Source organism: Heloderma suspectum, chromosome 2 (assembly GCF_057233095.1).
Source record: "Heloderma suspectum isolate Gila_16-S chromosome 2, 16-S_ref, whole genome shotgun sequence".
NCBI lineage: Eukaryota > Metazoa > Chordata > Lepidosauria > Squamata > Helodermatidae > Heloderma > Heloderma suspectum.
Window position 1 is genome coordinate 372,275,555 of NC_139459.1, and position 125,571 is coordinate 372,401,125.

The window sequence follows — 125,571 nt, forward strand, 5'->3', positions numbered from 1 at the left end:
TTCTTGCCCACAGTAGTAGATATGATAGTCACCTGAATTAAATTCGCCCATGCCTGTCCATTTTAGTTCGCTGATTCTCAAGGTGTCGATGTTCAATCTTGCCATCTCATGTTTGACCACCTCCAGCTTACCTTGATTCATTGACCTTACATTCTAGGTTCCTAAACAATATTGTTCTTTACAGCATCGGACTTTCTTTTCACCACCAGACACATCCACAGCTGAGTGTCCTTTCAGCTTTGGCCCAGCCGCTTCACTCTTTCTAACGCTACTTGGAAATTCCCTCTGCTCTTCCCCAGGAGTATATTGGACACCTTCCGACCTGAGGGGCTCATCTTCCAGCGTCATCTCTTTTAGCCTTGTAATACGTTCCATGTGGTTTTCTTGGCAAGAATACTGGAGTGGGTTGCCATTTCCTTCTCCAGTGGACCACATTTTGTCAGAACTCTCCGCCATGACCTGTCCGTCTTGGATGGCCCTGCATGGCATAGCTTATGGCTTCACTGAATTACGCAAGCTCCTTCGCCACAACAAGGCGGTGATCCATGAAGGGGAAGCCATCTTTATTTGGGTTCAGAGGAGTGTTTTTGCAGTTTGAAGCTGAGACCTCAGACCCCTGCCTTGTATTTAGGTTCTGGGGCAAGTTCCTTTTCTTTTAATCTCAGTTTGACTTCTGGAAAATGAAACCAGTTTGCCTTCTGGAAAATGAGTGTTTTGTGACAGGCCATGCCCCCCATGGCAGCCATTTTATGAATGGGCACCCCCCCAGTGGCAGACATTTTGTGAGTGTGCCCACAACACTCAAAATTCCAAATGTGCCCACCAACCCAAAACGTTTAGGGATATCCTGGATTGAGACAATCCAAAAGTTACAAAGTCAAATCAGCTCAACAGGCCAGTCTAAAAAAAGACTTTTTCTGTTGGCCGAAGAACAGCCAAGAGGGGGCTAAATGGGCTGTTCTAGGGAGCAAATTCTGTCTGGTCCTTCAAATAACTTGGTCCCAAGCTGTTTAGGACTTTCTTGGTTGTGATTAGCCAGAGGCATTGTTAGTTGGTGGTTCCTTTGTCCAAACGAGCGGAGTTAGACCTCTTCTGGAAGCGATTGCTCTCTCCCTAAAGGAAAAGTTCATCGCTTGGGGGGGGGGGGTTTCCCCATCCATCACTGTCGTTAGAGGTACAAATGGTCTTGGTGGCATGGAGTACCTTTTACCAGCTTACAGTTCCAGCTAGGATACCATCCTGTCTGTGTTGGCAGAACAGCGATATATTTGACGAGGCTGAGCTGTGTGAACTTCTAGCTGAAGGAACACGCTTTACCCTGGATAAATCACTCTGGAAATTCTGGGTCAAAGGAATAAGAAACCTTGCTTTTTCTTTTTCTTTTGGCAGGAAATACATGTGGTATAGGAGGGTCCCCAACTCAAGATGGAGGGAGACCCAAAGAGATGTCTCCTCTCTGAGAGACAAGAGCATGAAGGAGGAGGAAGGAGGAAGTAAGGTCAGCAACCTAAGGTCAGCACAGCTCAGAAGATAGTCTGGGAAGCTTGGAGGTGTCCCCCCCCCCTCTCTCTTGCTCTCTCTCTCTCTCTCTCCTCTTTCCATGCAGACACATGGAAACAAAGCCCTATGAGGAGAGACTGAAAGACCTGGGCATGTTTAGCGTTGACAAGACTGAGGGGAGATAGGATAGCGCTCTTCAAGTACTTGAAAGGTTGTCACAGGGAGGAAGGCCAGGATCACTTCTTGGTCATCCCAGAGAGCAGGACATGGAATAATGGACTCAAGTGACAGGAAGCCAGATTCCGGCTGAACATCAGGAAAACATTCCTGACTCTTAGAGCAATATGACAATGGAACCAATTACCTGGGGAGGTGGTGGGCTCTCCCACATTGGAGGCATTCAAAATGAGGCTGGACAGCCATCTGTCAGGGATACTGTGACCTGCATTCCTGCACTGAGCAGGAGGTTGGACTCAATGGTCTTATAAGCCCCTTCCAACCCTACTATTCTATGATTCTATGACATCTGCCTTTCTCTTTCAAGCCAGCTGAGTTGCACCCACACTTCCAGCAATCCAGTTTTGCTAACCTGGCTTCCATGGTCCATGCTCTGACAAACTTGCTATCTGGATTATTGCAATTCATGGTACATGGGGTTGTCTTTAAGGATGTTCCTGAAAAGGCCTGGGCAACTTGTGGCCCTCCAGATGTTTTGGCCTACAACTCCCATCATCCCTTGCCATTGGCTGCTGACTGGGGCTGATGGATGTTGTAGACCAAAACATCTAGAGAGCCACGAGTTGCCCACCCCGCTCTAGAAACCTGAGCTGATGCAGAATATAGCAGTGAGACTTTTATCTGGAACTGGGCATTATAAACATATGTTGCTGGTCTTTTCTCGCCTTCATTGGCTGCCAATTTGTTTCTGGGCCCAGTTCAAAAAGCTAACTTTGACCTATATAGCCCTACACAGCTTGGGACCTCACTATCTTATTTATTTGTAAATTTATGAGTAGCTTTTTGGCCCAGATAAAACTTGGCCCATTAAACCTCACAACAATATAAAAAACTGTTTTAAAAAATTAAATATTTTTCAAAACAGCTTGAAAAACTTTACAAACAATTTAAAGCGCAAAAGAAAAACAATTTATAAACTCTTTTAAATGGCACCAACAGCCCAAATTGAGAGCAGGAGAGAATCTTAAAGACAGAGTGTAGAGCTAAGAGATTTTAAGGGCACAGTCCTATGCATATTTAGATAGAAAGAAGTCGGCAGTTAATAAATCAGTTAACAATTAATGCAGTTCCATTAGTAGAGGCTTCCAGGGCACCGTCTGGTCCAGTTTTATTGGATGAATTTCAGTTACGGAGGCCCAAGGATGCGGACAAGGTGCTTGGCCAAGTCCGATCGACCACTTGTGTGCTCGACCCTTGCCCTTCATGGCTTATCACATCAAACAAGGAGGGGATGTCCAGCTGGGTCCAGGAGGTTGTAAATTCCTCCTTGAGAGAGGGAGTGGTGCCTGCCGCTTTAAAAGAGGCAGTAATTAGACCACTCCTGAAAAAGCCTAGCCTGGACCCGGAGGACGTTAACAGTGATAGGCTGGTGGCCAACGTCCACTCTTGAATGAAACGGATTATCTAGATCCATTTCAATCGGACTTCAGGCCTGGGTTTTGAACGGAAACTGCTTTGGCCGCCCTGTGGGAAGACCTCTGCCGGGAGAGGGACAGGGGAGTGCGACCCTGTTGATTCTCCTGGACCTCTCAGTGGCTTTCGATACCATCAGTCGTGGTATCCTTCTGGACAGGTTGTCTGGGTTGGGAGTTGGAGGCACTGCGCTGCAGTGGTTCTGCTCCTACTTGGATGGCCGATTCCAGAAGGTGGTGCTGGGGGATTATTGCTCTGTGCCATGGCAATTGTGCCATGGGGTCCCACAGGGCTCTTATTTTATCCCCCATGCTCTCCAACATCTACATGAAACCGCTGGGGGAGGTTATCCGGAGGTGTGGGCTGAGGTGCCATCAATATGCGGATGACACCCAGCTCTACCTCTCTTTCTCATCAAACCCAGTGAGGCAGTGGCTGTTCTGATCAGTGCCTGGGCACGGTAATGGACTGGATGAGGGCCAATAAACTGAAACTCAATCCAGACAAGATGGAGGTACTGTTAGTGGGTGGGTCCTCTGCCCGGCTAGGTGATAATCAACCTGTTCTGGAGAGAGTTGCACTCCCCCTAAAGGATCACATTTGTAGTTTGGGGGTGCTCTTGGACCCAGAAATGTCACTTGAGGCACCAGTGAACTCAGTGGCATGGAGCACTTTTTATCAGTTTAGGCTGGTATACCAATGCCCTTATCTGGACAGAGATATCCTAGCTACAGTTATCTGTGCTCTGATAACTTCTTGTCTGGATTACTGCAAGGTGTTATATGTGGGGCTGCCTTTGAAAATGGTCCAGAAACTTCAGCTAGTCCAAAATAGGGCAGCAAGATTGTTAACAGGGACTGGCCAATGAGATCATATTACGCCCATACTTTATCAGCTGCACTGGCTGCCAGTCCATTTCCGTGCCCAATTCAAAGTGCTGGTATTAACTTTCAAAGCCCGAAATGGCTTGGGGCCAGGTTATCTGAAGGATCGCCTCCTCCCATATGTGCCTGCCTGGACCCTAAGATCATCCTTAGGGGTCCTTCTCCAGGAGCCCCTGCCAAATGAAGTGAGGCAGATGGCTACCAGGAAGAGGGCCTTTTCTGCTGTGGCACCCCAGCTGTGGAATGGGCTCTCTAGAGATGTTCATCTGGCGCTTATGTTGTACTCCTGGCACGAGGTGAAGACCTTTCTATTCTCCCAGTATTTTAGCATTTTAACTTCCTAATCTTTTAGCTCTGGTGTTTTAAATCTGTATTTTAAATCTCTGCATTGCTGCTAGGTTTTATTCAGGTTGTACTGTTATATTGTGGTTTTAAGCTTTTCTATTTTATATTGTTTTGTGCTGCTCTCTGTGGTTTTAATTTTTGTGAACTGCCCAGAGAGCTTCAGCTATTGAGTGGTGTGGTAATTAAATAAATAAATACATAGTCGAACTCCCAGCATTCCCCAGCCAGCCTGGGACTTTTTTCTGTCTAAATATGCATAGGATTGTGCCCCAAAATACTAAAAAGTCATATAGAATAACGAAGATTTAACAGCCCGCCTAAAGCTGAAGAGAAAAGCAGAGGGAAGGGAAAAGTAACACCTCTTCCTATATGTTTTAACCTGTAAAATCATCAAAGGAGGCCCTTTCCTGGGTGCCCCTTCAATCTGTGGAAAGCAGGAGAGCTGTGACAGAAAGGGCCTTTTCTTGGTGGGTCTTCCTTTACAGAACATGTTACCTAGAAAGCCTGATGCCTTTGTTAATGTGTTTTTGGCACCTGGCAAATAAGGTTTGACTCTCCCAAGCCTTTTAGCATCATTTTAATGTGCTTTAAAGATTCCTGTCATATCTTCTAAAGATTGATGTTAGTGGCCATTATCCAACGCTGACCATGTTCTAGCAGGACTCACCGCTAGTGCAAGAGGAAGTGAGCGGAAATGAGTGGGAGCACTCGTTTCTGGAACAGGGCAGGTCAGTGAAGCTTGCAGAAGGGAACGTTGCTGACCTGTCCTGTTCTGGAAACAAGCACTCCCGCCCATTTCTGGAGTTGCTTTTAGGTAGCGCTACTGTTCCGTAGTGGTGGGTTCCACCATTGCAACAGAAAGAGTGAGAGCGCAACGGCAGTGTAGGATTCTGCCCAATATCAATAGTCTCTGACTTTGATGGTGGTTTTATGTATGTATGTATTTATTTATTTTACAGCATTTATGTGTGCTGGAGGAAAATTCTGAGAGTGCCTTGGACTGCAAGAAGATCAAACCAGTCCATACTCCAGGAAATAAAGCCAGACTGCTCACTTGAGGGAAGGATATTAAAGGCAAAACTGAAGTACTTTGGCCACATCATGAGAAGACAGGAGACCCTGGAGAAGACGCTGATGCTAGGGAAAGTGGAAGGCAAGAGGAAGAGGGGCCGACCAAGGGCAAGATGGATGGATGATATTCTGGAGGTGACAGACCTTGGGGGAGCTGGGGGTGGCGATGGCCGACAGGAAGCTCTGGCGTGGGCTGGTCCATGAAGTCACGAAGAGTCAGAAGCAACTGAACGAATAAACAACAACAGCATTTATATACCGTTACACATCTAGACAGATTCCAGAGCAGTGAACAATAAAACATACAAGATAAGATAAAAGAATAACACTCCATGAAAGAAACAGAATTCCGATAAAACCGTGGCTAGTCAGTCAAGGAAGGCTTCCTGGAATAAAGATGTTTTCAGGAGGCACCAGAAACAGCACAGTATTGGTGCTTGCCTGACCTCCAGAGGCAGGGAGTTCCACAAGAAGGGGGCCACCACACTGAAGGCTTTTCTCCAGGTGGACTCCAATCAGGCCATAGGTCCATGTGGAACCACCAGCAGCATGCCTTCTGATGACCTCCATGACCGGGCGAAGTTAGTAAGGGAGAAGGAGCTCTCTCAGGTATCCTGGTCCCAAGTTGTTTTGGGCTTTGTATGCTAGTACCAAAACTTTAAACCTGGCCCGGTAGCTAATAGGCAGCCAGTGCAGTTCCCTCAGCAAAGAAATTGGATGCTGAAAAGGGGCAGCTCCTGACAACAGGCGAGCTGCTGCATTCTGCACTAGCTCTAGCTTCCAGCCTCAAGGGAAGCCCCACATAGAGCGTGTTGCAGTAATCCAGTCTTGAGGTTACTGGTGCCTGTACCACTGTGGCCAAGCTAACCCTGTCCAGGAGAGGCCATAGCAGGCAAACCAGCCAAAGCTGGTAAAAGGCACTCCGAGCCACCGTGGCCACTTGGGCCTCCATTGATGGATCTAGCACTCCAGAAGTTGTTTTTAGTTGTCTGTACAATGAGTTGAGTTGATCAGATCTGGCATTTTGTTTTAAACCTTCTGCTGCTTCTAGCTTTCATTGTTTAATCTGATACCATTATTATATGTTAGGTTTATAAAAAAGTGTTGAAAATGTAATTATTGTATGTATAGAGCCTCACCTACCCATACACCAAGCTCAACATCTAAGGTCCTCCTCCAGGTGCCTACTTCGAGGGAGGCTTGGAAAACAGCAACTAGGGAAAGGGCCTTCTTGGTGGTGACCCCCCAATAATGGAATGTTCTCCCCGATGAGACCCTCCTGGCAGCAACACTGCTGTCTTTTCAGTGCCAGGTCAAGACTTTTCTCTTTTCCCAGGCATTTGGCAGCATGTGATGAATTTTAATCGATCCTGGATTCATTTTATGGTTTGGGTGATTGTTCAAAGTTGTTTTTAGATATATGTTGTCTCTGTATATACTGTCTGTTGTATGGTTTTTTATGTTTTTAACTTTTGCATATTGTATTTTTAGTTTTTTAATCTTTGTAAACCACCTTAGCTGTGGGGCGGTATAGAAATGTTACTAATAATAATATCAATAAGAGGTGACAAAGAAGAAGAATAATTAGTGAAAATACTTCCCCTTCTTTGACTAGATTCAGCAGTTGCAAGTGAAATACACACCCTACTGTTTGCTAACTGGTAAGGAATTTCTGGTCCAAATGTAGTGAAAAAAGGAGAGAATTGCTGAAATAAGATGCTGAAATAAGAGAAGCAGATTATTGGGCTTTGATCCCCAATGAAGTTCTTGGTTTCTGCCTTAAACATATGAAGTTTCATTTTTCTTTCTTCCCCCAAGGATATATATAATGCACAGGACAATGAGAATTATACCGAGCCAACCACAGTGTCATCAGAAATTACCAAGCATGATGCAGGAAAAAGAAGTTTAGAAGTCAAAAGCCATGATGGAAACCAATCAAAGAATGGGAGGAAGAAATCCTCTACTTCTCAAGATGGTGACATCCATGAACTGCTGACCAAACAAGATCATGAAGGAAAAGAGTCGCATGTGTGAGAAAATATTGAAATACAAACCAACATTCAGCATACATTACAGTACTCACAGAGGAGACAAACCATATAAATATATGGAGTGTGGAAAGAATTTAATTAAGAGTGAACATCTTACTTCACATCAAAGAACCCACACAGGGGTGAAACCTTATAAATGCATGGAGTGTGGAAAGAGCTTCAGTCAGAGACACCAGCTTACTTTGCATCAAAGAACCCATACAGGGGAGAAACCATATAAATGTATGGAATGTGGAAAGAACTTCATTGAGAGTGGAAGTCTTATTAAACATCAAAGAACACACACGGGAGTGAAACCATATAAATGTATAGATGTGGAAAGAACTTTTATCGGAGTGAACACCTTCTTTCACGTCAAAGAACATATTGTTGTTGTTGTTGTTCAGTCGTTCAGTCGTGTCCGACTCTTCGTGTCCCCATGGACCATAGCACTCCAGGCCTTCCTGTCCTGCGCTCTCTCCCAGAGTGTGTTCAAAAGAACACATACTGGGGAGAAACCATATAAATGCATGGAGTGTGGAAAAAGCTTCAGTTGGAGACAACAACTTAATTTGCATCAAAGAACCCACACAGGGTAGAGGCCATATAAATGTATGGAATGCGGAAAGAGCTTTAGTCTTAGTGGTAGCCTTACTTCACATCAAAGAATTCACACAGGGGAGAAACCATATAAATGCATGGTGTATGGGAAAAACTTTAGTTGGAGACAACAACTTACTTTGCATCTCAGAATGCACTCAGGGGAGAAACCATATAAATGTATGGAATGTGGAAAGAGCGTCGGTGAAAACAGAAGCCTTGCTAAACACCAAAAAGTCCACAGGAGAGAAACCATATACATGCATGGAATGTAGAGTGAGTTTCATCAATAGTGGAAATCTTAGTAAACATGAAAGAATTCACACAATGCTGAAGCCATATGTGAAAGAATGGAACACTTACTACACATCAAAGAACCCCTTTGGGTACAGCCATATAAATGCAGACGGAAAAAAGCTATCTGTTCCTTACCACTCAGCTGATGGCTGATCATCTGGGTGGAGGGGAACAGAGAGCAGGATTCCTGGGGCTCTGCAGGCCACAACTAGAATGGCATAGGGCCATAGGTTGCCCATATGTGTTCTATGTAGAATCCATGAAGGGAGAATCAATAGAAACGTTCCCAATATAATGAAAACTGTCCTCAAACAAAATAGATGTTAAAGTGAATTGGATTGTTCATATACTGGGGAGCCTTGCTACACATGAAAACACACACAAGAGAGAAACCATATAAATGCTTACTATATGAAAACAGCCTCAGTCATAGACTGCAGTTTATTTTATGTTTAAAAAACACACACACAGGAGACCATTATTATGGAGACCACTATTAGCTTTTGTCCTGCTTCATTTTTTACACCAAGGCCATGCCTGCCTGTTATCCCGGTGATTTCTTGACTTCCTACATTAGCATTCCAATCCCCTATGATGAAGAGGACATCTTTTTTTGGTGTTAGTTCTAGAAGGTGTTGTAGGTCTTCATAGAACCGATCAACCTCAGCTTCTTCGGCATCAGTGGTTGGGGCATAGACTTGAATTACTGTGATGTTGAATGGTTTGCCTTGGATTCGTACTGAGATCATTCTCTCGTTTTTGAGATTGTACCCCAGTACTGCTTTTCCCACCCTTTTGTTGACTATGAGTGCTACTCCATTTCTTCTAAGGGATTCTTGCCCACAGTAGTAGATATGATGGTCACCTGAATTAAATTCGCCCATGCCTGTCCATTTTAGTTCGCTGATTCCCAAGATGTCGATGTTCAGTCTTGCCATCTCATGTTTGACCACCTCCAGCTTACCTTGATTCATTGATCTGACATTCCAGGTTCCTAAACAATATTGTTCTTTACAGCATCGGACTTTCTTTTCACCACCAGACACATCCACAGCTGAGTGTCCTTTCGGCTTTGGCCCAGCCGCTTCACTCTTTCTGGCACTACTTGGAAATTCCCTCTGCTCTTCCCCAGGAGTATATTGGACACCTTCCGACCTGAGGGGCTCATCTTCCGGTGTCATCTCTTTTAGTCTTGTGTTACGTTCCATGGGGTTTTCTTGGCAAGAATACTGGAGTGGGTTGCCATTTCCTTCTCCAGTGGACCACATTTTGTCAGAACTCTCTGCCATGACCTGTCCGTCTTGGGTGGCCCTGCACGGCATAGCTTATGGCTTCACTGAGTTACGCAAGCCCCTTCGCCACAACAAGGCAGTGATCCATGAAGGGGTAGATCTTGCTAAACATACAAATAAGCCATACAGTCATGAGCCGGCAAGCCATACAAATGCTCCCTCCCTGCCTAAGTCTCCTGTGATAAATTGGGGTTTGCTTAAAGCTACACTTTTTCCCAACGTCAGACGAAGCATTCTCCCAAATTTTTTTATAGTGTATAAAACACATAAAACAAACAGTACATTTGTAACTTACCACATGTGTGACTTTTATAACTTACAATAAACTGTATGTGCCATATCTGTAGGAGAATATGCCGTGTTCTGGCAGTCTGTAATAATCAAAGAAGATGTCTGTCCGTCAGCGCTATAGCTTCAAGACCATGAAACTGAAACACTGGAAACTTGGCCTGCATACTAAGGAGACCCTAGTGGTGTCCATTTGGGGGTTATTTTGTTTTTGGAGGCGACCACCTATCCAGTGCTGGGCAGGAGAAGCACGGAGGGGATCATCCCCTCTGTGCTTCAGCTGCCCTGCATTTACAGCTAGACTTTTGGCTGTCTAGCCGTGGGACCTAGGAGCGCGGGAAGCAGCAGCCGGACGACACGTAGGATGTGTCATACCGGCATTTCCAGCTTCCCTGCCCTGACACGCCCCCGGAATGCCCCGTTTTTGCCGCCCTCTTCCGAGCATGGGGCCGTTCAGCACTGCCTACGAAGCAGTGCGTGAGGGGGTGAAGGTTGGTTTTCAGGGACCCAACCTCGGAGCACGGGCTTCAAGGTCATTTCCCGGGAACTGACCTATCCTATGGCCGTTTATCCGCTGACTAGCAGCCATAGGATTGCGCCCTAAATGTATCAGTTAATTTAAATGTGTCTGTGCCGTTGAAGCCTGCAGTAATATTTTCAGTCACAAGAGGCAGATGTCCCTAAACAGTACATAGCTTTGCAGGCAGCCCATACAGTTTGAAGCCAGGAGAGATTAGCAGGCAGAGAGACAAGAGTTATATGCCTGCTGCTCCCCACTGCTCTGGGCAGCCACCCGTCAGGGAAACGGAGTGGGCAGATCCCTCCCCCAGGGGGCTATGGGGGTGCACCAGAGCAAGTGCAGTGCCTAGGGGTGCCACACAAGACAGACAAGCACAATGTCTCCAACTCCGACTGCTGGTAAATTTCCTTGAAGGCTTCACTGTCTCAAATTAAGGGCTATTTCACCCCATGCAAAGTCAGTTCCATTCGCTATTTTACAATAATAAAAGAGGAGATGTGTCTGTCAGCACCACAGCTCCGAGACCAGGAGATCTAAACACCTGAAACTTAGCATGCAAAATAAGGGGGCTGCACTAACAAACCCTGGTTCGTTAACCATGAACAACCCACATAGAGAATCCATGGTTTGTTGTGGGTTATTCACAGTTAACACAACATGGTTTGTTAGCACAGCTGGGTTCACACGACACAATAATCCACGATTCAACAACCCACACTCAACCTGTACTCTTGTGTTGTGTGAACCCAGTCGCTGTTTGGGGACATTCTGGGAGTATAAAATGGGAGCTGCTAAAGAACAGCCAATCAGAGAAGCCCTGCCAATGCTCCTGCCACAGGTGCTGGCAAAACAAATGCACACAATGACATTAAGCTGCATGTGAATATCTGTATCTATACTGCCCAGTAGCTGAAGCTCTCTGGGCAGTTCACAACAATTAAAACCATAAAATACAAGACAATAAAATACAATTTAATTAAAGTTTAACACTACAGTATAAAAATAAAAATAACCAACTAGAACCTAGGCGCAGTGCAAAGATTTAAAATATAATACCCAGTTTAAAAAAGAAATTAAAAAACTAAAATACCTGGGAAAATAAAAAGGTCTTGTACATACATGCATACAGATCAACAATCTGTGTACACACGTGTGGAAGACTGTAGATGAGTTGAATGTGATGTGTGAACATGGCTATTATAAAACTATTATTAGTGTTTGGAACACATTTCAATGCGATCCAGGTAAGATATCAGTTCACATGTGAGCAGAACTGCAGAACAGTTAAAAAGGGAGAGGGCCGTTTCGGTGGTGGCTCCCCATTTATGGAATAACCACCTTGACAAGGCCCACCTGGCTCCAACATTGTTATCTTTTTGGCGCCAGGTTAAAACTGCCCTCTTCCCTCAGGCATTTGGCAGCATATAATGAGTCTCTGATTGCCTCTGGCTGATTGTTTTAAATTATTTTAGGTATATGTTGTTGTTGTTATGTATGTTATTTCTTTTATGTCATTATGTGAATGGTTTTTATATTTTATAATGTATTTCAATGGTTTTTAATTTTTGTGAACCACCCAGAAACCTTCGGCTATGGGGCAGTGTAGAAATATACTAAATGAAAATGAATAAAATGAACAGCCTTTGCCAAACTGGTGCCCCCTAGATGTTTTGAACTTCAACTCCCAGCCAGCATGGCCAATGGTCAGCAATGCTGGGAGTTGTAGTCCAGAACAACTGGAGGGCTCTAGGTTGCAGAAGGCTGCTGTAGAACAACATACTGCTTTCTTTGCTGGCTCATTTCTACGGTCCATCTATCATAGCTTTCGGTTTCCAACAGTGGATAGCCAGAAGCCGCTGGAAAAATTCACAAAGGGATATAGCCTCGCTATTTCTCTCCCTAGCCTCTAGGCTTCTTCTTTCTTTCCCTAGCCCCTAGCCTTGTTCTTTCTCTTCCAATCCCACCTTTATCTTGCTGTTTCTCTCCCTTCCTAGCCTCTATCCTCGCTCTCGCTCTCCCCTTTACCCCTTTGCCTTTCTCTTCCTGCCTGCTGAACAGCTGATCAGCTGTAGGTTCAGGAACGAGAAGGAATACCTGGCATCCAAATGTTTTTTAGTTTTTTATTAAAACTTTTTTTAAAGGGAGCAATGCCTCTCTAGGTACCCAGAGTCAATCTCTCACACACTTTAATCTAGGGGTCCCCAACACAGCACCCATGGATGCCATGGCACCCACAGGCACGTCCAATGGCACCTGGACAGCTCTCCACTTCCTGCCCCTTCAAAAAAACTTTGGTTAAAAATAAAAAAGGAAAAATGTTAGGATGCCAGGTTCCCCATCCTGTTCCTGAACCTGCCACTGATCACTGTTCAGCAGGCAGGAAAAAGTAAGGCAAAGGGGTAGAGGGGAGAGAAAGAGCAAGGCTAGGGGCTGGGAATGGGGAAAAACAGCAAGATACAGAGGTGAGTGGGAGAGAAAAAGCAAGGCTAGGGGCTACAAAGGGAGAGAAAGAAGGCTAGGCAATGGGAAGGGGGAGAAATAGTGAGGAGAGGGGTTGGAGGAGCGAAATAGCAAGGCTAGAGGCTGGGAGGAGAGAGAGAGCAAGAGACAGCAAAGGGGTGGAAGAAGATTGGGCAGGCCAGGAAGCAACACTTTCCATAGCCCCCTGCCTCCCAGCCTGTAGCCTCGCTATTTCTCTCTTGCCAACACACAATCCTTTTGACTAGCCAGGTCCTCACGGCAGCCAGTATGTGACTAGCCACATCTTTGATGGGAGCCATTTTGTGGTGGTGCCCGCAGCAGTTTCTCAAAACAAATTTGCCTACGGGTCCAAAAAGGTTGGGGACCCCTGTTTAATCCTCGGACCCTCTGGGCCAGTTCGCACGACATGACAGCCCATCGTGGGTTAATTAACTCTCAAGGAGCTGCTACACGTCAGCTGTCATTACGAACATGCAACTCCCGACCAGGGGCTGTCACGTCATGGGAACACAGTGGGGGTTATTTGAGGGTTAAACAACCCTCGCATAACCCTACAATTGATCATGAGTTATGTGAGGAATGTTTAACCTCAAATAACCCTCACTGGGTGGGCTCACGCAACAACATATTCATAATGGTGGCCGGCATGTGCTCAGCTCCTTGAGGGTTAATTAATCCACAATGGGTTGACATGTCATGCGAACCAGGTCTTTATGTTGCTCTGAGTCCAGATGAAGCAAAACTCAGTTCCTAATCCAAACAGGAAGCAGGATGGGTGCCAAATACCCTGGGGCAGGGGAGGTATTTTAATCCCTCCCTGCCCTGTATGGGAATTTGGGGAGACATGAAGGTAAGGGAATGAACATCTGAATACACTGATCTTCTGATCTTAATTTGCACACTGTTGAAATATGAAGGCCTCTGGGGGGAAATCCTGGAAAAACTCAGGGTGGGGGGAACAAATATTTTCTGTGGACTTTTTGTTTTCTTCCATTTTTCCAATGGAAAAATCAGGGTGGGGATGGCATTGGAAATAAAATATCAATTATTTTCACTTCTGCAATGACTGTCTAGAAACTGCAGCTGGTGCAAAATGCAGTGAGCAGATTGCTACCAGCACGCACTGTGTTGACCATAGTACACCATTCTTGTGTCAACCACACTGGCTGTCAATCTATTTCCAGATACAATTCAAGGTGCTGGTGCTTATATATAAAGCCCTAAACGGCTTGGGGCCAGGATATCTGGAAGACCGCCTCCTCACCTATGAATCTGCCCATAGTTAAGATCTTCTTTGGATGCCTTTCTGCATGTCTCACCACAAAGAGAAGCCAAGTCGGTATGAGCACAGGACAGGGCCTTCCCCATTGTAGCATCCCACCTGTGGAACTCTCTCCCAAAGGAAGTTAGGCTGCCCCCTTCTCTGTTCAGTTTTAGGTGGGCAGTTAAAATGTTTTCCTTCTATTTTTCTTTAGTATTTTTAGCCTAATTGTAGTTTAACTAATTGTAGTTTTACTGTGGGTTGTTTAACCCATGATTAACCTACAGTCTCTGGGTTTGGACATCATATAGCAACCCCCGATTGGGGGTTGAATATTCAAAATGACTGCAGAAGACACCTGGCGGACGCCAAGGCAAATCTTGATTTAATTAAACCACAGTTGTAGCCAGTATAGGCAATGGTGAGTAGGGTGGACGCTGACACATCACCAAAAAAGAGGGCACAGATTTGCCTAAAATTTACATATGCTAATTTATATGTATAGAAACCAATGTAGAAATAATCATATATATTTGAAACAGCTGAATCTTTTCTCTTTTAAATTAATGGTGTTGTGAATAGTAATTTTGGCCACCTAATGCGAAGAGAAAACTCCCTGGAAAAGACCCTGATGCTGGGAAAGACTGAAGGCAAAAGGAGAAGGGGACGGCAGAGGATGAGATGGCTAGATAGCATCACGGATGCAATGAATATGAACTTGAGCACGCTCCGGGAGAGAGCGCAGGACAGGAAGGCCTGGCGTGCTATGGTCCATGGGGTCACGAAGGGTCGGACACGACTGAACGACTGAACAAACAAAAAAGAATAGTAATTGTGGATAGATATGCTTTTTTGTTATTTTTTGTTGGTGGTGGTGTTATTTGTTATTTCCCCCCCACCCTCTTTTGTTTTGTTATAATTGCAAATTAAAACATATATAGAAAAATTACTGCAATTTAAATAGAAATAAAATACCTTTCACCATAGTGTGGAAAACTGCCACCAGGTGACCCTGTGTCCCTGCTCAGCTGCTAACTGTTGCTGGGCGATTTCCAGGCCCCTGTTGCTTTCCCTTCCTATGGTTACCTTTAAATCTGACTTGGACCGGACAGCCTTTCAAACAGAGGAAGCTTTCAGATAGAGGACTGCCCTCTGTAAAACTTACTTATTATGTTATTTGTGATATGTATATACCACTAAATATAATAAAATCCCTAGGTGCCTGGCCACACTAAATGAGGGCTGATGGGAGTTGTAGGCCCAAACATCTGGAAGGCCACAAATTGCCCTGCCCTGCTTTAAAATGACTAGGTAGGCTGGCCTGGCCTTGAGCCCCAGACCCGCTGTTGACTTTTTGTGGTGGACTTCTTCCCCTCTTCCCTCAAAGGTCTGTGACACAAACACCCTGTATACAGACTGAGACACAGGTGTTATTGCCCTGCCTTGCTGGAGGGTGACAAGGTCAGGAGGAGGCTGGGGGGCAGAAATGGCAAAAGGCCTGCTGTGGGTGTGAAAGCCCCAGAGGAAAAATCAGGAAGCCTGGGTGAAGAAGTGGACGATATCTAGTGAGAATTACATCTAGCCGTGCCAGTCTTCTTATTCCTGAAAGGTAGGAGTTTCACTTCATTTTGAGTTCAATATAGAAACATTCACCAAGTATAGTTTTTAATGATATACAGACCTTAATCATTTTTAATTTTATTACTAGCTGATTTACCCGGCGTTGCCCGGGATGTGATTTTGTCATAGGCACTATTTGTTAGAAACACATTAAGGAGAGAGCAGAGGACAGGAAGGCCTGGCGTGCAATGGTCCATGGGGTCACGAAGAGTCGGACACGACTGAACAACTGAGCTACAACAACGCTTCTCGGAAAGGCCCCATAAGAAAGGTGAAAAGTTGAATCCGCAAGACTGGATTAAAAAAGCACAACAATTATAATGAGCAGATTGAATAAAAAACTCTACTAAAAATGCAAGAGACTGAATCTGTAAGCACTACTGCAATATAATCCACACTGAATCTCATACCACTATTAAAATGTTCAACACAGGCTTCCTTGCTGGATATTGCAGGAACAGGGGAGAGAAACCAAATGCTCTGCACAGTCAGAAAAGAAACCATGAGTAAAGGGGAGGGAACAAACGGTGGCCAGCCAATCCAAGGTGAAGGAAGTCAGAGTGAATGGGCGGGAGACCAATAGAACGAAAGATGGCCAATAGGATGACTGGTAGCTGAAATCAGAAACCTGGCCTGTACCATGACTGAGAGGGTGTGCTTGTTAGTAAGGGAAAGTATAGACAAAGTAATAATGGAACCCAGTGAGTCCTGTCATACACTCTGGCAAGTGAGAATGTGAACTGAAAGCGGCAGCCACTGTAGGGCCTAAATGGCAGGCTCAGTGGCCCCTACAGTGTGATTAGAATTTTATTTTAGAAAATGTTTTTATTGTAGAATGTTATTGTTTTAGACTGTTTTATTATACGTTGTAAGGGCCGCGGTGGCTCAGTGGTTAAGACGCTGAACTGCAGACTGGAAGGTCGGCAGGTCAGCAGTTCGAGACCCGAGTGCCGCGTGACAGAGTGAGCTCCCGTCTTCAGTCCCAGCTTCTGCCAACCTAGCAGTTCGAAAGCAAGAAATTGCAAGTAGATAAATAGGTACCGCCTCGGCGGGAAAGGTAACAGCGTTCCGTGCACCTCGGTGTTCAGTCATGCCGGCCACATGACCACGGAAGCGTCTTCGGACAGCGCTGGCTCTTTGGCTTAGAAACGGGGATGAGCACCGCACCCTAGAGTCGGACACGACTGGTTGGGGACACCTTTACCTTTTACCTTTTTATTATACGTTGTACATCGCCCAGAGTGGCTGGGTGACCAGCCAGATGGGCGATTAATAAATTTAATAAATAAATAAATTACATCCAGGGCAGCTCCCCCTTATTCCCTGCATTACAGATGGCCCTGCAACCAGCCACAAACACACAAACCCACACACAATTTTTGACTTTTATATATATAGAAGATTACATTTATATCCTGCCCTTTTGCCTTGTGCAAGGAGCCCAAGGTGGCTTACATGAACCTCCTCCTCATTTTAGCCTAACAACAACCCTGTGAGGTAGGTGAGGCTGAGGGTCAGCAACTGGCCCAAAGTCATCCACTGAACGTCATGGCCAAGTGGGGACTAGAGCCCAGGTCTTCCCAGTCCAACACCAACCACTATACCACACTGTCACTAATCATAACATTCTCATTACTTACAGGGTAGGGAACCTGTAGCCCTCCAGTTGTTGTTGGACTCCAGTTCTCATCAGCCCCAACTAGAAGGGTCAGTGACCACAGAGGACGAGAGTTGGAGTCCAGCATCAAGAAGGCCACAGGTGTCCCAGCACTGACTTACATGACCCTAGCAGAAAAAAAAATGACACTGTATACATGATCATAAAGGTACTAATTATTCCATTAAAGCCTGACAATTAAAATCTGCTACGATTCAAATAAACAAACAAACAAACATCCCTCCACAATCATTTAAGCAGATGCTCGGGGACTCTTCTAATTAAAGAGTCTAATGGGGAGGAATTAGGATGCCTCCTTCCCCCAAGTGCAGTGTGTATTATTTACTAGTGAACGGACCAGAATAGCACTTACTTTGACACAGCGAAGCCTTCGAGCAAAGTTCCACCGTTGTCAAGAGTGGAACACATTGTGCCTGCCCATCTGAGTGAAGCCATGTCCTCTGGCACCCCTAGGCATGGTCCCTGCCAGGGTGCACCCCCTAGGGTCCCCTTAGTATGCATGCCAAGTTTCAGCTTTGTAGGTTTCACACTCTTGCAGCTACGGCGTTTATACAGTAGGGATGTCTGTTGCCAGGAAATCTGGCCCTTTTTGCAGTCGCTGGATTTCCACAGCGCTCCTGACTTGGCTTGCATTCATGAGCTGAAATGCATTTTCTTCCCGAAATCTGGGAACTTTTTCTGTTTTTAAAAATGTGCATAAATAGAAAGCTGCGCAAATTGCACTTGCAATTTGCGCAATTTTCCATTTACGTTAATTAAAAAAAAAAAGGAAAATCTACAAACTGGCCGATTTGATGCACATCCAGTCAGACCTGCTCATGGGAAACAAGCTGAAGTCCAGGGGGCCAAGCTGATGATGCTCAGCAAGCCTCACCCCCCAGACAGTTTCCTCCAACATCCCTATTTTATTTATATATATATATATATATATATATATATACATACACACACACACACACACACACACGTCTTCTTTTATTATGATAAGATTATCAGAACTTATATCCCACCCTTCAAACACATTATCAGGACAGCTTATAATAATAAAATGTTAAAAACATCATACAGTAACCACTGCATTAAAATATGCTGAACACAGCTCATCTATCAAGCAGAATACACTATTTCCCAATTACCGAGTGTAACAAAAACTCCCCAGATTTCCAAAGCTTCTAATCCAAAAGGAAAGGAAACTCTGTTATGCCACTTGAGGAATTTCTTACTAATGGAGGAAGCAGGGAGCATGTAAACATACAAATATAAGAAAAGCTGCATTATTATTATTAATCTTCTGAGCTTAAATCACTTGCTATGAAGATATGATTTCCATCAGCATTTCGTTCCACACGCACAGCGTTCCTTGGATTCACAGGTTTGTCCCTGGTGTGGATTCTTCGATGGTAAGTAAGGTTTGTGCTACGATTGAAGCTTTTTCCGCATGTGGAGCATTTATATGGTTTCTCTTCCATATGAATTATTTGATGTTGTGTCAGGTTACTAAGCTTTTCCCACATGTGGAGCATTGAAATGGCTTCTCTCCTGTGTGAATTATTTGATGTTGTGTAAGGTTACCAACCATACTGAAGCTTTTTCCACACGTGGAGCATTTATATGGTTTCTCTCCTGTGTGAGTCCTTTGATGGGAGCAAAGGTGTGTGCGGTGGCTGAAGCTCTTTCCACACTCTGAGCATTTATATGGCTTTTCTCCTGTGTGAATTATTTGATGTTGAGTACGGTTACCAATGTTGCTGAAGCTCTTTCTACATACTGAGCATTTGTGAGGCTTCTCCCCTGTATGAATTATCTGATGCTGTGTAAGGTTACCAATCTTACCGAAGCTTTTCCCACATGTGGAGCATTTATAAGGTTTCTCCCCTGTATGGATTATATGATGTTTTGTAAGGTTACCAATCATACCGAAGCTCTTTCCACATGTGAAACATTGATAAGGTTTCTCTCCTGTGTGGATTCTTTGATGCGAGCAAAGGTGAGAACTCCACCAGAAGCTCTTTCCACACACTGAGCATTTATATGGCTTTTCCTCAACCTGAATTCTTTGATGTGTGTTAAGACTTGTTTTATTAGTCAAGATCTTTGCAGACTGGGGGGTCTTCCTCCTTTTGTTTTCTTTGCAACAGTCCTGTTGGGCTGGAATCTCATGAAAGTCTGCCTCTTCAGAACAAGTGGATTCCTTCACCCACTGCTGTTTTGCTTCCATTTTCCTCCTCTGCCATTCGTCCTTTTCTCTACTGCTTTCCCTCCTGTCACCTGCAGGAATAAAGAAAGAATCCCTATGAGGGAGAAATGGATCCTCCAGGCAGGGAAAAACCTAATTAACTGCTGTGATAATAATAGAACAGAAAATACTTAGGATGCAATCCTATGCATGTTTAGACAGAAAAAGGTCCTACAGCTCCCAGCATTCCCCAGCCAGCTGGGAGCTGTAGGACCTTTTTCTGTCTAAACATTCATAGGATTGTGCCCTTAGTGGATGGTTAGCTCTGGTCATGCACTACATGGCTCCTGGCTGGCATTAACTGGCCACCAGTATAATGAAGTGCAGGGCTGGGCAAAAGGTCAATCTCCAGATGTTTTGGACCTCAATTCTCAGAAGTTCCTCCCAGCATGGTGACTGGTCAGCAACGCTGGGAGTTGAAGCCCGAAACGTCTGAAGATCTTTCTACCCACCCCTGATGTAGTGGGTGTACAGCTCTGCATGCTTGACATGTGTCAAGTCCCAAATTTGACCTCTAGCATCTCCTATTGAAGGCGGCGAAATAGAGGGTGGGAAGTCCTTCAACTGAGACCTTGCGGGGTCAATGCCCGTCAGAGCAGACCAGTCTTTCCCAACCTGGTGCCCTCCAAATGCTTTGGACTTCAACTCCCATCAGCTCTAGTCAGTATGGCCAATTGTCAGGAATGCTGGAAATTGTAGTCCAAAACATGTGGCGGGCACCAGGTTGGGAAAGTCTAAAGGAGACAATACTAGGCCAGATGGACCAATGGCAGTTTGTTCTGTTGGGTTGTTCTGTAAGGCTTTGCATTTGTTTTATTTATTATTTATTCTGTTTTATTTAAAACATTTGTATCCCGCCCTATATCATTAAGATCTCAGGGTGGCGTACAGATAAAATCAATTTAAACAGTATAAAACAATAAATAATTTGAACAGCTAAAAGCATATTAAACCATTAAACAAGCTCATTTTTGTTTGTTCAGTCGTTAAGTCGTGTCCAACTCTTCATGACCCATCGACCATAGCACGACCATACCAGGCCTTCCTGTCCTCTGCTCTCTCCCGGAGTGAGCTCAAGTTCATATTCATTGCCTCGGTGATGCTATCTAGCCATCTCATCCTCTGCCGTCCCCTTCTCCTTTTGCCTTCAATCTTTCCCAGCATCAGGGTCTTTTCCAGAGAGTTTTCTCTTCGCATTAGGTGGCCAAAATATTTGAGCTTCAGTATCTGTCCTTCCAATGAGCACTCAGGGTCGATTTCCTTTAGGATTGACTGATTTGACCTCCTTGCAGTCCAGGGGACTCGTAAGAGTCTTCTCCAGCACCACAGATCAAAAGCATCAGTTCTTCGGCACTCAGCCTTCCTTAGAGTCCAGCTCTCACAGCCATACGTTGCTACTGGGAAAACCATAGCTTTGATTAGACCGACCTTTGTTGGCAAGGTGATGTCTCTGCTTCTTACTATGCTGTCTAGGTTTGCCATAGCTATCCTCCCAAGGAGCAAGCGTCTTTTAATTTCATGGCTACAGTCACCGTCTGCGGTGATCTTGGAGCCCAAGAAAATAAAATCTGTCACTGCTTCCATTTCTTCCCCTTCTATATGCCAGAAAGTGATGGGGCCAGATGCCATGATCTTCATTTTTTTAATGCTGAGTTTCAAACCAGCTTTTGCACTCTCCACTTTCACCCTCAACAAAAGGCTCTTTAGATCCTCTTCGCTTTCTGCCATTAGGGTGGTATCATCTGCGTATCTGAGGTTGTTGATCATTCTCCCAGCAATCTTAATTCCGACCTGTGATTCGTCCAACCTGGCATTTCTCATGATGTACTCTGCATATAAGTTAAATAAGCAGGGCGACAATATACAGCCTTGTCGTACTCCTTTCCCAATTTTGAACCAATCGGTTGTTCCATGTCCAGTTCCTACTGTTGCTTCTTGACCCTCATACAGGTTTCTCAGGAGACAGGTAAGGTGTTCTGGTACTCCCATCTCTTTAAGAATTTGCCACAGTTTGTTGTGATCTACACAATCAAAGGCTTTAGCATAGTCAATGAAGCAGAAATAGACATTTTTCTGGAGTTCTCTTGCTTTCTCCATGATCCAGCGAATGTTGGCGATTTGATCTCTAGTTCCTCTGCCTCTTCGGAACCCAGCTTGTACTTCCGGTAGTTCTCGGTTCACATACTGCTGAAGCCTAGCTTGCAGGATTTTGAGCATCACCTTGCTGGCATGTGAAATGAGAGCAATTGTACAGTAGTTTGAACACTCTTTGGCATTGCCCTTCTTTGTAATTGGAATGTAAACTGACCTTTTCCAGTCTTGTGGCCATTGTTGAGTGTTCCAAATTTGTTGGCATATTGAGTGCAGCACTTTAACAGCATCATCTTTTAGGATTTTAAATAGCTCAGCTGGAAGACTGTCATCTCCACCAGCTTTGTTGTTAGTGATGCTTCCTATGGCCCACTTGACTTCACTCTCTAGGATGTCCAGCTCCAGTTCAGTGACCACACTATCATGGCTATCAGGGACATTAAGATCTTTCCTGTATAGTTCTTCAGTGTATTCTTTCCACCTCTTCTTAATCTCATCTGCTTCTGTTAGGTCCCTGCCTTACTCACCTCTTTTCTAAGCTAAACAGTCCCAGCTGTTGTAACCTTCTCTCATAGGAGAGATGCTCCAGCCCTTTGATCATTTTAGTTGCCCTTTTCTGCCCTTTTTCCAGCTCTACAATATCCTTTTTTAGGTGTGGTGACCAGAACTGTACACAGTATTCTAAGTGTGGTCTAAAGGGCTAAAATTATGTTTTCACATTTCTGAACAACTTCATGCAAGTTAGACTATTCTCTTTAGGATTTTAGGTATATTTCCTTAGGGGCCCCCATTGGAATCATGAGCAATAAATGTTATGAATAAACAGAGGAACATGGACCCGCCACTGATGACTTCCATGACATCTCTAAGAGGGCTTTGATACAGACTAATGATAGCAGCAATTCCTGCTTCCAGGATTTATCAGTCTAGGCACAGAGGGAACCTTACCCAGAGAGGCCAGATTTCCATAATTCTCCTCCATGACTTCCTTGTGCAGAGTCCTCTGGCATGGATCCAGCAGGGTCCACTCCTCCTCCGTGAAATGCACAGTCACCTCCTCAAAGGTCGCCCGACCCTGGAAGAAGAAGAAGAAGAAGACAGTTCCTCATCACAGATAATTTACCAATCCAAAAAGTTAGTAAAGGTGAGGTGGCTACAAGTCAAAACTTCATCAGTTGCATTCAAAGCCTTCCTCCTGAGCAAGTTTTGACAGGTGCTGAAGAGGCGGATCCTTTCAAGCCCAGGGAGATGTGCAGGGGACACAGGTGCCTGCAATTGTTTTTCTCCTACCTGATCCGGTGACTGCCCAGCAGCCATTTCTGCTCTGTCACAAAGAGGAGAGATTTTGGAGCGAAGCATCAGAGCCATTTCACCACCTGAGAGGGAGATAAAGGATGTGGGAGGATGTTTGATCCTATTAGCTGCCTGTGCCCATTCAAGGCACTAGTCCTTGATCGATCGATCGATCGATTGATTGAATTTCTTAATCGCCCATCTGGCTGGTCACCCAGCCACTCTGGGCGATATACAGCAATACAATTTGAAAACAATAACATTCTACTTTAAAACATCGTATTTCTAAAAATACCCTAACCCACCCCAAATGCCTGCCTGAACAAGCACGTTTTTAATGCATGGCGGAAGGTCATTAAAGAGGGGGCATGTCGGAGTTCCCTAGGGAGGGAGTTCCACAGAGTGGGGGCCAACACAAAGAAGGCCCTCTCCCTCGTCCTCACCAGCCTAGCTGTCCTAGCTGATGGGACAGAGAGAAGGCCATCCGAGGCTGATCTCGTTAAGCGGCCTGTCTGGTGTTGCTGGAGGCGCTCCTTGAGACAGGCAGGGCCAGAACCATATAGGGTTTTAAAGGACAAAACCAACACCTTGAATTTGGCCCGGAAAACAACTGGTAACCAGTGCAACTCTTTCAGCACCCAAGTGATGTGATCACGCCGGCAGCTGCCTTAGTATCAAAGCCCTAAATGGCCTGGGAGCTGCAGGTTTCAGGGAGGGCTTCTTCCCACATTTTTAATTCCTTTATTTCTATGATCACTTATACTGTGCCTTCCCTTGGTCAATGTCACCAGAACTTTCTATAGAACAAGGGTGCAGAAGTTTAGGCCTGTCGGCCAAATCCAGCCTGTCTGCCTGGGGTCCCAATCCGGTTCTCTGCAGTTCCCCAGAGGGCCAAACCCCTTTTCCCCTCAATCACCCATCATTTGGTGGTTTTCCAGCGTTTGTGCAGTTTTTCCCCCCATTCTAAAAGGTTGAAATGCCTCTTCTAAAGCTTCATTACTGGAAGGGAGGACTTTAAGCTACAAGATGGCCCTGCCCCGCTTTGCCTTCAGCCACGCCCACAGTTCCATCATTCCTTCATTCATTACATTTCTATATTGTCCAATGGCCAAAGCTCTCTGGGCGTTTTACCAAGATTAAAATACCTTAAAAATACAAATATTGTAATATAAATAAAGCCTCCGTGAATGCCATTTTTTGGTAGCAAGGTGGGGTACTAATAAAATAAAATAAAGTGTAAAATATAAAACACAATATAAAATAATATAAATGTAAAAATAAAATAATATACAATAATATATTAATATAAAATAAAATAAAATGTAAAATATAAAATACAAATGTAAAAATAAAATAAAATAATATTAAAAATATAAAATATAAAATACAATATAAAATAATATAAATCTTAAAATACAATAAAATAATATATTAATATAAAATAAAATATAAAATAAAATTTGAAATGCTTCCTCCCCGAGAGCTTCTCCGAAACGGAATTTGGTGATCAGGCTCAAAGAGGTTTGACAGCCCTGCTATAAAGTCTTAAAGCAGGGGTGGGCAACTGTTTTTGGCCCCTGAGGGCTGCATGTGACAGTGCCCCCACCTACTCGCCATCACACTCCCACTCACCCTTCCCGTCATCTCAGCGCGCAGGGAAGGGGCAGCCATGGGATCACTGAGATGCGATTATGCGCCTTGCTCCTTTCTCCGCCCGCCCCCCCGAGCCGATCAGAATTGGGAAGAGGTGACTGGCACCCTCCTCAGCTGTTCCCGGTGCTAGTTAGTGGGGAGGCAGCAAATCAGCAGGGGAGTCGGGGTGGCCGGCCTGCGGGCTTCACTGAAGTCAGCAGAGAGCCACAGGTCACCGATAAGCATCTTAAAGCCAGTGCGAACTTCAGGTTTCTGAGGGCCCTTGGGCAAGGCACCCTCAGTGGGCCCCCTCCCTCAGTGAGTCCGCCGTCTTGCCGCCATGGTCACCGGCTGCTCTTTCTCCTCATGGCTCCCACTTGCTTGCTTGGCAGGCAGAGAGCCAGGGAGCAAGGAGGCCATGGCATCTCCTGTTCCTTGTCCTCACCACCACCATTGTTTGGGCCAGAGTGAGAGGCAAGTGAACAAGCAGGATGCGTTGGTGACGAGGATGGTCACCTCCAGAGAGCGCTTGTCAGCGGGCCCCTGCTGGGCCCTCGGCATGTGCCTGACCATGCCTACCCCTGGCGCCGGCCCTTTCAAGACCAAGCAGCAGTGCCAGTGCCAGATTTTGAGGGCCCCGGGGCAAGACACCCTCCATGGGCCCCCTCCCTCAGTGAGCCGACCTTCCCACTGCTCTGGCTCATTCTCCTCAAGGCTCCCACTAGTTTGCGTGGCAGGCAGAGAGCAAGGAGGCCGTGGCGGCGTCTGCTGCTGCTCCTTCTCACCAACAACGTTGTTTAGGCTGGAGCTAGAGGCAGGTGAGCAAGCAGCTTGCCGTGGTGAACAGGAGGAGCAACTCTTGCCAGTGGGCCTCTGCTGGGGTGTGGGCCCTCGGCAGGTGCCCAACTACGCCTGCCCTTGACTCCGGCCCTGCTTCATGTGTTGTGGATGAACTCATTTTGAAAAAGGGAGAGGCTGGAAAGGAGCCTTTCTCCACCACAAGATCGAGGGAATCATAACAGCGGTCGGCAAACTCAAGAGACTGACAGCAAGTGGAAACATAGGCCCTGTTTATCCTTACCCGGTAAGGTGGCACCTCTGTCCCCCTCTTGCACGGTCCACTTGAACAGGAGCTTCTGCGCGGGATCCAGCGGAGCCGTCTCTGTCTCGGGGAAATTGCCCGGCCCTTCCATCTTCTCCACCACCTGAAACGGCAGCAAGGATCCCAGGCAAGGAAGAGGAAGGGGAATTAGAAAAGGAAAGGAAAGGAAAGGAAAGGGGCAAGCAAAGGGCAGGGCAGGAAGGACAAAACTCAGGCAAGTCCTCAGGTTTCAGGATGCTATCGATCATGTTGAGCGGTTCTACACGGGGCTGTTAATCCTCTGTATCTACTTTCGGTTTCGTCACAGAATTGAGATCCGAACATGAAGAACATTTCCTTTCCTGCTTTTCCACTACATAACTTCTAGGTGGCACTGTGGCATAGCAGAGTGGTGCAAATACACAAGTGACAAAAGCAGATACTTTCGCTTTTACAATTAAATACGGTATTTTCTCTGCTCTAAAAAAACTCACCAAAAGTGATCTTTAGATACAGAAGCAAAACTGGAAGGTCACAACGTCATCTAAAGAACTCATAAACAACTGTGCATAGGGAATGGTAGGTGCACGATAAATGCCTTATGTAGAAAAGCTTGCTATCCACCCCTTTGAACTACCAGGATCAAATGCTCTCACCTGCTGCTCTTCCTGCTTCTTCTCCTCTGCCTGGCTCAGGAGAAAACCTTTGGCCAGGGCCACTGCCTGCGAACTGGTCTCTGCTCCACACTCTCTGACCCAGCTCTCCATCTCCGGGGGCAGGACAGCCAGGAACTGCTCCAGGATCACCAGGTCCAGCATCTGAGCCTTGATGTACCTTTCTGGCTGGAGCCACTGACGGCAAAGGTCATGGAGTCGGCTGCAAAGCTCTCGGGGGCCCCCGGCCTCCTGGTAGTGCAGTCCCCTGAAGCGCTGGCGCCGTACATCTGAGCTGCCAGTGCACTTGCCCAGGCTCTTGTGCACGGTTCTTTCCCAGAATGCCCCACTGCTCCCATCCTCCATGGCATCAGGGCTTCTTCCCGCTTCAGGTCCAGATGAGTCTAGCGCCTCCATCTTCACTTCGTACTCCATGGTGGCTTCCAGGATTACTGAACGATTCCCCTGCCCCTCCTGACAGTTTTCTTAAGGCAAGAACAGCTGAGATGGGAGAGGCAGCGAAGGCCTGCGAAGCAAAGCTGTTGTTCAGCGTGCGAAGTATGGCGCCCTGGAGTCCACAGCATACTAGTTGGGGCAGGAGGATACTTGGTAAGTGAGAGCAGATGCTTCTTGTTGTCAGCTGGGGCTTCTGCCCACAGATAAGGAAGACAAATGCTAAGAGTCAGGGAGAAACTAGACTGGCAGGTTGGGGGTGGGTAGAAGGGTTCTTCAGCTGTGTCCAGTGGCTGAAGCTTTCTCCACAATGATTGATGGAGAATGCACCCCCTGCCACCGCTCTGCCACTAAAAGCCTCTCCCTGTCTGCACTGACACACACACTCACTTGGCCTTTCTGCCCCCTCCCCACAATGGCCGCCTGTCCTCAGGCCCCCATCTGGGTTGCTCTGTTTTCCTGCAGAGAGGAATAACCCCCTCCGATGATATCCTCAACCTGAAAGGGGGGTGGGGTGGCTCTCTCCCTTCTCATTCCCTGGCTGGGCTTGTCCCCCGCTGGGTACGTCCAAAGCCCACTCACCTGCCTTACATAGGAACATCGGAAGCTTCCTTATACTGAGTAAGACCCTGGGTCCATCTAGCCCAGTATTGTCAGCACTGACTGGCAGCGTCTCTCCAGGGTTTCAGGCAGGATTCTTTCCTAGGCCTACCTGGAGATGCCGGGGATCGAACCTGGGACCTTCTGCCTGCAAAGCAGGGGTTCCACCACTGAGTTATTATCCCTCACTTAAAAATAAAGTAAGATTTCAGTCCTCATGTTTCTGAACAAATGGCCGAATTAAATAGAAACCTAGGAAGCTGCCTTTTACTGAGTGAGACCCTGGGTCCATCTAGCCCAGTATTGTCAACACTGTCCAGCAGCGGCTCTCCTGGGTTTCAGGCAGGATTCTTTCCTTGCCCTACCCAGAGATGCCGGGGATCGAACCCGGGCCCTTCTGCCTGCAAAGCAGGGGCTCTACCACTGAGCTATGTTTCTCCCACCTGTCGTATGTGGGTGACCCTCTCTTAGGAACATAGGAAGTTGCCTCACACTGAGTCCAGTGCTGCCAACACTGGCTGGCAGTGGCTTTCAGGCAGGGGTTTCCCCAGTCCTACCCGGAGCTGCCGGGGATCAAACCTGGGGCCTCTTTTGTGGAAAGCATGTGTTCGGCCACTGAGCTTGGCACTGAGCGCACTTCCCCTTGGGGCTACATGGCAGGGGGGGAGCCAGTGCCATGCCCCCCCTTCCCAGCAGCCCTTTCCTAGTCAAGAGCTGTCTCTCTTCTCCGCCTTTTCCCTCTCTCTCTCCTCCACTGAGCATCTTCGACTCCCCTCCAATCTCCCGAGATCCCCTCTTCCATCCCAAGGCACTTTGCACTCACCAGATGTGCCTTTGCCAGGGGATGGGGGGGGGGGCTAGACAGGAAGCGGGTGCTCCTCCTTCTTCAGCGCCTCTCTAGGACACGGGACTCTCTCGCTTTAACCTTTAGCCACCCCAAAAGGAAGCCTTCGGTTGGGGACGCAGTGCTGCGGCAGCGTGTCGAAGAGTGTGCTCTTCCAGAGGTGAGGGTATATGATTTTGGGGTGGCCCAAGGGATCATTTTGGATGCATGCTCCCAGTTCCTTATCCATTTCTACATACATACATACATACATACATATGGCTACTATGAGCATTGGGTGGAGTGGACCAAGATTGACAGTGTCCTGTGCCAAAACTGGGCCAGACGCAACGCCGTGGTGTGTGGTGGAGGCCCCTCTCGGTGCACGGCTTGAGGTGGCCCCACTGCTTAGTTTGGGGAGCACATCTCCAGTGCCTTGCATGTAACTGTCAGCTGGCAGGGGTGGGTGGGTTGTCTTTGCTCATCAAAGACTAGCAAAAAAAACCCAAAACCCAGCTGTTTGGGCTGGAGAGAATTCTTGGGGATCTGTCCTAGAGATACATGTCATGGGATAGCCTAAATCTTACTTTGAGGTATAGGGCGGCATGCCGACATCAATTCTTCATTAAGTTTACTCACTGAGCTCTGCTTCAAACTTGCGGGGGAACAGGAAACCAGGAACTAGTAAGCAACTTCAGCTTTGTCGCCAGGAGAAGATGAACCCTACTGGTTCCATATAGGACTGTCTGTCTTGCTTATTAAAAACACTGCAGCAGGACACGTCAAGGGAAATGATCGGCCCCGCAGAACAATCCACTGGCCCCCTTCCTCTGTGGCCGAGAGAGGTGCTGTGGTGAAGATTGCCCCCTTAAAGCAGCTGCGGAGGAGATCACCCAAGGAATGCTCTCTCTCCCACCCCATTTCGATAAGCACATATGTTTATCTGATGCATTTCTCTCAGCATTGTTTGCTTCTCTTGCCCACACTGGACACACCTGAGAGTTTAGAAATAGAAAGAATTCCCATTTCTTTGACCACAGAATAATTCTGTTTACATCCTCCAGGCCACGAAGAAACCGGAAGGCCCTTTATGTGTCTGACAAAGCCTGGTTCTACAGAATGGTTCTGAGGAGCAGGGGGTCAGTGATCCCCCGATTCTGTTCTGCTCGGGTCAGGCCTCATCTGGAGTACTGTCTGGTTCTGAGCACTGCACAGAGATTGACAGACTGGAACATCTCCAGAGGAGGGTGACAAAGATAGCGAGGGGGCCTGAGACGTAGGCCTACGAGGAAAGATGGAAGGACCTGGCTCTGTTTAGCCTGGAGAAGAGAGGACGGAGAGGCAATATGGTAGCCAGGTCCAGCGCTACCATTGCACAGGCTCACGTGCCGGCATCAGGCAGTGGAGCAGCAAGAGCAGCATATTGCGCTGCTCTCACCTCCACCAGGAGGGTCCAGCGCTGCCTCCCCGCCGTCTCCAGCGGGTGCTCTGAAGAGCTCTGCCAGCCGCTCTCCTGCTGTGGTGTTTGCCACAGCAAAGGAACAGCGGACAGAGTTCTCCGGAGTCACCTGGCATTGTGCGCGCAAACTTTTCCTTATTGTGGCTACAGGGGCCTCACGACAGTTCAGGCCGGGCCAACTTCTCATGGGAGTCCCACGTCTGGAAAGGGGCACAAGGCGGGCACAAGCGAGCACTCAGGAGGGTGTGAGACAGCAGGCAGGCACAAGTGAAAGGGGAAGACATGAATGAGCAGGTGGGCTGCAGCAGCAACCACACACCCTTCCCAGCCCCCCTTCCCCTTCCAACTACCTACGGTTTGGTGGTTTCCCAGTTTTTGCACATGTCCCCCCTCTCTAAAAGTTTGAAATGCCACTCCCAAGGCTTGCTTGTTGTCAGTAAGAGGATGGCCACCTATTGGAGATGCCGTAGTTGTGGATTTCCTGCATTGGCAGGGGGTTGGATGAGATGACCTTTGGGACCACCCACTCTAGGTTTCTCTGATTGAAACATGATGTGTGAGCTCTTGCTCACACCATATCCATCAGTATCCATCAGGCTTCGCCCCTGAGTCGCCAAGTACATCAGCATCCCTAAGAACATGAACACAGCCATGCTGATTCGCTTCCTCCGTGTATTCCAGCATCTGTGCTTTCTACAGTGGCCAACCAGACAGTCCCAGGAAGCTCACAAGTGGGCCATGGAGGCAATAGCCCCCCCTTGTTTACCCCTCCCCACTAACTGGTATTCAGGCTCTGCCCCCTCCCTGACCTGCCAGGTACTGCTATTAGGCTCCTCCCCATCCCATCAGGCTCCACCCCTGTCATTCTGCCTGGCTCCACCCCTTCTCTCCCAGGCATCTCCCTCTTAATCATCCTTGTAAATAAGACCACACCACTTACTAGCCTGCAATTCGTACTACCCTGCTGGGGGCCAGCAGGGGATGGATGGAGAGTTCTGGGGGTTGGACTCGATGGTCTTATTTGTTGTTGTTGTTCAGTCGTTCAGTCGTGTCCGACTCTTCGTGACCCCTTCCAACCCTACTATTCTATGTCTATCCTGCAGCAGCCCACCACGTTTCTGTACTGGACATGGAAGAGGGAGGCTTCCTTCCTCTGGCAGCTCACATGGTTTCCGTGCTGCCGCACTCGCCTGCATGCAGTGCTTTGTCACCTGTGGTGACCAGGCTACCGCGTCATCCAAGGCTGCTCTAAATCCCAGAGCCCAAACTCCAGAAATCTTGCAGCCTCAAATCCCAGCAACTGATTACTTCTTCCCACTTGAAGATGCCGCAGTGCGGAAAGCTGCCGTACCTGTTGAATGTTTGCCTGCGCGCATCCCTTTAAAGAACAAACAGCAAGCCACAGGAAGCCTTTCCAAAAGGGGAGGGGAAGGGTGGAAATTGTAAGTGGGGGCCGGGGGAAAGGAATATTTGCATTTCAGCTCATGCATAGTAAGGGTTAAAGTGGCAAATGTGTCATTCCTAGAGAGGAGCATATGTGACTGGTCACATGAAGATGTTAAAAAAAGACAAAAGAGACCCCTCCTTTCCGGTTCTTTCCTCCTCTTTTACTTACTGGAATCAGAAGTGTCTATTTCTGAAAGTTTCCCCCCAGCGCTATTAGTGTGTCGTCTGGACTTGGCTGAAGCTGACCGGTGAGTTAATAGGGGAGAAGGAGAAAGACAGAAGGATCTTTGGGTGGTGCCAATGGAAACTGGGACTAGCAGCTAGACAGCTCGATAGAGCCTCCATGCTCAGAAGTAGTATATCTCTGGATGCCTAACGTGGGGGCAAACTGCAAGCTAGAAGGACCTTTGGATCCAATCCAGCCAAGGGCTTGTGTTCTTTGGACAGTGGAGACGAGGGTGACCAGATGCGACACAGGACGACTGAGAAGAAATCCTAAAGGGTGCTTCCTAGCGCCACCAGTCGAAAGACATTGTGCAGCTATTCCGTCTTTTCCTCCATAAGGCGATTTCTTTTTTTGGTGGAAAGAAGACAGACGGAAGAAGTGGTGGGAAAACACAGGAGGGTTACAGGTGGAGGACGACATTGTCTGGACCCCACCTGTAAAATTCTGCAAACAAGGCTGGAGAACCGCATGATAAAAAGCCTCACTTGGAAGCACCCCAATTCTAGCAGGTATGTATTCCTCAAGCAGCGCAGAGTTAAACTATGGAATTCGCTACTGGAAGATGTGGTGATGGCCACCAGCTTGGATGGTTTTTGAAAGGGGATTGGACAAATTCCTGGAGGAGAAGGCTACCGATGGCTACTAGTCCTGATGGCTCTATGCCACCTCCAGTATCAGAGGCAGTGTGCCCATGTACACCACTTGCTGGGGAACATGGGCGGGAGGGTGCTGTGGCGCTCATGCCCTGCTTGTGGGTTCCTGGTCGACAGCTGGTTGCTGGACTAGATGGACCTTTGGTCTGATCTAGCAGGACTCTTCTTATGTCACTGTATCCTTCAGCTTGGACAGCCAACAATTCTGTGTTCTGACGCAGATCTGGATAGGTGCAGAAATAGCCCTGCAATTGATCTTTACGTCTGATTGGCCGAAGTTGGAACTAGAGACGGGGAGCCTTCCCATCTATTCTGAAAGAACCAAAGGAATCCAGAATGGGTGCATGATCCAGAAATGCCCATTGTGAGACACAAGGGACTGTAAAAGCATGCCTCATCTCTCCGGACTCGCCACTGTTCGCAGTTGGGGCATGCAGACTTCTAAGTTGCACAGAAGCCTTTCTCAAACCAGATTTTGAAGACACAACAGGCTGGATCCAGACTCAAGTCGGATCAAATGCACTGGCGGAATTGGACTTCCTGGCGCCTCTTTCCCATGGCAGCCCATCCAGGCCCCTGAAAATGCAACACAGGGACCTTGCTGAATGGGAGGCAGGGGGGTGAGCTGTGGGGGAGGTAGCGGGCAGTCCCTCCAAATTTGGGCAGAGGGACTTTCTACAAGCAGTTCTGGTCCTCTTGTGAAAGGCCCTTCCTTGCAGGGAGCAGTACCTGGATGCAACCCTGGGTGATTTGCTTCTGATCAGCAAGGGGTTTCTGGCTCCCAGTTGTTGAAAGATAGGAAAAACAAAACAAAACTCCTGTTAAGCCAGCAGGTTCCTGGAGGAGCAACCTAGAAATATAGGCAGCCATCCTAAACACACTTCCTAGAAATGCCTGGCGCCCTCTGCTTGTGTCAGACTGCAACTCCCATCATCCTGGGAGATAATGGGAGTTATAGTCCAACACATCTGAAGGACACCAGATTTAAGCAGCCACTAGGCTGCTCTGGAGAATACAGACCATTGAACCTGGGTGTGTGCATTTGTGTAAACCTGCATAGGATCGAGCTACTCATAAATAAATTCTTTTGGCAGAATCTGTGTTCACCCCTCTGTGGCTTATTAAATTATCAGGAAATTCCCAACCGCAAATTCCCTAACATGTTCCCCCCCACACCTTTTGGAAAAACTGGCTAAGCACATCATTCATTGCATGATTTCTAGTACGTTAACATGGGCTTGGGGAGAAGGGGGTGGGAAACAAAATATTGTGTGGAATAATTAATGAGTCTAGTTCCCCACGCCATCCCACATTTTTATGTCTCTCGCTTCGCTTCTCCCACTGGGTCCTGGATCCAGGCCCTGCCTTCCATGAGAGAAAGGGCTCCGGTTGTAGAAGGTCCCTCTGACCGATTTTGGGGGATATCCTCTCCCCCCACGCACACACCACACCTCACCCCACTCACCAGGTTCACCAGGGGGCTGGAGGGCTGCTGTGGGAGGGAAGGGGCATGGAGGTCCAATTCCCCCAGCACAGCTGATCCAGCTTAAATCTGGATCCCACCCACAGACCTGGTTCACATGATCACTGCAGCCCACTGTGGCTTATTTAAACCACAGGCACCAAATTGCTGACTCAAGCCCCCCGCCACGGCTTCTCGTGTCATCCGAACCCGGCGAGGGCAGCTTGCTGAGGTGGTTAACAAAGTGCCCCGCAACCCTACAACAGGTCTGACAAGCAGTGGTGTAGTGGCAAATTCAGAAGGGTAGGGTCCCTTCATGACAGTCACGGCCACGCCCCCCACGGCCACGCCCCCTCACAGCCACGCCCCTTCTCAGATTGTACAACCTTGTAAGATATACAGCCTTCAACTGGGATCCCAAAACAGTGCAGCTGAGAGTAAGGCAGGGGCATTTCAACTGGCTGTCCGAGAAAAAAATGCAGGAGTGTTAAAATCTTTCACCCACTCACTCACACACAAACATTTTGGGTTTTCAAAATATGATACGCTATGGAAGCTTCACCTCCTCAACTCAACCCTCATGGACAGATCCCTTCTCATTTAAACAGCCGCCTGCACGCTCAGTTAGCACTCCAACATTACCCATTAGCCTTCCCTAAGCTCCTTCATTATATCTCCCCCCTCCCCCTCCAACAGAAACGTCCACACACCCAGCTGGATTGAACTACACACACACACACACACACACACACGCACACAGAGTGGTGTAGTGGTAAATTTGGAAATGCAGGAGCTCATTGTGACAGTCTCCAAAGGCAGTCCAAAATTTTCAGCAGCTGTGCTGATCCATATCAACAAACCAGTTCTAGTTTTCATGTCCACCAGGAGCACGTCTTTGGTAAAGCGACTAGGTCTTACATGCCCATTCCAGACCAAGTCATCCCACATACTTTGCATTCCAACAGGGAACGATATTTTGTTGCTTGGAAAATTCATTCCCCCCGCAGCTACAGTGACGATTGCAGCTAAGCTCAGAGGGAACAGGGAATTCTGAGCGGGGTGGCAGATGACATCAGAGTCCCTGATAATCAAAAAGTGCCGGGGCTGCGTCCCTGCGAGCCCGGCCTCCACTACACCACTGCTGACAAGCCACCCGTGCCAGGTTCAGGCGACATGAGAAGCCGTGCCTGGCAAGGGCAATTATAAATCGGGCCAGCACCCCAACTCTGTAATTTCCTTCCAGCAGAGATGTGGTTGTCCTCAACACCATTGAGATTCAGGCACAGGTTGAAGACGTATTTATTCGTACAAGCTCTTGGGGTATGGGCAAGTGTTTTATCTGTTTTCTGGCACTGTGATGATTTTATGGTATCTTATTGTGTATTTGCAATTCTGTAGTTACGATTTCAATGGTGTCCATGTGTTGTATTGTTTTTATATGGGCTGTTAGCTGCCCTGGGCTCCTTGCGAGGAAGGCTGGGATATAAACAAACAAAGCCAGTCCACACCTTCAGAGGTGACCTTCCTCAGGCAAGAGTTGTCCCCGAATGGTCATCCTTCTTCCTCAGCAGGGGGAACTTGGAGAAACCAGATTGGGCTGTCTGTTAGCCAACCCAGTCCACACCTTCAAAAGGCATCCCTACCAATAGTTTGGTGGTTTGCATGGCTTTTTCCATTGTTCTACAAGTCTGAAACGCCTCACCTAAGGCTTAGTTACTGGCACTAAGAACTTTAAGCTAAAAGATGCTGGTATTTCTGGCCCCTCCCCTTTTGCCTTGGCCCCACCCACCACTGGAATGCGACCCCCAAGAGCTTCTCCAGAATGGAATACAGCCCTTGGACTGAAAGGTTGAACACTCCTATTTTATGGCAACACACCTTTTGGGATTGTGGTGTGTGTGTGTGTTTTTACTCCTTTGGGATTTTTTTCACCATATTTGTTTGTACTTCTGCAGACCTCGGTGGCTCGGCCATGCCTGCTTATACCGCCTTCTCATGCTTGAGTGGTGCCATTTTTGCTGCGTGTGCATTGGCACTCGAGGATGAACATCAGAAACAGAGGGAATGGCATAGACACATGAGGCTTCACCAGGAATTAAATACAATGTAAAATGTTTCGCTGGTCAGTCCTAAGGCTCAAAATTGCCGCTGCTACTTCTGTGTTGAGAGCCTACTTATGAACGCATAGAGGGAAGTGTCTTTAACTGGAAATGGTCCAAATGTTTATTATATTGCCATTGGTAGAGATGGCCAGTGGCTGATTTGCAGTCTGCATCTGGTTCCTGAAGCTCGTCTTTGGCCTCTGGTTGGCACGACCCAAATTCATTCAAGGTTGTGTGTGTGTGTTCCTATAATAATAAAAGAGAATGTGTGTCTGTCTGTCTGTCCACCACTGCCATAGCTCCAAGAGTGTGAAACCTGGGCACCTGAAAACTTGTTGTTCAGTCATATCCGACTCTTTGTGACCCCATGGACCATAGCACGCCAGGCCTTCCTGTCCTGCGCTCTCCCCCAGAGAGTGCTCAAGTCCATGTTCATTGCACTGGTGATGCTATCCAGCCATCTCATCCTCTCTCATCCCCTTCTCCTTTTGCCTTCAATCTTTCCCAGCATCAGGGTCTTTTCCAGTGACTTTTCTCTTCTCATTAGGTGGCCAAAATATTTGAGCTTCAGCTTCAGTATCTGTCCTTCCAATGAGCACTCAGGGTTGATTTCCTTTAGGATTGACTGATTTGACCTCCTTGCAGTCCAGGGGACTCGTAAGAGTCTTCTCCAGCACCGCAGTTCGAAGGCATCGATTCTTCGGCACTCAGCCTTCCTTATAGTCCAGCTCTCACAGCCATACGTTGCTACTGGGAAAACCATAGCTTTGATTAGACGGACCTTTGTTGGCAAGGTGATGTCTCTGCTTCTTACTATGCTGTCTAGGTTTGCCATAGCTTTCCTCCCAAAGAACAAGCGTCTTTTAATTTCATGGCTACAGTCACAGTCTGCAGTTATCTTGGAGCCCAAGAAAGTAAAATTTGTCACTGCTTCCATTTCTTCCCCTTCTATATGCCAGGAAGTGATGGGGCCAGATGCCATGATACTAAAGGGACCCTAGAGGCATGCACCTCAGGGTTATTTTGTTTTCTAAATGCATTCATAAATTTTAATTACTGTGTCCATGTGGTTGAAGCCTGCAGCAACACCTGGCTGGGGCATGCTGGGAGTTGTAGGACTTTTTCTTCTGTCTGAACATACATAGCATTGTGCCCTTAAGTGCCTAGTAATGCCTTAACGCCTCTGCTGGAGATCAGACTCTGGTGTTTATCTCTGCTGATTGTTTATCTACTGTAGTGGCTAATTCTTCTTTGGGATTGGGAGGGGCTGGAGCAGGCACATAGAGTACATTCGGATGATCATACCTTGGCTTACTAAGGCGAGAAATCAGCGAGCCTCGGGGTCACGTGCACAGCCCCTTCGCGCGAGCAAACAAAGCATTGGAAACAAAGCTTCCATTAGCCAGAGTTCCCCGTTTCATCAGAATTTGCAGAAATCAAGATATACTAAGTGCAGAGCATTCCCATGATCTACCAAAGTAGCAGGTCTCTATAAAAAAAGATATAAGTTTGGTCTGGCAGGACTCATTCTTGATAATAAACCCATGCTGCGTCAGAGTAACAAAGGCATGCTTTTCTAGATTCTCATAAACTTGACTGCTTAATAAACTGGAATTTTACCCAGGATTGATGGCAAACTGACCAGTATGTAGCTTCCCGGATCCTTTATCCCTTTTTTTGAAGGTGGAGCTATTTGCTCATCTCCAGTCTTCCAACACTTCCTTTCCCTGCCCTGTCACCCAGTTTTCCATGACGCCTCCCCACAAAAATTAGCCAGAATGCCATCACCAGTCCTTACTGGAATGTTTTGGAGGTCCCCGCCACCCCTAGTTCCCCCCCACACGCACACACACACTATATGTGTGTTGTGCTTCTGCAAATGCTGGGGTTTCCCAGAGCCTCCTGATATTTCTCTGCATGGACGGTGCAGTTTTGGCTACATAAGCAATGGCACTCACCTCTAAACTTTGGAAACGGAGGGAAGGATATTCATGTCCGCATTCTCATTCCCGTTTCGGTGTTTTTCTTTCTCCCGCAGGCCCCTTGTGTTCCGTTCCGGAGATTTCCCAGCTTCCTGTGTGACCTCCTGAGACGCTGCCAAGAAAGCCCACCCCGTACCATGAGATGACGCTCTGTGGCTACTTCAGGGCACTGATCTGGCTAGCCCAGAACAGTCTGCTGCTCTCTTAAGGTCCCGGGTAGAGAATTCAAGCGAGAGAACTGCCTTGACAAGAAATGGCAGTGGAGCAGTGCGAAATGGCGGACATTGGTCCCCAGCAGGAAGTGCCGACCAAAGTGCAGGAAGTACCGGCCACAATTAAAACTGAGGAGCCAGACACCCCAGTGCTTGAACCCGAGATGGGAGCAAAGAGATCCGAAAAGGCTCCTCATGTTATCCAGGCTGGGAGTATTCGAGAATTTCTGCACAGGACCTCGGGGAAGCAGTTTACTCAGGTTCCGGGTCAGGGGCTCCTGCAGCAGTGGGAGTCCCAGTGGCAGGAGTTCCTGAGGACCCTGGAGTCCCCCTGCTCAGGATGGGGAGCCCCGCCATTGCCAGCGGAGCACACCCCGTGGGACGACGCCAAGGCCTTCCTGGCCTCCTTCGAGCAAGTGGCAGAGGCCTGCCGGTGGCCCAGGGAGGAGTGGGCGGCCCGGCTCCTGCCGGCTGTCAGCGGGGCAGCCGAGCAGGCCTTTAGGAGCCTGGAGGCCAGGGACAGAGAGGATTATGGGAAAGTGAAGGCGGCCATTTTGCGAGGGGACACCTTCAGCCGGGAGGAGAAGCGCCAGCAGTTCAGGCATTTCAGCTACCAGCAGGCCGAGGGGCCAAGGGGGGTTCACAGCCGGCTCCAGGAGCTTTGCAACCAGTGGCTGAAGGTCGAGAGGCACTCCAAGGAGCAGATCCTGGAGCTGCTGATCCTGGAGCAGTTCCTGACTGTCCTGCCCCTGGAAATGCAGAGCTGGGTGAGGGAACGTGGCCCAGAGACCTGCGCCCAGGCGGTGGCCCTGGCCGAGGACTTCCTGCTGACGCAGCCAGTGGCCGACGGGCAGGAAGCGCAGGTGGGAAAGCGCTCCACTCTGAGCATCCCAGGAATGTGTGTGTGTGGTGGGGTGTGCCCGGGGGAGCGGACGAGGTGGGCCCCATTGGGGACAGGTGTGTAATGGCCAAATCAGATGTCCCATCAGCCTTCCCCCCAACCTGGTACCCTCCAGAGGTGTTGGACTGCCACAGCCACCATCCCCAGCCGATCCTGGCTGGGTGATGCTGGGAGTTATGGTCCAACACCATTGCAGGGCGCCAGGCTGGAGGAAGGGTATGTCCCATCGTTCGCGCAGTTAACGCGCAGTCTCTCCCCTGTGCTTAGAAGTTTAGATTGTAAGCGCCTTGGAGAAGGGACCCTGTCCTTGTGGACTCCCTAAAGCAGCACACACGATAACGGCACCACGTTTCTAATAATACAAGAGAATGCTTGTCTTGTCGGCCAGTAGCTGTAGGACTGTAAAACCTAGACACCTGAAACTTGGCACAGATACCAAGGGGATCTTAGCAGTGTGCACCTCAAAGCCATTTGGTTCTTCAAGTGCGTCACTCAATTTTAATTAATGTAAACATGCCAATGTGTTTGAAGCCTGCAATGCCATCTTTGGTCACTAGGGGGCAGGCTTCTCTAGCCAACACATCACTTTGCAGACGGTCTTGAAGCCCAAGGGGAGAGAGGGCAGCTGTAAAACACTGCCCCTTGGAATGGGGCGGGCAGACCCCTCTCTGGGTGGAATTTGATTCCCACTTTAAGGTTCATTCACCCTCCTGACTTTTGGCCGTTGTATCTTGTTCGAGATGCAGGTGCCTGAGGAGGCAGACAGGAATATGCCCGAGGCAGAGGGGACTCGCCTGGTTCCAGAGCCCACAGAGGTGTGCGGAGAAGACAGCACGGAGATCAGTGATGCCAACCATGCTGGTGTCTTGTTGGGTAAAGATGTCTCGTGGGCTTCGACTCCCCCGGTGGCCATATCACCTGGCTCCCCCCATGTCAGGAGCGCCCTAGCTGCTTCTTGCAGTCCTCTCCAATAGCCAACTCAGGACACAGACGACGAGGATTCTTTCCAAGGCTTTATTCCTTTATTACTTTATGACTCTTTCAGATACTAATCACTAGTGACTAAGCAAGGAACAGCACTGGGGAAAGATAGCAGAGTAGCCTAAGCTCCAGGTAAGGCAGTTGGTCCCCGTTTGAAGGGGAACCACGGGAAGACTCTGAACTTATGGGCTATGGAGAGATCCTCCGTCTTTCCCTTGGGTCCTCGAGACGCAACCGTTTTTTGCACGCCAAACGGGCGCTACACCTCCTTTCTGCACCCATCTGTCGTCACTCCCTGCGTCTGCGCCGAGCGTCCAGCAAGCCCCCCTCCAGCACTCTCTCGCTGGCAGGGTCACTATCTATCCCAGGAATGCCAGCAGGAGGAATCTCTGCCAGCTGCTGTGCCCGTGAGGGATGAGCGCGCTCCTCTCCCACGGATAGCTGTTCCTCCTCAGAATCAGAACTGCTCTGGGGCTCTATGGGCTCAGTTTCCACCCTGACACCCCACCAACCACTGATTATTTGGTGGCTTCCTGGCTTTTGTGCAGGTCCCCCCGCCTTCTAAAAGGTTGAAATGCCTCTCCAAAGGCTTAGTTACTGGCAGTAGGAGCTATAAGCTAAAATGTGCTGGTATTTTGGGCCATGCCTCTATTGCTCTGTTTGCCTTCAGCTCTGCCCATCCTAGAGTATGCCCCTGCCCCAGAGAGTTTCTCTGAAAAAAGCCTCTAATGAAGAAGATTCCATCTACTTCTAAGCAGCCACAACTGCCCAGCTCCATACTCTCAGGAAGTCCTTCTTAATGTTTGGTTAAAATCCCCTTTCCTGTCACTCGAACCTCTGGACCAACAGAGACCCAATTTGCTCCATCCTCGATGTGACGGCCCTCGAAATATTTAAAGATGGTTTTTACATCGCCTCTTCGTTGTCTATTCTCCCAGTTAAAGAGTACCCAGCTCCTATGAGCAAAGTATGTCATAGAATTTTTGAGCTGGGTGGATCTTTGAAGGTCATCTAGTCCAGCCATTGAAAGTCAGCGTGGTGCAGTGGTTAGAGTGTTAGACTGGGACTTGGGAGATCTGGGCTCCACGCGGCCATGAAGCTCACTGGGTGACTTTGGGCCGGTCACTGACTCTCAGCCTAACTTACCTCACGGGGTTGTTGTGAGGATAAAATGGAGAGGAGGAGGATCAAGTACACCACCTTGGACTCCTTGGAGGAAAAGGCAGGATATAAATGGAACCAATGACCCAGGGAGGTGGTGGGCTCTCCCACACTGGAGGCATTCAAGACCAGGCTGGACAGCCACCTGTCAGGGATGCTCTGACTTGGATTCCTGCACTGAGCAGGGGGTTGGACTCAATGGCCTTGTGGGCCCCTTCCAACCCTACTATTCTATGATTCTATGAAATGTAACAATAAAAATAACAAAACCCAATTCCTATAAATGAAATAAATCAGAATTTTGATGTTTAAAGGGACCTTGGAGGTCATCTAGTCTAGCTTAATGTGGGATGCAACTAGAATAACTAAATAATGTGTTAACATGAGGTGTGTTTCCTCTTTCTCTCTTTCATTCCCTCTCTCTTTTCCACCAGATCCAAGGCTGGATGAACCCACAACAGAGGACAAAAAGAACAATAACCAACAGACAGGTCCTTTGCAAGCAAAACCAAAGAAGGCATCACCACCCAGAACGGGACGAGATGTCTCCCAGCGTTATGAGCAGGGAGACGCCTCCGGAAGACCTAACGGGCCAGAGAAAGAGACGAAGAAAAGCCCAAAGAAAAAAGCTGGCAAGAAGCTGAATAAAACCCAACCAGGGGTCCAGAAGGGTAAAAGGGAGACTGCGTCCACTCCAGGTGGGAAGAGTTTCAAGCTGAAGCAGCCCCTCGTTTCGCCCTCAAGTGTCCGGGCCGGAGGGCGACCCTATAAGTGTACTGACTGCGGGAAGAGCTTCTGCAGGCGTTCGTACCTTTATCAGCACCACCGGATCCACACTGGGGAGAAACCCTACAAATGCTCCTACTGCGAGAAGAGCTTCCGGGAACACTCTCACCTCACCAAGCACGAGCGGCTGCACACGGGCGAGAAGCCGTACAAGTGTGCAGACTGCGGCAAGAGCTTCCGCCAGTCCTCCAACCTGCGGAAGCACCTGAAGATGCACATCGGGGTGCCCATCTACAAATGCTCGGACTGCGGGAAAAGCTTCAGCCAGCGCTCCAAGTTCTGCCAGCACCGTAAAGTCCACGCAAAGGGGAAGAGCTACCCCTGCTCACGGTGCGGGGAGAGCTTCGACCAAGTCTCGCTCCTCTACGAGCACCAGCGGACCCACGCGGCAGAGCGGGCCTACAAGTGTCCCGTGTGCGAGAAGACCTTTGCTCACCGGTCGAGCTTCTTGAAGCACAAAATGACCCACACGGGAGAGAAGCCCTACAAATGTTCGACCTGCGGCAAGGACTTCAGCCAGTCCTCCAACCTCCACAAGCACTACAAAATCCACACGGGGGAGAAACCGTACAAGTGCCTCACCTGCGGGAAGTCCTTCACGCAGAGCTCCCACCTCAGCCTCCACCAGAACACCCACAAAGGCTTCAAGTCATACAAATGCTTAGACTGCGGAGACAGCTTCACTGACCGGTCGCACCTGATGAAGCACAAACTCAGCCACGCTGGAGCAAAGGCGGCCACCTCGGCCTGAGGTCCCGTGTGCTTTTAGAAGGCAAAGAAATGTGTTTTTAAAAAAGACTTCGAATCTCTCCTCTGAGGAGAGACTTCAAATCTCTCCTCTGCCGTGAACTCTTTAGGAAACCTTGGGCAAGCATTTCTCTCTCCCTCTCAGACCCATCTGCAATATGGGGGATGGTACTATTGACTTACCTCGCAGGTGGGTTGTGGGGACCGCAGAAGCGGAATGCCCGTGAGATGCCTCTGATGAGAGATTTTGGCACAACATCGGAAGCTGCCTTATACCGAATCAGGCCCTGGGTCCATCTCACCCAGTATTGTTGACACTGACTGGCAGCAGCAGCAATCCAGGGTTTCAGGCAGGATTCTTTCCTGGCCCTACCTGGAGATGCTGGGGATTGAACCCGAGACCTTCTGCATGCAAAGCATGTGCTCTACCCACTGACCTATGGCCCCTCCCCAAAAGGATTTGGGCCGCTCTGATTGTTAGAGGAAGAAAATGTGTCATAGGAAAAAGGGGTGAGGAATAGACTGCCAAATATTCTTTTGTTAAGAGACTTTCCGTCATTATAATTGGATGAATTAGATAGGGAATATGGATGAAACTGAGCTGAGCTTTTTCTTCTTCCAAGGAAAGTCTTGCGGCACCTTCAAGGCTGATATATTTATTATGGCAGGTCTCAGAGAATTCTATGAAACTGTACGTAAAGTAAATACAGCAACCATCGCAAAGCAGTGCTGGTGATCACACCAACATCCTGCCATTGGTAAGCGAATGAACACCTGCAGTAGGGCGAAAAACCGTCGTCTTGATTCAGGCCAAAGCAGATAAAAGTGAATTTCTGGATAAATTGTAATTCAGGGGTTTTATGCTGGAGTCTCCCTTTGAAGTTCCTTTATTCTGGAACAGCCAATTGAAGGTCAGGGACAGAATATCCTGGGAGGCTGAAATGTTCTCTTGTTGGAAATTTCATTGGGAAATGGTTCCAAAACACCCTTACCGGCAGAAAAGAATGGATGGCCAAAAAAATCCATTCCCACGCCAGCATCAGCTGCTTCCTGAATGTGGTAACTCCGGTACAGGAACCAGTTTGCAGAATGATTTGATGGCCGACTGCAGAAGCTATAGCCACAGCAAGGCTAAATTGCCATGTGGCAGCTATCGTCTGTGGTCCCCATATGATGTCAGTAACGTGGCCTCCATCAAGCAGGCCTGTCCAGCCCTCGCAGAAGGGAATTCTTCTTCCCAGGATTTAACTTTTTCAAAATTCTTCAATGTTTCGTAATTTAATTGATTAGTTAAAATGGATGAACTGATTTTAAAACCATTTTGATCAACTAAAAAAAATACCCTCGGTGTTCCATGAGAGGAATGTATTACATGAGAGGAAGGGCTCCACTCGCAGAAGGCCCCCCTGCCTGATTTTGGGGGATCCTCCCCCCCATCACACCTCACCCCATTCTGCAGGGTCTCCTGACTCTCTGTGTAGCACTTTCAGGGGGCTGGAGGGGCTGCCCTGGGAAGAAGTTGGTAGGGAATCCACTTCCTCCAGCACAGTTGATCCAGCGTAAATTTGCATCCATTACCTGATGAACATAAGAACACAAGAAGAGCCCTGCTGGATCAGGCCAAGGGGCCATCTAGTCCAGCATTCTGTTCACACAGGGGCCCACCAGCTGCCCACAGGAAACCTACAAGCAGGACAGGAGTGCAACAACATAAGGCAGCCATTTTTAAAGTCTGTTTTCTTAAATGCAAGAACTTATTTTTAAAAAGTTCAGGTGGGGAATGCACTCTTCAAAGAGAAGTCCTCCACCTCTCTCTTGTGTCGTCTCAATGTATTGTTTTATGGCGTTCTTTCCTTTTTGTTGTTGCCTGTATTATTGACTTTATTTTGAAATAAAATATCATGTCTGAAAGGATGCCTCTTCTAAAAATAAAGCGAAGTATGTGTTTGGCCTACAGAACCCTTGCTCTGTCTTATACACACTTTCCTGGGAGTAAGCCCCCTTGATTCAAGAAGACTTGCTTCTGAGTAGGCATTTATAGGATTGCAATATAAGATTTCTATAATCTGGTGACAGCCCTACTGTTTTCTCTGTGGAGGGTGTTCTTTTAGCAGTGGGTAACCACAGGTGTCAGGCCTTGGCCTAATTTCATGCAAGCTAAATTTCATGTAGGCCTCAGCCTAATTTCATGCAGGCCTCAGTCTAATGTTATGCAGGCCTCAGTCTAATGTTATGCAGGCCTCAATCTAATGTCATGCAGGCCTCAATCTAATGTCATGCAGGTCTTGGCCTGTTTTCATGCAGGTCTTGGCCTGTTTTCATGCAGGTCTTGGCCTGTTTTCATGCAGGCCTCAGCCTATCGTTGCCCCGGACCCAACGGCTCTGTGGGCCACACTGGGAGTGGTGGAGGGCCGCGTGCGGTCTGTGGGCCACAGGTTGTGCACTCCCGTCCTAAATGCATGAGGGAGACACAAGGGCACCCACAGGCCACACCTATCCCAGCAGCCATCTCTTCCAAAGTTGAGAGCACACTGGTGTAGCAGCTAGAATGCTGGACTGGGGAGACCTTGATTCTAGTCCCCACTTGGCCATGAAGCTCAATGGGTGACTTTGGGCCAGACACTGGCTCTCAGCTTAACCTACCTCACAGGGTTGTTGTGAAGATAAAATGGAGAGGAGGAAGAGGGTCATGATCACCGTCTTGGGCTCCTTGTGGGGGAAGGTAGGATATAAACGTAACACATAAAGAATAAATAAGAGTTATATTCTGCAGTCGTATATACACGCTTGGAAGGAAGTCCATTGAACTCCTGAGTAAACATGCGTAGGATGTTTGCACTGTTAATAAGGAACAGCCAAAACGGTGGAACATTTTCTTCATCATCATCCGCCTGAATCTCCCACCAACCAGCTTCATGGGATGACCCCAGGTTCTAGTATTATGAGAGGGAGAACAATGTCTCCCTATCCACATTCTCTGCACCATGCATAATTCTGTAGACCTCTAACATGTCTCCCCTCACTCTCCTCCAAGCTAAATGATCCCAGCTCATAGGGGAGATGCTCCTGCCCCATGATCATTTTAGGGTGCAATCTTATGCATGTTTAGACAGACAAAAGTCCTCCAGCTCCCTGCATGCCCCAGCCAGACTTTTGCCTGTCTAAACATGCATAGGATTGTGCCCTTAGTTGCCCTTTTCTGCACTTTTTCCAGCTTTACAATACCTTTTTTTAGATGTGATGAGAACTGTACAGAGTATTCCAAGTGTGGGCGCACCATGGATTTGTATAGGGGCAGTATGATATTGGCAGTTTTATTTTCAATCCCTTTTCTAATTATGCCTAACGTGGAGCTTGCCTTTTTTCAGCAGCCGCACACAGAGCTGACATCTTCATTGAGCTGTCCACCACAGCCCCAAGATTTCTTTCCTGGTTGGTCACCACTAGCTCAGATCCCATCAGGCTATACTTGGAAGTTGGGATTTTTTTTTTGCCCCAACATGCATCACTTTACACTTGCTTACACTGAACTGCATTTGCCATTTACAGTCAGGGCCAGAAATATTGGAACAAGGATAACTGTTTTGGCAGTTGGCCTCTGTACACCACCACATTGAAGTTGAAAGGAAACACACCCAGATGGGAGTGAAGTCACTGTAATTTCAGCTGTAATTCAAGGGGGTTGACAAAAGTGGGGCACTAACCATTGTACAGCCAGTGGCATACACACACACCTGTCTTTGGTGGCTCATAAGTAATGGAACAAACCAACACCATTTCAAACTTAAGGATCGCCTTTAATACCTGGATGAAAATCCTTTGCAGTCAATGACTGCCTGAAGTCTGGAACCTGTGGACATGACCAAATTCTGAGTCTCCTCCCTCGAGATGCTTGGCCAGGCTTCACTGCAGCAGCCTTCAGCCGCTGCTTGTTTGTGGGTCTTTCTGCCTTCAGTCTTGTCTTCAGTAAGTGAAAAGCATGCTCTGTTGGGTTGAGATCAGGTGACTGACTTGGCCATTGAAAAACATCCCACTTCTTTGCCTGGAGAAACTCTCGGGTAGCTCTTGCTGTATGTTTGGGGTCATTATCCATCTGCAATATGAAGCGGCGTCCTATCCGTTTGGCAGCATTCGGCTGAATCTGAGCAGAAAGTATAGCCCTATACATGTCAGAATTCATCCTGCTGCTTTTATCAGCAGTCAGGTCATCAATAAACACCAGTGACCCGGTTCCATTGGCAGCCATACATGCCCATGCCATAACACTGCCTCCACCATGTTTGACAGATGATATGGTATGCTTTGGATCATGAGCTGTTCCTTTCCTTCTCCATACTTTTCTCTTCCCATCATTCTGGTACAAGTTAATCTTGGTTTTATCAGTCCAAAGAATCTTATTCCAAAACTGGGCAGGCATTTTTTAGGTGTTTGCTGGCAAAGGCTAATCTGGTCTGTCTGTTCTTGAGCGTTACCAGTGGTTTGCACCTTGTTGTGAAGCCTCTCTATTTACATTCATAAAGCCGTCTCTCGACTGTCGATGTTGACAATGACATGCTTACCTCCGCAAGACCGTTCTTGACCGGGCTAGATGTTGTGAAAGGGTTCCTCTTGAAAGAAAGAAAGGAAGCAGCAGCAAACTTCAAAAACCAAAGCTTTTTATTTACAGTATTAACAACTGTGCGTGCATCTAGGTTTATTATAGCTCCTCTTTTCATTATGTTTCAGCCAGACGTGTACACATCTGCTCTTCCTGGCCATGTTTTCCTTTAAACATGTTGGTTCCTGGAGTGATCCATTATGTACTTCAAAGCTTTGGACCCCAGAATGTACACACCCAGACAAGGAACCAGAGATGGCAGGGATCGAACGCAGAACCTTCTACATCACAGGTGGGGAAGTGGCAGCCGGCTGGATGTTGCTGGACTACAACTCCCATCATCCCTGATCTTTAGCAATGTTGGCTGGAGCTGATGGTTGTTGGGAGGCCGAGAACAACTGGGGAGTACGAAAGGTCAGCCCCCTGCTCCGGGGAGATCCCAACGTAAGGGCCAAATTAGATGTGAAACCATTTGTGCAATTAGCCTGCAATTTTAGCAACTGCAGGAATGGGTTTGGTTTTAAAAAAAAACAAACGTTATTGAAACAATGATAAAAATATATCAAATAAATAATAAGAAATATACAAAATAAATAATAACTCATCTGATATTATTTGTAATACAGAAGTTCAAACCAACGAAAATAACGAGTTTGGCTGAATGCTCTCCAGGAGTTTATCTTTCCAAATGTAACTAAGAGAGCAGTCCTATGGACCCTCGGAGAGTGTCCTAGGGACCAGAGGATTGCTCGGAAAAACCCTTCTGGGGTCGGAGACAGCACTCTGACCTCGGAAGGAAGAGTTGGAGATCGGCCCCCCTTTGCCCTCCCCATCGCAGCCAGCACAGAAAGAGCCACGCCAGCTGCCCTCTGAGGTTGGAGGAGGAGGAAGGAGGAAAGGGGACTTTCCGCAGGGCAAGCAGGGGAGGAGACTGGAGACGCTAGGATATTAGTTAACCCGAGCCTCCTTCAGCCTCCTTCCCCCGAAGCACCCTCGCTAGACGGGCTGAAAAGCTGGCAGGGTGGGAAGAGCTGCAGCCCGTCTAGCAAAAAAGAGAAGAATGGGGGGTCGCGGAGGGAAAGATCGCCTCTGCGGCTTCTCCCACTCTGCTGGCTTCAGCCCAGAAGGGCGCGGGGATCTTGGAAGCCCCCAAGTTTGGAGGCTTCCAAGCAGCGAGAGGCAATCGATAGGATTGCGCCCTAAGATGCCGGAGTTGGTTTGGTTTTTTAAAGGTGTAACGGGCAGTTGCTACGCTCCCCCGGATCCAGATCAGGAACTTGGCGGGGGGGGCTTTCACCCATTGCTCCCAAGTGCAGTCCCGATCCAGATAGGTTGTCTCCTGATGTGGGCAATTTATATTTGAAATTATTCATCCAATCGCTAATCACGTGAATGGTGTCCCCTTACATTGTAAGCTCCTCAGGACAGGGACCTGTCTCTCCTATTCTGTAAAGGGCCCGTGCACACCCAGGGGAAGATACAAAGCCATCAGTGCCTGTTTAAGCTTCATACCCGGGGACCCTCATGGTGCCTTTCCATAACGTGTAAAATATAACCAATACACCAGCCTCCCTCACCCTGCTGCTCGCCAGATGTGTTGGACTGCAACTCCCCTCCTCCCCAGCCAGCAGGGCCGCTTGAGTTGTCGTCCAACACATCTGCAGGGCACCAGATTGGGGGAGGCTGCAAATGCAGTCTTATGAGTGAACGTTGCCCCATCCCAAGAAATGGTGGGCTCATGTACGCACCTTAGTGCGAAACAAGTCAGGGGTTTAGGAGGAAGTTATAGCTCAGGGGTGTTGAACCTCAGGCTCCTCAGCCACATCCGACCCTCCAAGGTTCCCCAGGTGGCCCCGCCCCCTTTCCCTTAGCCCCACTCCTTCCCCCAAACTACCAATCGTTTGTGGTTTCCTGGCTTTTATGGGGTTTTCCCCCCACTCTAAAAGGCTGAAATGCCTCTCCAGAATTACTGGCAATAAGAACTTTAAGCTAAAATATGCTGGTAGTTTTGGCTCCGCCCCTTTTGACAGCCATGCCCACTGCAGGAATGCCGCCCCCAAGAGCTTCCCAGAAACTGAATTCAGCCCTCCGGCTGAAAGAGGTCTCCCCCGCCCCCCCAGCTTCTCTTCCCCTACGTGGATTCTCGACTGCGTTGCCAGACCTGGCACGCCCCTCGGTCAGCTCACCCCAGCTTCTCCCCAGCGTGTGTTCTCTGATGCCTGGAAAGGTGCGAGCTTTGGATGAAGCTCTTCCCGCAGCTGGAACACTTGTACGGCTTGTCCCCCGTGTGAGTCCTCCTGTGCTTCAGGAACGTCGACTTGTCGTTGAAGCTCTTCCCGCAGTCGGCGCATTCGTAGGGCTTCTCCCCTGTGTGGATCCGGTGGTGCTGGTAGAGGTGGGCGTTCCGGCGGAAGCTTTTGCCGCAGAGAGAGCATTTGTAAGGCTTCTCCCCCGTGTGCAGCCGCCGGTGAGCCACCAGCCTCGAGTTCCACTTGAAGCTCTTCCCGCAGTCGGCACAGACGTTCTCCCCCTTGCCCGCGAGGGTGCCTGGACGGAGGACGGAACTGTCCTGGGGGTTGCTTTGGGCCGCCCCTGTCAGATGGTGGTCTTCCAGCCTCGCCTTCGGGTGGTCTGCCCGCACCCTCGCCAGCGCAGGCTCGTTCGCGGAGCTGTCTCCCACCTCCCGGCGGGGAGAGAAGTTCCGTTCCGCTTCTCCCAGCATTATCCGATGGACTTCCCCTCTCTCCGAAATTTCCCACCGGGGTGGGTGCTGTCTGTTCTCGCTCACCTCCCTGCAGGCTGTGGGAATGAAGAGAGACGCTCAGTGCGACAGAGAAGCGGTGCCCATTATGCTCGCAACCTCCTATCAGTTCGCAAGGAGCGATGCAGGGACCACGCCAGAGGCAGTGCATGCACTCGCTCCCGCTTGCGCCCAGCAAACCCTAGGTTAATTAATCCACTAATCCACGATGTGCGATTACGTGCGAACCGGCCCAATATATACTAATCTCTAAACCAGGGGTTGGGGATCTCTTTCAGCTCAAGGGCCAACTTCAATTTTGGAGAAGCTTTTGGGGGCCATACGTGTAGCTTCAAGCTTTTACTTCCAGTAACTAAGCCTTAGGAGAGACCTTTCAGCCTTTTAGTATGGGGGGAAAAGCTGCACAAAACCCGGGAAAACGCCAAAATGATGGGTGGTTGGGAGGAAGGGGGCGTGGCCATCTCAGAAACCCCGGGGAGGGGGGATTTGGCCCTCAGGCCTGAATTTCCTCACCCCTCTCTAAATAACCTATTGCACTTAAATAATCTATTGCAACACAGCACTTAAAATAGTCCTGCACATTCCATGACATCATAGCATCACAGAAATCAAGTGCGGTGTAGTATGCATGGTGTTGAACTCATGCTGTTTCACTACACCAGCCCTCCTCAACCTGGTGTCTTCTGGATGTGTGTGACTACAACTCCCATCATCCCCTGATCTGGGGAAGGCTGCACCAGCTCTCTCTCGTACACAAATCGGAGTCCACGTTCTTCACTTAGGCCACAAACAATCTTCAAACAAAAGATGTCGGGGAAGAAATGAAGGATCAAGAGCAAGACTCAAGCATGTCAAGGACTCTGGCGCAACGAAACCGTACCCAGCACAGCGGCATCAGCACTCTCCAGTTTGATCTCTCTGCAGGCTGGCCTGAGCTCTGTCTCCAGCTGCATCTGCTTGACCGCGGAGAAATTCACTGTTTGCTCCCCGAACGGCCCTGCTGTCTGAAACAGTGGGGAAGATTCATTCAGGACACAGCAATCACACAGGCAGGTGACCTGGTGTCTTCCAGGTGTTTAGGACTACAATGCCCATCATTCCTGACCCTTGGCTGTGCTGGCTGGGGATGATAGCAGTTGGGGGAGTTACATAGCTTTGCTACAGTACCCATAACAAGAGGACTTAAGGATTCGGATCGCAAAAATGGCTTTGTAAGTAAACCCACTAAAGTTACTAGCCTACCAAAAAAAAAAAAAGTCTGAGATCACAGATGGGCAGAAAGTAAACTGGGATCACCTGACAGATCTCCCGGTGATTTGCAATAGATCAGCAAGGCTTTCCAACTCATAGAATCATAGAATAGTAGGACTGGAAAGGGCCTACAAGGCCATCGAGTCCAACCCCCTGCTCAATGCAGGAATCCAAGTCAGAGCATCCCTGACAGATGGCTGTCCAGCCTCATCCTGAATGCCTCCAGTGTGGGAGAGCCCACCACCTCCCTGGGTCATTGGCTCCATTGTTGTATTGCTGTAACAGTCAGGACGTTTTTCCTGATGTTCAGCCAGAATCTGGCTTCCTCTAACTTGAGCCCATTATTCCGTGTCCTGCACTCTGGGATTATGGAGAAGAGATCCTGCCCTTCCTCTCTGCGACAACCTTTCAAGTACGTGAAGAGCGCTATCCTATCTCCCCTCAGTCTTCTCTTCTCAAGGCCAAACATGCCCAGTTCTTTCAGTCTCTCTTCATAGGGCTTTGTTTCCAGGCCCTGAATCATCTTCATTGATCCCACAGCAATAACCGAAAGCCCGATTTTCCTTTAAATTGGGCTGCAGAAATCGAGAACATGTGGGGAAAAACAGGAGTAGATCTGTGTGTGGTCAGCCCTGCCCAACCTGATGCCCTCCAGGAATGTTGGACTACAAACCCCATCAACCCCAGCCAGCAAAAGCCAGTATTCCCCAAACTAGTGTCCTCCAGGTGTGTTGAACTACAAACCCCATCAACCCCAGCCAGCATAAACCAGCCCTCCCTGACCTGGTGCTCTCCAGGTGTCTTGGACTACAACCCCCATCAACCCAGGTGGCAAAAGCCAGCTCTCCCCAACCCAGGGGCATCCAGATGCATTAGACTACAACTCCTATCATCCCTAGTTAGCATGCTATGCAGGGATGATGGGAGTTGTAGTCCAACACATCCTAAGGGGCCCCACTTGGACAGGGCCGGCCTAGGTGGAGCAGGTGCCCAAAGCCACCAATTTCCGCAATTCCAGGTCCGCCTGCCAAAGCCACGATTTGGCCTTTGGCTCCCACGTGTGCAGCCGAGAGTCCACCAGCCCTGTGCTAAGCGGCGTTAGTCTACGTGTTTCCGCGGTGGCCATGGAGGAGGGGCGCCTGGAAACACAGGGCTACTAGCTTCTTAGGCGAGTGAAACGCCGATCACAAACAAACACCGAATTAAAACGTAACATCAAAACACATACATTAAGAACCGAGAGCACCACAGAGAGAGCTACAAATCAGGAGGGACACAGTTCAAAGGTTGCCTAGGGCATAAACTCACAAAGGGCACAATCCTATGCATGTTTAGACAGGAAAAAGTCCAACCACTCCCAGCAGTCTCCTGCCAGCATGGCTGGCTGGGGCATACTGGGGACTGTAGGATTTTTTTCCGCCCAAACACGTGTAGGGTTGTGCCCTGTGTTCCCCTAGGCAGGCCGCCCTCTCTCAGCCTTTCCTCAGCACGATGGAGGATAATACTACCGACCTGCCTTGCAGGGTTGTTGTAAGGACAGTGAACTGTGAAGTACTTTAAATGCCCAAAAGCAGCACACAAGTCCCGATTTATTACCTGATGTTTCCGCTTCTCATTGGCCTGCTGCTGCTGTTGCTGCTGCTGCAGGAAATCCTCAGCCAGGGCCACTGCTTGGGAACACGTCTCCGGTCCGTTCCCTCGAACCCAGTTCTGCATTTCCTGCGGCAAAATGGTCAGGAACTGCTCCAGGATCAGCGTTTCCAGGATCTGCTCCTTGGAGTGTCTCTCAACTTTCAGCCACTGAGAGCAGAGCTCCTGCAAATGGCTGTAGGCCCCTCTTGGCCCCTCAGCCTCCTGGTAGCAGAAACACCGGAAGTGTTGACGCTGCTTCTCCCTGCTTAGGACGTCCCCTCGCAAGATGGCCGCCTTCACTTTCCCATAATCCTCTCTGTCTAGGGCCTCCAGGCCTCTAAAGGCCTGCTCAGTTTCTCCTGTGAGAGCTGGCAGGAGTCGGGCCACCCACTCTTCTTTGGGCCACCGGCAGGCTTTGGCCACTTGCTCGAAGGAGGCCAGGAAGGCCTGGGCATCGTCCCATGGGGTGGGCTCCTCTGTGACCCTCCGTTCCAAGTGAGGGGACTCCACCGTCTTCAGGAGCTCCTGCCACTGGACTTCCCAGCGCTGGGACAGCTGTTCTTCAGGCTCCTGCTTCACCTGCCGCAGTCCTTCCCATCTTGGGAATTCCACGATACAGCCACCTTCGACCACACAACCCTCCTCTTTCATTCGCTCCAGTCCCACTCCAGTTTGGCAACCCTTCCCGACCTCTTCCCCAGTTCCCATTCCCAGATCCCCACTTGGCCCGAATTCAGCCTGGTTGCAAAATCCAGTTTCCTGCTGCTCAAGGGCCATTCTCCCAGATTCGGGCAGAATCAACAGCAACCTTAGCCCCCACTCTGAGGTTTTGGTTTGGGCAGGTGGGATTTTTGCTCACAAGAGGGATAACTACGAGTCTCCTCAAAGATTTTGTGCAGCCTACTTTATCAAATACATGCAGACAACGGACAGATGTATGTGTTCTTGATCAGTGGAAGGCTTCTCTCCCTTTGTCAGAGCTGAGTGGAAACTTGGAGGGGAGCCAGGAGGCAGGAGCCAGGAGCGGAGGGACGAAGCCAAGAGGCAGAGCCAAGGGACACGCTGGAGCCACAAAGATCGTCACCACTCTGGCCAATGTCCCTGCTCCAACAGGAAGCCTTTTAAACTGCTTCCTGTCCAGGCAGGTTCAATGGACAGTGTGAGGAGGCAGGGTCAGTTCAGAACCTGATCATACTTCACTATCCAGGAAGATGCTCCGAGCTGCAGTTCTGGTGGCTACCTGTGCAGGGTGGCCGGCATACAGAGCCAGGGGTTGGCAGTTCTAGCCCTGGAGGTTCGTGGCACCTTTCGAGTGCCCCATTGGCTCCCTTTCTTCCTTTTCCTTAGGCCATCTGCAGAGCCAAGCAGCAATCCAGATCACCCCGTCATTGCAGGGGAAGGGATCAGTTCCAGCAAGTAAAACTGGAGGAGGGTGGAGGAGGGAAAAGAGGCGGGACAGGAAATGGGGGCATCTGCTGTGATTTGCATCCTCCTCCTCAAATTTCCTGCTGCTCCTCTCTAGGCATCAAGCGTTTGTCCCTTTTAACCCTTAGAATGCTGATGATCAATGCAGAGAGCTGCATTTTTGCCCAGGGACCAGCTCTTTGCAAAGGACACACAATTCCTGAGAACTTCCAGAGGGGAGGGACATCTGTTTTACACAGGGGGCTGGATCCAGTTGTAGGCACATGCAACTGAGCTGGCAGAAGTGGATTTCCCCCATCCACCCCTCTCCACGGCAGCCCCTCCATCCCCCTGAAAATGGTACACAGAGCCAAGAGACCCTACTGAATGGGGTGAGCTGTGGCATGTGTGGTTGGGAGGGAATACCTGAAAATCCAGCGGAGGCACCCCCAGCGATCACAGCCCTTTCTTTCATGGAAGCCAGATCCTGAATCCAACCCAGGACAAATTGCTCAGTCTTTCTAAGCAAATGAATACACAGACATGAGTCTGATATCAGAAGTGTCAACCTGCTGAAAGCAGCAGGAGAACATTTTATCTTTGCAGCACACTCTACCACTGACCCGAAAGCAGCCGTTTCTCCCACGAAGAACTTTTAAAACTGAGAATCCAGCATGAAGTCACTGAATTTAAACTTATCAGTAAGTTTGATTCTATCCATTTGAGCCTGAATGGAGGCAATGGTTGCTTTTCCTAGTGCAGGCGTTAATTAAGAGCAACACTTAAGATCATTGTGTTACATTCCCTATTACGCTGTTGTGAATGGTCACTGTGCTTGTTTCGTGTACATTTAAGCTTTAATTGAATTAACCCGGGGTGCACTGTTTTAATTTCATTCCTATTTAACTCCCCCTTTTACAATTTCTTTTCCTCTACAAATCAAGCGAAATGCAGGCGATACGATGCACATGATACAGTGCTCCAAAAACAAAACAAACGACTACCAGTACCTCATCCAGTTTATAAATTTATAAACTAGATGCCCTACTGGTGGTCATGTTTTCCTCTACACTCGTGTGCCGGTTCAGGATAACACTTAACACATCTGATGAAGTGGATGCTTAAGCCAGCTTCTCCCAGCTTGGTGTCCTCCAGATGGGGTTGGACTACAGCTCCCATAATCCCCAATCATATGCCATGCTGGCTGGGGCTGATGGGTGCTGCAGTCCAAAAACATCTGGAAGGCACAAGTAAATTTGGTGCTAGGCACGGCTATTTGGAAGTAAGTTGCCCTATGTTCAATGAGCTTTCTTGCACATTAGGTGTGCATAGGTTAGTCTTTTAATATGCCACGAGACCCTTTATTATAGTTTTTACAAATTGTAGGGCTGATGAATTAGGCCATGAGGAGGGATCCCAAAGTGCCAGTAGGATAATTAATATTAGATTTTAGTTGTGATTTTAGTTTTTGTGAATTGCCCAGAGAGCTTCTGCTATTGGGCAGTACAGAAATGAAAAGAAAAAAATAACATCAATCACTCAATAAATTAGGAACCACTAAAATGGGTCCAAAAAGTGGGTGAACAGGATTTTGAGTTCTTTGGAATCCCCCTTCCAACTCTGCAATTTATAACAGCCTTAAGACGGTGTTAAGTACATTTACAGTAGCTTAAAGACTTCACAGATTGCTTTGTTGTGCATGGGATAAACTTTAGTGGACTAGAACCACACGTGAACCATACGTAGAACCATACGTGTTACTCAAGAGGTAGGACCTGCTATGGTCCAACAAGGCTTGCACCCTACACAGGGTGGGGAACTTCAGGTCTTGGGGCCAAATCCAGTCCTCCTGCAGTGTCAGCCAGGGTTCCCTAGAAGGCCACACCGCCTTCTCCTGGCCCACCCCTTTTCCCCAGCCACCCACCATTTGGTTTCTCCGCTGTTGTGCAGTTTTCTCCCTCATTCTAAAAGGTGACTGGCAGGAAGAGCTTAAGCTAAAATATGCTGGCATTTTGGCCCCACCCCTTTTGCCCTGCCCCCTCCCTGTTCCCTCTACTCTGCTTACCACTAGAAGGTGGCCCCCTCCCAAGAGCTTCTCCAAAATGGGAGTTCAACAATTGGGCTCAAAGAACAATTCTAGGCAAGTTTAGGCAGAAACAAGTGCTACAACTCCCAGCACTCCCCAGCCAGCAACTCGTCCTACAACTCCCAGCACTCCCCAGCCAGCAACTCGTCCTACAACTCCCAGCACTCCCCAGCCAGCAACTCGTCCTACAACTCCCAGCACTCCCCAGCCAGCAACTCGTCCTACAACTCCCAGCACTCCCCAGCCAGCAACTCGTCCTACAACTCCCAGCACTCCCCAGTTGGAGAAGCCTGATCTAATCCAATGTCCTGCTTCCAAAATTGGCCAATTGTATCCCACCGGGATGTTCACATTGAGGACATGACGGCAAACTGCAACGGTTACTCTGAAGAAGGTTGTTCTATTTGAGCCACTACAGCTATCAGCACTCACATCTTCTGTGAACATCTCATTCCTTTTTCAAGCCATCTAAGCTGGCAGGTATCACATCTCATAGCAGTGGGTTCCGTAGCTGAACTGTACGCTGTGTGAAGAAATCCATCCTTTTATCCATCTGGAAACTCCCTCCATTCAGCTTTACAGGATGAGCCTCAAGTTCTAGTATTACAAGAGAGGAAAAACTTCTCTTTCCACATTCTCCATGCCATGCGTAATTTTATGCACCTCTATCGTGTTTCTCTCCATTGGGCTTTTTTAGTCTGGATGGGGTGAGGGGAGAGACAGAAAAGGCAAAATGCTTTAGCCAAGGTGCTTAAGAAAAGGGTTGCTGGGGGGTAGAGTAGGTGGTCGGGTGTCCAACTGCTTGTCTTCCCCTCCATTTCCAATGTTCAGGCAGTGAGTGCCAATCCTTATTTAACCAAGATGGCACCACCATGCACAAGAGGAAGAATAATCAGCAGAGCCAAGGGTTCCCAGAGGTATGCAGAAATAAAAAAGAAAACACCTTTATCGGTGAAGGTCAAAACAAATTAAACCAGAAGAAGGACAACTGCACGTGTAAAGTCATATACGGGAGAGGAGGGGGAAGAAACACAGAAAACCATGCACAGCTTTGATGTTGCCTTCAGTGGCTCTAACCTGCCCTTCCTCAGGCAATCCCACCTAAGATGGCTTTGAAATCTCTCCTTCAGACACTCATCCACAGCAGTTTATTTTGGGAGACCATCTGTCACTAATCCAACCTTCCCCAAAGTAGGTTCTTTCCATAGGTTTTGGACTACAACTCCCATATTCCTCAATCATTGGCTATGGTGTCCGGGCCCATGGGAGTTGCTGTCCAAAACTTCCAGAGGGACTCAGGCTGGTGAAGGATGCAGTGTTTTTAAATCTTATTTTTAAAAGCCATTTTAAGCTGCAATGCATGGGTGTCAAACCTCTTCCAGAGGGCGGAATTCAGTTTCAGAGACATTCTTGGTGTCCACATTCCAGTGGTGGACAGGCCAAAAATACCAGCATATTATATACCAGAACTCTTCCTGCCAGTAAATAAGCCTTAGGAGAGGCATGTCAACCTTTGAGAATGAGGGAAAAGAATTGAAATAAATAAAATAAAATGCAAAAGCTGGGAAACCAACAGATGATCAGTGAAGAGCCACACTGGATCAGACCAAGGGTCCATCTAGTCCAGCATCCTGTTCAGAGTGGCCAAGAAGCAAGACATGACTGCAATAGCACCCTCTCACTCATGTTCCTCAGCAGACTGCCTCCGATACTGGAGGTAGCATATTGCCATGAGGACTAGTAGCCATTGATATCCTTTTCCTCCAGGAATTTGTCCAATTCCCTTTGCAACCTATCCAAATTGGAGGCCATCACTACATCTTGAGGATGTCAATTCCATTGTTTAACTCTGTGCTGTGTGAAGAAGCCCTTATCTGTCCTGAATCTCCCACCATTCAGTTTCATAGGGATGACCCTTTTGGGTTCTAGTATGTGTCCCTATCCATTTTCTCTACACTCCTGTTACCTTCCTTTTTTCCAAGCTAAACAGTCCCAGCTGTTGTAACCTTCCCTCACAGGGGAGTTGCTCCAGCCCCTTGATCATCTGAGTCGCCATTTTCTGCCTTTTCTCCAGCTCTGCAGTGTCTAGAACGGTACAGAGTATTCCAAGTGTGGTCGCACCATAGATTTGCATAGGGGCAGTATATTGGCAGTTTTATTCTCAATTCCTTTCCTAATTGTGCTAACATGGGAGTTTTCCCATTTTCACAGCGGCTGCACACTGGGTTGACATTTTCATCGAGCTGTCCACAACAGGGGGTGGGGCCAGGGTAAGGGGGTGTGGTCCAGGTAGGCCAAATTTGACCCGCAGGCTGGAGTTTCTGCACCTGTGCTATACATTCATTCCCTTTATATCCTGCCTTTTTTTCCTTCTTAAGGAACCCAAGGCAGCATACATAATCCTCCCCCTCTCCTTTTTATTCTAACAACATCCCTGTGAGGTAGGTTGGGCTGAGAGTCTGTGACTGGCCCAAAGTCACCCAGTAGGCTTCCATGGCTGAGGGGGGACAAGAACTTGGATCCGACTCCCACGCCAACATACATGCTTACCTGGAAGTAAATACCACTGAACTCAATAGGACTTCTTTCCGAGTATATATGCACAGGATTATGCTGCATTTCAATCTCCCAAGCAACCATGCCATGCAGCTTTCTCCCTGATCGTCCATTCATTTGTCGGCCCAACAGCTAAGCACTATTTAACTGGCAGCCAAACATAACAGAAGTTAAAACCCTCTATTTCATCAAGAACAACGCCGAGCCTATTCAGTAAGGCTATTTTTTTAATAGCATAAACATATTTTATAAAAGCACATGCAGATTTTTTTTTTAAAGATTACAACGGTTTTTCTTTTCAATTTGAGACAGAATATAACCAACTGCATAAAATGATTTTTTTTTTACCCCCCAGCTAATCCTATAAAACCCCAAACGTTTGACAAAATCTATAAAACGATGCGGATTCAGAACTGGCCCCTCACTGAAGTAGCAAAAACGGGTTTCATTCACTCATGAAAAGCACAGCCCCATACCAGGTCTAACGTAGACAGCTTGGGGTACAAACACCGGTACCAGATCAGGCTGGAACTCAACCACTGGTTAAACTCTTATTTGCAAACAGCACTTGTAAAACAAGAAAAGGAAAAGAGGTCTTTGTTGGGAGATGGGAAACACAGAGAAGTATCTAATGGTAATCCTACTTAAGACCAGTCCCATTGAAATGAATGGGACTAGTCTTAAGGAAGACCAGAGGGACGCCTGTGTACTAAACAGTTGGGAGAAAGGCCACATCATCTTTCTAGGGAGAGATGAGGAAAGAAAGATCTGGAATCCTTGAGACTAAAGCATGGTGTACCCATACACTGGAATGAGGTGGTAAGAGTCCTGGAGGTGGTAAAATGGATTATACCATTTCAGAACACGGGTGGGGGCTCACCTGATTTTAATGCTCCCTTATACAAAGAAGACTTGTTGCGCATATAAATCTAGCACAGCCGGGCTCAGTCAGGACTAGAATGGTTTCTCCCTGGTGCATTGTTGCTTTTACTTGCAAGGTGCTTTCTTAAATGTGGCAGAGCTTTCAAAAAGTGGTTATCTCCCCACCGATAGCCTGAAGCGGTACAGTCCACTCCTGACTGCCTCTGCATTCTTCCACCACCCTCTGCTGCTGTGCGTGGATCAGGCTTTTTAAAAAAAAACAACCCTCTACAGAAGATGTTGAAAGGCAGCTGTAGCCTTTGCCCCCCTTTTCCTGATAAGGTAAATGCACAAATTCATAAGCATCTTAACACATATTATGCCTGCAACCGTAGAAATTTTTTTTTCAAAAACCTAAGCTTGCAAAGCAAAAATATCCTCATTGTTGCTCCTCAAAACACTGCGATCTCTTTTCCCTTCATCACTCCATTCCTTGTATAAATTTGAGGAGCTTAAACAGCGTTAAAGGCCCGAAAATATTCAGATTGCTCAGTTGCCAGTTCAGAGATTTTGAGAAAGGGAGGGACAGAAATCGGAATAGGCTGACACTACCCTTAGCGCAATTTTTAAGATTAAGCCTGTTTCTCAATTCTTTTATTTTGGAACCGCTTTCTCAAAAGGAAGATCAACGACAAGGAAAACATCGCTTTTATATGACCAAGTAGCCCTTTAAAAACACACGCTTTAATATAGAAAGTAAGGCCACAATCCTATGCATGTTTAGACAATAACAATCCTATTCCTCCTAGCATCCCCAGGCCAGCTGTAGGACTTCCCTGGGAGTTGTAGGACTTTCCTGTCTAAGCACACATAGGACTGTGCCCTAAGGGAATGTCAGATTAGCTCACTTTGGCTGGATGACAGCTAGGTGTTTTTCTGGGGGGGGGGTGAAGGCCCCCACAAAATAGGTTAAAGATCAGCTTTCCCCAAATGTGGCGCCTGCCAGAGGTTTTGGACTACAACTCCCATCATTGAGACTGCTGCTGGGGCTGCTGGGAGTTGTAGTCCCAAACACCCAGCAGACACCACAGCAGGGATGCACAGGTTAGATCATCACCGATCCATTGTGACCCAACAGAACGCCTCATACGCATGCATTCCCATTAAGGGCAGCCAATCGCCTGGCTTCATCAAGCAAACTGCTCATGTCAAGTGAGCCTCTCCTGCAAGTGGGGGAAGAGATCTGAAGCGAGATTGCAGGTCCTCCAAAGGAGATCAGGATTAAAAAAAAACCCCTCTTCTAAATCACAGAAGAGGAGCCCTAATCTCCTCCAAATCCCATCCTCCGGTTACACTACTCGCACAAGCAGAGCTACTTCTATTTGCCATCGTTTCAGGTCATGCATATATTTGAGCTCCACCGCGGGGGAACCTGCTTGTCACTGAATGTACTGCAGATTTTGCTGTAGATTCTCCCCCAGAAGGCGAAGGAAACAAAAAGCATTTACGAACACAAGCACACCAATTATTTTGCATGGGCAAGCCGGCAACGTGAGGTATAATCAGTGATGAAATCCTATGCCTTCCCCCCACTCCCACAAAACACACCTTTTTCCCCTCCTGCTCTGCGCCGCGATCACAGCCTCGCTCTGCCGCGCGCATGTGCCAGCTGGTGCCGATCCCGCTTCCACTTGCGGTCGAAGCCTTCCCCGCAGAAAGCGCACTCGTGCGGCTTCTTCCCTGTGTGGATGCACTCGTGGCGGGTCAGTTCCGACCGCCAGCAGAACCCCTTGGGGCAGAAGCAGCATTTGTAGCGTTTCTTCCCAGTGTGTTTCATCTCGTGCCGGGTGTAGCTCGCCAGCCCATTGAGGGTTTTGCCGCACCACAAGCAGATCTTGATTTGACTCCTGGGGTCCTGGGAGAAACGCTTCTTGAACTTTGGCTGGGGCTCAGGAAGAGGAGGAGGAGAGGGCGGCATCTCGACGGGATGACCTCTCTGCAGCCTCTCCGAACGGCGACGTTCCTGGACACCCTCTCCTTGTTTCCAGCGGTAGGGGAGCACTGTATTCGCTCTGCCGGGGAACTTGGCTCGGAGTTTCACCTCTCCGTAATGGCCCCATTGAAGAGGTCTCTTTTTGCTTGCACCGGCCTGCCCATAACCTACTGGAAAGACGAGAAAGAATCCCAAAACATTTATTCATCTCTTCCATTCCTCTACTGCCCATTCCTCTACTGCCCAATAGCCAAAGCTCTCTGGGCACTTCACAAAAAATGATAACTCAAAATGGAATGGAATACAAACATGCAAAATTTAAAGACAACTTGAAAACAACTGAACACAGTCACAACAAAACACCCAGCTGCAAGAAAACAGCTGACATTAAAACTCCCATCCTAGGCTGTCAAATGCCAGGGAGTAAAAGTCTTAATGTGGTGCAGAAAACATGAAAATGTTGGCACACACAGGCCTCACTGTGGAGTTAATTCCATAATTGGGGGGCTGCCATTGAGAAGGCCCTCTCCCTTGTTGCTGTCCTCCGAACCACCCTTGGAGGACGCTCTTGGAGGTGGACCTCCGATGTTGATCATAGTATATATTTGAGTAGGTTCAAATTGGGACAGGTGATCCATCAAAAACTGCAGTCCTGAGCCATGTACGGAGGAGGGCCACACTCTGAGGGAAGGGAGCAAGAGCACAGTGGTAGCGTCCCACCCTACTATTGGCAACTGTGAAAGAGCAGTGAAGTGTTATTTATTATTACTGTATTATTGTTAGGGTTAGGGTGAGAGAGAAAGCCACTTGCTGGATCTTCTGCCTCAGATGCCAAAATAACTTGACCAGGCTTGGGTACTATGCATCTAACCTCAGGGATTTTTTTTTTTTGGGGGGGGGGGGGGAAGGGAGGCATGGAAACTCCTTGGCCTGGCCCTCAGGTAGGAGCATTTGTTCTGGAAGCAGAAAGTCCCTGGTTCATTCCGACGTCTCTACTTAAGTACAGAGGTGTTGAACCTCTTTCAGCCGGAGGTTTCAGAGGAGGTCTCAGGGGCCACATTCCAGGGATGGGCGGAGCTGAAGGCAAAAGAGGGCAGGGCCAAAAAATCCCAGCATATTGTAGCTTAAAGCTCTTACGGCCAGTAACTAGCCTCAAGAGAACTGTTTCAACCTTTCAGAATGGGGAAAACAACTGCAGGAAACCCGCCAAACGATTGGCAGTTGGGGGAAAGGGGGTGGAGCCACCCAGCAAACCCCAGAGGTCTGGATTAGGACCCCAAGATGAGCTGAATTCGGCTGAGGGGCCGGAGGTTCTGCACCCCCCATGGCCTAAAGGAACCACTGCTAGGCAGAGCGGACAATACAAAGCAAAAAATGGACAAGTAGTATATATGCCAACCTTACACTAGGCCCGATGACATCCAAGGTGAACTGGAAACTAGTGCTTTCCAAACGAAGAGGCCATCTCTAGTTTTGGATGACCAATCAAGGGGGAGTTATCAGCTCTGTTTGTATTTTGCTCTGGTTTTATTTTTACATCCTGCCTTTGCTAGAAGGCATTTCAAGGCAGTGCACGTAACATTCTTCCCACCCACCCCCATTTTACCCTCGCAACAACCTGGTGAGGTAGGGCTCGGCTGAGAGATGGCGATTGCCGGGCAAACAACACAGCAGAACAGGGATTTGAACCTGGGGCCCTCCTCAGTCCTACTCCCACCTGTTAACCCTGCCTTTTGCAAACTGGTGCCCCTCAGACATTTTAGACTCTGCCTCAGCCAGCATGGCCAATGGTCAGGCATGATGGGAGTTGTTGTCCAAACCATCTGGAGGGCGGCTCTAGCCACTAGATTGGATCTCATTATAGGAGTCTCCACTCCGCTGCCACCAGTTCCAGGCAAGCAAACCCACTACCCCCCGAATCTAAGGGAATGGGAAAGGCTTTTTCTTCCTAGAACAGCACATACCTAAGAAACACTGCTTACCTGGATAGGTCTTCTGTGATGAGCTGGACCCCCAAATCTCCTTCTTAGCTTCCTTCTGCATTTTCAGAGTCTCCTCTTGAGCCTCCTGTCTCTTGGGTTGACTCGAAGCCATCTCTTCCGGCTCCTGAAAAGAGCAGTGAGAGATACCATTCAGGGCACAGTGACTGACAAGTATGGGAAGACAAGCTCTTCAAGTCTTCAATGTTCCTATTTAATTCAGCCCTTTATTCAAAACCACGAGTACTTGGACCTTACTTTATTTTTAGGTGAAGGACAACAGCACAGTGGCAGAGCCCCCGCTTTGCACGCAGAATGTCCCAGGTTCGATCCCTGCACCTCCAGGTAGGGCTAGGAAAGAATCCTGCCTGAAGCACGGGAGAGACCCTGCCAGTCAACGTTGACAATACTGGGCCATAAGAACATAAGAAGAACCCTGCTGGATCAGACCAAGGGTCCATCTAGTCCAGCAGTCTGTTCACACAGTGGCCAACCAGCAACCCACAAGCAGGGCATGAGCGCAACACCACCCTCCCACCCATGTTCCCCAGCAACTGGTGTACACAGGCTCACTGCCTCTGGTCTGGAGGTAGCACATAGCCATCAAGACTAGTAGCCACGGATAGCCTTCTCCTCCAGAAATTTGTCCAACCCCCTTTTAAAGCCATCCAAATTGGTGGCCATCACTACATCCTGTGGTAGCGAGTTCCATAGCTCGACTCTGCGCTGTGTGAAGACGTCCTTCCTTTTATCTGTCCTGAATCTCCCACCAATCAGCTTCATGGGATGACCCCCTTGGGTTCTAGTATTTTGAGAGAGGGAGAAAAATGTCTCCCTATCCACATTCTCCACACCAGGCATAATTTTGCAGACCTCTATCATGTCTCCCCTTACCCTCCTTTCCCACCAACCCCAAGTTAAACAATCCCAGCTGTTGTAACCTCTCAGGGGAGATGCACCTTGATCATTTTAGTTGCCCCTTTTCTGCACTTTTCCCAGCTCTACAAAATCTTTGAGGTGTGGTGACCAGAACTGTACACAATATTCCAAGTGTGGTTGCACCACAGATTTGTATAGGGGCAGCATGACATTGGCAGTTTTATTCTCAATTCCTTTTCTAATTATGCCTAACATGGAGTTTGCCTTTTTTTTTTTTTACAGCAGCCACACACTGGGTTGCCATCTTCATTGAGCCGTCCACCACAACCCGAAGATCTCTTTCCCGATCGGTCACCGCTAGCTCCGATCCCATTAGGCTGTACTTGAAGTTGGGATTTTTGCCCCAGTGTGCATCACTTTACGCTTGCTTACATTGAACCGTATTTGCCATTTAGATGCCCATTCTCTCAGTTTGGAGAGATCCTTTTGGAGCTCCTCACAATCCCTTTTTGTTTTAACCACACTAAATAATTTGGTGTCACCCGCAAACTTGGCCCCTTCACTGCTCACTCCTACCTAGGCCAGATGGACTCAGGGTCAGATGCAGTATAGGGAAGCTTTTGATGTCTGGGCTGGGGCATGATGGGAGTTGTAGGACTTTTCTTGTCGAAACATGCATAGGATTGTGCATGTTAAAGCAGTTTTAACAGGCCCCAGAGATGAATTAAGAGACTTTCCTTTATTCCCAAGCATTTGATGGCATACCATGGGCTCTTTAACGCATCCATTGAAATGTTTATGGTTGTCACGGATGCTTGACCAGTTTTATTGGGGGGGGGCGGTAGTTTCGTGGATCCTTGGGTAGTATCCAATGTTAGTCCTACACAGAGTAGACCCAAGGAAACAAAGGAAACTTGAGTTGTGACTAACCGAAGTCCTATTCATTTCAATGGGTCTACTCTATGTAGGACTAACATTAGAGACTAAAAAAAGTAAAGGTGTCCCCAACCAGTCGTGTCCGACTCTAGGGTGCGGTGCTCATCCCCGTTTCTAAGCCGAAGAGCCAGCGCTGTCCGAAGACGCTTCCGTGGCCATGTGGCCGGCGTGACTGAACACCGAGGTGCACGGAACGCTGTCACCTTTCCCGCCGAGGCGGTACCTATTTATCTACTTGCAATTTCTTGCTTTCGAACTGCTAGGTTGGCAGAAGCTGGGACTGAAGACGGGAGCTCACTCCGTCACGCGGCACTCGGGTCTCGAACTGCTGTCCTGCCGACCTTCCGGTCTGCAGTTCAGCGTCTCAACCACTAAGCCACCACGGCCACCAACATTAGAGACTACCCATGGTTTTTTACAAAATACTTTAACAGCTAAACACAATGGGTAGTCTCTAATGTTAGTCCTACATAGAGTAGACCTATGGAAACAAAAGGAACTTGAGCTGTGACTAACTGAAGTCCCATTCATTTCGATGGGTCTACTCTATATAGGACTAACGTTAGAGACTACCCATTGTTTTAGCTGTTAAAAACATTTTGTACATTTCAGTTTAGTTGTAAGTCACCCTGTCTTTTCTGAGGAAGGCATCTAAGAAATATCATTTAAAAAATAATAAAAACAATAAAAGTAAAAAATAATTATAAATAAATAGTGGCAAAAAAGAAGTTCTTCTCACCTGCTCTTCCTCCCTTTCGGCTGCCTGTAGCCTTCTCAGGAAATCCTCAGCCAGAGAGACAGCCTGCATGCAGTTTTCTGGGCCGTGTTCCTGCACCCATTTCCGCATTTCCTTGGGCAGCACGTCCAGGAACTGTTCCAGAAACAGCGTCTCCACAATCTGCTCCTTGCTGGTCTTCTCCACTTTCAGCCACTGGTGGCCCAGCTCCTGCAGTCGGGCACAGACCTCCCGCGGGCTGTTGGCCTCCTGGTAGCAGAACCGACGGAAGTCCTGGCGCTTCTTCTCCCGGTCCGCAGCCTCCCGCCGCAAAATGGCCGCCTTCACCTTCCGGAAGTCTCCCTGGTCCTGGGCATCCAGGCTGATGAAGGCCTTCTCGGCGTCCTCCGTGAGAGATGGCAGGAGCCGGGTCACCCACTCTTTTCTCGGCCACCGGCAAGCAAGGGCCACCTGCTCAAAGGAGGTCAGGAAGGCCCGGGTGTCGGCCCATGGGGTGAATTCCCCCCGCAGCTGCTCGTCTAAGACACTGTCCTCCAGAAACTCCTGGAAAGCCACTTCCCAGAGGTGCTGCAAGGTTTCATTTGGTTTCGGCGGCCCGTCTGGGAGTCCTCCATCTGTGCTGGCCTGGTTTGCATCGGGACCTCTTTGGGCTTCTTCCAGACCTAATCCTGGCTGCAAACCATTTGGAGACCCAACTTCTTCCATCTGTTGCTCCAACGCAGCTTTGTACTTGGAACTGAGAGCGCTCTTTCTCCACTTGTGTGCTGTTGCCATTTTTCTTCTTCTGTCAGGGAAGGACAGCTTCAGCTAAGCCTAAGCTAGGCCTCACTCGTGCACTTGCTGCGAAGAGGTGGTTAAAAAATGGCTACTATCACTCTTGCAGTCAAAGGCCGCTGCAGCGAAAAGCCGAGCCCGCACAACCGACGGAGAGACTCTTCCCTTGGCAATACCGGCAGCCTCTGAAGGAGGCACAACAAAACTGAAGTCCGTGGAAGAGGCGAGACCGCTACCAGGGCCGCCCTCTGCAAGAAAGAGAAACCAGAACAGGAGTTCAGAAGAGAAACCAGAACAAGGAGGAACATCTATCTGTATCAGCATCCAGTCCCCAGGTCCACCACGTGCCAAGAGATTTCACACTCCACCCAGCCGCAAAGTTTGCACGGACTCCATGAAGAAGGGCTTGCAAAGACTGCTGCTGCAGCAACCCAAGCAAAAGTGGCCGATTAGAAAGGAGGAGCAAAGAGCAGCATTCGTGCCAAGTTGCTACAAATTAAATAATTGCAGAAAACACATTTATTTATTACAATTACATATACCACTCAATAGCCAAAGCTCTCTAGGCATGAATACATGAACCTAGAATTTTCTGCAAGCAAAGCAGGTGTTCCACCACAGAGCCACGGCCCCTCCAGAGCCAGGTGCGAAACAGTGGCTCAGTAAGGCGGGCATAGAAGTGGGGGATGAGGTGCCTCCAAGCACATGCTAAGCCCAGGAATTTGTTTCCAGTACCAGAATCTGAGCTTGTACACAAACCCTTGTACACTCACACACACAGCTACCCCTCTTTTCCTCCCAAACTTTCTTGATTTTAGCAGTCTAATTTAGGGGGGCGGGGGAAAGCTTTTTTGCTCTCTCTGTAGATAACCCTGTTGGGCATTACAAACCCTTGCTGATCAACAGCAATAGATCACCCAGAAATCTATTGACTGATTAGCAATATTTACCACTTCTCATTTGAAACAAACCCCAAAATGATTTACAAAAGAATAAAAGCAAATAAAAGACACACGCACCACACTCATCTTGAGGCTGGTGCAAAGATTGCTCATGGTTGGGGGAAGGCCAAAGCAAACAGACAGGTTTTCAATAAATGCCTCAAACATGTCAGCACTGAGGCCTGTTGTACCTCAGAGGGAGATCATTCCAGGGGGCGGGTGCCACCACAGAGAAGGCCTCACTGCCAATGAAAATCTGTAGGCCATGGCACAGACAACAGGGCCTCCTCTGAAGATCATTGTGGCCTGGGAGGTTGGCATAGCAGGAGATGTTCCTTGAGGTAACCTGGTCCGGAGTTGTGTAGGGCTTTGTATACTACCACCAGCACCTTAAGCATAGCTCGGAAGCTGACTTGCAGCCAATACAAATGCTTTAGCACAGTAGATCATGACCTACCTTCTGCCTGCCCCTGGTTACAGAATCATAAAATAGTAGGGTTGGAAGGGGCCTACAAGGCCATTGAGTCCAACCCCCTGCTCAAGGCAGGAATCCAAGTCAGGGCATCCCTGACAGGTGGCTGTCCAGCCTCGTCTTGAACGCCTCCAGTGTGGGAGAGCCCACCACCTCCCTAGGTCATTGGTTCCATTGTTGTATTGCTTTAACAGTCAGGAAGTTTTTCCTGGTGTTCAGCGGGAATCTGGCTTCCTGTAACTTGAGCCCATTACTCCATGTCCTGCACTCTGGGATGACCAAAAAGAGATCCTGGCCTTCCTCTCTGGGACAACCTTTCAAGTACTCGAAGAGCGCTATCCTATCTCCCCTCAGTCTCCTCTTCTCAAGGCTAAATACGCCCAGTCCTTTCAGTCTCTCTTCATAGGGCTTTGTTTCCAGTCTCCTGATCATCTTTGTTGCCCTCTCCAGCTAAACCCTCTCCAGTTTGTCTGCATCCTTCTTATTAAAGTGCAGTGCTCAGAACTGGACACAGTACTCCAGATGAGGCCTAACCAGTGCTGAGTAGAGGGGAACTAGTACTTTCTGTGATTTGGAAGCTATGCTTCTCTTAATGCAGCCCAAAATAGCATTTGCCTTTTTTGCAGCCACATCACATTGTTGGCTCATATTCAGCTTGTGATCTACAATTCCAAGATCCTTTTCGCTTGTAGTATTGTTGAGCCACGTATCCCCCATCTTGTAACTGTGTATTTGGTTTCTTTTTCCTAGGTGCAGATCTTGGCATTTCTCCCTATTAAATTTTATTCTGTTATTTTCTGCCCAGAGCTCCAGTTAGATCAAGGGCAGGCAAAGAAAGAGGGAGAGAGAAGACAGAAGGAAAGAAAAAAGAAAGAAACCAGAGAGAGAAACCAGTGGCTAGCCCACTCACCTGGGGGGGGGAAGCATCCACACACATGTGCACACACACAAATAAGGGGACACTCCTCACACTTTTTGTGATTGGTCTCCCCCGCACACACAAAGCAGTCAATCTGTGGTGGCTCTGCAGAATTTTTCATAACGCCAAATGTGCCCATGGGCCCAAAAAGTTTGTAGACCCCTGGACTAGATGGACCTCTGGTCTCATCCAGCAGGATCCTTTAACACTGACCATCTCTACACATTCCAAGTGACACTGAAGAATTGACAATACCGAGCTAGATGGACCCATGGTCTGACCCAGCATAAGGCAGCTTCCTAGGTTACAGACCTCAGGGCTCAAGGTAAAAACGAAGAGGATCCTGTAAGCCTGCAAGTCTACTCTGACGGGCAGTGTCTCTTCAAGTTTTTGAGATAAGGGCCCTTCCCAGCCTTCCCAGGAGAAGCCAGTGACTGACTTCTCCTTTATCAACCTGCCCAGTCACCGAAGTCATCGGAGGGCATGCTCCTGGCGATTCTGCATGGACTTATGGCCCAACTGGAGCCCTCCCGGAGAGGAGGCTTCCATGGGATGGCCCCCTTTCTGTAGAAATCCCTGCCTCTGGACGCCAGGCAGGCACCAAGACCATGCGTTTTAAAACATCTTTATTTCAAGAAACCTTCTCCGCGTGACAAATCACGGTTTTCATTGGTGTTGTTTTTAAAAACAAACTTTTTTAAGATGGTGTTTGATTCTTTTGTTGTTATTCACTGCTCTGGAATCTGTTTGGATGTGGAGTTTTTAAAAATAACTTTGTCAATAACTACAATAACTAAATAGTTATTGTCAATAACTAAATAGAACCTGGGAGGCATTTCCCACATAACCCAATACCACCAAGCTATGGATCCTTTCCCAAACACTTTAATTCAGCCTTTTCCAAACTGGTGTCCTCCAGAAGTTTGAGACCACAACTCCCATGCTGGCTCAGGGTGATGGGAGTCAAAGTCCCATCACCTTTTCCATATCAATCCCCAAATCAGATAAACAGATCCATTAAATTAATGCTGCACCCTTTTGCACAATTAAGCAAACACTAAAGTTTTTTTTTCTGGTGCTAAGGACACCAGTGTGGTGTAATGGTTAATGTTGGACCGGGACCCAGAACATCTGGGTTCTAGTCCCCATTTGGCCATGAAGCTCACTGGGTAACTTTGGGCCAGTCACAGACTCAGCCTAACCTACCTTACAGGGTTGTTGTGGGGATGTACTTGATTTATACTCCGCCTTTGTATCAAGAAAAATGGCACTCAAAGTGGCTTATGATCATAACAAAAACTTCAGTAAAACAAATGCATTAAAACACGATTAAAAACACAATAACAAAGAAAGAGCCAGTGTGCTGCTGTAGCTAAGAGTGTTGGACTGGCACACAGGAGTTCCAGGTTCTAGTCCTCGCTCAGCCATGAAGCGCACTGGATAACTTTGGGCCAGTCATCATGGACTCTCACCCTAACCTACCTCACAGGGTTGTTGTGAGGATAAAATGGAGATGGGGAGAGCCATGTAAGCTGCCTTTGGCTCCTAGTGAGAGGGATATAAATGCAATAATGAAATAAATAAGGCAGCAATTCCAATCTTAAATTCAGGAAAGAAGAAACCCCTTGCATCCAATGTGAAAAGTTTATGTGACATCCTTAAGATGCCAAAGCTACCTTTCAGATGCCCCACAACCTACATATAAAAGCAAGAGGGGGCGGGGGAGAACACATGTTAGCTGGCAGAAATTTGGGAAAACATTATCTCATTGCCTCCTTGCCTCCAAGGAAAACACCAAGTAATCCCCACTTTATCACTTCCCCCATTTTAACAGGATTTGGGAGGACAATCAAAAGTGTATCTATGTCTTAAAAAAGAAGGAAAAGGCTGCCTTTTGTCTAAGTATACCCCAGGCTATTCTCATTGTCTAGGCCTATTTCCACTCTATCATGTGTGCTGGATTGACACAAATCACTAGCTGAATGATTCTGCAACAAGGCATTGACCAGGTGTTGAAATGGTAATGACTACATTACAGGCAATGGAGTCTTTAAAATGGGCTGCCACATTTTTTCCTTAACAGGGCTCCTGCATGTTTAACAGAGCTGATTATACTATTTCAAAAGGGCTTTTCATGTAGGAATCTGCTACTGGTTTAGAAACTGGAGGGTTTGTTTTTTTTACTTTTAAAAGCTTCTGGTTTTGAAATTATTTCATTTTAATTGTTTCAAAAGGGATTTCATCTAGTATTCTACAGTTTTAAAAACTGGGGTGGGGGAAGGTTAAATAAAAAACAGCTGCTTTTAAAAACTTTTTGAAATTATTTCATTTTAATTGCCAGAAGGGTAGCTGTGTTAGCCGGTTGCAGCAAAAAACACCAAGGCTTGTGACACCTTAACAAGCCTGAGAGCTCAATCCTATGCATGTTTAGAAAGAAAGAAAAAAACCATAGGATTGTTCTCTAACAAATTTATTGTGGTGTAAGCTACCGTGGACACATTTCACAGTGATCCTTCACAGTTAATAATTCACTATTAGTAATGTGACTGTCACTCAGTACTTTCTGCATTTAATTTTCTTCTGACCTCACAGTTTACATTTCTTCCCACCCACCTGCCCACACCCCATCATATGGAGTGTATATAAATCTGAAAGTCTCCTTAAGACTCTATGTATCTGATGAAGTGGGCTATATAGTCCTGAAAGCTTGTGCCAGAATAAATCTGTTACTCATCTTTGCTGCTGCTAGGTTTTATTTTGATTCTATACTGTTTAAAACTTTTAAATTTTATTATATTGTATTTTATGGTTTTAATTGTGAACCACCCAGAGAGCTTCGGTGCTATACCTGTGGGGGCAGAGGAGAGTCCTTCCTCCTTCATACCCCCAATTTTGGAACCTCCAAAAGTTATCTGGCTGACTCACCGTGGGAAATGGGATGCAGAAGTTGGATGGATGCAACAAAATCCAGAGAGTGGCAGAAATGGGGCATTTTCCTTCTGGCTTATAAAAGTTGGAGCCTTTTATTTTTTGCAAATAACATCAACTCTGAGCACTTACATAATATATCGGATTTTTTTTTCCTATGGAAGCCACTTTTGTGCAGGATTTTGCCCTAAGAGAGCAACCTAAAAATGTCTTCAATAAGTAAAAAGGCGAACCAAAATACAAGACAGGGTTGGAGATCTCCAAGCAGAGCAATGATGAGAAGGAGGAAGGATTTGGTCCCTGTTTCCAAATCATCCTTCTTTTGGCTTTGTTTCATTGGGGGGGGGGGAGTCAAATCAAGGGGGCATGGTAGAGGTTTAGGAAACTGCCTTATGCCAAATCGGATGATGGGCCCATCTAACTCGGTACTGTATTTGCTAGCCTTCCCCAACCCACTACACGCTTAGCACACCCCACCAACATGGCTCTCTAGGGTTTGGGACAGCAGTCTCTTTCCCCACCTTAGCTAGATATAAAGGGGATTGAACCCAGGGCCAACTGCATCCAAAACACCAACAGTGTGGAGAGAATAAGTGAGATGTCATGTGCTTACTCATCCATTTTCTACCCCACCCTCCACCCCTCATTCTGTCTGTCTGTAGGTTGCTCTGTCTCACTCACACACTTATTTAAAATATTTATTTAAAAATAGGCGGCTTACAACAATAACATACATTAAAACAGTTAAAAAACTCAGTGCTAATGAAAACAGCAGTTGCTTCAGCAGAGAAAGGGGTCGCTCATGCTCTGCAGAGCTAGCCTATAGAACTCCTTGCTACATGATCTTGTGAAGGAAGAAAAATAAAATCTGAGGGTGGGGAAGAAAAAAAGGGAGAAGTTCTGGAGAGTGGGGAAGGGGGGAAAAAAGAGAGAAATAGGGGACAACTATCTCCATCTTGCTCAGGATGTTCCTTCATGGGGCACTGGGCTAGTTACTGTTGAATATGGAGTACGGACTTACACCTTTGTTTAGTACAAGGGATTGCTGGAATTCAATTCAGCACCAACAGAAAGCTCTGTAAAATGCCTTCTCCAACCTGGTGTTGGGACTACAACTCCCAGCACCCCCTCAGCCAGCCATGTAGTCCAACACATCTGGAGGGCACCAGGTTGGGGAAGGCTACACAGATATCTTACTATTTCCCCATTTGCAGCGGGGTGAGAGCATACCCCTCCTTCTGGTGCCTTTAATAGCCAACAGAAGATGCTGATGATATTAGCAGGAGCAGCAGCAATAGTAATCGTTACCCCACGTTTCAACAACGTTTATATTTATAACAGATCAAAGCATAAACTAAAACACAAACATGAGCCTGGAAGAGATGGGAAGAGGATGAGTGGCAACTCAAGAGAACTTGAGCATGGCTTTCTGGCCGAGATCCCCAAAGCACCACTTTTAACCCTAACACCCCACTCCCAGATGCCAAAAATATCCACCTGAGCCCAGCATCCCCATTGCCCTCAACAACAACCCGCCAAAGATGCCTCGAGAAGCACGACATGAAAACACTCTCCCAACAACCACAGGTATTCAAAGATATACTGCCCTTGTCCATAGAAGCTCTACTTCCTTGCCACAGCTAATAACTCTTGAGCCACTACTAACACTCTGCCTTTCTACATGAATCTGCCTGGTCCCCCTTAAAAAATAATTAAAAATCATCTCAGGATGCAATCTCTTGCATATTTAGACAAAAAAAAAGCAAGGGAGCTGGAGAACATTATTAAAAATACATCTAAGGGTGCCATCCTATACATGTGCAGGCAGAAAAAGTCCTGTAACTTCTAGGAAGGGAGCTGGATAACTTTTAACTTTAAAAAAAATTAAAAATAATCTTAAGGGTGCAACCCTATGTATGTGTTGATGGGAAAGAACTCCTAGCAAGGGAGTTGGGAGAACTTTTTTAATAAAAATAAAAATAAAAAAATGAAAATAATCTAATGGTTCAATCCTATGGATGTTCAGACAGAAAAGTCCTATAACTCCTAGGCAGGGAGTCATAGATTTTTTTTTTTTAACTTAAAAAAATAAGAACATCATCCCAGGGTTCAATCCAATTTAGACAGAAAACCTTGTGGCAGTGAGTTCTGCAAGCACTACATATATACCATCATATTACATGTTATATTAAACAAAGACCCACCCCTACCCCACAAACTCACCTAGGCAGACGTGACCCGGCCACTTACTTTGCAAAAGAAGCAGGCCGATGCAGGGAGGCGCTAATGTATTGCCGGCTCCCCCCCTCTCTCTCCCCCCTCTCTTCCAGCGTCTGGGGGATTTGGGAGCCTCCTGGGTTGACCCATTTATAGGCCCTCCCCCGGCCCTCCCCCGCCCTTCTGGTTCAGGAGGAGGCTCGACCTTTCCCCGAAGCTGGCCCCGGCGTGACCTCTGCAAGCCATTGACGGGGGAATAATAGGCGAGAAAAGGCTGGGGGGATAGGTGCGATCGGCCCGCCGGCCTCCCCTCTGGCAAAGCGTCTGCGGCTTTCAGCGGCCGAACAGGCCTGCATTCAACAGGTGAAGCGCTCGCCTCCCCACCACTGCAAGCTGCCTCGGTTGAACATCTGGTTTGCATCTGGGGCTGCGATTCGAGGCATGAAGACAAGGGTCTGTGCCCTCCAGAGGTCTTGGACGACAACGCCCGTGAATTTGCCTTGGTCACATCCACGGAGGAGAAGGCATCAGAGGCAGTGTGCCTGTGCGCACCCGTTGCTGGGGAACATGGGTGTGAGGGTGCTGTTGCACTCGTGTCCTGCGGGTGGGTTTCCCGTGGGCAGCTGGTTGCCCACTGTGTGAAAAGAATACTGGACTAGATGGACCCTTGGTCTGATCCACAACGGTTCTTCTTGTATTATTTCCCATCATCCCCAGCCATTGTGCCCAACAACCATGCTGGTTGGGGAACATGGGAGTTGTTGTCCAACACTTCTGGAGAGCATCAGATTGGGCATTATTATTATTACATTTATGTTCCACCTTTTCCCCTCTTGCAAGGAACCGAAGGCGGTGTCCTCTCCTTCCCTGAATTTAAGATTGGAGGTGTGCTTTTGTTTATTTCATTGTTACATTTATATCCCGCCTGTTTCTCTCTTGCAAGGAGCCCTAGGTGGCTTACACGGTTCTCCTCACATTTGAACCTCACAACACCCCTGTGAGGTAGGTGAAGGTGAGAATCAGTGAGCAGCCCAAAGTCACCCAGTGAGCTTCGTGGCCAAGAACCCAGACCTCTGTTGGAATTCAGTCTGCCATGCAGCTCAGAAGAATAAATCAAGATCACTGAAGAAACAAAGGAATTCACTCATACACCATACACCAGTGTGGTGTAGTGGTTAGAGTGTTGGACTGGGTGTCGGGAGATCTGGGTTCTAGTCCGCACTCGGCCACGGAAGCTCACTGGGTGACTTTGGGCCAGTCACAGACTCTCAGCCCAACCCACCTCACAGGGTTGTTGTTGAGAGGATAAAATGGAGGAGGAGGATTATGTACACTGCCTTGGGTTCCTCAGAGGAAAAAAGGTGGGATATAAATGCAATTTAAAAATTATAATTCTTAGGGTGCAATCCTATCCAGATAGGCGGCTGTCTCGGAACCCGGAGGCAACTGCCTAACCAATGCAGGGCGGGGAGGATGGGGCTGTTCCACACATCTACAGTAAAATGGCCTAAGTAGAAGCCAGAAGCTCAATGCCTAATGAAAGGGTAAAAATACAACATATACAGCATATAAAAGGAATGTGTGTGAGTGTGTGTTATCTTGTGTGTATTGGTCAGAAAAAATATAAGCAACTCTACTTGGTTGGAATTTGATCAAAAGTTTAGAGGGCTTCAACACAGGAAATAAATGCAAACCATGGTGCCATAAAGTCTTTCTTAAAGTTAGGATTCCTTGCTTGCTGAGTAGGTTTATACACAGTCATAGCCTCCCAAATGTTATCAGCTCACTGCTTTTTAGTTCATTGCTTTGGAGACTTCCAATTTCATGCTATACGTGACTTTACAGCTGTGCAGTGCAATCCTAGGCATGTCTACTCAGAAGTAAGCCCCATTGAGTTCAGTAGGGACTTATTCCCCGGAAATGTGTGAATAGGATGGCAGCCTAACAGATCAATCCTATACATGTCTCCTCAGAAGTAAGCCCTACTGACTTGAATGGGACTTACTCCCAGGTAACTGGGTACAGGATGGCAACCCAAATGAATCTCACTGGATGACCTTAGGGTAGAAACTTTCTCTTGGCCTGACTTACCTTGAAGGGTTGTTGTGAGGATAAAACAGGAGGTGGGAGAACCATATGTACCGCACCTCGGGAGGGAAGTCAGGATTTCTTTTTAAAATGCAGGAAGTGCTGTCTTATATATTTAGGGCGCAATCCTATGGCTGCTAGACAGCGGCTAGATGGCCATAGGATTTTTTGGTTCATGGGAACTGGCCTCGGAGCCTGCACTCTGACTCCCCGCCCCTGCCGCTTCATAAGAGGCATGGTTTGTCCCCAGCTCTGTGCTTGTAAGAGCAGCGCGGAGCAGGGGGAAAGGGGGCATTCCTATGCGCCGTCTGGCTCCCCTACCCCGGCTAGGCAGCCATGACTGGGCACCTGCCAAGGGCCCACAGCCCAGCAGGGGCCCACGGACAAGAGCCCCCGGAGTTGATCCTCCTCATCGCCATGGCGGCCTGCTGGTTTTCCTCCCTCTCGCTCCGGCCCAGACAACGGTGCTAGTGAGAAGGGGGTGCAGGAGACGCCAGGGCCTCCTTGCTCCCTGGCTCTCTGCCTGTCCCACAAGCAAGTGGGCGCCATGAGGAGGAAGAGGAGGAGGCGCAAGAGCAGCCAGCGAGGGAGACCCCTGAGGGGGTCTTGGCCAAGGGCCCTCAGCAACCAGACACACCACTGACAAGGAACCAAGTTCTGCCTCGGGTGAGGTTTGGTGTAGAATAAATCAGGGCATCTCAAGAATGTCCCTTTTCGTAATCTGTGAAAAGGTGATACATTCCAAGAGCCACAAGTCCAGACGGAGCCCCTGGCCCTGTTCTTGGGCCACCTAATCAGCCAAACCTTTCTCAGAAGTATCTCTCGGAGCCCTCCTTCCTTGATTTGTTCAAGAGAAACCAGTCAGAAACCACCTGTTGATGGTTGCGCAAGAGGGCAAATGGACTCTGGAGATAAAACGGCAACTTGACCCCTTCTCCCAGCTGTTATCACAAAAAGACTGTGGAGCACTCCCAAATCAATCCAGCTGCGTGGGACATGCCCGGTCAACATCCAGGAGGCGAAGGGCGGCTGTGTTTTCTGGGAGAAGGGTCGATGGGTGATTCTCCAGGAGAGAGGTTTGCAAGGGTAGCCAAAGGCTTCCCGTTGGATGCTTGTATTGCCTAACTGTGGATTTTGGATTTGTGTTTATCCCACCGCTGTGATTATCCCACTGCTGCTTTTGGGGGTGGGGGGAACCTAATTAAGGCAGAAAACACAGAAAAAGATCATTTGAGGTTGAAAATGCAGAATAATTGCACAGTGCTTTTTGATTGGTAGCGCTGGAAGCATCTTGTTGGTTAGTTATGCCCAGGTGGGAACCAGAAGAAGTTTTGCCTGTTTTTGCTGAGTATGTATTAATAATAATAATAATACATTTCTATACTGCCCCATAGCCAAAGCTCTCTGAGCAGTTTACAAAGATTAAAAACCATTCAAAATACACGATACAAAGTTGAAAAACCATTCACGTAAAACAGACAGACAGTACACACAGAGACAACATATATCTAAAAACAACTTGAAGCAACCCACCATTGCTTAATAATTACAAAAGGCAACTCCTCTTTTCTTCTCCCATCCCTCCTATAGATGTCCACCTTGGAATGGAGATTCACAGGTACACTGCCTCTAAACCTGAAGGTTCACGATAGCCATCACAGCTGGCATTCTCCGTTAATTTTGTCTAATTCCCTTTACAAGACCCTCATAAGAAGCGATCTTATCCGGAGCCAGACCGTTGGTCCATCCGGCTCTACACCAGCGGACAATATACAGCACTGTCTTCTCCAATATGGTGCCCTCCAGATATTTTGGACTTCAAGTCTCATCAGCCCCAGCCAGCTTGGCCAATAGTCAGGAATGCTGGGAGTTGTAGTCCCAGTCATTTGGGGCAGTGGTGCAGTTAGGTAATTTTAGACCCTGGAGTTACTTTCAGTTGTGAGGCACACAACTAACCTCCAAGCTAGGTTACTGCGATGCGCTCTCCTTGGGGCTGCTTTCGAAGGTGGTTTGGGAGATGCAGCTTGTGCAAAATGTGGCGGTCAGATCGATAGCAGGGAGCAGAAGGTCTGAATGTATAACTCCAAGGCTGCCTGCACACTTCCAAGCCCAATTCAAGGTGCTGGTTTTGAACTATAAAGCCTTATATGGATTGGGACCACAATACCTGATGAAGTGCCGATCCCAGGATGAACCTTCCCATACACTACGATTGTCATCTGAGACCTTCATCCAAGTACCTCCTCTGAGGGAGGTTTGGAGGATGGCAACGAAAGAGAGGGCCGTCTTGGTGGTCCGTCCCCGTCCCCCCCGATTATGGAACACTCCAGTGAGGCCTGCCTGGAGCCAACATTGTCATCTTTCTGGCACCAGGTTATGATCTTCCTCTACTCCTATGCATTTGACAGAATATGGTAAGTTTTTTAACAGGTCTTGGGATTTTTATTGTTGATTGTGCAACATTGTTTTATTTTTTTGTATGCAAATGTATTTTTTTATTACATTACATTATTGTATTTTTAAGGTTTTAAATTTTGTAAACTGCCCAGACAGATTTAGCTATTGGGCACTATTGAAATGTAATAACTGAAATGAAACTAACAGTCCTCTTCCCCCTCCCCACAACCGCCATACTATGCTTTACCACTGCTTCTGCATTCCATATATGTTAAAACAACAGTACTATCTGCTGACCCTGATTTTAAAAATAATAATACTCTGAGCATGTGTAGTTTTGCATTTAAAACCATTTAAAACATAGCACCAAAATGACTTGAGAGGGTTCAGAGAGGGCAACCAAGATGATCAGGGAACTGGAAACAAAGCCCTGTGAGGAGTGACTGAAAGAACTGGGCACGTTTAGCCTTGAGAAGGGAAGACTGAGAGGAGATAGGATAGCGCTCTTCAAGTACTTGCAAGGTTGTCACAGAGAGGAAGGCCAGGATCTCTTCTCCGTCATCCCAGAGTGCAGGACACGGAATAATGGGCTCAATTTACAGGAAGCCAGATTCTGGCTGAACACCAGGAAAATCTTCCTGACGGTTGGAGCAATACGGCAATGGAACCAATGACCTAGGGAGGTGGTGGGCTCTCCCACACTGGAGGCATCCAAGATGAGGCTGGACAGCCACCTGTAAGGGGTGCTTTGACTTGGACTCCTTCACTGAGCAGGGGGTTGGACTCGATGGTCTTATAGGCCCCTTCCAACCCTACTATTCTATGCTTCTATGACTGCAGGAAGACAATGGAGTTTGCTGCCCTGAAGTGCTCTTCACCTGCTGCTCTCTGGGGGCTCATTTGGGCCCCCCGGGTTCCAAGGCCCTGGATTTTGGCTCCAAGATCCAGCCACAGCGGGACCAGTTACTTGGAGGGCATCAAGTTGTGGGAGGCTAAACTAGACTAATTGACAGCAGTCTCCAGCATTGCAGGCAGAATTCTTTCCCAGCCCTACCTTGAGATGTCAGGGATCGAACCTGAGTCCTTCTGCATGCAAAGCAGGTTCTCTGCCACTGAGCTGTGGCCCTTTGCTTCTTCACATTGCTTGGCTTTTGTTTAACTTTTTGTGCAGTTGAGACGTGTGTGTCTTTTTGAGACAGTGGAGAAGTGTAAGCTGCTACCCTGAAACATCTAAAAGAAACACCAAAACAAAATCCTAAAACCTAAAAAAGGATATTTGTTCAGTCGTTCAGTCGTGTCCAACTCTTCGTGACCCCATGGACCATAGCACGCCAGGCCTTCCTGTCCTGCGCACTCTCCTGGAGTGTGCTCAGGTTCATATTCATTGCATCGGTGATGCTGTCTAGCCATCTCATCCTCTGCTGTCCCCTTCTCCTTTTGCCTTCAGTCTTTCCCAGCATCAGGGTCTTTTCCAGAGAGTTTTCTCTTCGCATTAGGTGGCCAAAATATTTGAGCTTCAGCTTCAGTATCTGTCCTTCCAATGAGCACTCAGGGTTGATTTCCTTTAGGATGGACTGATTTGACCTCCTTGCAGTCCAGGGGACTCGTAAGAGTCTTCTCCAGCATCACAGTGCGAAAGCATCAATTCTTCGGCGCTCAGCCTTCCTTATAGTCCAGCTCTCACAGCCATACATTACTACTGGGAAAACCATAGCTTTGATTAGATGGACCTTTGTTGGCAAGGTGATGTCTCTGCTTCTTACTATGCTGTCTAGGTTTGCCATAGCTTGCCATACGTTTGCCCAAGGAGCAAGCGTCTTTTAATTTCATGGTTACAGTCACCGTCTGCAGTGATCTTGGAGCCCAAGAAAGTAAAATCTGTCACTGCTTCCAATTCTTCCCCTTCTATATGCCAGGAAGTGATAGGGCCAGATGCCATGATCTTAGTTTTTTTTAATGTTGAGTTTCAAACCAGCTTTTGCACTCTCCTCTTTCACCCTCAACAAGAGGCTCTTTAGATTCTCTTCACTTTCTGCCATTAGGGTGGTATCGTCTGCATATCGGAGGTTGTTGATAATTCTCCCAGCAATCTTAATTCCGACCTCTAATTCATCCAACCCGGCATTTCTCATGATGTACTCTGCATATAAGTTAAATAAGCAGGGTGACAATATGCAGCCTTGTCGTACTCCTTTCCCAATTTTGAACCACTAGGTTGTTCCATGTCCGGTTCTTACTGTTGCTTCTTGACCCTCGTACAGGTTTCTCAGGAGACAGGTAAGGTGGTCTGGTACTCCCATCTCTTTAAGAATTTGCCACAGTTTGTTGTGATCCACACAATCAAAGGCTTTAGCGTAGTCAATGAAGCAGAAATAGACGTTTTTCTGGAATTCTCTTGCTTTCTCCATGACCCAGTGAATGTTCGCGATTTGATCTCTAGTTCCTCTGCCTCTTCTAAACCCAGCTTGTACTTCCGGTAGTTCTCGGTTCGCATACTGCTGAAGCCTAGCTTGTAGGATTTTGAGCATCACCTTGCTGGCATGTGAAATGAGCGCAATTGTGTGGTAGTTTGAACACTCTTTGGCGTTGCCCTTCTTTGGAATTGGAATGTAAACTGACCTTTTCCAGTCTTGCGGCCATTGCTGAGTGTTCCAAATTTGTTGGCTTATTGAATGCAGCACTTTAACAGCATCATCTTTTAGGTTTTTAAATAGCTCAGCTGGAAGACTGTCATCTCCACTAGCTTTGTTGTTACTAATGCTTCCTAAGGCCCACTTGACTTCACTCTCTAGGATGTCCGGCTCAAGTTCAGTGACCGCACTATCATGAATATCAAGGACATTACTATCATGGCTATCAAGGACATTAAGATCTTTCCTGTATAGTTCTTCTGTGTATTCTTTCCACCTCTTCTTAATCTCATCTGCTTCTGTGAGGTCCCTGCCTTCTTTGTCCTTGATCATGCCCGTCTTTGCACAAAACGTTCCCTTGAGATCTCCATTTTTCTTGAAGAGATCTCTAGTCTTTCCCATTCTGTTGTTTTCCTTGATTTCCTTGCATTGTTCATTTAAGAAGGCCTTCTTGTCTCTCCTTGCCATTCTCTGGAACTCTGCATTCAGTTGGATATATCTTCCCCTTTCTCCCTTGCTTTTTGCTTCCCTTCTTTCCTCAGCTACTTGTAAAGCCTCATCAGACAGCCACTTGGCTTTCTTGCATTTCTTTTTCTTTGGGATGGATTTCGTTGCTGCCTCCTGAACAATGTTACGGACCTCCGTCCATAGTTCCTCAGGCACTCTGTCTATCAGGTCTAATCCCTGAAATCTATTCCTCACCTCCACTGTATATTCATAAGGGATATGATTTAGGTCATACCTGAATGGTTTAGTGGTTTTCCCTACGTTCTTCAATTTAAGCTGAAATTTTGCAACAAGAAGCTCATGATCTGAGCCACAGTCAGCTCCAGGTCTTGTTTTGACTGACTGTATAGAGCTTCTCCATCTTTGGCTGCAAAGGACATAATCAATCTGATTTCGATATTGACCATCTGGTGATGTCCATGTGTAGAGTTGTCTCTTGTGCTGTTGGAAAAGAGTGTTTGCTATGATCAGCATGTTCTCTTGGCAAAACTCTATTAGCCTTTGTCCTGCTTCATTTTGTACACCAAGGCCATGCCTGCCTGTTATCCTGGTGATTTCTTGACTTCCTACTTTAGCATTCCAATCCCCTATGATGAAGAGGACATCTTTTTTTGGTGTTAGTTCTAGAAGGTGTTGTAGGTCTTCATAGAACCGATCAACCTCAGCTTCTTTGGCATCAGTGGTTGGGGCATAAACTTGAATTACTGTGATGTTGAATGGTTTGCCTTGGATTCGTACTGAGATCATTCTATCATTTTTAAGATTGTACCCCAGTACTGCTTTTCCCACCCTTTTGTTGACTATGAGTGCTACTCCATTTCTTCTAAGGGATTCTTGCCCACAATAGTAGATATGATGGTCACCTGAATTAAATTCGCCCATGCCTGTCCATTTTAGTTCGCTGATTCCCAAGATGTCGATGTTCAATCTTGGCAACTCATGTTTGACCACCTCCAGCTTACCTTGATTCATTGATCTGACATTCCAGATTCCTAAACAATATTGTTCTTTACCGCATCGGATTTTCTTTTCACCACCAGACACATCCACGGCTGAGTGTCCTTTCGGGTTTGGCCCAGCCGCTTCACTCTTTCTGGCGCTACTTGGAAATACCCTCTGCTCTTCCCCAGTAGTATATTGGACACCTTCCGACCTGAGGAGCTCATCTTCCGGCGTCATCTCTTTTAGCCATGTGATACGTTCCATGGGGTTTTCTTGGCAAGAATACTGGAGTGGGTTGCCATTTCCTTCTCCAGTGGCCCACATTTTGTCAGAACTCTCTGCCGTGACCTGTCTGTCTTGGGTGGCCCTGCACGGCATAGCTTATGGCTTCACTGAGTTACGCAAGCCCCTTCGCCACAACAAGGCAGTGATCCATGAAGGGGGGGGTGGGGGAAAGGATATTGCAGAGCTGCAAAAAGTGCAGAAAAGGGCGATTAAAATGATCAAGGGGCTGAAGCAACTCCCCTATGAAGGAAGGCTACAACAGCTGGGTTTGTTTAGCTTGGAGAAAAGGCGTGTAAGGGGACAGACTTGAGAGAAGTGTACAAAATTATGCGTGGTGTGGAGAAAGTGGACAGGGAGACGTTTTTCTCCCTTTCACAATACTAGAATCCAATGGGGTCATCCCATGAAGTTGATTGGTGGGAGATTCAGGACAGATCAAAGGAAGTCCTTCGCACAGCGCAGTCAACCTATGGAATTCGCTACCACAAGACGTAGTGATGGCCACCCATTTGGATGGCTTTAAAAGGGGGTTAGACACATTCCTGGAGGAGAAGGCTAGCAATGGCTACTAGCCTGGATGGCTCTGTGCTACCTCCAGTATCAGAGGCAGGATGCCTATTTACACCAGTGGCTGGGGAACATGGGGGGGAGTGTGCTGTTGCAGTCCTGTCCTTCTTGTGGGTTCCTGGTCGACAGCTGTTTGGCCACTGTGTGAACAGAATGCTGGAGTAAAGACCAAGATTATGGCAACCAGCTTGATTGATAACTGGCAGATAGAGGGAGAAAACGTGGGGGTAGTGACAGACTTTGTATTTCTAGGTTCAAAGATTACTGCAGACGCTGACTGCAGCCAGGAAATCAGAAGACATTTACTCCTTGGGAGGAGAGCAATGACAAATCTTGATAAAATAGTTAAGAGCAGAGACATCACACTAACAGCAAAGGTCCGCATAGTTAAAGCAATGGTATTCCCCATAATAACCTATGGCTGCGAGAGCTGGACCGTAAGGAAGGCTGAGCGAAGGAAGATAGATGCTTTTGAACTGCGGTGTTGGAGGAAAATTCTGAGAGTGCCTTGGACTGCAAGAAGATCAAACCAGTCCATACTCCAGGAAATAAAGCCAGACTGCTCACTTGAGGGAAGGATCTTAAAGGCAAAACTGAAGTACTTTGACCACATCATGAGAAGACAGGATACCCTGGAGAAGATGCTGATGCTAGGGAAAGTGGAAGGCAAAAGGACGAGGGGCCGACCAAGGGCAAGATGGATGGATGATATTCTGGAAGTGACGGGCTCAACCTTGGGGTAGCTGGGGGTGGCGACGGCCGACAGGAAGCTCTGGCGTGGGCTGGTCCATGAAGTCACGAAGAGTCGGAAGTGACAGACCGAATAAACAACAACATGGACCCTTGGTTCGATCCAGTAGGGCTCTTCTTATGTTCTTAATCCTTTTAGGACACAATCCTATGCATGTTTAGACAGAAAAAAGGTGCCCTGATTTTTAATTGACTAAGGGTGCAATCCTATGCATGTTTAGACAGAGAAAAGGCCTATAACTCCCAGCATTCCCCAGCCAGCCTTGCTCGCTGGGGAATGCTGGGAGTTGTAGGCCTTTTCTCTGTCTAAATGTGCATAGGAATGCACCCTGAAAAGGTGCCCTGGTTAATGAGACGGACCTTACTATCTGGGTAGGTGCCTATGACATCAAAAAGTCGCACCTGTTGAATTTCTGCCTGTTTTGCAAGCCTCTGAAAGCACAGGAGCCTTGCTGGGGGTTGGGGGGAACAACAACAGGTTGCAACCCTGTTGAGGTTGGTGATGGTTAGTAGGGTGGCCATGCAACTTCTGTCGGAGAGGCCACTCGTCTGTTTTAAGGAGTCTTCTATTTGAAAGGCAGCCCTGTCCAACTCCAATTTAAAAATGAGAGCTGGACTATAAGGAAGGCTGCGCGCTGAAGAATTGATGCTTTCGAACTGTGGTGCTGGAGAAGACGAGTCCCCTGGACTGCAAGGAGGTCAAATCAGTCCATCCTAAAGGAAATCAACCCTGAGTGCTCATTGGAAGGACAGATACTGAAGCTGAAGCTCAAATATTTTGGCCACCTAATGCGAAGAGAAAACTCCCTGGAAAAGACCCTGATGCTGGGAAAGATTGAAGGCAAAAGAAGGGGACGGCAGAGGATGAGATGGCTAGACAGCATCACCGATGCAATGAATATGAACCTGAGCACACTCCGGGAGAGAGCGCAGGACAGGAAGGCCTGGCGTGCTGTGGTCCATGGGGTCATGAAGAGTTGGACACGACTGAACGACTGAACAAAACAAACACACTCTAGGAAGGACTAACACTGGCTACTAGCCTAGGGTGAGATATACTGTATTTATTTATTATTTATTTATTTATTATATTTATATCCCGCCTTTTTTCCTCCAAGGAACTCGAGGCGGTGTACATAATCCTCCTCCTCCATTTTATCCTCACCACAACAACCCTGTGAGGTGGGTTGGGCTGAGAGTCTGTGACTGACCCAAAGTCACCCAGTGAGCTGCCATGGCTGAGTGGCGACTAGAACCCGGATCTCCCGACTCCCAGTCCAGCACTCTAGCCACTACACCACACTGGCTCTGTATTTAAATAAACTGTATTTCTGTTTAAAGTAGAATCATTATTTCTGAATCTGAATCTACACATATCGATTAGCCTTTGCACATTTAACGCAAATCGGTGTCCTCTCCTTTTGAGTGATGCCTTTTCTCCCTATTGGCATCTTCTGCTTCTTTTGCACTGCCACCCGGAGCTGCTTTAAGGGCGCAATCCCATGCATGTTTAGGCAGAAAAAAAGTCCTACGTGTGGGGCATACTGGGAGTTGTAGGACTTTTTGATGTCTAAACATGCATAGGATTATACCAGTGGAGGCTGGTGGCTCCAATTTCAGTGGGGCTGTAGATCCATTCTAGGTTTCCGTCAGAACCAGCCAGAACTCTAAAGGAGCTATCCAAGGCGCTGAACCCTGTTACCAAACTAGTTCCAGCACTTTGGATAGCTCCTTTAGAGTTCTGGCTGGTCCTGACGGAAACCCGGGATGGAATCTTAGCCCCACCGAAATCGGAGCCACCAGCCTCTACCGGACTACACCCTAAAAGGGTTAACCTAATAGAGCTGCATGGCTGCTAGAGAGGCCCCAGTCATTTGGGAGGAGGGGGAAATGCAAACGAGCAAAGTCCCTTCCTTTCCTTTTCCGCCGTCACCCTCCATTCCTTCTCCTCCTTTTGCATAAGGTGTCTTCCCTCCCTCTTCCATTTCTCCTCTCCAGTTTTTGGGGTGGCTGGCCATTGCATTAAGGGTGCAAGAGAATCTGAAAGGCTGGGATTGCTGAAGTGAGTAAAACAAACAAACAACATCAGCCCCTCTCCCCCCAAATTATGAGGATGGATGCTTTCATCTTGGTGCAATACTAGCGAGAAGGAGAGCCAAAGAAGAGAAGGCAGGGCCGAGCAAGGCAGAGAGAAGAGCAACCCCGAGCAGCAAAGGTACCTCAGTTGCTCCTTTCTCTTGCAACCCCATCCCAGATCAGACAGCAGGGCAAAAAAAGGGATTCTGTCTCCCCCACATTCAGAAGCCAGGGTGGGTGCTCTGATGTGTTCTAAGATCTACGCTTAGTGCTTCTTAAAGGGACCCTTTCCCGTTTTCAGGAGAGTCTTGCTAAAAAGAAGTTAAAGATCTGAAAGTGGCTGCATCCAAAAGCATGCTGTGGAGAAAGTGGAAAGAGAATTCTCCCCACTGGCACCATGTGGAAAGAGAGAATTCCACCCCTTGCTGGGAAGAGAGAGCATTCCCACCCCCAAAGTGAGGAGAGAGAATTCCCCACTGCAAAGCAAAGAGAGACAAATTCCCACCCCCATGAAGAAAGAGAATTCTCACTCCCCCCACCCCGCCAAGTGAAGAGAGAGAATCCCCCCTGCCCTGCCCCACTCCTGTCTCTGATAACATTGGAACTCAGGGTCATCCAGTCAACTGAACAGGTAGCGGAGGTTCCCACCAAAGGAAGTAACTTCTTCGCGTAATATGTACTTTATTTATGGAGCTGGTATGGGGATGGTTTGAAAAGAGGATCAGATAAATCCATGGCGTTGGGTCCAGATTTAGGTATACACAACTGGGCTGGTGGGAGTGGAATTCCCCGCTCTCTTGTCTCCAGCCGTCCCACAGCAACGTCTCCAGCTCCCTGAAAATGCGACAGAAGGAAGCTCGGGGGACCCAGCTGAATGGGGTGAGCTGTGGTGCAGAGATGGAGGAAGGGGGGGGACCCTGAAAACTGGGCACTGGCACCTCCCACAAACAGAGCACTTCCACCCACGGAAGGCAGATCCTGGGTCCAACCCGTGGTGCGTATTGGTATCTATTGGTATGATGCCGACATGGAGACTCCGTGTTCAGGTGTAATATACCTTTGAATACCAGTTGCTGTGTGTGTCCGTGCGTGTGTGGGTGTAAACACTGGGGAGAGCTATTGCTTTAGTGGAAGGACCGTGGCTCAGTGGTAGATCACTTGCTTTGCATGCAGAAGGTCCCGGGTTTGATCCCTGACATCCCCAAGGAGGGCAGGGAAAAATTCCTGCCTAAAACTCCGGAGAGCTGCTGCCTGTCAGTGTCAGCAATGCTGGGCAAGATCAGCGGTCCCCAACCTTTCTGGACCTGTGGGCACATTTGGGAATTTGAGAAACTGCTGTGGGCACCACCACAAAATGGCTCCCATAGAGGATGTGGCTAGTCACATAATGGCAGCTGTGGGGGCCTGGCTAGTCAAGAGCTGTATGTGTGCATGAGAGAGAGAGAGAAACAGCAAGGCTAGAGGCTGGGAGGGAGGAAATGGAAAGAGTTGCTTCCTGGCCCACTCAGTCTTCTGCCATCCAAACAGACCTTTTCCCTTTGCTCTCTCTCTTTCTCTCCACTCTCCACGTACCTCTAGCCTCACTATTTCTCTCCCCCAACCCCTTTCCTTGCTATTTCTCTCCCTTCCCCATCCCTAGCCTTCTTTCTCTCCCTTGCTAGCTCCTAGCCTTGCTCTTTCTCTCCCAATCCCCTTTATCTTGCTGGTTCTCTCCCCTCCTAGCCTCTAGCCTCACTCTTTCTCTCCCCCTCTACCCCTTTGCCTTGCTTTCTCTTTCCTGCCCACTGATCAGTGGCAGGTTCAGCAACAGGGAGGAGACCTGGCGCTCTAACATTTTTCGATTTTTAATTATTTTTTTGAAGGGGGCAGGGAATGAAGAACTTTGCAGGCACCATTGGAGGTGCCCGTGGGTGCAGCATTAGGGACCCCTGGGTTGGACTGGGACTCAGGAGATCTGGGTTCAAGGCCTCCCTCGGCCATGAAGCTCACTGGGTGACTTTGCGCCTTTCACTTACTCTCAACCTAACCTACCTCACAGGGTTGTTGTGAGGATGAAATGGAGAAGAGGAGGATCACGTATGCCGCCTTGGGCTCCTTGGAGGAAAGGTGGGGTATAAATGTAACAAATAAATCAATACAAATATATGTATTGGGATATAACCGTGGAGGAAGAAGTCAAGGGCAAGGCCCTGGCAGGCTTTGGAGTTTACCATCTAGCCTTCTCCTAGCTGGCACCCTCCAGATATGTTGGACTACAACTCCCATTGTCTCCAGCCAGTGTGGCCCTTGGCTATGATGATGCGAGTACCACAACACATCTGAACGGCACCGGATTGAGGAAGGTGGCTTACAATCCGCTGACAGCACAGCCTGGGAGACAACTGAGGGAAAAGCCGAAAGTAGTTGTTTGTTGTTTGAGCTTGAGAGAGACCTCGCGTGTCACTCTGCTTTAATTCTTTCTCCCCGCTTACGCCTTGTATCCATAGGGGAGAGGCCTTCCCGTTATCGCTGTGGGATCGAGCTGTCGTGCTGACAACAAGGCCGGAGGCGGGAAACGGATTTTCCCTCCCCTCAGCGGTCTCCCTGACAAGACGGCAAGGGAGTAACTCGAGCCGAGGCCTGAGATGGGATAAGGCCTCTCTATGGCCTCCAAGAAAGCGCTTACAAAAGAGGGGGGTGTGCCGTCAGCCCTGTGTCTCCAGTTCCAGGCTGCACGGGAGCAAGGAGTTGAAATGGAAGACAAGGATTCAGCCTGCCCCAAGCCAGCTGAGGGAGCGAGGAGAGGCCCCCGCGTGGTCCAGGCTGGCGGCACCAGGGAGTTCCTCAGACGGGTGACTCCGCAACAGATCAAGCAGGAACCGGATGAGGGCTTGGCTCAGCGCTGGGAAGCCCAGTGGCAGGAGTTCCTCAAGGTGGTACAGTCCCCGCAGACCGGGTGGGGGAACCCCCCACTGACGGAGCTCGTGGCTTTGAATGACCCGAAGGGTTTCCAGGCCTCGGTCGGGGCGGCCCAGCAAGCCTTCGTCTGGAAAGTCAAGGAAGAGGTCCTCGAAGAAGATGCCGCCAGCTCAGAGACGCAACGCCAGCGCTTCCGGCATTTCTGCTACCAGGAGGCTGAGGGTCCTCGTGAGGTCTGTAGCCGGCTCCGGGAGCTCTGCCACCAGTGGCTGAAGCCAGAGAGGCACACCAAGGAGCAGATCCTAGAGACGCTGATCCTGGAACAGTTCTTAGCCATCCTGCCACCAGATATCCAGGGCTGCGTCAGGGAACGAGGCCCGGAGACCTGCGCTCAGGCAGTGGCCCTGGCTGAGGGTTTCCTGCTGAGGCAACAGGAGGCCGAAAGACCACGGCAGTTGGTGAGAACCCTTTTGGTTGGTTTGTTTTTGTCCTCCATCTTTCCGACAGGATGTCAGTAGATTCTCCAAGTAAGAACTCGAAGGGCCGCCTTCCCCGGTACCGACCAACCCGGGATCCAAGATTGGCTGGGGAGGCTTTGCTGATGGTGTCCTTGAGGAATGGGGCTGGCACACACAGCAGAGCCTTCTCAGTGATGGCACCCCAACTGTGGAACTCCCTTCCAGCAGAGCTTCAGCTGTCCCCCATGGTGGAAGCATTGGCTTCCATTTTAAACTAACTGTAGTTTTCCATTTCATGTGAACTGGGACAAAGGGTGGTTAGCCAGAAATACCAAAAATACCACCATATTTACATTTGAACCTCTTCCTGCCAGTAATGAAGCCTTAGGAGAAGCTTTTCAACCTTTTAGAATAGGGGAAAAACTGCACAAACGCTTTGAAACTACCAAACGATCAGTGGTTTGGGGGAAGGGTGCGGGGCCATCTGAGGAACCTCAGAGGGCTTGATTTGACCCCCAAATCCGAAGTTTGCAGACCTGCAGTAAAAGGATTCACTTCCCTAATAAATACAACCCATCATTGTCTTCTTTTCTTTTGTTCTGATACAACGGGTCACTTTAAACTAACCAGGGATCCTTGTCTGTTGACTGCTGTTCCAGGTTCTGGATTCCTTTGAAGAAGTGACGGTGAATTTCCCAAGGGTCCAGCAAGTCTGTCTGGGCGCTTCTCGGAAGCAAGGTAAAAGGTGTTTCGTTTTTTAAATCCTATGTGGATTTTATGACAGGCGGAGGTTCTATTTTCCTTGTCTGACTTTTCCGTGCTGGCGATCTCTCAGGGGTAAGTGACACTTTGCATCAAGGGTGGGCAGAAGGTTGATCTCTTGGTAGATCACTAGGTGTTTGCAGTAGATCAGCAAGGATTTCTGGTTCCCAGTTGGTTAGCAACTGCAGTAACAAAATTACCCCCCTCCCACCTTTTGCCATAAATCAGGGCTGGAGAATCTCTTTCAACCTGAGGTTTGAATTCAATTTTGGAGAAGCTCTCTGGGGCCACATTCCAGTGGTGGGAGTTGCCAAAGGCAAAGTGGATGGGGCCAAAAATTTCAAAGAAGAACTCCCAGCATGCAGAAGAAGATGAGAAGGAGGGCAGGGCCATTCCCTGCTGAAATAATTTTTTCCCCTCTTCCCTCCCTGTTCCTTTTTCCTTCTGTGCCGTGTCTTTTTAGATGATAAGCCTATGGGCAGAGACTTGTCTTTTTTGCTGTCTGATAATATGCCCCCCTGGGATCCTTTTTTGGCTGAGGAGCAGGATAAAAATACTTTAAATAAAGTTATCCTGACTGTTCAGGTATCAAAGAGCCGTTTTATTATTTGCCAGGCAGCAAACAAAAAAAACAAGGTGCTACACAGCAGCCAAGAAACTGAGGTGGGGTTCAAGAAGTTCCCATTTCCAATGTCACCTGAACTCGATAGGCAGAATTAGGAGAAACCCAGCCGCAGTCCTCCCCATCTGCAATATGCAGATAATAATACCAGTGTGGCCTAGTGGTTAGAGTGTTGGACTGGGACTCAGGAGATCCGGGTTCTAGTCCCTACTTGGCCATGAAGCTCACTGGGTGACTTTGGGCCAGTCACGGTGTCAAGGGCTCCTTGGAGGCCTCTCTCAGTCTAATCCAGTAGCCAAGTCCAGACACAGACAAATGGATTCTTTTCAAAGCTTTATTCCTCTTTTACAACTTAACAGCTCTACTGTTAGCAACTAGATATGAGCAGCACAGTACCTATGCCCTACGTTGGAACAGTTGGTCCCCGTTTGAAAGGGAATTACTGGCAGACCCCTGAACTTAAGGACTAGGGAGAGTCCCTCCCCTTTTCCCTTGGATCCTCTGGGCGCAGCCGTTGTTTGCGCGTCAACCGGGCACTACGCCTCCTTTCTGCGCCCTCCATTTGGCACCGCTCTCTGTGTCGGCGTCGCGCGTCCATCAAGTCTGCTTCCCGCGCTCTGTCACTCCCAGGACTGCTATCTAAGCTAGGAATGCTGGTGGGAGGAATCTCCGTCACCTGTTGGCCCTGGGAAAGAGGAATGTGCTCCTCTCCCAGGAGCGACTCCTCTTCCTCAGAATCAGAACTACTCTGGGATTCTATGGGCTCAGTGTCCACCCTGACACACAGACTCTCAGCCTCACCTACCTCACAGGGTTGTTGTGAGGATAAATGGAGAGGAGGAGGAAGACCATGCACTGAGCAGGGGGTTGGATCCTTGGGTACCACTCCGGCCTGGGCTGGTTATCAGAGGCTTTGCCTGGGTCATGATGCTGGGAGGGGTATTTTTGGCCTGACCCTTTTGTTTTCCCACATCCCTTTCTGAAAGCTTCTCCGTAATGGAACCAGGCCCTCGGGTTCAAAGAGATTCTGCACTCCTGCAACAAGGGAAAAGGCAGCCCTTCCTAAAGCTGGGAATTATGGGAGTTGCAGTCCAACACATCTGGAGAGCACCAGGTTGGGACGCCTGGCCTAGGCTGTTACAGCAAAGGCCTGGCTGCAGCAGAGGGAGTGAAGGGAAGCAGGTCCCACTGCATCATCTCTGCCATGACACTCCATCAGGTTCCTCCCTCCATCAACTGTCCCTTGGCAGCAGCCATTCCATCAGATTGTAGCAGGGATGGTGTGTGAGGAGAGATGGGAAGCAGGGCGACTCCATCAGCTCAGCGGAGAGACCAGCAATTTTGGGCCCTCCTCTCCTCGAACTGTGTTCCATTCCAGCTGGTCTTTTTTATTTTTTTTTTATGTAAGAACTTCATAACTAAGAACTTGTGTCTGCATTTGCATTTTCCTCCTCCCTCCTAATACCTTTTCCTTTTGTGTCATGTCTTTTTAGATTGTAAGCTTGAGGGCAGAGAATATGACTGATCAGTGTAAGCTGCTCTGGGAGCCTTTTTTTGTTTGATTGTCTGAAAGACTGGGGGAAAACGCTATAAATAATATTTACACTTTCCTTTTATACATCTTATGCAGAAAGTAGTTTTTTTTAAATACACTGGTGCAGCGCAACAGCTTAAAGATCTTTTCCGGCCGTTTTCTTTTATTCCAGCAGGGACCAGGCTGTTGAACGAACAGGAGAGGCCAGCTCTCCGGCAGCAGGAATACCTCGAGCGAGAGACCCCGTGCGGCACGTTAGTCCCCAAACTCCGCGAGAACCCCTCCCAGCGTCATGAGCAGGGCAAAACCTCCGAGAACCAGCCCAGACCGGAGCGGCACCCGGGGATCCACCCAGCAAAGCGAGTGCCGGAGCCGGTCCCTTGCCGGGTGGACTACAAAGACCTCAGCGAGATCCTCTTCCAAGAGCGGATGCAGGAGAGCCAGCGGCAGAAGCGGTGCGTGGTCTTGCGCCGGCGGATCCACACCGAAGAAAGGCTCTACAAGTGCCAGGACTGCCGCAAGAGCTTTGACCACCGCTCCCACTTCATCCGCCACAAGAAGATCCACACGGGCGAGAAGCCCTTCCAGTGCGCTGACTGCGGCAAGAGCTTCAACCGCAACTCCAATCTCACCACCCACCGGCGGACCCACACAGGGGAGAAGCCCTACAAGTGCACGGACTGCGGGAAGAGCTTCCGCTGGAGCTCGGACTTCATCGTCCACGAGAGGACCCACACCGGGGAGAAGCCCTACAGCTGCGGCGACTGCGGCAAGGCATTCCGACGCAGCTCCAACCTCACTGCCCACGAACGGACCCACCGGGGGGAGAAGCCCTACAAGTGCTTGGACTGCGGGAAGAGCTTCACCCGGGGCCTGTACCTGATCGCCCACAAGAAGACGCACACGGGGGAGTGAGCGGCATGGTTCCAGGGGGCGGGCGGAGGGGAATGTTGTAGTGCGACCCTCCCCCCAGGCTAATATTGGGGTGGGTCCATCAAATATCTGGGCTTAGAGCCAGATTTAAGCTGGGTTGACTGCGCTGGCGGAAGTGGACTTCCCTGCCCCCCTTCCCACAGCAGCCCCCCCAAAATGCTACTCAGAGAGTCAGGAGACCCTGCTGAATGGGGTGAGCTGTGGTGTGTAACCTCCCCAAATTGGGTGACCTTCTGCGAGTGGAGCCCTTCTTTTTGCAGAAGACCCCTTCCTCTCGCGGAAGGCAGATCCTGGATGCGAACCCTGACATCCGAGCTGTGCTCACAGCGGCTCACGCCTGTCTGGGAGGGAAACAGCAGGAAGGGCTGTTGTCTTTACGTCCCGCTTGGGGGTTTCCCTGGAAGCTTCTGATTGGCCAGTGTGGGGAATCCGGATGCTGAACTAGATCAGCCTTTGGTCTGAGCCAGCGGGGCTGCTCTGATGTTCGCCCCTGCTGCTTCTGGAGGGGTGGGTAGCAAGGGGTGCAGGGCTGGCGCACCCCAGATCCAGGAATGCAGTCGGCTGGGGCTTCTCTCCGTGGGGTGTCTTGCCTGCTTCCGTAAGACAAACTTCTTGTGCTCCAGCTTTTGTAACGCCAGGGCCCGGTTGAGCATTTCCGGCTGCTTGCCATGTGGCCCTGTGAGGCCATTTGATGTGGCTACTGTCAATGTGACACAGCTCCTGATAAGTTTTGGGCAATGCCATCTCCTAAAACCGCAATAAAGAGGACTTGGGTATGACAGGGCTCCCGTATTGGGAAGCTGCCTAAGATCAGGCTATTTTTCTAACGAGCCCAATATTTTTTCCTCTGACTGGCAGTGGTGCTCCAGGTTCTCTTGGGCAGAGGTCTCTTTCCCATCATCTGCTGATGTAGCACTGTGGCTAAGAGACTGAGCTATGAATCAGGAGGTCACCAGTTCAAATGTCACCTCTGCTATGAACTTGGTAGGTGGCCGTAGGCAAGCTGCCCTTTCTGGGCTTTCACCCCCCACCTGCAATATGGCTGGATAATAATACTGATTTACCAGATTGTTGTAAGGATGACCAACTAGATTCAGCATGTGAAAACCTCTGAACACCTGAAAGCGCTATACAGATGTTTATTATTATCATTATTACCGGCTACCTGGCCTTTTTAAACAGGAGATGCCAGGTTTTGAACTTGGGACTTTCTGTAAGCAGAGCACTGAGCTATGGTTTGTCCTCATTGGCTATTCCACAGCTCACTCCATTCCCCCCCCTTTTTTTTTTTAGTTTGGGGAGCACAGAATTCAACTTTCACTCTAAGAAAAAAATAAAAATGCGTGTAAGGTTCTAGTCCTTATGGCTGAGGAGATAGGCTTGAAATATGTGTGGGAAATATCTGGAGAAACCTCAGTAGCTTGAAGGGGGATCAGTAAGGCTTCTAGTAGTCCAGGGCCAGAGTTTCTGTCCCTTGCCTGTGACCGACAAAAGCAGAATAAATTATACATCATAGGCAAATATATGCAAATGTATTGATTTGCATAATATACAGCATGCGTAGTATCAGCTTTGGGGGTACAGAATCTAAATTGTATCTTTCTTTTTTAAGCACAGGGCGCACACTGCCCTGGCTCTGATGTGGGTGAAATTTCAGGGGAAAGCCATTTTACACAACTAATGTTACACAAACAATGCTGCCCTGTTTATTATGACTATATATTTATACAGCACCATCAATGTACGTGACAGTTTGCAGAATAAAGATGGGCCCCATTTTAGCAACCAGTCATGGCTATTCATCATGATAGGCAAAAACAGAATGGAACAGTTCAGCCGCAGTATACCTCTCCATGCCAGAAAACAAGAGAGGGCTGTTGTTTTTGTGACTTCCTTGTGCACTTCCTGGAGGCATCCTATTGTCTACTTGGGGAAAAAGGACACTGGACTAGATGGACCTTTGGTCTCATCCAGCCCTCCTCTGTGCCCTGCCCTGAGAAACTTGTGAGCCTAAATTTTGAGAGAGGAGAAGATTGACGTGGGGGGGTCGAAGGGTGGGGGAAGGCCAGGAAGAACCACAGGAGACGTTGCACCTGTGAAATGGGTATAAGACAGGGTAGGAGTCACTTTTTGGGGCACCATCACACAACTCGATTCTTAACCGCACGTGACAGAACCTCTGAACGATAGAAACATTAGTCCTTACGAGAAATTGGCTATTCCTTCCTCTGCATTCTGAGATAGATCTACTTGTATCGAAAACCAATGTAGTTAATATTTATACTGCGTATTTTTAAACACTTGTTCTGTCTCTTCTCTTCTTCTCCCCCTGCCCACCCCCCCCGATTGAGACATTTCCCCATCTTTTCAGCCCCGTCTGTCCCCACAGTGTAACCCCCTTAGGTGGTCTTGTAATAAATTCTCTCATCTTTATGGCGACATATATATACTTGAAAAATGGTGACTAAGTGTATCTTCTACCCTTTTGTTTTTTTAAAAGATGATGATGATGATGATAATAATAATAATTCAACATTAAATATTATCGTTTCATTCTGCCTCTGTTCTTGGGGTTTTAGCAGTTGAAAATGGGGGAGGCTTGGCCTGCTTTAGATAAAGCTTGTTGAACCGCAAGCCCGTCGACCGAATTTGGCCCGCCTGGGAATCCATCCGCCCCTCCAAGGTTCCCAAGATGGCTGAGCCCCCTTCCCCGACCGCCTATTTTTTTGTGGTTTCCCAGCATTTCTGCGTTTATTCTCCCCCAATCCAACTCACTTCTAATGGTCAGTTACCGACAGTAAGAGCTTTAAACTCAAATAGGCTGGTATTTCTGGTATGATGGCCTCACCTGCTTTGCCTTCTGGTCACTGGAATGCCCCCACCCCACCCGCCTAGCTTCTCGGAAATGGCATTTAGGCCTCAGGCTGAAAGTGGTTCAACGCTCCTGTTCCAGGCCCTGAGTTAAGTCCCTGCTGCCTTCTTTCGCGGCTCATTCCCTTGTTTGCACGAAGGGGAAGAGAAGCGCAGGCACAGGCCTTTGCTTCTTAAAAGCTTAGTCGGTCAACAACAGAGCGACAGGTGACACAAAGCGAAGGGGGCTGCAAAAACATGGGCAGACCGGATTCTTTTTCTCAAAAGGTGGCGACACCGCTATTAACGTCACCAGGGGTGGGCAGCTTGTAGCCCTCCAGACGTTTTGGCCTACAACTCCCATCATGCCCCACTATTGGCTGTACTGGCTTGGGCTGGTGGAAGATGTTGGCCAAAACATCTGGAGAGCCACAAGCTCCTCATCCCTGAAATTCACTGAGGCGGTTTCCTCTCGCAAGTGTGCAAACTGAGGCTCTAGGAACACGCCGCTTGATTTCAAAAGCCCTCTGCAGCCAATCAGTTCAGACCTCTGGGGCAGGGGCAGGAATGGTGTGTCCCCCCACCCCACACACACACTTTATATTTAAAATCACTATTATGGTGTTACACTGCTATACACTCTTTCATGTAAGCAGAAAGAATGTAACCCCGCTTGGAATGCTGTGTGTGGTTCCGATCGCCGCCCCTAAAAAAGGATATTGTAGGGTTGGAGAAAGCGCAGAAAAGGGCAACTAAAATCATCAAAGGGGCTGGAGCAACTCCCTGTGAGGGAAGGTTACCACAGCTGGGGTTGTTTAGCTTGGAAAAAGGCGAGTCAAGGGACAGACATGATACGAGGTGCACAAAATTAGGCATGGTGCAGAGAAAATGTATAGGGGGGATTTCTCTCCCTCTCTCATAACTCTAGAGCTCAATGGGGCATCCCATGGAGATGAATGGTGGGAGACAAAAGACAGGACAGATAAAAGGAAGGACTTCTTCACACAACACATAGTTAAACTATGGAATTCGCTACAAGATATAGCGATGGCCACCAATTTGGATGCCTTTAAGAGGCAATTGGAGGATTAGGGTATCTATGGCTCCTTGTCATGATGGCTATACGCTACCTCCAGTATCAGAGGCAGTATGCCAATGTATACCGGTTGCTGGGGAACATGGGCTAGATGCTACCTCCAGTATCAGAGGCAGTATGCCAGTGTACACTGGTTGCTGGGGAACATGGGCTAGATGCTACCTCCAGCATCAGAAGCAGTATGCCTGTGTACATCAGTTGCTGGGGAACATGGGCAGGAGGGTGCTGTTGCACTCATGCCCTGCTTGTGGCAGCTGGCTGGCCACTGTGGGAACAGAATGCTGGACTAGATAGGGTCCAGGTGTTTTGGACTACAACAACTCCCATCAGCTCTAGCCATCATAGCCAGCGGTGAGGCATGATGGAAGTTATAGGCCAAAACATATGGGCTAGGTCTTGGGTTGGACCCAGTATGACCCTTAGGCTCTTATAAGAACCTAAGAGGAGCCATGACTGATCAGACCAAGGGTCCATCTAGTCCAGCATTCTGTTCACACAATGGCCAACCAGCTGCCCACAGGAAACCCACAAGCAGGACAAGAGCACATCAGCACCTTCCTGTCCATGTTCCCCAGCAACTGGTATATATAGGAATCCTGCCTCTGATACTGGAGGTAGCACAAAGCCATCAGGACTAGTAGCCATCGATAGCCTTCTCCAGGAATTTGTCTAACCCCAACGGTGGCTTAGTGGTTGAGACGCTGAACTGCAGACCGGAAGGTCGGCAGGACAGCAGTTCGAGACCTGAGTGCCGCGTGACGGAGTGAGCTCCCGTCTTCAGTCCCAGCTTCTGCCAACCTAGCAGTTCGAAAGCAAGAAATTGCAAGTAGATAAATAGGTACCGCCTCGGCGGGAAAGGTAACAGCGTTCCGTGCACCTCCGTGTTCAGTCATGCCAGCCACATGGCCACGGAAGCGTCTTTGGACAGCGCTGGCTCTTCAGCTTAGAAATGGAGATGAGCACCACACCCTAGAGTCGGACACGACTGGTTGGGGACACCTTTACCTTTACCTTTTTTTCTAAAGCCATCCAAATTGATGGCCATCACTACATCTTATGGTAGTGAATTCCATAGTTTAACTATGTGCTCTGTTTTAACTATGCACTGTGAGGTTCTTCTGTCCTTCAAAAAAAAAAAAATCAAGACTTTCTGCAGTAAGAAAAAAAAGACAAAAGCAGTACTGGGAGGACAAGGGAAGATTACAAATGGATGTGGGCCCCTGTATAATGCAAGGGATTGAGGTATGGCGATCCCACTCTAAAGGCCTACTGTGGAAGTGGTCCTTGAATTTCTTCGCCCTTGGCTGCTGAACCAGGAGCTGGCTGTGATATTGCTCCCCCAGCCACCTGCGTCCTGGAGTCCTCTCTGGTCCCAGGGGGTGTTGATGCTTCTTGATGCCCACTTCCCATCCTCCTAGCTTTCTGCACTGCCTGTGACCTGAGACTGTGGCAGAGCCTTAAGGATACTACGTGACTGAAGCCTTAAAAACACACACAAATTAGGATACATCAACATTACTCTGCTGGATTCAAGCTTCGTTTCAGGCTGACCTACAGGTTATTTTGCAAAATCACTTGGTACGCTCCTTTGTGGCCTGTCCTGGATCAGACTACTGATAGAGGATTGCCTACTAGAATTACCCCCTGTGTTCAAACCAACCTCCCTGCATGTGGAAAGCTAGCACATAAGGGATTAAAGTTCAAGCCTAGTCTTCTATCCTTGATAGGCTAGTTTTCTTAGACTTTTAGAGCTGAAAGGGATCTTGGCGATCGTGTGGTACCACCCCCCTGCTCCATGCGCAGTGCAGGATGCAACAACAGCATCCCTGGACAGAGGTCCTCTGGCCTCTGCTTAAAGACCCCCAGCAAAGACCCCCAGTCCACCACATACCGAGGCATCCTGAGCCACTGCCAAACAGCTTGTGCCATATGGCTGTTTCTCTGCTTCAAGAAAGCAGCTGGCTGGGGCATGCTGGGAGTTGTAGGACTTTTCTCTGTCTAAACATGCATAGGATTGCGCCCTCAAGCTCTTGCTGCCTGTAAGGAAGACTTAGAGGCATTTCAACCATTTAGAGTCAGGAAAAAACATGCAAAAGCAGGGAAGCCACCAAACATTTGGTCGTCAGGGGAAAGGGACAGAGCCAGGGAAGGGGTGTGGCCAGTTGGGAACACCAACAGGCCAGATTTGGCCCACAGGCCTCAGGTTCGACACCCCTGTGGTACGGTCATAAAAGCTTCCAGCTTTTATGAGCGCAACACCACCCTCCCACCCATGTTCCCCAGCAACTGGTGTACATAGGCTCACTGCCTCTGGTACTGGAGGTAGCACATAGCCATCAGGACTAGTAGCCATTGATAGCCCTCTCCTCCAGGAATTGGTCTAATCCCCTTTTAAAGCCATCCAGATTGGTGGCCATCACTACATCCTGTGGTAGCGAATTCCATAGGTTGACTCTGCGCTGTGTGAAGAAGTCCTCACTTTTATCTGTTCTGAATCTCCCACCAATCAGCTAGTTTCTGCACACGGAGCATGCGTGTGGCTTCTTCCCAGTGTGGATCCGCTGGTGCCGCACCAGATCAGAGGTCCAGCTGAAGCTTTTGCCACACTCGGTACAAACCTTCTCAGACTGCCAGAACGGGGGCTGCACGAACCCTTTGCCGAGCGGGGTTTTCCCTGCTTTCTTCTTGGGGCAGCTCCCCCGGCGCCTTTCAGGCCTGTGATCGCCTCTCGAGGCCTCGGTGGACACACGGCCGTGGCTGAGCTTCTGTGGGGCTCTTCCCCCAGGCGATATCGTGGGCAGAAATGCTTGTGGTGTAGTGGCAAGAGTGTTGGACTAGGAGCTGGGAGATCCGGGTTCTAGTCCCCACTCGGCCATGGAAGCTCACTGGGTGACCTTGGGCCAGTCACAGACTCTCAGCCCAACAGGGCTGTTGTTGTGAGGATAAAATGGAGAGGAGGAGGATAATGTAAGCCGCCTTGGGTTCCTTGCAAGAGGAAAAAAGGCGGGGTATGAATGCAATAAATAAATAAGTAAATAAATAAATTGTCCAGAACATTCCCACAGGCAACTCTCCTCTTCATTTTTGCTTGCTGGGATGTAAACTGCAGGATGAGAGAGAGAGAGAGAGAGAATGCTGAGTGAACATAAATCAGGTGCGCTGAACCTCTTTGAGGGCCGAATTCCATTTCTTAGGGGTCTCATTCCAGTGGTGGTGGGGGGGCTAAAGGCAAAAAGAGGTGAAGCCAAAAATACCCTAGTAGTTTAGCTAGAAACTCTTACTGGCAATAATTAAGCTTTAGGAGACACACTTCAGCTATTTCGAATGGTGGGGAAAGTGGCGAAGCCGGGGAAACACTGAATAATTGGCGGTTGAGATAACGAGGGTGGAGCTAGGGAAAAGGCGTGTGGCTTTGGGAGGAATTCCAGAGGGCCAGATTTGTCCCATGGGCCTAAGGTTTCTTCTCCCCCTTCCTTCCCACCCAATGGGCAGCCGAGGCAGGGACAGATCGCCCTTGCCAGATGTCTGAACTGATCGCTTACAGAGGGCTTTTGAAATTAGTCGGAAGGCCACGGGTCACCCAGTCCTGCTTTATTCGATTCATCAGAGGCAGAATTCAACAGGTGAAGCTTTTTAGGAACATCACTGGATCTCCAAGCCCGAAGGAGGGAAGGGAAGCTGCACCTGTTGATTTCTACCTGACACGAATTTGTTAACGGCACTGTTTGTAGTAAAGGTGGCAATTCTAAATGCCTGGTGGGCTGTGGGTGTGAGCGTGCATAAGAGCTTCAGCGTTTCTCCCTCCCTCCCTCTTTCTCTCTCATAATGCTAGAACCTGCTTTTATCTCCTGGTCCCATAATACTAAAGGGGTCATCCCATGAAGCTGATTGGATAGAGAAAATGGATGGGAAGACATTTTTCTCCCCTTGCTTGTAATCCAAGAACCCAAAGGGGTCTATCCATGAAGCTGATTGGTGGGAGATTCAGGACGGACAAAAGGAAGGACTTCTTAGCACAGAGTTAAACTATGGGATTTGTGGCAAAAAAATAAATAAATGGGATGATGGCTGCCAATGTCAAGTTCATGGAGAAGAAAGCCATCAGCGCTCACTAGTCATGATGGCAATATGCTGCCTTCAGTATTGGAGTGTGATGTGGTGTGCTCTAGTAAGACCCGTGTACGAACTCACACACATTCTAATGAGAGCTGCACACTCGCTTATAAGGAATCTTTACACACTGGCAAATGGAGTGACTATGGCTAAGAAGGCGATTCCCATCCAAAGAGATCCATGCTCAGACTACTGCTGTGCCGAAAATTTATCCCACATGTTTTTCTACCATTCTCATTGAATTTGATAGAAGAGAAATCGCTTTCGGAAAGAAATTCAGTGCTGACGACATTTTGGAGAAATTCTCAAGGGCCGGGTTTGGGTTTCGTGGGCTTCCCTTACTTAGGAGATGGCCAAGGTATGAACACAATGTCCTGTCTTTCATTATACAAACATCTCTCTGGCAGCCTGTAGCCTCCACAGCACCCTACACTTCAAAAAAGCCCAGTGGAAGGCATCATGAGCTAACTGCTTCCTTGGGGCTTTTTCAGATCAGGAAGTGCAGGCAGCTGGGATTAGGTAGGCTCAAAAACACCACCAAAGGAAATTCAACATAAATTATAGATTGTCCTGAGAGTGAGGCAGAACAATGGAAGCCCCTTTCATAGGGGAAGAATACTTGCTGGAAATTGGAGACAGGTTTTGGCAAAGCACTAACTCCACCTCATCCCTGGAGCCTGACACAACACTGCCCCCCCCCCCCCGACATGCACACACCTGCATTGTGGTGGATGCAAAATGGAGGCCAGCCTGCCAACACAGTTGATGCTGTTGCAGCGCAAAAAACCCTGACCAAAAACGAAAGCAGCTGTGCTACGAGCCCTGCCAAAGGGGAGCCCTACCTGGGAGAAACTGTTGAGAATTTCTTCTTCCCCTGGAGAAATTCGGCGAAGTTACCTCCCAGATTTCTCTGCCCACAAATGATGTGGAGAACTTTGAGAGGCCATCTGTGCACAGCTCTAGCTCAGACACTGAATGCCACCATGGCCCATTTATTGAGGTTTACAAAGATTCAGATGCACAAACTGGTTTGGGGGGAATTAGCTGAGCGAATGGATTTGACCGACTGGATCAATTGGATTTGACCAGCTGGGGTGGGGAAATTCGCTGCGTTGTTGGTGACGCTGAGCTCCAGGCCCAAAAGTAGTTTCCAAGACTGGGAAGGAGTCTTCCCGAGGTTTGAAGCATGTACCTACACAGAGATGAAGAGGGAGGTGGAGGCTACAATTTGTATTGAGAACCTCCAAGAACAATGTACCTTTCCCTGGGGCTGAAGCCCTTTCCTGCAGACAGGAACTAGCGAGCTTTGCAACTCCTGGCCTCAGGTGAAGAGGAAGGAAAGCAGGAACCCTGGACTATGAGGAGCAAGGCACCAAAGATGGCACCTTGCCCTGGCAAGCCAGGAGCCCTGGGACTTGGCGGGGAGGAAGCCAGTCCTTCAGGGATTGCGGCCTGGAGCCTTTCCTCTGGGAGGGGAGACTCTGAGGGATTTCAGCAGCATAGAGCCAGGCCTCAGGGGAAGAGGGAGACAGGGGCCTCTTGGCTGCCCAAATGGCGGGGGGGGGGGGGTTCTTATACACTTCAGGGAAAAGCTGGGACAAACCAGACACAGCTCACAGGCCCTGGAAATGGTGCTACTTCCTATGGGAGAAAGACTGCTGGCCTTTCATCCTGCATAACAAAAGAGGGTGCTTAGGGGACGATGGCTGTACTTGCCTGAGACAAAAGTCCTCCTTGCTATCCACCACTCTTAACAAAAGATGACCTGGCATGCTAATGACTTGTCTTAACCACAGGTGTCAAGGCTGGAGTTTCAGCAACAGGAGCAAATTGCAGGGGGTTGACCACGTAACTTGCCAGATACCACTCTTGCTATCCAGCACATTCATGTTTTGCTCACTTATTACCCCTTTGGGGAATGCATCTTAGGAAGTCCATTAGAAACGGAATTGCTTGATCTCCTCTTATGTGATTGCTCTCCACCCCATTCCTGTGCTTTGCTGAAGCTGGGGATGAAGACGCCCGGCTTTTTGGCTGTGTCTCAAAATGGAGTCACTTCTGTTCACTCAAAAGAGAGCTACTGGGTGACAGGAGGCAGTATGCATATGTGCAGCAGCTACTGGGTGACAGGAGGCAGTATGCATATGTGCAGCAGCTACTGGGTGACAGGAGGCAGTATGCATATGTGCAGCATTTGCTGAGGAACATGGGTGGGAGGGTGCTATTGTGCTCATGTTCTGTTTCTGAGTTTCCATTTATCCTTTTCTGTCTTTTTTTTATTGATTGTATGTAAGCTGGTCCAGGAGCCATTGTTTGCTGCACAGCATAAAAATACTTCAACTAAATAAATAAGGAGTACCCGTGGGGCAACAAAGTTATTTTGGGACCTGTGGCAAAACATGGGAATCTGCCTTCTACTGAGTCAGACCCAGTATTGTCGACACTGACTGGCAGCAATGGTTCTCCAGGGTTTCAGGGTGAAGTTTTTCCAGCCCTACCCGGAGATGCCAGGGATCGAACCTGGGACTTTCCGCTCCTTTGCAGTAAAAAAAATACAAGAAATTAAATAAAAAACCATTTGCTGCCATTTCGTGACACCCAATATGCTGCTTTGGGCAGCCGCCCCGCTCTGTCTGACATGAGGATCGGCCTGACTAGAGATAGCAGTCTTCCCAGAAGCCAGTGCAGTAACAGGGGAGAAAGCAGAGGAGCGCAGCTCTGGGACTTTTTTCTCTCCCCGGGTAGGCATGACGACGGAGCTCTGCCGGAGTGCCTGGGAAGAGCAATCCAGGTAATGTAGCAATCCAAAAATACAGTAAAGGTGAGGTGGCTGCGTGTTCTCCCAAAGCATCTCCACTGGTCATCAAAGGATTTCAGAGTGGGCAGTTTGGGCAGAAACAAGGGGACAGAGGGAAGCTTTGCTGCCACATCTCAAGGAGTTGTGGCAGCCAAACTTCTCTCTACTGTAGAGCTGGAAAAGGTGCAGAAAAAGGCATGCAAAATGATCAGCAATTTCCCTACGAGGAAAGGCGACAACAGTTGGGACTGTTTCACTTAGAAAAAAGGCGAGTAAGGAGAGAAATGATAGAGGTGTCCAAAATTATGAATGCTGTGAGGAAAGAGAGAAGTAAGGTCTCCAATCTGGTCCCAAATCGTCACTGTCTCTTCCCCTGGCGCCACCCGCTTTCCCCAGCCACTGAGTGTTTGGTGGCTTCCCATCTTTTGTACTGCTTTCCCCCATTTTAAAAGGTTGAAACACCTCTCAAGGCTTAGTGACTGGCAGGAAAAGCTTCAAGTTAAAACAGGCTGCTATTTTGGCACTGCCCCTTTTGCCTTTGGCTCCACCCACCAATGGAATCCCACCCTCAGCTTCTCCCAAATGGGATTTGGCCCCCAGGCTGAAAGAGGTTCTGCTTCCTTGCAACAGGGCCATCCAAGGAAGCTGAATGGCTAGAGACTGAGAGCAGATCAAAGGAAGGATTTCTCCACCCAGCAGGTAATTTAGGGCCCAATCCTATGGAGACAGACTTCAGAGGCCGACACCTATCCAGTGCAGGGCGGCTGGAGTATAAAGGGGATCCTCGCTTCCGTGCTTCAGTCACCCTGCATTTTTGGCTAGATGTGTGGGTTCGCATGTCTAGCCGGGGACGACAGAGCAGGAGGGGAGGAGGCTACACAATGGATAGGAAGCTTCATAAACTAGCTTCCACAACCTCCTCTGTTCCCTGCCCCTGAGACCACCCCCTTTTTGCCCTCTGTGCTCCGTTTGCGAGCATGGAGAAGCAGCTGGCACAGGGAGAACCACACCGGTTACGAGGGGGCAGGGAGCGCAGTTTCTGGGAACCAAGCTCAGAGTCAGGGCTCTGACCTTGGTTCCCCAAAACCGAAAATAGACAGTGTCTATTATATGGACACTAGACAGTGTCTAGTGACCACAGGATTGCTCCCTCCCTTATGGAACTCTCTGCCACAAATGGAACTCTCTGCTACAAGATGTAGTGATGGACCCTGACTAAGATTACTTTAAAAGGGGGTTAGACAAATTCAGGGATCTAGCATTGCTCATTAACCATGATCCTTCAATGGCGCTTTCTTGTTCAAAGAAACCATATATCTCTGTATAAAAAATGCTGGGACAAACTTCTCTGGGCTTATTTACAAGGCTTGCCCATGGGTTCTTCTTTCGCTGCTAAGGAGGAATAGAACAAATATTTTTGATACATATATTTTTATTGGGGGATTATTTCCCCTCCCTATAAAAGTAAAACAGCAACAGCACAGAACTGTAAAAGAAACGCAAAAACAGGCAAATGATCCCATCCATTACACTTCTCTCACCACAGAGTGATTTCATGTCAACAGCCTTCACTGTCGAATTTTATATTAAGTTACATGAATCCGTGGCTACTCTGCACAGCATTGGTCCATGTCTGTTTTCTCTGGCATTTTCTCAGCTTTTTGGCCCAACTATGTAAAAAACATATTCTCTTCTCTGTAACTCCTCCCACCCCAACATGTTCACTCTTCTCCCTTCCCTGCACCCATCCCACCTGATCCATATATATATATTTCCTCCCGCCTGATCCATGTATATGCATCTGCCAATGTGCTACAGCTTTACCAAACCTGCTACTTTCCAGATGTGTTGGATTGCAACCCCCACCATGCTGGCTGGGAATGATGGGAGTTGCAGTCCAACACATCTGGAGGGCACCAGGTTGGGAAAAGGCCAATCTATACATCTAACTTAAAACAGAAGTTAAATTAATGTTTCTTCCCCCAAGGTACCAGCATCCATATAACTGCATTGCTGTATGGGACCTTTCAAAGCATAGCAAGACTTTTTCCATAGAATAACACTGAGATGGCTTTTCCTGCATGCCCCAACGTACCTCCCCCGCACCCAATTAGACAGTTACGAGGTTTAGCAAACTTCTAGCAGTGCACCATGCATGATTCGGTTAGGCTGGGCTCGTCCTGGTGGCTGATAAGTTGCAAAGGCCTGCTCTGGAATTCCTGCGCACAGAAGTGCTGCAACCCAACTTGAGACTGCTTGTGACCCGTAGGGCTGGCCTCATGAAATAAACTATTCTGTCTGTCTGAGAATTGGTACGGCTTCTCCCCTGCGTGGATTCTCTGGTGTCTTATAAGGTTTGACCCTTGACTGAAGCTTTTTCCACACTTGGAGCAAGTGTAGCATCTCTCCTTGGTGTGGCTGTGCTGATGTCTTAGGAGGTGCGATGGCCTATCGAAGATTTTCCCACACTTGGAACACTTGTGGGGTTTCCCTGGAGTACCAGATCCTTGTTAAGGGAGAGGGACCAATTTCCTTGCCTTATGGATCTTCTTTCTATGCATGTTGAGAGACGAACCCCACATGAAACTCTCCCCACAGTTAGTGCATTTATAGGGCCTCTCTCCAGTGTGGACACGTTGATGTCTTACTAAGTCCAATGTCCTGCTGAACCTTTTCCCACACTTGGAACATGTAGGGAATTTCCCCTGCATACCAGATACTTTTTGCAGGAGGGTCTCTGCTCTCTCTCTATGGTTCCTTCTGTGTCTTTGAAGAGATGAACTCCACATGAAACTCTGCCCACAGTCAGTGCATTTATAGGGTTTCTCCCCAGTGTGGAGGTGCTGATGTCTTATTAAGTGTGATGTCCTGTCAAACCTTTTCCCACACTCAGAACACGTGAAGGCTTTCCTCTGCATACCAGAAACTTTTTGCAGAAGAGGGACCAACTGAGTTCCTGCATGGATCTTCTTTCTATGTTTGTCGAGAGATGATCCCCACATGAAACTCTCCCCACATTTGGTGCACTGATACGGTCTCTCTCCAGTGTGCATGCGCTGGTGTCTTGTCAGGTGTGAGGCACGGGTGAAGCTTTTCCCACAGTCGGAACATGTGGAGGATTTCCCCTGGGTACCAGATACTTTTTGCAGAGGAGAGATCAATTTATTTGCCTTATGGATCGTCTTTCTATGCCTGTCAAGAGATGAATACCTCGTGAAACTCTGACCACATTCAGTGCACTGATAGGGTCTCTCTCCAGTGTGGATGCGCTGATGTCTTGTTAGGTTTGAGGTGCAGGTGAAGATTTTCCCACAGTCAGAACATGCGGAGGATTTCCCTTGGGTACCAGATACTTTTTGCAGAGAAGCGACCGATTTCTTTACCTTATGGATTGCCTTTCTATGCCTGTCAAGTGATGAATGCCACATGAATCTCTGCCCACATTCAGTGCACTGATAGGGTCTCTCTCCGGTGTGGATGCGCTGATGTCTTCTTAGGTGTGAGGCAGAGGTGAAGCTTTTCCCACACTCAGAACATATGGAGGATTTCCGTTGGGTACCAGATATTTTTTGCAGAGAAGGAACCAATTTCTTTGCCTTATGGATCATATTTCTATGCCTGTCAAGTGACGAATACCTCATGAAACTCTGCTCACATTCAGTGCATTGATAGGGTCTCTCTCCAGTGTGGATGTGCTGATGTCTTGTTGGGTGTGATGTCCTGTCGAACCTTTTCTCATGCTCGGAAGACATGAGGGCTTTCTCCTGCACACCAGATCCTTTTTGCATAAGGGGCTCTGGTTTTTCTCTCTCAAGGTCCCTTTTGTGTCCTTCAAGAGATATTTTTTGCAGAAGAGGGACCAACTGCTTTCCCTTATGGATTTTTTTTCTATGCCTGTCAAGAGACGGTTTCCACATGAAACTGTCCCCACAGTCAGTGCACTGATAAGGTTTCTCTTCAGTGTGGATGCGTTGATGTCTTCTAACATTCCATGAGTCAGCAAAGATTTTTCCACATACTGAGCAAGCACATTTTTTCATTCGTGCTTGGGCTCTTTTACTCAAAAGCAGGGCTGGCTCATTTCCAATATGCATCTTTCTATGCCTTTTATAAGTTGAAAACCACATGAAACTTTCCCCACAGTCAGAACATTGATAGGGGTTCTCTTCGGTGTGGGTTCTCTGATGTTTTTTCAGGTCCAACTTACAACAGAATTGTTTCCCATACTTTGTGCATGCATAGGATTTCTGTGCTGTGTGGATACTCTGATGTGCAGCAAGGTCTGATGATCTGTTGAAGCTTTCCCCACACCCACAGCATATATACACGGTCACTTCAGGAGGTGGAGAAGCTGATTTCTCTTCTACATGGACCCTTCTATGTGCCTCCAACAACATTCTCCGCACGAAACTTTCTCCACAATCAGGGCATTTATTTGGTTTCTCTCCAGCGTGGATTCCCTGATGACTTTTAAGGTTCATCTTGTGATGATAACCCTTCCCACATACCAAACATTTGTGGGACTTCTCAGCTATGTGAGATACCTGGTGTTTTTTAAGGTATGCTGAGCAAATAAAGTCTTTTCCACACTGGGAGCATCGGTATGGTTTTTCCCCTGTGTGCGTTCTTTTATGCTGGATAAGCGTGGAGTTACGAGTGAATGTCTTCCCACACACAGAACAACAATTTCTTCTCTTGCTGTTGTGGATTTCCTGATGGGGAACAGTTATGCTGGATTTTATGCTGACTGCCTCACAAGGAATGGATTTATGCCCACCGTCCACTGGGTGCTGTCCAGTGGGTGCTTCTTGCTGCCTTTGGTCTCTCTGCCAATTCTCAGAGGTTTCTCCCTGATTACAATACTGAGGACGGTTGCCATTGGCTCTTTCCAGAGACATCCCTCGCAGTTCCATTTCCTCAGAACTTTCTTGTGACTGACTCTCCTTGTTCTTACGGACCTTCCCACAATCTGCTGAAATGACAAGCAGTTTTCCAATTAGCGTTTGCATGGGCCAATGGAAGAAGTTTAATTAACTGCAAGGGGCACGGTTTTGGCCTACACATACCAACCAGCAACTTAAGTGGAAGTAAGTTACTACTGGATTTTGATCACCAAGAAAAACAAAGCCTTCATCGTTCTGTATCAATAAAAGCAGATTTCTACATCATACATACACGATGTACGATGTAGATCATACACCATGTTGTTAATCGCACACCATTGCATACATTTGTTTGCTTTCAGTGTTCATGAAATATCGTAAATAAATTCTGCTTCTAAACATCAGTTTGCCTCTCTTTTAGCATTTTTCATTGAAGAATCAACCTTTTTTTTAAAGAAATGCAGTGCTGCCACTTCCTGCCATGTACACAAAGGCCTGTGAGATTTCACCATGCATTCACTTATAATAATAAAAGAGGATGTGTGTCTGTCTGTCCATCCATCATTGTCATAACATAAAACCTGGGCCATGTTTCCATGACAATGGAAGGAGAAGCTAATGGAGGAGTACCGTATTTTTAAAAAGGAATCAGCTTTGCTGTGAGCAGGGCTCCACGAGCAGGTTCTCTGGACCAGTAAAAATGGCTTCACAGAACATGCTTCCTGGTGGGGGTGGGGTTGGAGTGAACATCATCTGACTGGCAGGGGCTGCTCAACCAATAAGAGAGGCTTCCCCACCTCCCCCCCCCACCTTTCTCCTTTCCCCTGAAAGTCCAGATGCACCTGCATTTCAGGAGCAAGCCTCACTGAGCACAATGGGAGTTACTTCTGAGTAGACACACATATGCTTGTGCTGGGAAAGAGGCGGGGGGAGAACACAAGATGGAAACCAGCCCCCATTTTAACCCACAGGATATCATTGACCACAATGGGAGTTACTTCTGAGGAGACACTAATGGGTTTGTTGTGGAAAAGAGAGCAGTAAACACAAAGATGGAAACCAGCCCCCATTGCAACCAGCAGGATCTCTATAACAAAAGGAGAAAGTAGTTTCTTTCTAAGGCAATAAACCAAACAAAGAATTGGTTCCTCGAGATCGCAATTGAGGGGCTTCTCTGTTGTTTCTGTGGTCACTGAGAGGGCAAGCCTCATTCAGCACAATGGGAGGAAACACCGCTTGACTGGGGTCATGATGAAAGGCACACCCCTGGGCAGGGCTAGCATACCTGAGCTAAATACCTGAGCAAGAGGCGGCCTGTGGCAAACCGGTTTTGTGGGATCGGTTCCAGCTTCTTCCTCCTGATGAAGTGGACAAGGTGCTTTCATCTGTAAGGCCGACCACCTGCTTACTTGATCCTTGCCCATTGTGGCTCATTATGGGCTGCAGAGAGAGACTGGGTGAGGGGATCAGGGCGGTGGTGAACGCCTCCCTTGAGGAGGGAGTGATGCCATCAGCCCTCAAGGAGGCAGTGATAAGACCGCTTTTAAAGAAGCCCTCCTTGGATCCTCAAGTTCTGAACAACTTTCGCCCAGTCTCAAATCTGCCATTTTTGGGCAAGGTGATTGAGCGGGCGGTGGCGGTGCAGTTGAAGGCACACTTGGAAGAAACTGATTATCTACACCCATTTCAGTCAGGCTTCAGGCTTGGGCATGGGACAGAAACGGCCTTGGTCGCCTTGGTAGATGATATGAGGGGGGCTCTGGATAGGGGTGAATGCTCCTTCCTTGTTCTCCTCGACCTCTCAGCGGCTTTTGATACCGTTGACCACGGTATCCTCCTGGACCACCTGGAGGGGTTGGGCACTGGAGACATCGTATTGCGGTGGTTCCGGTCCTTCCTCTCCGGCAGGTACCAGAGGGTAGCACTGGGAGAGGAGGTTTCAGACCCGTGGCCGCTCACTTGTGGGGTGCCACAGGGTTCCATCCTCTCCCCGATGCTATTTAACATCTATGTGAAGCCGCTGGGGGCTATCATCAGGAGGTTTGGGGTGCAGTGTCATCAATATGCGGATGACACACAGCTCTACCTCTCATTCAAATCTTCACCAAGATTGGCCGTAGAATCCCTGTCCAAATGTCTGGAGACGGTGAGTGGCTGGATGGGGAGGAATAGGCTAAAGCTGAACCCTGACGAGACTGAGGTAATTTTGGTGGGAGACAAGAGGAGGCTAGGGGATGTTGACCTGGTGTTGAATGGGGTACAGCTACCCTTGAAGGACCAGGTCCGCAGCCTGGGGGTCATTTTCGACTCCCAGCTGTCCATGGAGGCTCAGGTGTCACCTGTGAGCCGGACAGCGCTGTATCAACTCCATCTGATACGGTGGCTGTGCCCCTTCCTTCCTGACCATCTGCTCCCATCGGTAGTACATGCCCTGGTCTCCTCTCGTTTAGACTACTGTAATGCGCTCTACGTGGGGTTACCCTTGAAGATGGTTCGGAAGCTGCAGCTGGTACAGAACACGGCGGCTCGCCTGATTAAAGGCAGCTGCCGGCGAGATCACATCACTCCAGTGCTGAAGGAGTTGCACTGGTTAGCAGTTGTTTTCCGGGCCAAATTCAAGGTGTTGGTTTTGACCTTTAAAACCCTATATGGTTCCGGCCCAGCCTATCTTAAGGAGCGCCTCCAGCAGCACCAGACAGGCCGCTTAACAAGATCAGCCTCGGATGGCCTTCTCTCTGTCCCATCAGCCAGGACAGCTAGACTGGTGGGGATGAGGGAGAGGGCCTTTTCTGTGGTGGCCCCCACTCTGTGGAACTGCCTCCCTAGGGAACTCCGTCATGCCCCCTCTTTAATGAGCTTCCGTCGTGCATTAAAAACGTGGCTGTTCAGGCAAGCATTTGGGGTGGGTTAGGGTATTTTAGAAAATGTTTTTATTGTAGAATTTTATTGTTTTATTGTATGTTGTACATCGCCCAGAGTGGATGGGCGATTAATAAATAATAAATAAAATAAAATAAATAAAAATACGGGGGTTGGGGCATACACCAACTATACTGGGAGAACATGACTTAAGGAAAAGAATCGAACTTTAAGCAGTCTCAGGAAATCTGTTTTTTCCCTGATAAGCTCCAGGTTCGCTGCATCTGTCCGTAACAACCTCAACATGCAGCCCTGTTGGAGCAATTTGCTGGTGGAAACACCCCCATAGACACCTGAAACTTGGCATGCATACTAGGAGAAACTTACAGGTGTCCACCTTGAGGTTATTTTGTTTTAAAAACACATTAATTAATTTTAATGTGTCCATGTGGTTGAAGCTTGCAGTCACATCTTCAGCCACTAGGGACAGACTTTCCACCAGCTTTTGTAATTCATTTTTGTAATTCAAAACTGTTTGAAGCTGGGGAGATTAGTAGGCAGAGGGGCAGATTTATAGTAGGCTGAGGTGCACCATGGCAGGGGCCATGTCTAGGGGTGCCAGGGGGGGTTTGATGGCCTTGTAGGCCCCTTCCAACCCTACTATTCTATGATTCTATGACCGCTGTGGATGTTTGCTTGAGGGCTTTGCTGTATCAAACTAAGGGCTATTCCTGCCTGTGTGAAACCAGGGCTGTTCTCTAGTTTATTATAAAATGCCTATCTTTGTAATCTTAAGGCCTAGAAACTTTGATTTTTTTTAAAAAAGAGAATTAATCAGGAGCCTGAATTCTAGGCCAATGCCAGTTTCTCCAACTGTGCAATTAGATCACTGAATACACTCTGTTTAAAGATGTATCAGAGATATTCAAATATGTGGAGAAAATGTACAGGGGAAGACGGTGGCAAAACTATGATTTGTCCTGGGGTGTTGCAAGGATGGGCAGTGGAGAGGTCCTTCAGGTTGATTTGGCACCGAAGAATCCAGTATAAGATGGACAAAACCTTCCATTGCTCAACCCTTCTCCTAGGAAGCAATGTGACAGAGGATGACGAAGTTTCTATTTTAATCATAGCACACTTGGAAGATGGAGGTCAAAAAATAATTGGGAAGCAGCTTAGTTTCCTTGCATGAGCCATTTGGTTGGAGGAATCGGGGAAGCTTTTTCTTTGCACACCTGACCCATTCTTTCCCTTCCTGTTTATGGGGGTCTATCAGTGATGGTCAAGGGTCCAAGCCATGTAGGGCTCTAAAAGGGATGCACCAGCATGTTGAACTGGGTTCAGAAACACAGCAGCAGGCAGCGTACTCGTTTAAGAACCAGTTACACGTACCCCTTTGGGCCAGTCCGAGCCAGCAATGTAGCATCTGTATTAATCCAGGGGCGGGCAACTTTGAGAGGCCTGGGGGCCATTTTTGCCCCCTGGGCACCTTCCTCTCAGTCCATGGGATGCCCTGGGAAAAAATGGCATCCGTACCACTACGGAGTAGCAAAAGGGTCAGATTTGGCCTGCAAACAAGCTAAGTGTGGCCCTTTTGACACTCTATAGTGCTACAGGTGCCTTCCCCTCCACTCACCCCCAAAAGTGTCAATTTTCTTTCAGGGTGCCTTGTGAATTCCGTGGGGGCCATGCCTGGGGCAGCATGCAAGTCATGGGCTGTGTTGCTTACCCCTATATTAATGGGAGTTCCATTTCCCCCCATTTCCCTTTGGTTCCATTTCCCTCTTTTTCTGATGTTTAGGTTGTGAGTGCTGTTGCTTATGTAGGCAAAGTGGCTTTGCCCATACACAAAAGTGGAGTATCAGCAGGGGAACTCCGAGGTTTGCAGAAGTGCAAAACTTCTTCAGAAGCACTCCACACTGCAATGTTTTGTTGCAGTCCCCACGTTTTCTGAGCCTTGCATCTTTCAGTGCTATCAAATCTCCCTGCTCCAAGGAATCGTTACCCAGCAAGTCAGCATCTTCCTCCAGCTGGGATTCCCTGCCTGGTTGCAGCCTCTGCCCATCATCTGATGGAGCTTTCTCCACTTTCGGCAAGGTCATGGATCCCTCCCTGTCCAGCTCGGACATCTAGAAGAACAACAAAAGCCGATAAAATTAACAAAGTGCATGTTTAGTAAAGCAAACTAAAAAAAAAAGTCAATCAGGCTGTAGTTGCAGATCTCCTGCATTGGCTGAGAGTTGGTCCAGATGTCCTCTGGATGTTCTTGGTCCATTCCAAATCTAATTCTATGGTTCTATGTGTTACGCAGTAGCTCTCTTTTGAGTGAACAGAAGTGACTCCGTTTTGAGACCCAGCCAAAAAGCCAGGCGTCTTCATCCCCAGCTTCAGCAAAGCACAGGAATGGGGTGGAGAGCAATCACATAAGAGGAGATCAAGCAATTCCGTTTCTAATGGACTTCCTAAGATGCATTCCCCAAAGGGGTAATAAGTGAGCAAAACATGAATGTGCTGGATAGCAAGAGTGGTATCTGGCAAGTTACGTGGTCAACCCCCTGCAATTTGCTCCTGTTGCTGAAACTCCAGCCTTGACACCTGTGGTTAAGACAAGTCATTAGCATGCCAGGTCATCTTTTGTTAAGAGTGGTGGATAGCAAGGAGGACTTTTGTCTCAGGCAAGTACAGCCATTGTCCCCTAAGCACCCTCTTTTGTTATGCAGGATGAAAGGCCAGCAGTCTTTCTCCCATAGGAAGTAGCACCATTTCCAGGGCCTGTGAGCTGTGTCTGGTTTGTCCCAGCTTTTCCCTGAAGTGTATAAGACACCCCCCCCCCCCGCCATTTGGGCGGCCAAGAGGCCCCTGTCTCCCTCTTCCCCTGAGGCCTGGCTCTATGCTGCTGAAATCCCTCAGAGTCTCCCCTCCCAGAGGAAAGGCTGCAGGCCGCAATCCCTGAAGGACTGGCTTCCTCCCCGCCAAGTCGCAGGGCTCCTGGCTTGCCAGGGCAAGGTGCCATCTTTGGTGCCTTGCTCCTCATAGTCCAGGGTTCCTGCTTTCCTTCCTCTTCACCTGAGGCCAGGAGTTGCAAAGCTCGCTAGTTCCTGTCTGCAGGAAAGGGCTTCAGCCCCAGGGAAAGGTACATTGTTCTTGGAGGTTCTCAATACAAATTGTAGCCTCCACCTCCCTCTTCATCTCTGTGTGGGTACATGCTTCAAACCTCGGGAAGACTCCTTCCCAGTCTTGGAAACTACTTTTAGGCCTGGAGCTCAACATCACCAAGAATGCAGGTAATTTCCCCACCAAAGCATAACTTGGTGAAGGCTGGAGCATCCCCGTTGGTCAAATCCATTCACTCAGCTAATTCCCACCAAACCAGTTTGTGCATCTGAATCTTTGTAAACCTCAACAAATGGGCCATGGTGGCATTATCCTCTCCAACTGTGTCTGAGCGTGGATCTCTTCGGGTGGGATTTGCCTTCTTAGTGGCAGACGCTATATTTGCCCAAGTCTAAAGAGTCCTTCCCCTTCATGGATCACTGCCTTGTTGTGGCGAAGGGGCTTGCATAACTCAGTGAAGCCATAAGCTATGCCGTGCAGGGCCATCCAAGACGGACAGGTCATGGTGGAAAGTTCTGACAAAATGTGGTCCACTGGAGAAGGAAATGGCAACCCACTCCAGGATTCTTGCCAAGAAAACCCCATGGAACGTATCACAAGGCTAAAAGATATGACACCGGAAGATGAGCCCCTCAGGTCGGAAGGTGTCCAATATACTACTGGGGAAGAGCAGAGGGAATTTCCAAGTAGCGCCAGAAAGAGTGAAGCGGCTGGGCCAAAGCCGAAAGGACACTCAGCTGTGGATGTGTCTGGTGGTAAAAAGAAAGTCCGATGCTGTAAAGAACAATATTGTTTAGGAATCTGGAATGTCAGATCAATGAATCAAGGTAAGCTGGAGGTGGTCAAACCTGAGATGGCAAGATTGAACATCGACATCTTGGGAATCAGCGAACTAAAATGGACAGGCATGGGTGAATTTAATTCAGGTGACCATTATATCTACTACTGTGGGCAAGAATCCCTTAGAAGAAATGCAGTAGCACTCATAGTCAACAAAAGGGTGGGAAAAGCAGTACTGGGGTACAATCTCAAAAACGAGAGAATGATCTCAGTACGAATCCAAGGCAAACCATTCAACATCACAGTAATTCAAGTCTATGCCCCAACCACTGAGGCCAAAGAAGCTGAGGTTGATCGGTTCTATGAAGACCTACAACACCTTCTAGAACTAACACCAAAAAAAGATGTCCTCTTCTTCATAGGGGATTGGAATGCTAAAGTAGGAAGTCAAGAAATCACTGGGGTAACAGGCAAGCATGGCCTTGGTGTACAAAATGAAGCAGGACAAAGGCTAATAGAGTTTTGCCAAGAGAACACGCTGATCATAGCAAACACTCTTTTCCAACAGCACAAGAGGCGACTCTACATATGGACATCACCAGGTGGTCAATATCGAAATCAGATTGATTATGTCCTTTGCAGCCAAAGATGGAGAAACTCTATACAGTCAGTAAAAACAAGCCCTGGAGCTGACTGTGGCTCAGATCATGAGCTGCTTATTGCAAAATTTTGGCTTAAATTGAAGAACGTAGAGAAAAGCACCAAACCATTCAGGTATGACCTAAATCATATCCCTTATGAATATACAGTGGAGGTGATGAATAGATATAAAGGGATTAGACCTGATAGACAGAGTGCCTGAGGAACTATGGACAGAGGTCCGTAAAATTGTTCAGGAGGCAGCAACTCAATCCATCCCAAAGAAAAAGAAATGCAAGAAAGCAAAGTGGCTGTCTGATGAGGCTTTACAAATAGCTGAGGAAAGAAGGGAAGCGAAAAGCAAGGGAGAAAGGGGAAGATATACCCAACCGAATGCAGAGTTCCAGAGAATAGCAAGGAGAGACAAGAAGGCCTTCTTAAATGAACAATGCAAAGAAATTGAGAAAAACAATAGAATGGGAAAGACTAGAGATCTTTTCAAGAAAATCGGAGATCTCAAGGGAATGTTCTGTGCAAAGACGGGCATGATAAAGGACAAAGAAGGCAGGAACCTCACAGAAGCAGATGAGATTAAGAAGAGGTGGAAAGAATACACAGAAGAACTATACAGGAAAGATCTGAATGTCCCCGATAGCCATGATAGTTCGGTCACTGAACTTGAGCCGGACATCCTAGAGAGTGAAGTCAAGTGGGCCTTAGCAAGCATTACTAACAAAGCTAGCGGAGATGACAGTATTCCAGCTGAGCTATTGAAAATCCTAAAAGATGATGCTGTTAAAGTGCTGCACTCAATATGCCAACAAATTTGGAACACTCAACACTGGCCACAAGATTGGAAAAGGTCAGTTTACATTCCAATTCCAAAGAAGGGCAATGCCAAAGAGTGTTCAAACTACCGTACAATTGCGCTCATTTCACATGCCAGCAACGTGATACTCAAAATCCTACAAGCTAGGCTTCAGCAGTATGTGAACTGAGAACTACAGGAAGTACAAGCTGGGTTTTGAAGAGATCAAAAGGAACTAGAGATCAAATCGCCAACATTCGCTGGATCATGGAGAAAGCAAGATAATTCCAGAAAAACGTCTATTTCTGCTTCATTGACTACACTAAAGCCTTTGATTGTGTGGATCACAACAAACTGTGGCAAATTCTTAAAGAGATGGGAGTAGCAGACCACCTTACCTGTCTCCTGAGAAACCTGTACTAGGGTCAAGAAGCAAGAGTAAGAACCGGACATGGAACAACCGATTGGTTCAAAATTGGGAAAGGAGTACGACAAGCTGTATATTGTCGCTCTGCTTATTTAATTTATATGCAGAGTACATCATGAGAAACGCCGGGTTGGATGAATCACAGGTCGGAACTAAGATTGCCGGGAGAATTATCAACAACCTCAGATACACAGATGATACCACCCTAATGGCAGAAAGCGAAGAGGATCTAAAGAGCCTCCTCTTGAGGGTGAAAGTGAAGAGTGCAAAAGCTGGTTTGAAACTCAACATTAACAAAACTAAGATCATGGCATCCGGCCCCATCACTTCCTGGCATATAGAAGGGGAAGAAATGGAAGCAGTGACAGATTTTACTTTCTTGGGCTCCAAGATCACCACAGATGGTGACTGTAGCCATGAAATTAAAAGACGCTTGCTCCTTGGGAGGAAAGCTATGGCCAACCTAGACAGCATAGTAAGAAGCGGAGACATCACCTTGCTGACAAAGGTCCGTATAATCAAAGCTATGGTTTTCCCAGTAGCAACGTATGGCTGGGAGAGCTGGACTATAAGGAAGGCTGAGTGCCGAAGAATCGATGCTTTCGAACTGTGGTGCTGGAGAAGACTCTTACGAGTCCCCTGGACTGCAAGGAGGTCAAACCAGTCCATGCTAAAGGAAATCAACCCTGAGTGCTCATTGGAAGGACAGATACTGAAGCTGAAGCTCAAATATTTTGGCCACCTAATGCGAAGAGAAAACTCCCTGGAAAAGACCCTGATGCTGGGAAAGATTGAAGGCAACAGCAGAAGGGGACGGCAGAGAATGAGATGGCTAGATAGCATCACTGATGCGATGAATATGAACTTGAGCACACTCCGGGAGAGAGCGGAGGACAGGAAGGCCTGGCGTGCTATTGTCCATGGGGTCATGAAGAGTCGGACATGACTTAATGACTGAACAACAACAAAGAGTCCTTATAAGCACGTGTGTGGGTCTCGTTAGAACGTGTGAGAGTTTGTACATGGGTCTAAGTAGAGCACACCACGTAACATATGAAATAAACATGCTTAATCACATCCCAATCAATTTAGGGCATGGGAACATTTGCTAGAAAGTACAAATCGATTTTATGTATTTTGATTTTTTTCTCATATTTATATCCCACCTTCCCTCCGAGGAGCCCAAGGTACATGGATTTTATTAATTTTTATTTTCTTTCTCATATTTATATCCCACCTTTCCTCTGAGGAGCCCAAGGTATATGGATTTTATTAATTTTTATTTTCTTTCTCAAATTTATATCCGACCTTTCCTCTGAGGAAAGGTGGGATATACATGGTTCTCCCCGCATCTGCCCATGTGATCCCCACAACAGTCCTGTGAAGCATGGTAGTCCGAGAGAGAGAGTGAAAGCTTGATGCATGGGAATTTGAACTTGCATCTCCCCGGTCCTACTCGAACCACTGTGCCACACAGGCTGTCTAAACTTTTTCAAGCTGCTGAAGCTGCACCAGGTGACATTCCCAGGGCAGAGTGTTCCTAAGGCAGGAGCCACCACTGAGAAGGGCTTCTCTCCAGTCATCCACCTGGGAGTGTGGCTCTGGGGCCTTCTATAGTATAACATTTGTAGGGTATGGATTTGGTTATTCTTATTTTATACTATGTTTTGTGTTTGGTTATGGGCTGCAGCTAAGAAGGAGGACATCCTCTCATACCTGCTGCTGTCTTATCTCAGGCACTGCCTGCCTGAGCAAAAAGTCCTCGGCCAGGGACACCGCTTGGGCACCACTCTCGAGGTTATGCCCTCTGACCCAGCTCTCCATCTCCGGAGGGAGGATGGCCAGGAACTGCTCCAGGATCAGCAGCTCCAGGATCTGGTCCTTGGAGTGTCTCTCAACTTTCAGCCACCGATGGCAAAGTTCCTGGAGTTGGTTATAAGCCCCTCTCGGCCCCTCGGCCTCCTGGTAGCAGAAACACCGGAAGTGTTGACGCAGCTTCTCCCTGCTCATGGCATCCCCCCTCAAGATGGCTGCCTTCACCTTCCCATAATCCTCTCTGTCTCCAACCTCCAGCCTGCTAAAGGCCTGCTTGGCTTCTCCTCTGAGGGATGGCAGGAGTCGGGCCACCCACTCCATCTTGGGCCACTGGCAGGCTTCGGCTACTTGCTCGAAAGAGGCCAGGAAGGCCTGAGCATCTTCCCAAGGTGTGGGCTCCTGTGGAAGTCGTGGGGCTCCCAGCCCCGAAGAACATCTCTCTACCGTACTTAGGAACTCCTGCCATTGAGTTTCCCAGCGTTGGGCCAAATCCTCTTGAGCTTCCTCCTTGACATAATTTACACTTCCTGAGCTTCGGAGGGATCCACCAGCACCCCCAGAACGCACTGCTCCAGGGTGTGGACTTCCTCCTCCTGTGTCCTGTTGTTGGTCCATCAGCACACCTAAGAACATAAACACAGCCATACCAATTAGGCTCACCCAGAGAGTCCAACACCTTGCTTCCAGCAGTAATTTGCCTCTTTCTCACCTCTAGCTGGGGATGTCCATCGTTGGGAAATCTGTTTCTTTTTTGGCTCAGTGGAGTTCTGGGACTGAGTTTGCATTTGTGGGCCAAGCTGCAGGTTTTTCCTGAACTCCGGGAACTTTTCGTGTATGTTCTTTGTGTCGAGCCGTAACTCGCACAAACGGAGATTTGAGCAAATTGTGGCCGAAATGTGCATGGTTTGCAGCTGAAATGTGCACACAATTCAGCTGTAATTGAAAACCACAGAAAATCTACGAACTGGCCCAGCTCGCTGCAGACTTAGTCAGGCTCTGCAGCAGAAAACAGACCGACGCCTGGGGGCCGAACCCAGGAAAGCTCGTGGGAGCTTCACCCACGAACAGATTCCTCCAACATCCCTACCTCTAGCGAGTCCTTCTGCTTTTACATATTTCATAGAAGCAGATCTGGAGGATACAGGTAATCAGGAGCTCAAACCTCCCCAACAGAAGGGGGCTGTTCAGCCTGTACCTGAAGACCTCCAGCAAGAGAGAGCCCAACCACCCCTCTAGGCAACAGATTCTATTGTCCAGGTGCTGTTACCATCGAGTTTTTCCTATTCATCCAAAAAAACTCTTCCTATAACATAAGGTCATTAGATCTAGTCCTACTCTCTGGGGCAGCGGAGAACAAGTATTTTCCCTCTTCTGGGCTACAGCCCTTCAGGGATTTGAAAACCAATGATAATGGCTTAACCTCTCCAGTAGGGGCACACAACCTGGGGCCTTGGGGGGAAGGGGTTACAGCATGTGGGAAGAGGAAAGCTAACCCTTCCCTCCCCAGCTGCAATCCCCCTTGAAAATTTTCCCCTGCACATCCCATGACTTGGAAACTATGGTTCTATTAATGCAGCCTTGTATCACATTCGCCTCTTTGGCACCTGCACCACACTGCTGGCTCACTACAGGCAGACGGCTGGGGGTGGGAGATGCAGAATTTTGGCTTTACATGCAGAAGGTTCCAGGTTCAACCCTTAGTTAAATGAATCAGATAGCAGGAGATGGGAATGGGGACCCCTCTTTGCCTGAGACACTGGAGAGACCCTGCCAATCAGCGTAACAGTACCAGGCCAGATGGACAGACATGGCATAAGGCAGCTTCTTATGTTCCCTAACTTCAACTGGCAAAGCTTTCCCCCATCACCAAATTTCCATCCCTGGAAGAAAACATCACCTGGTGGGTTTCTGCCTGCCATACAGCTGGTCATAGCACGAGGACCCCCGCAAGGCGAAGAGGCACAGTTTACTCTAGTAAGGGGTGCAGAGACTCCGCCTTTTTCAGTCAGCAAAGCTATGACTGCATGGACAGAAACACTCTCTTTCGTGCTTTTTCTTTCCTGGGGAGAGAGAGTGAAAATATAATAAACAAAACAATTCAATCATTCACCTGAAAAATGTTTTGTCCATTTAGATCAGTATAATGTCTACTGCAAGGGGTGGGTAACCTGGTGCCCTCCAGGTATTTTGGACAACAACTCCCATAATCCCTGACCATTGTCCATGCTGGCTAGGGCTGATGGGAGTTATGCAGCGATTACTCGATGGCAAAAACAAGTCCTGCCAAACAAATCTGATCTCATTTTTTGATCAAGTAGCCATGAAATTAAAAGACACTTGCTCCTGGGGAGGAAAGCTATGGCAAACCTAGACAGCATAGTAAGAAGCAGAGACATCACCTTGCCGACAAAGGTCCGTCTAATCAAAGCTATGGTTTTCCCAGTAGTAATGTATGGCTGTGAGAGCTGGACTATAAGGAAGGCTGAGCGCCGAAGAATTGATGCTTTCGAACTGTGGTGCTGGAGAAGACTCTTAGGAGTCCCCTGGACTGCAAGGAGGTCAAATCGGTCCATCCTAAAGGAAATCAACCCTGACTGCTCATTGGAAGGACAGATACTGAAGCTGAAGCTCAAATATTTTGGCCACCTAATGCGAAGAGAAAACTCTCTGGAAAAGACCCTGATGCTGGGAAAGACTGAAGGCAAAAGGAGAAGGGGACGGCAGAGGATGAGATGGCTAGATAGCATCACCAATGCAATGAATATGAACTTGAGCACACTCCGGGAGAGAGCGCAGGACAGGAAGGCCTGGCGTGCTATGGTCCATGGGGTCACGAAGGGTCGGACACGACTGAACAACAACAAAATCTTCCTTGTGGACCATGGGAATGCTGTAGACATCATATACCTCAACTTCAGCAAAGCTTTCGACAAAGTGCCCCATGATATCCTGATGAGCAAACTAGCTCAAAGTGGGCTAGATGAAACAACGATCATGTGGATCCACAGTTGGCTACAGAATCGGACTCAAAGAGTGCTTCTCAATGGGGCCTTCTCAAGCTGGGGAGAGGTAACGAGTGGGGTACCGCAGGGCTCAGTCCTGGGCCAGTGCTCTTCAACATTTTTATTAATGACTTGGAGGAGGTGGTGCAGGGAATGCTGATCAGATTTGCAGATGACACAAAATTGGGCGGGATAGCTAATACTTTGGAAGACAGAAACAAAATTCAAAGTGATCTGGATAGACTGGAGCGCTGGGCAGAAAACAACAGAATGACATTTAATAGGGATAAATGCCAAGTTCTGCACCTAAGAAAAATAAACCAAATGCACAGTTACAAGATGGGGGATATGTGGCTCAACAACACTACAAGCGAGAAGGATCTTGGAATTGTTGTAGATCACAAGCTGAATATGAGCCAACAATGTGATGTGGCTGCAAAAAAGGCCAATGCTATTTTGGGCTGCATTCATAGAAGCACATAGCTTCCAACTCCCAGGAAGTACTAGTTCCCCTCTACTCAGCACTGGTTAGGCCTCATCTGGAGTACTGTGTCCAGTTCTGGGCACCGCACTTTAAGAAGGATGCAGACAAACTGGAGAGGGTTCAGAGGAGGGCAACAAAGATGATCAGGGGACAAGAAACAAAGCCCTTCCAGGAGAGACTGAAAGAACTGGGCATGTTTAGCCTTGAGAAGAGAAGACTGAGGGGAGATAGGATAGCGCTCTTCAAGTACTTGAAAGGTTGTCCCAGAGAGGAAGACCAGGATCTCTTCTCGATCATCCCAGAGTGCAGGACACAGAATAATGGGCTCAAGTTACAGGAAGCCAGATTCTGGCTGAATATCAGGAAAAATGTCCTGACTGTTAGAGCAATACGACAATGGAACCAATGACCTAAGAAGGTGGTGGGCTCTCCCACACTGGAGGCGTTCAAGGAGGCCGTACAAGACGAGGCCGGACAGCCATCTGTCAGGGATGCTCTGACTTGGATTCCTGCATTGAGCAGGGGGCTGGACTTGATGGCCTTGTAGGCCCCTTCCAACCCTACTATTCTATGATTCTATGAGTTGTAGTCCAAAAAATCTGGAGGGCACCAGGGTGTTTCCCAGTGATCTGCTCCACAGTCCCAGGTGGAAAGAGCCCTGTCCCATCCTTCCTAAACAGAAACAATTTTGGCGTTTGTGGGCAGCTGTAAACCGACTTACTGGAGAGTAAGCACCATTGAACTCAATGGGATCTACTGCTGAGTAAATACTGCACTGTAAAGACTCAGGAGACTGGTAGGAAAGTGCGGAATCTTGCTGTTTTAGAGATTTTTATGGGGCGTAAAATTAACATCTCATGTCCTGTCCTCCCCTTTAGGTTTACTAAATATAAAATAAAATAAATCAGGTCCCAGTCGATTTAGGGAATCGAAATTCCCGCCCAGAAAACACACACCATTGTTTCAGAGGAGAGGTCTGCAACACAATCCTACGCATGTCTACTCAGAAGTAAGCTCCATAGAATTCAATGGGACTTGCTCCCAGGAAAACGCTTGCTAGAGAATATGCGCCAATGGGGTTTACTTCTGAGTAAACACTGCACTGTAAAGACGCAGGAGAAACGGGATTTTTGTTCTTTTAGAGAGATTTACAGGGCATAAAATTAATACCTCGTGCTTCCCCCTTTTTTAGGTTTGTTTTCTAAATATAAAGCAATCATGCTAAATCAGGTCCCAACCGATTTAGGGAATCGATACCTCCCCCTTCCGAAAGCCCACATCATTGTTTCCGACGAGAGATTTGCCCGACAATTCTACTCAGGTCTACCCAAAGGTAAGCTCCATAGAGTTCAATGGGACTCACTCCCAGGTAAGTGCGTGTCGGATCGCAGCCTGAATGGAGGTTCAATTCTGGATAGGCCTGCAGAGGATACTGTTATTTTTTTTAATGGTTTTTAATCTTTCTAAACCGCCCAGAGAACTTCAGCTCTGAGGCGGTATAGAAATGTAATAAATTAACAATATTAATAATAATCATCATCGCATGGCTGCAACCCCAAACACCCCTCCTCGGGGAGTAAGCCCCGCTGAATTTAGTGGGGCTTTTAAACTATAAATGGGATTGCTCTGTCACAAAGATCTATGCCTGCACCTTTCCCCCCCCCTTTTCTCTCCAAGAAACTCGTTATTAATTATTGTGGTATAGTCATCCTCTCTGCAACTCACCAGTTCTTGCATTGCTGCTTCCCTTCCTTGGAATTTGCGGAGCCCAGGAAAGAGCTCCGCGCCATCTATATATATGTATCTCATTTCCAGGTGGGAAGCACGAATGGGAAGAGAGCTATTCCTTCGCTGCCCACTCTTCACTGTCCATCTCTATGACTTTTTTGTTTTGCATGTATCCTTTCTAGGACTCATCGCTTGGTCCCCTTGACCTTTCTAAACAGCTTTCCCCAACCTGGCGCCCTCCAGATGGGGTGGACTACAACTCCCATCATCCACCAGCCAGCATAGCCAATGGTGGGGGATGGTGG

General features: G+C 48.2%; 6 protein-coding genes across 9 annotated transcripts; 3 read left to right on the top strand and 3 right to left on the bottom strand.

The window, feature by feature from the left end:
• Positions 1-1,382: 1,382 nt before the first annotated feature.
• Positions 1,383-10,127, top strand: LOC146356113 (uncharacterized). The gene is made up of 2 exons (XM_084831836.1): positions 1,383-1,512; positions 5,339-10,127. Exon 2 carries the CDS (start codon positions 7,462-7,464, stop codon positions 8,080-8,082), a length of 621 nt encoding a protein of 206 aa, XP_084687962.1. The 5' UTR covers positions 1,383-1,512; positions 5,339-7,461; the 3' UTR covers positions 8,083-10,127.
• Positions 10,128-18,719: 8,592 nt separating this feature from the next.
• LOC146356114 (uncharacterized) lies at positions 18,720-54,494 on the bottom strand. Its single transcript, XM_084830017.1, is given in 20 exon segments — positions 18,720-19,021; positions 19,024-19,788; positions 22,796-22,922; positions 23,138-23,223; positions 25,854-25,977; positions 26,510-26,991; positions 29,821-30,041; positions 31,071-31,219; positions 37,697-37,824; positions 38,298-38,430; positions 38,539-38,673; positions 41,453-41,551; positions 41,868-41,958; positions 42,190-42,200; positions 42,336-42,515; positions 42,684-42,734; positions 44,867-44,951; positions 49,284-49,896; positions 50,739-50,862; positions 52,706-54,494. Coding segments are annotated over 20 exon segments (4,635 nt in total). The 5' UTR covers positions 53,519-54,494; the 3' UTR covers positions 18,720-18,803.
• Positions 28,498-43,189, top strand: LOC146356115 (uncharacterized). 2 transcript variants are annotated; one of them, XM_084831525.1, is made up of 4 exons: positions 28,498-28,563; positions 37,769-38,787; positions 39,572-39,698; positions 41,402-43,189. In XM_084831525.1, exons 2-4 carry the CDS (start codon positions 37,966-37,968, stop codon positions 42,502-42,504), a joined length of 2,052 nt encoding a protein of 683 aa, XP_084687651.1. In that variant the 5' UTR covers positions 28,498-28,563; positions 37,769-37,965; the 3' UTR covers positions 42,505-43,189. The 2 variants fall into 2 exon arrangements, with proteins under 2 accessions (XP_084687651.1, XP_084687652.1); XM_084831526.1 differs by lacking the exon at positions 28,498-28,563 and adding an exon at positions 31,337-32,022.
• Positions 54,495-58,976: 4,482 nt separating the features above from the next.
• On the bottom strand, positions 58,977-67,361 carry LOC146356116 (uncharacterized). The gene is made up of 4 exons (XM_084831724.1): positions 67,294-67,361; positions 66,175-67,193; positions 63,624-63,747; positions 58,977-61,811 (listed from the first exon to the last, which is right to left on the bottom strand). Exons 2-4 carry the CDS (start codon positions 66,943-66,945, stop codon positions 61,285-61,287), a joined length of 1,422 nt encoding a protein of 473 aa, XP_084687850.1. The 5' UTR covers positions 66,946-67,193; positions 67,294-67,361; the 3' UTR covers positions 58,977-61,284.
• Positions 67,362-86,545: 19,184 nt separating this feature from the next.
• On the top strand, positions 86,546-96,418 carry LOC146356117 (uncharacterized). 3 transcript variants are annotated; one of them, XM_084831697.1, is made up of 4 exons: positions 86,546-86,803; positions 89,151-90,020; positions 90,680-90,758; positions 93,111-96,418. In XM_084831697.1, the coding sequence occupies exons 2-4, from the start codon at positions 89,307-89,309 to the stop codon at positions 93,851-93,853; spliced, it is 1,536 nt and encodes a 511-aa protein (XP_084687823.1). In that variant the 5' UTR covers positions 86,546-86,803; positions 89,151-89,306; the 3' UTR covers positions 93,854-96,418. The 3 variants fall into 3 exon arrangements, with proteins under 3 accessions (XP_084687823.1, XP_084687824.1, XP_084687825.1); XM_084831698.1 differs by having other exon boundaries at positions 86,546-86,650; XM_084831699.1 differs by lacking the exon at positions 86,546-86,803 and adding an exon at positions 87,364-87,543.
• A 9,734-nt stretch (positions 96,419-106,152) lies between these two features.
• On the bottom strand, positions 106,153-125,358 carry LOC146356118 (uncharacterized). The gene is made up of 5 exons (XM_084831197.1): positions 125,264-125,358; positions 121,950-122,112; positions 119,954-120,675; positions 114,475-114,598; positions 106,153-109,699 (listed from the first exon to the last, which is right to left on the bottom strand). Exons 1-5 carry the CDS (start codon positions 125,345-125,347, stop codon positions 107,238-107,240), a joined length of 3,555 nt encoding a protein of 1,184 aa, XP_084687323.1. The 5' UTR covers positions 125,348-125,358; the 3' UTR covers positions 106,153-107,237.
• Positions 125,359-125,571: the final 213 nt, after the last annotated feature.

What these genes read in the sequence shown, in the direction of transcription:
- LOC146356116 (XM_084831724.1), bottom strand. Translation starts at nt 66,945, where the DNA reads ATGGCAACAGCACACAAGTGGAGAAAGAGCGCTCTCAGTTCCAAGTAC. An exon ending in CCGAAAGGGAGGAAGAGCAG is followed by an intron (nt 63,748 to 66,174) that starts GTGAGAAGAACT and finishes TGCTCTTTTCAG; the next exon opens with GAGCCGGAAGAGATGGCTTC. An exon ending in ATCACAGAAGACCTATCCAG is followed by an intron (nt 61,812 to 63,623) that starts GTAAGCAGTGTT and finishes TCGTCTTTCCAG; the next exon opens with TAGGTTATGGGCAGGCCGGT.
- LOC146356113 (XM_084831836.1), top strand. Translation starts at nt 7,462, where the DNA reads ATGAAGGAAAAGAGTCGCATGTGTGAGAAAATATTGAAATACAAACCA.
- LOC146356115 (XM_084831525.1), top strand. Translation starts at nt 37,966, where the DNA reads ATGGCAGTGGAGCAGTGCGAAATGGCGGACATTGGTCCCCAGCAGGAA. An exon ending in CCGACGGGCAGGAAGCGCAG is followed by an intron (nt 38,788 to 39,571) that starts GTGGGAAAGCGC and finishes TTCGAGATGCAG; the next exon opens with GTGCCTGAGGAGGCAGACAG. An exon ending in CCATGCTGGTGTCTTGTTGG is followed by an intron (nt 39,699 to 41,401) that starts GTAAAGATGTCT and finishes CTTTTCCACCAG; the next exon opens with ATCCAAGGCTGGATGAACCC.
- LOC146356118 (XM_084831197.1), bottom strand. Translation starts at nt 125,347, where the DNA reads ATGAGATACATATATATAGATGGCGCGGAGCTCTTTCCTGGGCTCCGC. An exon ending in AAGCAGCAATGCAAGAACTG is followed by an intron (nt 122,113 to 125,263) that starts GTGAGTTGCAGA and finishes CTCTCTCCCCAG; the next exon opens with GAAAGAAAAAGCACGAAAGA. An exon ending in CTGAGATAAGACAGCAGCAG is followed by an intron (nt 114,599 to 119,953) that starts GTATGAGAGGAT and finishes TTGTTCTTCTAG; the next exon opens with ATGTCCGAGCTGGACAGGGA.
- LOC146356117 (XM_084831697.1), top strand. Translation starts at nt 89,307, where the DNA reads ATGGCCTCCAAGAAAGCGCTTACAAAAGAGGGGGGTGTGCCGTCAGCC. An exon ending in CCGAAAGACCACGGCAGTTG is followed by an intron (nt 90,021 to 90,679) that starts GTGAGAACCCTT and finishes CTGCTGTTCCAG; the next exon opens with GTTCTGGATTCCTTTGAAGA. An exon ending in GGGCGCTTCTCGGAAGCAAG is followed by an intron (nt 90,759 to 93,110) that starts GTAAAAGGTGTT and finishes CTTTTATTCCAG; the next exon opens with CAGGGACCAGGCTGTTGAAC.